The sequence below is a fragment of the Phyllobates terribilis genome, unplaced genomic scaffold (genome assembly GCF_046119375.1).
Source record: "Phyllobates terribilis strain yellow unplaced genomic scaffold, ASM4611937v1 Scaffold_12__6_contigs__length_324123572, whole genome shotgun sequence".
NCBI classification, from domain to species: domain Eukaryota; kingdom Metazoa; phylum Chordata; class Amphibia; order Anura; family Dendrobatidae; genus Phyllobates; species Phyllobates terribilis.
Genome location: NW_027362772.1, coordinates 6,204,012 through 6,348,190, shown reverse-complemented (window position 1 = coordinate 6,348,190; position 144,179 = coordinate 6,204,012). Strand labels below are relative to the sequence as shown.

The 144,179-nt window shown below is 44.6% G+C and overlaps 1 protein-coding gene and 2 pseudogenes across 1 annotated transcript; all 3 read left to right on the top strand.

Annotated features, from left to right (window-relative positions):
• Positions 1 to 16,637: 16,637 nt before the first annotated feature.
• LOC141172896 (uncharacterized) lies at positions 16,638 to 21,226 on the top strand. The gene is made up of 3 exons (XM_073657516.1): positions 16,638 to 16,643; positions 17,044 to 17,134; positions 19,531 to 21,226. The coding sequence occupies exons 1-3, from the start codon at positions 16,638 to 16,640 to the stop codon at positions 20,637 to 20,639; spliced, it is 1,206 nt and encodes a 401-aa protein (XP_073513617.1). The 3' UTR covers positions 20,640 to 21,226.
• A 36,862-nt stretch (positions 21,227 to 58,088) lies between these two features.
• LOC141171867 (uncharacterized) lies at positions 58,089 to 118,707 on the top strand (annotated as a pseudogene).
• Positions 97,927 to 111,060, top strand: LOC141171853 (gastrula zinc finger protein XlCGF66.1-like; annotated as a pseudogene).
• Positions 118,708 to 144,179: the final 25,472 nt, after the last annotated feature.

Sequence of the window (144,179 nt, the reverse complement as noted above, 5' to 3'; positions counted from 1 at the left end):
ACCTCGTACACGCACGGCTCTGCTCCGTACACCTCGTACACGCACGCTTCAGCTCATCCAGCACCATGACAACCAGCACTGCAGAGTCCTGCATCCACTGAGGCCCCTGATCATGTGACCCCTGACTCCTCCCCTCCTGTGACCTCATCACAGGTCCTGTGCGCACACAACAGCCATATATGTGGTGGCGGCTCTGCAGGTGGAGGTATGTGGAGACCCCATTACTGGGCGCAGGGGGCATTAACCCCTTCAGCACGGAGGCTCTTTTGGGGTCTTGTGTTGGCCCTTTATAAGAATCATAAGGTTTCTGTTCTGTTTCCTGTAATAGATACATACGACCCCACTATGGAGACAGGAAGGGAGGAGACGTATTGTTCTCAGAGTACAGGACCCCCACAGTGTAATGCCCCATTATGCAGGATGTATGATGCCCCCACACAGTGTAATGTCCCCATTATGCCCCTTATGCAGGATGTATGATGCCCCCACAGTGTAATGCCCCCATTATGCCCCTTATGCAGTATGTATGATGCCCCCACAGTGTAATGCCCCCATTATTCCCCTTATGCAGGATGTATGATGCCCCCACACAGTGTAATGCCCCCATTATGCCCCTTATGCAGGATGTATGATGCCCCCACACAGTGTAATGCCCCCATTATGCCCCTTATGCAGGATGTATGATGCCCCCACACAGTGTAATGCCCCCATTATGCCCCTTATGCAGGATGTATGATGCCCCCACACGGTGTAATGCCCCCATTATGCCCCTTATGCAGGATGTGTAATGCCCCCATTATGCCCCTTATGCAGGATGTATGATGCCCCCACACAGTGTAATGCCCCCATTATGCCCCTTATACAGGATGTATGATGCCCCACACAGTGTAATGCCCCCATTATGCCCCTTATGCAGGATGTATGATGCCCCCACACAGTGTAATGCCCCCATTATGCCCCTTATGCAGGATGTATGATGCCCCCACACAGTGTAACGCCCCCATTATGCCCCTTATGCAGGATGTATGATGCCCCCCACAGTGTAATGCCCCCATTATGCCCCTTATGCAGGACGTATGATGCCCCCCACAGTGTAATGCCCCATAGTACCGCCATCCCCCCACACAGTACAATCAGAGGCATAACTAGGGTCTGATTGGACCCGTTGCAAGATTTTGACCACCCCCCATCCTGATATATACAATGGGTACGGAAAGTATTCAGACCCTTTTACATTTTCCACTCTTTGTTTCATTGCAGCCATTTGGTAAATTCTAAAAAGTTTATTTTTTATCTCATTGAAGTACACTCTGCACCCCATCTTGACTGAAAAAAACAGAAATGTAGAAATTTTTGCAAATTTATTAAAAAAGAAAAAATGTGGGGGTCCTGTACTCTGAGAACAATACGTTTCCTGTCTCCATAGTTGGGTCGTATGTATCTATTACAGGAAACAGAACAGAAACCTTATGATTCTTATAAAGGGGCAACACAAGACCCCAAAAGAGTCTCCGTGCTGAAGGGGTTAATGCCCCCTGCCCCTGTTATACCAATTAAATATGTGAATAGAGTTGTTTTAGGCCCAGTCTGCGTACGGGCACTCTGACCTCTCTATGTACCAGATTACATGTATGTTATGTATTTATGTTTTGAAAAATCAAATAAAAATGATGTTGAAAAAAAAAAAAAAAAAAATTTAAAGGGGTCTGAATACTTTCCGCACCCCCTGTATATGTATGTCCCTTATCCTGGGCCTCAACCTAGTATATGTCCCCCGTTCTGCCTCTGTTCTTTAGTGTATAGAAAAAAATAAACTATTACACTCACCAGGGGCGAACATAGAAGTGATGAGGCCCCATAACCGAAGTATAATGCACAGTCCATAATCCTCCATACAGTATAATGCACAGCTCATACTCATACATGTAGTATAATGCACAGCCCACAGTCATCCTTGTAGTATAATGCACAGCCCATAGTCATGCATGTAGTATAATGCACAGCCCATAGTCATCCATGTAGTATAATGCACAGCCCATAGTCCGTACATGTAGTATAATGCACAGCCCATAGTCCGTACATGTAGTATAATGCACAGCCCATACTCATACATATAGTATAATGCACAGCCCATAGTCCGTACATGTAGTATAATGCACAGCCCATACTCATACATGTAGTATAATGCACAGCCCATAGTCCGTACATGTAGTATAATACACAGCCCATACTCATACATGTAGTATAATGCACAGCCCATAGTCCGTACATGTAGTATAATGCACAGCCCATAGTCCGTACATGTAGTAAAATGCACAGCCCACACTCTTACATGTAGTATAATGCACAGCCCACACTCTTACATGTAGTATAATGCACAGCCCATACTCATACATGTAGTATAATGCACAGCCCACACTCATACATGTAGTATAATGCACAGCCCATAGTCCATACATGTAGTATAATGCACAGCCCATAGTCATACATGTAGTATAATGCACAGCCCATACTCATACATGTAGTATAATGCACAGCCCACACTCATACATGTAGTATAATGCACAGCCCATAGTCCGTACATGTAGTATAATGCACAGCCCATAGTCCATACATGTAGTGTAATGCACACCGCATAGTCCACACATATAGTATAATGCACAGCTCATAGTCCGTACATGTAGTATAATGCACAGCCCATACTCATACATATAGTATAAAGCACAGACCACAGTCCATACATGTAGTATAATGCACAGCCCATAGTCTGTACATGTAGTATAATGCACAGACCACAGTCCATACATGTGGTATAATGCACAGCCCATAGTCCGTACATGTAGTATAATGCACAGCCCATACTCATACATATAGTATAAAGCACAGACCACAGTCCATACATGTAGTATAATGCACAGCCCATAGTCCATACATGTAGTATAATGCACAGCCCATAGTCTGTACATGTAGTATAATGCACAGCCCATACTCATCCATGTAGTATATTGCACAGCCCATCCATGTAGTATAATGCAAAGCCCATACTCATCCATGTAGTATAATGCACAGCCCATAGTCCATACATGTAGTATAATGCACAGCCCATAGTCCATACATGTAGTATAATGCACAGCCCATAGTCATCCATGTAGTATAATGCACAGCCCATAGTCATCCATGTAGTATAATGCACAGCCCATACTCTTACATGTAGTATAATGCACAGCCCACACTCTTACATGTAGTATAATGCACAGCCCACACTCTTACATGTAGTATAATGCACAGCCCACACTCTTACATGTAGTATAATGCACAGCCCACACTCTTACATGTAGTATAATGCACAGCCCACACTCTTACATGTAGTATAATGCACAGCCCATAGTCCATCCATGTAGTATAATGCACAGCCCATAGTCATACATGTAGTATAATGCACAGCGCATAGTCCATACATGTAGTATAATGCACAGTCCATAGTCCATACATGTAGTATAATGCACAGCCCATGGTCCATACATGTAGTATAATGCACAGTCCATAGTCCATACATGTAGTATAATGCACAGCCCATGGTCCATACATGTAGTATAATGCACAGTCCATAGTCCATACATGTAGTATAATGCACAGCCCATACTCATACATGTAGTATAATGCACAGCCCATAGTCCATCCATGTAGTATAATGCACAGCCCATACTCATCCATGTAGTTTAATGCACAGCCCATACTCATCCATGTAGTTTAATGCACAGCCCATAGTCATACATGTAGTATAATGCACAGCCCATACTCATACATGTAGTATAATGCACAGCCCATACTCTTACATGTAGTATAATGCACAGCCCATACTCTTACATGTAGTATAATGCACAGCCCACACTCTTACATGTAGTATAATGCACAGCCCATACTCTTACATGTAGTATAATGCACAGCCCACACTCTTACATGTAGTATAATGCACAGCCCATACTCTTACATGTAGTATAATGCACAGCCCACACTCTTACATGTAGTATAATGCACAGCCCACACTCTTACATGTAGTATAATGCACAGCCCATACTCTTACATGTATAATGCACAGCCCACACTCTTACATGTAGTATAATGCACAGCCCATACTCTTACATGTAGTATAATGCACAGCCCACACTCTTACATGTAGTATAATGCACAGCCCATACTCATACATGTAGTATAATGCACAGCCCATAGTCATACATATAGTATAATGCACAGCCCATAGTCATACATGTAGTATAATGCACAGCGCATAGTCCATACATGTAGTATAATGCACAGTCCATAGTCCATACATGTAGTATAATGCACAGCCCATGGTCCATACATGTAGTATAATGCACAGTCCATAGTCCATACATGTAGTATAATGCACAGCCCATACTCATACATGTAGTATAATGCACAGCCCATAGTCCATCCATGTAGTATAATGCACAGCCCATAGTCATACATGTAGTATAATGCACAGCCCATACTCATCCATGTAGTTTAATGCACAGCCCATAGTCATACATGTAGTATAATGCACAGCCCATGCTCATACATGTAGTATAATGCACAGCCCATACTCATACATGTAGTATAATGCACAGCCCATACTCTTACATGTAGTATAATGCACAGCCCATACTCTTACATGTAGTATAATGCACAGCCCATACTCTTACATGTAGTATAATGCACAGCCCACACTCTTACATGTAGTATAATGCACAGCCCATAGTCCATCCATGTAGTATAATGCACAGCCCATACTCTTACATGTAGTATAATGCACAGCCCACACTCTTACATGTAGTATAATGCACAGCCCACACTCTTACATGTAGTATAATGCACAGCCCATACTCTTACATGTATAATGCACAGCCCACACTCTTACATGTAGTATAATGCACAGCCCATACTCTTACATGTAGTATAATGCACAGCCCATACTCTTACATGTAGTATAATGCACAGCCCATACTCATACATGTAGTATAATGCACAGCCCATACTCATACATGTATAATGCACAGCCCACACTCTTACATGTAGTATAATGCACAGCCCATACTCTTACATGTAGTATAATGCACAGCCCATACTCTTACATGTAGTATAATGCACAGCCCATACTCATACATGTAGTATAATGCACAGCCCATAGTCATACATATAGTATAATGCACAGCCCATACTCATACATGTAGTATAATGCACAGCCCATAGTCATACATATAGTATAATGCACAGCCCATACTCATACATGTAGTATAATGCACAGCCCATAGTCATACATATAGTATAATGCACAGCCCACACTCTTACATGTAGTATAATGCACAGCCCATACTCTTACATGTATAATGCACAGCCCACACTCTTACATGTAGTATAATGCACAGCCCATACTCTTACATGTAGTATAATGCACAGCCCATACTCTTACATGTAGTATAATGCACAGCCCATACTCATACATGTAGTATAATGCACAGCCCATAGTCATACATATAGTATAATGCACAGCCCATACTCATACATGTAGTATAATGCACAGCCCATAGTCATACATATAGTATAATGCACAGCCCATACTCATACATGTAGTATAATGCACAGCCCATAGTCATACATATAGTATAATGCACAGCCCATACTCATACATGTAGTATAATGCACAGCCCACACTCTTACATGTAGTATAATGCACAGCCCACACTCTTACATGTATAATGCACAGCCCACACTCTTACATGTAGTATAATGCACAGCCCATACTCTTACATGTAGTATAATGCACAGCCCACACTCTTACATGTAGTATAATGCACAGCCCATACTCTTACATGTAGTATAATGCACAGCCCATACTCTTACATGTAGTATAATGCACAGCCCACACTCTTACATGTAGTATAATGCACAGCCCATACTCTTACATGTAGTATAATGCACAGCCCACACTCTTACATGTAGTATAATGCACAGTCCATAGTCCATACATGTAGTATAATGCACAGCCCATAGTCATACATGTAGTATAATGCACAGCCCATAGTCATACATGTAGTATAATGCACAGCCCACACTCTTACATGTAGTATAATGCACAGCCCACACTCTTACATGTAATATAATGCACAACCCATACTCTTACATGTAGTATAATGCACAGCCCACACTCTTACATGTAGTATAATGCACAGCCCACACTCTTACATGTAGTATAATGCACAGCCCACACTCTTACATGTAGTATAATGCACAGCCCATAGTCCATACATGTAGTATAATGCACAGCCCATAGTCATACATGTAGTATAATGCACAGCCCACACTCTTACATGTAGTATAATGCACAGCCCACACTCTTACATGTAATATAATGCACAACCCATACTCATACATGTAGTATAATGCACAGCCCATAGTCCGTACATGTAGTATAATGCACAGCCCACACTCTTACATGTAGTATTATGGCCAAGGGCACCGTGTACTCGCTGATTTAAAGAAAACAGAACATTATACTCGCCTTCTCTCTGCTCCCTCGCCGCTCGGTGTCTTTTTTCTGGAGCTGCCGCTGACTTCAGCTGCAAGTGACAGGAGAGCATGATGTTACTTCCATGCGCCCCCTAATGGCGTACATGCCGATGTCAGCTGCTGGCCTCTGATTGGTCAGCAGCGTGTATTATGGCACTTCAGCTGAATGTCAGACCGAGAACACATCCAGCTGAAGTAGGGGGTCGGTCGCAGGAGCCACTGCGGTCATTAAGCCTCTCAATATAATGCTCTCATAGTACCTCTATTTCCCCACACCGTATAATGTTCCCACAGTACCGCCATCCCCCCACATACAGTATAATGTTCCTACAGTATAATGTTCCCACAGTACCGCCATCTTCCCACATACAGTATAATGTTCCCACAGTACCCCCATCCCCCCACATACAGTATAATGTTCTCACATTACCACCATCCCCCCCACATACAGTATAATGTTCCCACAGTACCGCCATCCCCCCCACATACAGTATAATGTTCTCACAATACCGCCATCCCCCCACATACAGTATAATATTCTCACAATACCACCATCTTCCCACATACAGTATAATGTTCTCACATTACCACCATCCCCCCACATACAGTATAATGTTCCCACACTGCCACCATCCCCCCACATACAGTATAATGTTCTCACAGTACCACCATCTTCCCACATACAGTATAATGTTCTCACAGTACCGCCATCCCCCCACATACAGTATAATGTTCTCACAGTACCACCATCTTCCCACATACAGTATAATGTTCTCACAGTTCCGCAATCTTCCCACATACAGTATAATGTTCTCACAGTTCCGCAATCTTCCCACATACAGTATAATGTTCTCACAGTACCACCATCTTCCCATATACAGTATAATGTTCTCACAGTACCACCATCCCCCCCACATACAATATAATGTTCTCACATTACCACCATCTTCCCATATACAGTGTAATGTTCCCACAGTTCCGCAATCTTCCCACATACAGTATAATGTTCTCACAGTACCACCATCCCCCCACATACAGTATAATGTTCCCACAGTACCACCATCCCCCCACATACAGTATAATGTTCTCACAGTACCGCCATCTTCCCACATACAGTATAATGTAATCACAGTACCGCCATCTTCCCACATACAGTATAATGTTCTCACAGTACCGCCATCTTCCCACATACAGTATAATGTTCTCACATTACCACCATCCCCCCACATACAGTATAATGTTCTCACAGTACCGCCATCTTCCCACATACAGTATAATGTTCTCACAGTACCACCATCTTCCCACATACAGTATAATGTTCCCACAGTACCACCATCCCCCCACATACAGTGTAATGTTCTCACAGTACCGCCATCTTCCCACATACAGTATAATGTTCTCACAGTACCGCCATCTTCCCACATACAGTATAATGTTCCCACAGTACCGCCATCTTCCCACATACAGTATAATGTTCCCACAGTACCTCCATCTTCCCACATACAGTATAATGTTCCCACAGTACCTCCATCTTCCCACATACAGTATAATGTTCCCACAGTACCACCATCCCCCCACATACAGTATAATGTTCTCATAGCACCGCCATCCCCCCACATACAGTGTAATGTTCCCACAGTTCTGCAATGTTCCCACATACAGTATAATGTTCCCACATTACCACCATCCCCCCCACATACAGTACAATGTTCCCACATTACCACCATCCCCCCCGCATACAGTATAATGTTCTCATAGTCCCGCCATCCCCCCACATACAGTGTAATGTTCCCACAGTTCCGCAATCTTCCCACATACAGTATAATGTTGTAACAGTCCCAAAATCCCCCCACATACAGTATAATGTTGTCACAGTACCGCCATCTTCCCACATACAGTGTAATGTTCTCACAGTGCCACCATCCCCCCACATACAGTATAATGTTGTCACAGTCCCGCCATCCCCCCACATACAATATAATATTCCCACATTACAACCATCCCCCCCACATACAGAATAATGTTCCCACAGTCCCGCCATCCCCCCCACATACAGTATAATGTTCCCACATTACCACCATCTTCCCACATACAGTATAATGTTCTCACAGTACCGCCATCCCCCCCACATACAGTATAATGTTGTCACAGTCCCGCCATCCCCCCACATACAATATAATATTCCCACATTACAACCATCCCCCCCACATACAGAATAATGTTCCCACAGTACCGCCATCTTCCCACATACAGTATAATGTTCCCACAGTACCGCCATCTTCCCACATACAGTATAATGTTCCCACAGTACCGCCATCTTCCCACATACAGTATAATGTTCCCACAGTACCGCCATCTTCCCACATACAGTATAATGTTCTCACAGTACCGCCATCTTCCCACATACAGTATAATGTTCTTACAGTACCACCATCCCCCCACATACAGTATAATGTTCCCACAGTACCACCATCCCCCCACATACAGTATAATGTTCTCACAGTACCGCCATCTTCCCACATACAGTATAATGTAATCACAGTACCGCCATCTTCCCACATACAGTATAATGTTCTCACAGTACCGCCATCTTCCCACATACAGTATAATGTTCTCACATTACCGCCATCCCCCCACATACAGTATAATGTTCTCACAGTACCGCCATCTTCCCACATACAGTATAATGTTCTCACAGTACCGCCATCTTCCCACATACAGTATAATGTTCCCACAGTACCACCATCCCCCCACATACAGTATAATGTTCTCACAGTACCGCCATCTTCCCACATACAGTATAATGTTCTCACAGTACCGCCATCTTCCCACATACAGTATAATGTTCCCACAGTACCGCCATCTTCCCACATACAGTATAATGTTGTCACAGTACCGCCATCTTCCCACATACAGTATAATGTTCCCACAGTACCGCCATCTTCCCACATACAGTATAATGTTCCCACAGTACCGCCATCTTCCCACATACAGTATAATGTTCCCACAGTACCGCCATCTTCCCACATACAGTATAATGTTCCCACAGTACCTCCATCTTCCCACATACAGTATAATGTTCCCACAGTACCACCATCCCCCCACATACAGTATAATGTTCTCATAGCACCGCCATCCCCCCACATACAGTGTAATGTTCCCACAGTTCTGCAATGTTCCCACATACAGTACAATGTTCCCACATTACCACCATCCCCCCCACATACAGTACAATGTTCCCACATTACCACCATCCCCCCCGCATACAGTATAATGTTCAAATAGTCCCGCCATCCCCCCACATACAGTGTAATGTTCCCACAGTTCCGCAATCTTCCCACATACAGTATAATGTTGTAACAGTCCCAAAATCCCCCCACATACAGTATAATGTTGTCACAGTACCGCCATCTTCCCACATACAGTGTAATGTTCTCACAGTGCCACCATCCCCCCACATACAGTATAATGTTGTCACAGTCCCGCCATCCCCCCACATACAATATAATATTCCCACATTACAACCATCCCCCCCACATACAGAATAATGTTCCCACAGTCCCGCCATCCCCCCCACATACAGTATAATGTTCCCACATTACCACCATCTTCCCACATACAGTATAATGTTCTCACAGTACCGCCATCCCCCCCACATACAGTATAATGTTGTCACAGTCCCGCCATCCCCCCACATACAATATAATATTCCCACATTACAACCATCCCCCCCACATACAGAATAATGTTCCCACAGTACCGCCATCTTCCCACATACAGTATAATGTTCCCACAGTACCGCCATCTTCCCACATACAGTATAATGTTCCCACAGTACCGCCATCTTCCCACATACAGTATAATGTTCTCACAGTACCACCAACCCCCCCACATACAGTATAATGTTCTCACAGTACCGCCATCTTCCCACATACAGTATAATGTTCTCACAGTACCACCATCCCCCCACATACAGTATAATGTTCCCACAGTACCGCCATCTTCCCACATACAGTATAATGTTCTCACAGTACCGCCATCTTCCCACATACAGTATAATGTTCTCACAGTACCGCCATCTTCCCACATACAGTATAATGTTCTCACAGTACCACCATCCCCCCACATACAGTATAATGTTCTCACAGTACCACCATCTTCCCACATACAGTATAATGTTCTCACAGTACCGCCATCTTCCCACATACAGTATAATGTTCCCACAGTACCGCCATCTTCCCACATACAGTATAATGTTCCCACAGTACCGCCATCTTCCCACATACAGTATAATGTTCCCACAGTACCGCCATCTTCCCACATACAGTATAATGTTCCCACAGTACCGCCATCCCCCCACACACCGTATAATGTTCTCACATTACCGCCATCCCCCCACATACAGTATCATGTTCCCACATTACCGCCATCCCCCCACATACAGTATAATGTTCCCACATTACCGCCATCTCCCCACATACAGTATAATGTTCTCACAGTACCGCCATCTTCCCACATACAGTATAATGTTCTCACAGTACCGCCATCTTCCCACATACAGTATAATGTTCTCACATTACCACCATCCCCCCACATACAGTATAATGTTCCCACAGTACCACCATCTTCCCACATACAGTGTAATGTTCTCACAGTACCACCATCTTCCCACATACAGTGTAATGTTCTCACAGTACCACCATCTTCCCACATACAGTATAATGTTCCCACATTACCGCCATCTTCCCACATACAGTATAATGTTCTCACAGTACCTCCATCCCCCCCTCATACAGTATAATGTTCTCACAGTACCACCATCCCCCCCACACACAGTATAATGTTCTCACAGTACCGCCATCTTCCCACATACAGTATAATGTTCTCACAGTACCGCCATCTTCCCACATACAGTATAATGTTCCCACAGTACCTCCATCTTCCCACATACAGTATAATGTTCTCACATTACCACCATCTTCCCACATACAGTATAATATTCCCACATTACCACCATCCCTCCCACATACAGTATAATGTTCTCATAGCACCGCCACCCCCCCACATACAGTGTAATGTTCCCACAGTTCTGCAATGTTCCCACATACAGTATAATGTTCCCACATTACCACCATCCCCCCCACATACAGTACAATGTTCCCACATTACCACCATCCCCCCCGCATACAGTATAATGTTCTCATAGTCCCGCCATCCCCCCACATACAGTGTAATGTTGTCACAGTACCGCCATCTTCCCACATACAGTGTAATGTTCTCACAGTGCCACCATCCCCCCCACATACAGTATAATGTTGTCACAGTCCCGCCATCCCCCCACATACAATATAATATTCCCACATTACAACCATCCCCCCCACATACAGAATAATGTTCCCACAGTCCCACCATCCCCCCCACATACAGTATAATGTTCCCACATTACCACCATCTTCCCACATACAGTATAATGTTCTCACAGTACCACCATCCCCCCCACATACAGTATAATGTTGTCACAGTCCCGCCATCCCCCCACATACAATATAATATTCCCACATTACAACCATCCCCCCCACATACAGAATAATGTTCCCACAGTACCACCATCTTCCCACATACAGTATAATGTTCTCACAGTCCCGCCATCCCCCCCACATACAGTATAATGTTCCCACATTACCACCATCCCCCCACATACAATATAATATTCCCACATTACAACCATCCCCCCCACATACAGTATAATGTTCCACAGTACCGCCATCTTCCCACATACAGTATAATGTTCTCACAGTACCACCATCTTCCCACATACAGTATAATGTTCTCACAGTACCACCATCCCCCCACATACAGTATAATGTTCTCACAGTGCCACCATCTTCCCACATACAGTATAATGTTCTCAGTGTCACCATCTTCCCACATACAGTATAATGTTCTCACAGTGCCACCATCCCCCCACATACAGTATAATGTTCCCACAGTACCGCCATCTTCCCACATACAGTATAATGTTCTCACATTACCACCATCCCCCCACATACAGTATAATGTTCCCACAGTACCGCCATCCCCCCACATACAGTATAATGTTCTCACAGTACCGCCATCTTCCCACATACAGTATAATGTTCTCACAGTATCACCATCCCCCCCACATACAGTGTAATATTCCCACATTACAACCATCCCCCCCACATACAGTATAATGTTCCCACAGTACCACCATCTTCCCACATACAGTATAATGTTCTCACAGTACCGCCATCTTCCCACATACAGTATAATGTTCTCACAGTACCACCATCTTCCCACATACAGTATAATGTTCTCACAGTACCGCCATCCCCCCACATACAGTGTAATGTTCCCACAGTACCGCCATCTTCCCACATACAGTATAATGTTCTCACAGTACCGCCATCCCCCCCACATACAGTATAATGTTCCCACAGTACCGCCATCCCCCCACATACAGTATAATGTTCTCACAGTACCGCCATCCCCCCACATACAGTATAATGTTCTCACAGTACCACCATCTTCCCACATACAGTATAATGTTCCCACAGTACCGCCATCTTCCCACATACAGTATAATGTTCTCACATTACCACCATCCCCCCACATACAGTATAATGTTCCCACAGTACCGCCATCCCCCCACATACAGTATAATGTTCTCACAGTACCGCCATCCCCCCATATACAGTATAATGTTCTCACAGTACCACCATCTTCCCACATACAGTATAATGTTCTCACAGTACCGCCATCCCCCCACATACAGTATAATGTTCTCACAGTGCCACCATCCCCCCACATACAGTATAATGTTCCCACAGTACCGCCATCTTCCCTCATACAGTATAATGTTCTCACAGTACCACCATCCCCCCACATATAGTATAATGTTGTCACAGTCCTGCCATCCCCCCACATACAGTATAACACTTGGTTTTCTTTTTTTTGTGTTTTTCATGTAATATATGGAAGCCTACAGGAAAATGCTAAAAGAAACATAATATCCAGGAAAAAAACCACTGTACATGGAGACATTAGCATCAAATAACTGTCTTGTTCTTACAAACACGCTCTTATAAATGAGATCTAACGTGATAAAAGATTACAACCTGGGGAAGACGGGAAACATTCATACAGACGGTCGGTGATGATGTAGTCAGTGACGGACTCTGGCCATATCTGTTTCTAGAGCCGTATTAGAAGATGAAGATGTCGTCCTCATCATGAAGTTGTTATTTCTCATGCCATGTGTAATGTATATGACGAGAATTAGCGTTATGGAAGATGAGTCTATAAGAAACGTATTCAGCTGCCGACTCCGAGGAAGAAACTGCTTGTTGTCTGTGGCCTAAAATATAAAGGTTTTATTAGTACGTCAGGGACAAAATCAGAATGTTGTAAAATAATAAAAATACCATTGCTGCTTGGGTTTCTGGGTGATTCTTACTGAAGCCGTGGCCAACTTAGCCAGTGATTGGAAGTATGGAGGAGATGTCTAAGTCAGCAATTCAACTTATGTTCCAGTCCATAAAAAACTAGAGAACACAACATCTACACATTCTATCTCCAGTTACATTTTGCATGCACATCAATTTATGTTCCAGTTCACACTTTCAGGTTTTTTCTTTGCAGTTAGTATGCTTGAGTGCATATAAAAGGGTGTGGCCGCCCTTTGTCTGGGCTGGGACGCTGATCCTGCCTCGGTTTTATGCTTGCACTAGGGATCCAGTCTCTCTGTCCTTGTCCATATGTATGTCACTTGACAAATGGTAAGGTTTTTAATATTAGAGTTAGGACTGTCCCACAAGGGATGCCGTGACGTGGCGGGACAGCTTTTACATTATTTTGATCAAAATTATGTTAACTAAATACCCTTTATTATTTATTATTATTTTTGCACTGTGCGTTTTTTACATTTACTTTTAATCATTTGGGTATTTTTCTTGTCTTTGGTTTCTCTTTGTCTAATGGCCTTGTGTGAACATGCAGTTACATTTTGCATGCACATCAATTTATGTTCCAGTTCACACTTTCAGGTTTTTTCTTTGCAGTTAGTATGCTTGAGTGCATATAAAAGGGTGTGGCCGCCCTTTGTCTGGGCTGGGACGCTGATCCTGCCTCGGTTTTATGCTTGCACTAGGGATCCAGTCTCTCTGTCCTTGTCCATATGTATGTCACTTGACAAATGGTAAGGTTTTTAATATTAGAGTTAGGACTGTCCCACAAGGGATGCCGTGACGTGGCGGGACAGCTTTTACATTATTTTGATCAAAATTATGTTAACTAAATACCCTTTATTATTTATTATTATTTTTGCACTGTGCGTTTTTTACATTTACTTTTAATCATTTGGGTATTTTTCTTGTCTTTGGTTTCTCTTTGTCTAATGGCCTTGTGTGAACATGCAGTTACATTTTGCATGCACATCAATTTATGTTCCAGTTCACACTTTCAGGTTTTTTCTTTGCAGTTAGTATGCTTGAGTGCATATAAAAGGGTGTGGCCGCCCTTTGTCTGGGCTGGGACGCTGATCCTGCCTCGGTTTTATGCTTGCACTAGGGATCCAGTCTCTCTGTCCTTGTCCATATGTATGTCACTTGACAAATGGTAAGGTTTTTAATATTAGAGTTAGGACTGTCCCACAAGGGATGCCGTGACGTGGCGGGACAGCTTTTACATTATTTTGATCAAAATTATGTTAACTAAATACCCTTTATTATTTATTATTATTTTTGCACTGTGCGTTTTTTACATTTACTTTTAATCATTTGGGTATTTTTCTTGTCTTTGGTTTCTCTTTGTCTAATGGCCTTGTGTGAACATGCAGTTACATTTTGCATGCACATCAATTTATGTTCCAGTTCACACTTTCAGGTTTTTTCTTTGCAGTTAGTATGCTTGAGTGCATATAAAAGGGTGTGGCCGCCCTTTGTCTGGGCTGGGACGCTGATCCTGCCTCGGTTTTATGCTTGCACTAGGGATCCAGTCTCTCTGTCCTTGTCCATATGTATGTCACTTGACAAATGGTAAGGTTTTTAATATTAGAGTTAGGACTGTCCCACAAGGGATGCCGTGACGTGGCGGGACAGCTTTTACATTATTTTGATCAAAATTATGTTAACTAAATACCCTTTATTATTTATTATTATTTTTGCACTGTGCGTTTTTTACATTTACTTTTAATCATTTGGGTATTTTTCTTGTCTTTGGTTTCTCTTTGTCTAATGGCCTTGTGTGAACATGCAGTTACATTTTGCATGCACATCAATTTATGTTCCAGTTCACACTTTCAGGTTTTTACATTCTATCTCCTGATATATTTCCCCTTATTGTCTCCAGTAATTGTATTATTACACAGAATTCTTTATGATGTTACATCGGCTCATCATCTTCTCATTCAGGTTTCTACAATATCAGATCCTCTCAGTGAAGATCTTCTATATTAAGAGAATTTTTCTGAATCACCTATCAAGGATGGGCATGGACAGAGACAAGATGGCGGAGAGGATATTACACCTCACCCTAGAGATCCTCTTCCGGCTTACTGGAGAGGTGAGAGATTCTGATGACGTCACATTACATCATTCTTATCTATGGGAATAACAGATGGACAGAACTGGAGAGGTGAGGACTCTGGAAATGTCTGTAGTGAGATTTATTAATGTGTCTCTCCATAACCAGGATTACACAGTAGTGAAGAAGACCTCTAGTGAGCGCTGTCAGGACCCTGTGTCTGAGGGATGGGGAAGACCCCTGAGCTCAATCACAGGACCTCCACCTCACACCCAGATACATGAGGACATCAATGACCAGAAGATCCTAGAACTCACCTACAAGATGATTGAGCTGCTGACTGGAGAGGTGACACTGCTGGGAATGCTGGGACATTATACAGTAACGCTATGGAGGGATCGGGGTGATGACTGTATCATTGTATGTGTCAGGTTCCTATAAGGTGTCAGGATGTCGCTGTCTATTTCTCCATGGAGGAGTGGGAGTATTTAGAAGGACACAAAAATTTGTACAAGGACCTCATGATGGAGGTTCCCCAGCCCCTCACATCACCAGGTAATAGGACTAAATACACACGGCCTATAATTATCTGTATGTAAAGAATGAATTCAGTCCCTGTATGTGTTTCCTCCAGGTCCATCCAGTAAGAGGACAACACCAGAGAGATGTCCCCGTCCTCTTCTTCCACAGGACTGTAAACAAGAAGATCCCAATGTTCCTCAGGATCATCAGGTAGATGGAGAAAAGGTGTCATGAGATCTCCCCTATGATTTGTAGACGGCTGTGAAGGTCTTGTGCTCAGTCTTGTTTTATCCACCAGTATTATATGTTTTATACTTGTGTAATGAGAATGGTGGAGATGGCAGGATTAGAGCTGATCATAGATGGGACTTCTCCATCTGTCTGTGACTTTTATAATATTTGTTTCAGGGTGAAGATCTGACCCATATTAATACTATAGAGACATATGTGAGGTGTGATGAGCGGTGTAAGGAGGAGATTCCTTCATATGACTACCCAGGTGAGTAGTGACCACTAAATGCAGAGAAGTCACAGATTCTTCTCAGTCACCGGCTGTGGCTGGTTTACCGGTGGTGTAGTCCGGCCGTATCACAATCGTGTGATCACCATTTTCCCGCTAGACCACAACATTTTCCTCCATCTGAAAATGTTCACATTACTTTGTGTAGTTGTAAAAGCCTTTTCTATAGAAATTACAACCTGGAGGATCCACCTACCCCCTGGGATTAGTAGACGCTGACCGTTACCTGCCCAAGTCTGTAAACTGCAAAGCCAAATGACAGCGTACGTAGAAAGTGCTGACAAGTGAGAAAATCACTTGAAGAAAAATATTCTGATGGGCCTGTAAGAGAAAGCGGAGGGTAATGATGGTGTTGGCTTCCTAGATCCCTGATATCTTATTGGATGAATCTACCTTCTCTCCCTTCTGTGCTGCTGAATGTTCTCATATGGTCCCTACAAGACCAGGTCCAGTCTTTCTGGCCAAACTTCACTTTTATGATCGACAATATTAAATGTGCAGTGAGGGCCAAGTGTGAATTTCTGTACAATAACAACAGAGTTTCCCTTTATCCTGACTTTTCAAACGATCTTCAAACAGGATCCTGATAAACTACATAAAAAACATTACACCTGTGCCATGATATGTCTCTAAGCTGTGCGTGGCTGATGGCTGTAATATACATCTATTCACGCCTGCAGGAGATGTGGTGGCATGGCTCCAGCCCTGGTTTCATGGATTCACTCCACGTCATAAATTCCATTATGTTTTCAATCCTAAAGAATTCAGATTCCTGCACAATCGCTCCTGAAATGGGGGCACTAATACTTTCTCTACTCTTCTGGTCAGGACTCATCATACCTCCAATGGTCCACCATAAATGAGTGCAACTCCGGTTTAGTGTTGGATTTCTCCCTTCATACATACGTTGTTGTTGGGGATGTTACATGTTTATATATTCTTTCTTTTTTTACAAGTTCATTCTGTATGATAGTCTGATTGTGGTGGGATCGGCCGGCCTCACTTATGTGACTCTGTAATTCCCTGGTAGTCTTTCAAAAAGATCTCCATTGCCTCTTCCAAATGCCCGAGATCTAAATTTAAAACACCTCAGCTCTGCAGTATTGTAAAAAACTTCACTTTCAATGTCTAATATTTCTTCTTGACACTCATCTGACAGAAGATATTGTCCCTTACGATAGTTTAGATGATGAAGAGCCCCGGACTCTAATTACCCCAGAGAGGTTTCACCACTAGTTACTCATTTTTCTCTGATGGAGACTGTTGAGTTTGATCATTTCAGTAGATGTGTTATTGTCTATACTCACAGTTTTTGACTTCATTAATCCTCTGATTTAACCCCTTCCCGCAGACAGTTTTATGTTCCTAATCAGGCCCCATTTTTCAAATCTGACGTGTGTCACTTTATGTGGTGATAATTTTTGAATTCTTCACAAAGGATAATAGGAGACAAATGGACCTTAGAAATTATTTTCCAACTTCTCCTGAATCTGACAATCCCCTATATACGGTTGTACACTACTGTCTGGGCACATGGCAGGATAAGAAGGGAAGCAGCGCCATTTAGCTATTAGGAATGCAGATTTTCCTGGAATAGTTCGCAGACGCAATGTATTGGGGGCACTGTTCATGGTCACCTGGCAGCTCAAAAGATGGCTACCACAAACAGGCTTGGCGCTATCTACCCTGTTTACAGATTTCACAAATTACTTTGCTCATCACCCTTTAACCCCTCTACATGGATCTGGACTTACACAGAGACCCCTAGGCTTGGGCCACGGTGTTACCTGCTATTCTGTGGAGTGAGATGGGAAGAAGAATAGTCAGGTAGCCGGGTCAGAACCAGGAAGGCAGAGAAAGTACAAAATCAGAAGACACAAGAGTAGTCAGTAAACGGGCCGAGGTCACAACAGGAAACAAATACACAAGCCGGGAGCTGAGCACAGAGGACTGAACCAGAGGAGAACAAGGCTGGATCTGGCAGCTTCCGGCAATATGCTTCCAGCTTTAGTAGGGTGCGGTGCTTTCCAAATGGCTGAAGCAGGGAGCAGATTACTCCAGCTGGACAGAACACACACCTATACCGCCAGACTGGATGGTACTACTGGTCCCAGGCTACCTAATCTTAGTGGCTGGTCAGAGCCTGCGCCTTTTACTCCATATTTGGGAGGCAGAATGATCAAACAGTTGGACACCACGCTCCACTGGTTCATCCTATGAGGTTTTCTATTAGATGGTCATTGTCCTGGTGAATAAGTGAATTTTTTTTTGATATAACTTGCCTTTTTTTACAGACAGTTTAAGTAGAAATGTTCAAAAATATAAAATTCAAGGCTTTTTTATTACAAAATAATAATTGTTTTTATTCTTGGCAGATGACTGTACCCGGAGATCAGAGGGACAGCTGACATCTTCAATTTTCAAATCAGACGGTTTTCAGATCCCACAGGATACAATTGAAGTGAATAACATTTCTCCAGATTTACCATCATCCCTTCACAGCAAAGATCTGTCATCTGATCCTATGAAACAGGTCCTGTCTTCTGATTCATTACCGACTACTAAGGAAAGTCATAGTCACAAAATAAGCATTAAAAAACAAACTGCTCCTAAAGCAAAGAAGCCATTTTCACCTTCAGAATATGGAAATAGTTTTCCTCTCAAAAAGTCTTTTCTTAAACATCAAAAAATTCACACAGCGAAGAATAGATTTTCTTGCTCCAAGTGTGGGAGATGGTTTAATCGGAAATCAAATCTTGTCAGGCATGAGATAACTCACACAGGGGAGAAGCCTTTTTCATGTTCAGAATGTGGAAAATGTTTTACAGAGAAATCAACTCTTATCAACCATCAGAGAACTCACACAGGAGACAAGCCATTTTCATGTTCAGAATGTGGGAAATGTTTTACACAGAACTCACATCTTATCAAACATCACAAAACTCACACAGGGGAGAAGCCATTTTCATGTTCAGAATGTGGGAAATGTTTTACACAGAACTCAACTCTTATCAAACATCAGAGAACTCACACAGGGGAGAAGCCTTTTTCATGTTCAGAATGTGGGAAATGTTTTGTACAGAAATCAAATCTTATCACACATCAGAGAACCCACACAGGGGAGAAGACTTTTTCATGTTCAGAATGTGGGAAATGTTTTACACAGAACTCAACTCTTATCAAACATCAGAGAACTCACACAGGGGAGAAGCCTTTTCCATGTTCAGAATGTGGGAAATGTTTTACAGACCAATCAATTCTTCTCAAACATCAGAGAACTCACACAGGGGAGAAGCCTTTTCCATGTTTAGAATGTGGGAAATGTTTTACAGACAAATCAACTCTTATCAAACATCAGAGAACTCACACAGGGGCGAAGCCTTTTTCATGTTCAGATTGTGGGAAATGTTTTAACCAGAAAGCGCATCTTGATAACCACCGGAGATCCCACACAGGGGAGAATGCTGCAACTATACACAACTAGTCTCTGTACAGACAAGAAAGGCCCTAGCTGCACAACTAAAAACGCCACCACAGACCTAACTCCCTAATAAGCCGTTGAGGAGTTTCTCATACCTCCTGAGGAACCAGAGGGGAGGCTGCAACACATGTCAACAAGGGGAAAGTAAAGTATGAAGACCCATGACCTAGGACGCAAACCCAGCTTTCTGACACTAGGCACTAAATTGTGACCCAAAATCCTTTGCTAATCTTCAGATTTCATGATGTCTTTCACACAGTCAAGGCACCTAGTGCCAGAGGCAGCAAAACAACCCCAAAACACCTTTGAACCTCCACCATATTTGACTGTATGGGTTGTAAATTTATTGATTATGCTGCGCACCTCGGACAAAGGAACATGTGGATCCCTAAAGATGGACTTATAGCCTTGAAATTGTTGATATTTTTCAACAATTTTGGTTCTCAAGTCCTCAGACAGTTCTCTTCTCCTTTTTCTGTTTTCTCCATGCTTAGTGTGGCATACATATGCACACAATGCAAAGATTGAATCAACTTCTCCCTTTTTTTATCTAGTTTTAGTTGTGATTTTCATATTGCCCACACCTGTTACTTGCCACAATTGCGTTTGAACGAGCTTCACATGCTTGAAACAAAGTTGTTTACCCACAATTTTGGCAAGGTACCAACAATTTTGTCTGGCCTATTTTGTGTGAAATTATGTTCAATTTGCCTTTTTTTCCTCTGTTTTCTTGTGTTGTTCCAATACACGCAAAGGAAATAAACGTGTATAATAAAACATGTAATTGCAATAATTTTCTGGGAGAATTACTTCATTTTCTGGAACAATTTCAAGGGAGCCAACACTTTTCACCCTGACTTGTTTTTATTGCCTTTTTAATTTGTTGCAGCATATTATTCTCTACGTGTTCAGCTACAGTTAGGTCCATATACATTTGGACAGAGACAACATTTTTCTAATTTTGGTTCTAGACGTTACCACAATGAATTTTAAACAAAACAATTCAGATGCAGATGAAGTTCAGACTTTCAGCTTTCATTTGAGGGTATCCACATTAAAATTGGATGAAGGGTCCATTCCAGTTCTGTCTGCTGGTGCTTTTACAGATATTTGTAGAAATAGGCCCAGGTATCCGGGGCCAGGAATATATATATTTTTTTTTACCTTTATCCTGATTATTTGCTTAAAAAGCAATCCAGAGAACACTGTTTATCTGCACCATTTGCTTGTTGGCACTGCAGAATACAGCCAGGTCCTTTCCATATTACAGCGCTAAAAATCCTGCTATTTAAAACTGTGGTTTGTCCATCACTCGGATCACATATAATTTCGCTGAAAATATTGCATTTCTGGCCTCCATTGAAATTTTGTTTCAGCGTGTCAGTGAACTTATTGACACGAGGTCGGCACTGTTAAAAATAGTTACCTACAGGCCAGCTATTTAAAACTGGTTTGTCCGTCACACGGATCACATATAAGTTCGCTCCAAATTCAGCCATTTCTAGTGAGCGTGGAAGATACTGTCCTCCATTTAAAATGGGCAAGGCACGTGGCAACGGACGGGGAATTGGACATGATGATGATGGAGCATGCAGAGGCTGAGGCCGTGGGCAAGCCGAAATTGTGCCACAACAAACACCCACATCTTCTCGCTCAACCTTCCTGTCCCAATTAATAAGGGACCGCAGAACTCCACTATTGAACACAGAGCAGTTTGACAAGGTTATTGGTTGGATAGCAGATAATGCTTCCAGTCACTTAGCCACCACCACCACCCTGACTTCCACACGGTCAAGTCTCAGTAGCCGTGAGTCTGGACCGCATATTCCTCACCCTGATCCTCCTTCCTCCCACCATGCCGAGTGCCCAGAGACAACTGATCCCACACTTGGACACACTGAAGAGCTGTTCACTTTTCCATTTATAAATTCGGGCCTCTCGCCCGGTCCACTTGAAGCGGGGCAAGAGGAGATTGCATGTAGCGATGCCCAAATATTTGAGCAGCCAAGGTCATACAAAGGTGATGGTGGGAAAGTGTCACAAGAGGTGGACGATGATGAGACACAATTGCCAGAAACTCAGGAGGAGGACCAGGGTGCGGAAGTGGAAGACGAGGTGGTGGATGATATAGTAACTGATCCAGCTTGGCAGGAGGACATGCAGAGCGAGGACAGCAGCACTCAGGGGGAGGGAGGCAGAGCACCCCAACAGGCAGGAAGAAGCAGTGTGGTGGCCACAGACAGAAGGCAGGCAACCGTTCCCTGTAACATCAACACGAAGGAAGTTGCCAGTACAACTGTTAGGTCTTCCCGAGTCTGGTTGTTTTATAAAGACTCTGCCGATAACCCCAAAAAGGCTATTTGCAACACCTGCCAGGCCAGCATCAGCAGGGGTGGCAAAACGACCAGCCTGACCACCACCAGCATGATCAGGCACAAGGCAGAAAAGCACTCGACTTTGTGGGCCGAACCTCAGGGTCCAGGAAGAGTGTCTGCGGGTGGCACCATTGCTTCTTCCGCTGTTGTGCATGCGAAGATGCCTCCTGCCCTACACCTGTCGTTGCACACTCTCAAGTAGCAGCATCAGGAAGCACGTCCATGTCCTTGTCCCAGCGCAGTGTTCAGTTGTCCATACCCCAGTCCTTGGAATGCAAGCGCAAATATGCAGCCAACGCCCCACAGGCCACACTACTAAACTCACATTTCACGACTGCTTGCGCTCGAAATGTTGCCTTATAGTCTCTTGGAGACGGAAGCATTCCGCAACCTGATGGCGGCGGCTTTCCCTCGGTACTCGGTCCCCAGCCACCACTATTTCTCCCGGTGTGCCGTCCGCATTACGCAAGCACGTGTCCCACAACATTAGCCGTGCTCTCAACAATGCAGTTACCGGTAAAGTCCACCTAACCACGGACACATGGACAAGTGCTTGTGGGCAGAGATGGTACATCTCGCTGACGGCACACTGGGTTAACATAGTGGAAGCCGGGACCCAGTCGGACCTTGGGACGGAACACCTCCTCCCGACGCCAAGAATTGAGGGCCCAAGGTCAATCAGGGTTGCCCCAACGGTCTACAGCTCCTGCACCTCAGCCTCCATCTCCGAAATGACCACATCAGTCACAAGCTGGAAGCACTGCAGCACTGTCTTGGCCAAGCGGCAACAGGCTGTGCTGAAGCTAATATGCTTAGGTGAAAAACCGCACAATGCTGAAGAGTTGTGGACAGCTCTGAAAGAGCAGGCAGATCTGTGGCTCACACCGCTGAACCTACAGCCAGGCATGGTCGTGTGTGACAATGGCCAGAACCTGGTGGCGGCTCTGAGGCGAGGCGAGCTCACACGCGTACCATGCCTGGCTCATGTGCTTAACCTCGTGGTTCAGCAGTTTCTCAAATCCTACCCAGAGCTGCTGAATCTGCTTGTTAAAGTACGCCGACTGCTAGGCTTTTAAGAATAGTAAGGGCCGTCTGATGTCCCTATAAAAATAGGCTTTATGACTTTCAGAGTCCCTCCATCATAAATAAAACAGGAAGTGTCTGATGATTTGTCACACACCACATTGCCAGATAAGGTTGTAAAATGTTAAAATGACATTTCCCGGTGAATGCATTTGTCTTAAAACAAAACGTAAAAAAAACAAAACAATAGGATCTTTCTTTAGTATAAACCACATCAGTCACAAGCTGACAGCACTGCCTTGGCCAAGCAGCAACAGGCTGTGCTGAAGATAACATGCCTAATGCCTTATTGACAAACCGCCCAGCGCTGCGGAGTTGTTGAAAGCTGTAACACAGCAGCCTGATCTGTGGCTCTCACCGCTGAACATACAGCCAGGCATGGTCATGTGTGACAATGGGCGGAACCTGGTGACAGAGAAATCACAGCCGGGGTAGATACGGTTTCCCTCTATGCCAGTCCTTTCACCGAGCTAAAGAATATGGCTGTGGTGAAATGCAACTCCCACTGAGAAGCTGTTTCAGATTGAAAAACATTGTGCCCACCAGAGGATTTGATTCTGAGGGCTAACCTTTCTCCCCCGCTCAAGAGCCCCATAGCCGCTGCAAAGTTAGCGCTATCTCGAACTCTCCTGAGGTAGAAGCCAAGGCACACCAGAGGATTCTCTGGTGGGACCGTCCAACCCTGCCAAGAAGCAGTCCTGGCTAAGAAAAGTGTGTGGGAAGGTTCCTGGACACTCTATGGCTGCTTTTTTTACTGAGGTGGAAACACACACAAACATGGGGAGAACATACAAAGTCCTTGCAGATGTTGTCCTTGCTGGGATTTGCACCCACTATCCCAGCGCTGCAAGTCTTCAGTGCTAACCACTGATCCAATGTGCTGCCGTTCACCCTCTAATATCTAACAGGCTGGAGAAACTTGCACCTACTGCCACTTTATCTTCAACTCCTTTGTGAGAAACTAATGTATTTGGGCAGCCACTCAGTCTACCAAATAAAATTCCTGAGAAGGAAATTGGGGATGGCTTCTGTAACGGGTCTGGGAGGCGGAACCTCTGAGCTACTTATACAAGGGGGCGGTCCTTGTAAGGGAGCGGGTGGCGACCAGGGAAGACGGGCAGGCAGTCACAGCAGGTGACCGGGACAGTCTCTGGGTGAACGGGCAGGAGGTCACGGCAAGTGACCGGGACAGTCTCTGGGTAAGGGTAGGTACGACCTGTGATGGCTGAGCCTCCAGGAGGGCTAGCAGGCAGATGGTAGATGTGTGCTCCCAGGTGAGCAGGCGAGTCTCTGGATAAACGGGTGGTCACAGCATGTGACGGCGGATCCACCAGGTAGGCTAACAGGCAGGTAGCAGATGAGCGCTCCCAGGTGAGCGGGCAAGAGTCTCTGGAATAGCAGGTGGTCACAGCACATGACGGCGGAGCCTCCAGGTAGGCCAACAGACAGGCAGCAGATGAGTGCTCCCAGGTGAGCGGGCAGGAGTCTCTGGAAAGGCAGGTGGTCACAGCACGTGACGGCGGAGCCTCCAGGTAGGCTTAGCAGGCAGGTAGCAGATGTGCGCTCCCAGGTGAGCGGGCAGGAGTCTCTGGAAAGGCAGGTGGTCACATTACGTGACGGCGGAGCCTCCAGGTAGGCTTAGCAGGCAGGTAGCAGATGTGCGCTCCCAGGTGAGCGGGCAAGCTGGTCCATAGACAGACTGACAGGAGTAGGAAGGCAGACCGTCGGACCTCAGGCTAGCAAGCAGGTAGGAGGAATGTCAGGTAGGAAACAGACAGCAAACTGGCAGGATTCTGGCAGGTAACTGGCAACGGGACCTGAGGGCTGAAGCAGAGTAGTGAACAGTGCAACAACATTGCTCGGGCACCTCCATTTTGGAGGAGGTGCCTTATATATGGTGAAGTCCTCCGGCCATTGGCCGGGGACTCCTTAGGACGGCGCGCGCGGCCCCTTTAAGAGGGAGGGAGGGCGCGCGCCCTAAGCACAGTGGCCGGGAAGGAGCGCGCGCTGCCAGCAGAGCGGGAGGAGGACGCCGGGCTCGGAGCAGAGGGGTGAGGGGAACAGCGTCCCTGCCTAGCAGAGGACAGGGACGCCGGCGCTACAGCTTCGCTACTGGTACTGGAGGCGGTGCTAATACCATGGCGTCGTACCATAGTTTGCTGGAAATATTCCAGGCTGGTAGGAGGCAAGCAAATTCCCACAGAAAAGTACCAGCAGTAATGTTCATGGATCCGCGCTCGTAGAAGACTGAGACAACACCGGGAGAAATAGTGACAGCTGGGGACCGAGTATGGACACGAGGCATGTGGTTGTGAAAAGCTTCTGCCTCCACGAGCCTAAAAGGCCACATTTCAAGTGCAAAAAGCTGCCCAGAAATCTGGCAGTTTAGTGTTGCGGCCTGTGGGTGGGTGGGTGGCTGGCTGCATACTTGCACTTGCATTCCAAGTAACAGAAAACTAAGCAGATGGTGGCCTCTATCATCATCATGGCCTCACCTCGGCACTATGAACTCTCCTGAAGCCAGGGGCCGCGGGAGGAGTCTCCAGTTCTCTGGTGGGCCCGTCCAACCCTGCCGAAAAGCAGCCCTGGCTAAGAAAAGTGTGGGGGAAGGTTCCCGGACACTCTATGGCTGCTTTTTTAATGTGGATCGGCCATGCTTATGCATGTTATTTCTCAAACCGCATTACAAATCAGGCCATTGTCCAACTCTGTATTCAAGAAATTAAATGCGCAAAGAAAGATGTGTGTGTGTCAAAGCGCCACCGACAAGGGCAAGTTGATGTTGGACGGGCTGCCATTGCTTCTGCAACAAGCTGCATTACAGGACTTCCTGTGAGAAATGACACGCAGGGTAGATAGGGTTTCCCTCTATGCCAGTCCTTTCACCGAGCTATATACAACTCTCAGCAAAAAAAAGTTGTAGACTGGCTCCGTACCGTCCCTGGCCACGTTCACCTGTCCACGTATTTGTGGTTAGGCGGTCCTTCCCAGTAAGTGCACTGGGGAGGGCACGGGTAATGTGGGACTCGCGCTTGTAGAAGGCGGAGACGATACCGGGAAATATAGTGGAGGCTGGGGACCGAGTATGGACACGAGGCATGAAGCATGTGTTTATGAAAATCTTCCACGTCCACGAGCCTAAAAGGCCACATTTCAAGTGCAAGCAGCTGTCAAAAATTTGGCAGTATAGTATTGCAGCCTGTGGGTGGGTGGTTGGCTGCCTGCATACTTGCGCTTGCATTCCAAGGAATGGGGTAGGGACAACTGAACGCTGCAATGGGACAAGGACGTGGACGGTGATTGTTGCAAGTCTGCAATGACAGGTGCATGGCGAGAGGCATCTTCGCATGCGCCAAGGATCACTTATGATGGGCACACTTTTAGGCAGTGACCTTTGAGTCAGAGATGCTTCCAGAGGTCTTCCCCATGCTGTTCCCATGTCTTTTCAGCACTGTATGCATGTGTCTGATGATGTGTCACACACCACATGGCCAGATAAGGTTGTAAAATGTTAAAATTACATTTCCTGATGAATGCATTTGTCTTGGTTGAAAGCAATGCAAAAGTGTAAAAACACATGAAAAACGCTACGTGTGAACATAGCCCAAGGTGTGGAGGAGTATTTTTGGTTTTGGTTATTTATTTTCCCTTCTATACAAGTCATTACCCTGGAAAGGATGTTCCTGAACATATTTTCCAGGAAAATCCATTTTGGTTTCGTTTTTGTATGTTTTATTGTGAGTCCGTAAAAGTGGCGTAATACTCTGACAACTTTGTTGACAGCAGTGACCTGGGAGCCAGAAATGCTTCCAGAGGTCTTCCCCATGCTGTTCCCATGTCATTTGAGCACTGTTCCCATCGATTTGGGCAATTTTTAGGCTCTCTGCAGACCACCGGGGGGAGCCGCCTGAAAAATGCTCGAGTTTCCCATAGACTTACATTGGGCTCGTTGGTCGGGTCGAGCACTCGAGTATTCCAATGTGCTCGACCCGAGCAATGAGTACCCGAACATTTTAGTGCTCGCTCATCACTACTCATGACACCTTCTCTCCATCTACTTGATGATCCTGAGGAACATTGGGATCTTCTTGTTTACAGTCCTGTGGAAGAAGAGGACGGGGACATCTTTTTGGTGTTGTCCTCTTACTGGATAGATCTGGAGGAAACACATACAGGGACTGAATTCATTCTTTACATACAGATAATTATAGGCCGTGTGTATTTAGTCCTGTCTATTACCTGGTGATGCGAGGGGCTGGGGAACCTCCATCATGACGACCCTGTACAGATCTTTGTGTCCTTCTAAATACTCCCACTCCTCCATGGAGAAATAGACGGCGACATCCTGACACCTTATAGGAACCTGACACATACAATGATACCGTCACCCCTCCCAATCCCTCCATAGCGTTACTGTATAATGTCCCAGCATTCCCAGCAGTGTCACCTCTCCAGTCAGCAGCTCAATCATCTTGTAGGTGAGTTCTAGGATCTTCTGGTCATTGATGTCCTCATGTATCAGGGGGTGAGGTGGAAGCTCCGTGATTAGGCTCAGGGGTCTTCCCCATCCCTTAGACACAGGGTCCTGACAGCGCTCACTAGAGGTCTTCTTCACTAATATGTAACCCTGGTTTTGGAAAGACATATAAATATATCTCATTACAGACATTTCCAGAGTCCTCACCTCTCCAGTTCTGTCCATCTGTTATTTCCATAGATAAGAATGATGTAATGTGACGTCATCAGAATCTCTCACCTCTCCAGTAAGCCGGAAGAGGATCTCTAGGGTGAGGTGTAATATCCGCTCCCCCATCTTGTCTCTGTCCATGCCCATCCTTGATAGGTGATTCAGAAAAATTCTCTTAATATAGAAGATCTTCACTGAGAGGATCTGATATTGTAGAAACCTGAATGAGAATATGAGCCGATGTAACATCATAAAGAATCCTGTGTAATAATACAATTACTGGAGACAATAAGGGAAATATATCAGGAGATAGAATGTGTAGATGGTGTGTTCTCTAGTTTTTATGGACTGGAACATAAGTTGAATTGCTGACTTAGACATCTCCTCCATACTCCCAATCACTTGCTAAGTTGCTCACTGCTTCAGCAACTGATTGGCTGTAGGAATCATAAATTCATTGGGATTGACCAGGAAATACAGAGACTGGCGGGAGACCCAAGTAAGTAACAATGATATTTTTATTATTTTACAACATTCTGCTTTTGTCCCTGACGTACTAATAAAACCTATATATTTTAGGCCACAGACAACAAGCAGTTTCTTCCTCGGAGTCGGCAGCTGAATATGTTTCTCATAGACTCATCTTCCATAACGCTAATTCTCGTCTCATTTACCGACACTGGAATTATATTATGCTGATGATTATGGTGATGGCAGTACGGTGGGAACATTATACTGTGTGTGGAGGTGATGGCGGTACTGTGAGAACATTATACTGTGTCAGGGAGGATAGCGGTACTGTGGGAACATTATACTGTATGTGGGGGGGATGGCGGTACTGTGAGAACATTATACTGTATGTGGGGGGGATGGTGGTACTGTGAGAACATTATACTGTATGTGGGGGGATGGTGGTACTGTGGGAACATTATACTGTGTCAGGGAGGATGGCAGTACTGTGGGAACATTATTCTGTGTGTGGGGGAATGGTGGTACTGTGGGAACATTATACTGTGTCAGGGAGGATGGCAGTACTGTGGGAACATTATTCTGTGTGTGGGGGAATGGTGGTACTGTGGGAACATTATACTGTGTCAGGGAGGATGGCAGTACTGTGGGAACATTATTCTGTGTGTGGGGGAATGGTGGTACTGTGAGAACATTATGTGTGAAGAATACATTTCCTCACTTCCTGTTTTCCATAGTTGGGTTGAAAGTATCCATAGCTCCCAATGGTCCTGATTTCAGGGTTCAGTCCCACCACGGCTCAGCTGTTCTCCTGGCTTCTATATTGAGGTGTAGCTCCTCTTCCTCGGGGGTCGCTCACTGGTCAGTGAATAAATGAAATGCTATCACTCACCTCTTCATTCTCCTGTGACCGCACCGGCCCGGGACTCAATGTCTGTGCTACAGTGACTGAATCCAGCAGTAGCTCATACAAGTCCATAGAAATACATGGTGTATAGAAATGTATTTTTATGGTGCCTGTATACTGAGCAGAAGAAAATGATTTTTTTATCCTATAAATAAAAGTAGTAAATTTATGAGCAACTACAAATTATTTCTTTTTTTCTGGGAGTTCCTGGTCTTGAACCCACAATCTGAGAACATTCCTGATCCAGACACTTAACTGCTGAGCCGCCAGCTATATGGAGATCAGTGCTAGAATTCTGTCTACTTGATCTGTACTGCCGGCTCCGCCTAGGATAGAAATACACTGCTGTGTAGAAGAAATGGATTTTTATACATACATTGTACACAGCAGAATAAGAGATTTTTTTCATCCTATAAAATTGCTAAAAAATAATAAAGAAAAACACTTGATAATGAAATAAATATTGTAATTTTTAATGAGTTTTGTAAAAAATAATGAACATCACAAATCAGCAAATAACATGGACATATTTGGTGTCCCTGTAATCGTAACGACCTGCAGAACACAGCGATCAGATTATTTATGGGGATCGATAAATGGCGTAATTTATATTTTTTCTATATTAAACCCATAAAAAATGTAAAAAAACTGTAATGCTGAGGCCGTATTCACACGTAGCGTTAATGCCGCGTTCTTTCTGCAGGTGCTCCCTCCACGCGGTGCAATAGCAATCTTCTCTGACTATTGTGTGTTTGCTGCGTTTCTTTTATGCGTTTTCCCGCTTATTTGATGTGATTTTGGGGCAGATATGAAGCAGAGTTTTTAATGTTTTTTAATAGTACAGAAAAGCTTTGATTCTGCGCTTAAAAATGCAGCGGAGTTTTTTTTCTTCATTTGTTTTTTTCAGAAGAAGCCGAGAGAGAAAAATGCTCCAAAACCGCAGAGTAATGATGAGCGAGCGTGTGTTGTTAACCCTTTCGGCAGCACGCTCGGGAGCTCCTTTATTGTGCTACTTTATTTGTTCAATATATATGGAGGTAGCTGCTCTTAGTAAGCACCTGTTCACACCTAGTTTTTTAGTGGAAGTGCCGTCATTCTCTTTGTTACTAGATTTAGCGTTGACTGAGCACTCCACCCCCACCCCCATGCCGCAGGTGGTTTTAAATGCATCAGGATCTGTCTTTCCCACACATAAGCAGACGGAGGTCTCTTAGAGAGGTATTCACATTGGTAGGTCCTGACATCGAGAAACGCCTTACCGCGGCTGTCAGGTACACATGAATTGGCCAATTTATGCGCTAAGATTTCTCATTTATTTACAGCAGTAATGCTATTCATTTTCCATACTTCATATTTCATGCGCTAAAAAAAAATTTCAAAAAATTTTTCATTTCTATTTTTTACAGCAGTTATGCTATTCATATTTCATATTTCACATCGATATACTCAGTGTTACAGTGTGCTACTTTATTTGTTCATTATATATGGAGGTAGCTGCTCTTAGTAAGCACCTGTTCACACCTAGTTTTTGTAGTGGAAGTGCCGTCATTCTCTTTGTTGTTTGTTCAATAATATACCGGACTCTCTCTGGGATAGAGGGAGACATGAAGCTAAGAGGGTAATAGGCAATTGTGCCCCTTTTGGTCACTTAAGGAGGCAGTCATAATTGCTCTTTGGAGAGCCCGTCATCCTAATGTATACCAATACTCCTGCTCTTCATCCACAGTCTCCTCATTGTGGAGAATGGATTTGGCTCTTGGAAATGATCTGATGCAGGGTCTTATATCTGACTCCAGCTCCTGCCCTGAGCGCTATCCCATCATTCCCCTCTGTGTCTCCCTAAGCTTAATCTCCCAATGCAGTACAGACCCACAGGGAAATTAAAACCCTTTTGGCTGCAAGTTATAGACCTTAAGGGGAAAATTGAGGGGGATATAAAGGAATATCTTGTGATTAATAAAAATACAATTTATTTTTTATATGTATGGGAAGCCATGAAGGCCGACCTTAAAGGAATATTTATAAAAGAAATCTCAGCAGCTAAATCCCGGACTAAGCAGCAGGGTCGATTGGTGTTTCAGGAATTGGGAGATGCGGAGAGTGCGATGATTACAGATCCAACGCCGGCTGCGCAAAACAGAAAGCAGCTCAGGACCTGCTGAATCAGGGAACATTGCAGCTGCAGGAAGGAAGAAGCTGTTTCACAAGGTGCAATAATGTGAAGAGGGGGAAAGCAGGTCACTTATATCTGTGATAGCTGCTGCCCAGAGGGACTCGGCCTTTATATCCAGTCTGGAGACTAGAGAGGGTAATGTGGTACAGTCCACAGTGGACATACTGAAAGTGTTGGAGGAATACTATGCAAAGCTGTATACTTCTCAGGCTCAACCCTCAGAAGAACAGACCCAGACCTTCCTAGAAAAAGCTCAGCTCCAGCTCCTTTCCTTAGACTCTCAGGATTTATTAGATGAACTACTTGATATAGAAGAGTTAGAATGGGCACTGAGCTCAATGGCCAACGATAAAGCATCGGGAATGGACGGTCTTCCAGTGGAAGTATATAAGAGATATAAGGAAGTATTACTATCAGTGTTATTGGAGGTATACAACTCAAAGGAGGATCTTTGCCACATCCATGCATGAAGCCATAATTACAGTATTACCTAAATAAGGCAAGGCCCCAGTTGGCATCCTATAGACTCATCTCTCTTTTAACAGTAGACGTCAAACTTCTTGCTAACAGACTCTCAAAAGTAACCTCAATAATACACCCCAATCAGTCTGGGTTTATGCCTGATATGTCCACCACGATCAATCTCAGAAGGCTTTATATTAATATACAAGCAAGGGCTGATAATATTGGTCAGAGGGGGATCCTGTCTTAGGACGCAGCTATGGCCTTTGACAGTGTAGATTGGCAATATTTGTGAGCTACATTGAGGCAGATGGACAAATTTATATAATGGGCGCAATTGCTTTATTTGGACTCAAAGGCCAAAATAAGAGCGAATGGCTCTATGGCTAATCGATTTTTGTTGCACAGAAGTACAAGACAAGGGTGCCCCCTGTCTCTCATTGTTCTCAATAGCAACTGAACCTCTTGTGGCAGTAATTAATAAAATGTCGGAGATAAATTTATTTAAATATGGGACCAAGGGAGAGAAGGTGGCATTGTTTGCCGATGATTTACGATTATTCATTGGGGATGCTCGGGGGTCTCTGGAGAGCATGATGGCGACTATCTCTAGCTGACTTATTCCTTCCAAAGACCATACTAAGGACTAGGGAGCACTTAATAAGGGTGAAGAAATGACCATTCAGGCAAACAGGAAAGAGAAAGGAAAATTCAAAAAAATGGGGCTGATCACCATAATTACAATAATATGGCGAGTTTCCAGCAGACTGACTGATACGACTGTTAGGCCACAACTCCACTGTCAGCATTTTGTCAGTATTTTTCCTCGGGAGTGGAAGCCAAAACCAGGTGAAGAACAATCAGAGAAAAGGTATAATAGAAAAAAGTCACCAATTCTACATTTATCACCCCCTCCTGGTTTTGGCTCCCACTCCTGAGAAAAAATACTGACCGAATACTAATAGTGGGGCAGTGGCCTTAAAGGCAAAATCAGCAAGAAGTAAGAATGAAGTCACCACTCACAACAAAGCACTGAGCTGCAACAAAACACCTTAAAATTTGTTACAGAGATTGATTAGTCCTTTCTGTCTGACCATTGGTTTCCGGGTGGTAGGCACAGGAAAATAAATGAATTCCCAGTTTATTACAAAAATCTCTGCAGAATTTGGAGACAAATTGCACTCCCCTATCAAACACAGTGTGAAGAGGGATCCCATGTAGCCTTACTTTACGAGAAATAAAAAACCTGGAGAATGTCTCTGCATTAGGTAATCCTCTGACAAAGGAACAAAATGAGCCCGTTTAATGAATCAGTCAACGACCACCCAAAGACAGTCTTCCCACCAGACAGAGGCAAATCTGTGATGAAATCCATGGACAGATGAGTTCACTGTCTTTCTGGAATTGCAATGGGGCCAATACTCCAACCGGACTGTTATGACAGTGTAAAATAATACTACTTTCTGTACTATTTATCTTCTACTGAGGACTTCGCAAAGTATCAATATCAAGATTTTCTTATAAAAAAATGTATCTATTTTTTCTTGGATTGTCCATTAAAAAGAATCAGATTGCAGCAGGTACATACAATAATTAGTTATAAAGTAATCGTCCATTTGTCCATAATTAGCTTAATTGTTGAGATTCACCCATCTTTCCTTGGATCCTGGCTGGTAAATCATGTCTTTGTCCAGCACGTGTCCAGGCCTATATGTCAGATACTTCTCAGCATGAAGATTCTTCTTGTGGGGTGGGAAGAACAAGAGAGCCCCCCCTTTCTGTACCATGGGCTTTTATAGCCAGTCGTATGGACACCTGTTCTACATATGGTAGTGAACCAAAAATACACACACAAATAGGGCATGTCAACTAGACACGATGGCTGAGGCATAGAACTCAGATTTAAGAAAAATGATTATCGATTATTAATTATTTAACATTCCCCCCTTTTTGAGGATAAAGAAAACTTTAACTGAAAATCCTCAAAAGAAGACAGGTTTATCAATCATTTTTTTCTTTCCTTCTTCCTTGGCAATATCATTAAATTTCCATAATAATAATAATAATAATAATATCAATATCGGATTATTGTTATATAATGATGTGAATTCATGTTATGGTAAGCCGTGACTAATATTCATTTAATATGTATAATTATACTTCCCTATATCTAAATTGAAGCAATCGCGGGTTCAATCGTCATCGTCTGATGTCATCGGGTCGTCGTCTCGTCTTCTTCTTGGTTCTTTTATAACACAGTCTTTAGATGAAAACTCCTTTGAAATAAGTTATAGCATGTACATATTGTACAGTCCATAATTGTATTCATTATTGTTCAGTCCATAAACTGTGCTCTTTATTAGAAAGATCATGTGTGTCAATTAAATGTTGATAAGAAAACAAAGTCCATGGATGAAATGTAGCTTTAATATCTGTGCAGTGTCACCTGGATTTATGTTGGATTGTCTTTGGATAATTCTGGAATCCTCCGTGTCATCCGCACTGGTCTCGTGTCACTTTTGGAACAGATGTGACGTCTTTGGTCAGCAAAGCAAGGGTTAACTTGACACTTCCCTGCTTTATATAGCACCATAACCAGTACTTAGTCCTTAATGCACAAGTCACATATGTCAGGCTGGCAGAATCCTGACACTCCTTTAATATTCACCAGCTTTCAGGTGATAAGAAAATACTGTAATATGATGAAACTTGAACACAACCCCGTTCATATAGGATCATCGTCCTCTGCAGTCCTGGTTATCAGTGGTGTGAATTGTAGTTGACACAGTCTATTATAACACTCAGCATTCACAACATCTTTACCTTCTGAGATTTCTGGATATCGGTTGCTCCTTCTTGTAACCTTTGAGAGTCTCTTTGATTTATAAATATGAAAAGTGTTTATTAAGAAAGAATTCATAATTACGATGTCTTGATTGAAGTCTTCATTTCCTAATCTGATACCAAATCTGGCAATTTTCCTAACCTATAATATCACAGCGCACCATAGCAATCAATAATATCCATCTAATTATTATCAAAACATTAAAATAAATTATATTTGGAATAATAAACAATAATAGATAGTAATTCATTATTAATCAAGTTCTTCATGTGATAGAATATTTTTATGTCATAGGTGAAATTACCTTTTCCAACCCATAGGAGTCAGTGTGTTTTTTATATCTTTATTAAACCAATAATACCAAAGAATGTATACTCATGGACCAAAATGAATAAATATATGAATGAATGAATGCAAGAATGAATGAATGACTGGTTGTGTTTACTCAGAAAATGTAAACCTTTTTCTTCTTATATTGGAACCATATCATTATATTTAATGAAGCAATATTCTTGTACTAGACATTACTTTATTAAATATTAATGTGTTTTCTCAATTGAGATATTGAACTGAAAGAAAATAAAAAAATGAGAATTAAAAATAAAAAAGGGAAAAATAAGAAGTAAGAATAAAATTTAAAAATGAAAAATAAAATTAAGAATAAAAATAAAAATAAGGCCTTTATATTTTAATGACAAATGCAGAGTAATTATATTTTCCATGAAAATAACCTTATATTTCCATTATCTGGATGATTTCATATTTGTCATAACCTTGTATTACCAAAAATCATTCAATTATGCAACTTTGCATGTAATACCCTTCTTAATTATACCATTGTACCTTATTAATATTTCTTCTTAATTAAAATGTGTGAAAAATAAGTATTGATCAAAAGTGATTATGTAATCAGGATCAAAAAACACATTTTTCCCCCTTAAAACAAAAAATATTATTTTATAAAATAATTTATGTATATATCAGAACCAAATTAAAAATAATTATTCTTCTATAAATATTTTGCATAAATTTCATATCGATGTGTAGCATATATTTGTCTGAAGAGGTGTGTACCTATTTAGGTAACCATTAAAAGAAAAGAAATATCCTTGAATGCTATAAAATTATCATGTGGAAAAATTATTCTAAATGTAAATTTGCTTTGTAAACCATTTTGATGTGTGGTTGCCCTTATCCACTATTAGCTAAATCAAGAAATAATATATATCTATATATATATATATTATGTAGATAATAATTATGTATCATAATTTTCTCAGAATTAAATATATTTTTGTACCTTCACATAAACAAAAGTTTTTTTTCCTTGCACACATGAGGCCTCACATTCAGTTAGCAGCTGCTCACATTAATCACATTTCACTCTGACTGTCACAGATTTATTTAACTCAAACATTTCACATATGAAGTTATAGATATATATATATATATATTTAACCCAAATTTTTTGTATCCTATTTATCAATGCACATTGTAAACTATTAAATTTAATGTCTTAATATTTATTTGAATATTTCCCAAGTACATATAATATAATATAATATAATATAATATAAGAGTAATTAGTTGGACCATCATTTATTTTTCAACAGGACAATGACCCCAAACACACCTCCAGGCTGTGTAAGGGCTATTTGACCAAGAAGGAGAGTGATGGGGGGCTACGCCAGATGACCTGGCCTCCACAGTCACCAGACCTGAACCCAATCGAGATGGTTTGGGGTGAGCTGGACCGCAGAGTGAAGGCAAAAGGGCCAACAAGTGCCAAGCATCTCTGGGAACTCCTTCAAGATTGTTGGAAGACCATTTCCGGTGACTACCTCTTGAAGCTCATCAAGAGAATGCCAAGAGTGTGCAAAGCAGTCATCAAAGCAAAAGGTGGCTACTTTGAAGAACCTAGAATATAAGACATATTTTCAGTTGTTTCACACTTTTTTGTTAAGTATATAATTCCACATGTGTTAATTCATAGTTTTGATGCCTTCAGTGTGAATGTACAATTTTCATAGTCATGAAAATACAGAAAAATCTTTAAATGAGAAGATGTGTCCAAAGTTTTGGTCTGTACTTTATATATATTGTAGATACATATATATATATATATATATATATATATGAACTAGCAGATACTATGTAACTACACAATTTTACTGTATAAAATAATAAATAACTAATGATACATTGTATAACACTTTGATACAACATATAATTACAGTTTTTTTCTTGGCCATTCCCTAAACCAAATCTTATGTCTCTGTCAAAAACCTCCAGAAAAGCTCTGTTTAGAAAAGACATCTTTCTATCCTTCAAAAGCTCAGATAACTGACTGTCACTGTGAGCTGGTCGTCTCTGTCTCTGGTCGTCTCTGTCTCTGTTCGTCAATTTCAGCCATTTTTATTTTTAGAGAGTCACAGTTCTGACTGAGCTTTAACTCTTTCTGTGAAGGAATTGACTTTTGAATCATGTGATATGGCTTATAACATATATGAAATCTTCTGCGTATTTCATAGATTTCATTTTGAGGATGATTCATTGGCTTTTGGTAAGATTTATTTTCTGGTTTTACAAATTTAGCTGGATTTATTTTCTTTTCATGATTTTCATGTTTTCTTACATCAAGCAACTGCGCACATTCAAATAAAGATCTTTTTGTGACGCGATAACTCGAGATACTGGATTTACGAATTTGAATTTTTGTACAAAAGTTGTTATCATTTGTTGTAATTTTCCATTTTTGATGAGAGCTTTGTACAACCGTTCAAATATGGACATGAATGTAGATGTACATTCTTTCCTACCAATTCTTAATTTTTGCAAATAATCTGTTTGGGAAATCCTTTGTGGCACAATAAATTAAATATTTTAATCTGACCGAATCATTTTCCATTCATTAGGAGAGTCATTTTCACAGGGCATTAAATTTAAACGTCTGGAAAATGTCACAGGAATCCACATTTTAAATAATTGATTCCTCTCCTCAATGGATAAATTAAACTTATCAGAGAAGCTCTCAATTATCTCTGAATTTCTACAAACATGGATTTTGACATCATATTTTGGCATGATTTTGTATAATTTTAGCAAATTTTTCCTCATTTTAATTTGAAGTTGGGCCTCGGTAGCTCCTAAATTTTCTGCTATTTTTAGTGGCCCTTGTACGTCAGCTCCTCCTACGTCACTCATATCTCCGCCCACATCACCTAATATGTCAGTTTCTCATATGTCAATCATGTCTCCTCCCATGTCAGTTTTTTGTATGTCCGTCTCTTCGTCAGACCCAAGGTCACTTTCAGTTACAGTGTCTTACTTCTTGCTCAATGAATGGGCAGAGGGAGAGCGTGCGGTGGATGCCGGGTGTGATGCAGGGGAATAACCCCACCCACAAGAGGGACCATAGGCTGCAGCCTGGACTTGTCGTGACGTCAGCGGACGTCAGCACCGGCTGCAGCCGGGGGTCACGTGATGGCTGTGAGCGGCCAGTGATAGCGCCGCTCACAGGCAGTATCTGCAACACAAAGTAATTACAGAGATACTTATGCCCACATGCTGAATACATTGGGCAACTTAAAAAAAGTACTGGACAACCCCTTCAAGGAATGTTTCATAGGTTAGAGTAGGGCCCGGCCATACGAGTCTACCTTGTCGTGGTGGCGGCTTACAAAATCTTTTGGCCAAAACAAAAGCTACAGCTATGTGTGTGATCTGGTGTTCTATGGGAATTGTTAGGGTATGTGCACACAGTCAAGAGCAGCTGCGGGTTTGACATTGCGTGTTTATGCAGCATCAAACCTGCAGCGGCCAGATGTTACAGCATAGTGCATGGGATTTCTAGAAAATCGTGCCACTCAATTGCATAAAATTGATTGATAGCCGTGCGGCTATCTCGCATCTTCGGGGCCACAGGCGGCTCCTGACCGTGGGCACATACCCTTAATGTGTGATTGGTCAGGACGTGGTGCAGAAATGGAGTTTTTCCAAGAGTGGGCGGTGTGACTGTGGAAGGTTCGAGGAGGGGAGGCGGAGCTGGGGTGGAGCCTGGGCGGAGTCTCAAGGAGGCCCGAAAATTTTGCCAGTATGAGGCCTGAAATTCTTGGCACATATACATACACTCATATACTAATCTTTTATGATATCAGGTTCTTCTGGAGAACCCACTGTGGAGGACGGGACACAGCAGACAGGTCTGATTTCAGCTTCCTGCCCCTGCGTGCTGTCCAATGCTGTGAACTCTCCTCCCCCACCATCTACTGTTTGAGAAGATGCTGCTGGGAAGGGACCAGCAGGAGGCAGAAGACCCAGTGTAAGTCCCTGCAGGAGGACGAACACAGCAGCCAATGAGCGCTCTCATCAGTCTGATGGGGAAACGTTCATTGGCTGCCGCCTCTCCTGCATGACACGCCCCCTTTTTCAATGCCTGCACTCTGCCCTGGGTATCAAAAATCATTACGGGTGGGAGTGGACAGGGTTAAGCAACATCGGGACCCTTGACTGAGGGGCCCCATAGCAGCTATGTGGTCTATTGCCTGAGCAGTACGCCCCTTCCTGCATGGGCCCCCTCCACCTCTGGGCCCGGGTGCGGCTGCATCGGCGGTGTGTCCTCCCCTGGCTGAGCCCCTCGCTGCGGCTCTGAGCAAATGTAATATTATTTACACACAACCGAGCGGTAAAGAAATCAGTGAGAAACCTGTGGGATAAGAACGCCCATTACACCTCAGATGACTTCCCTGGTGGGTACAGTGTCCAAAATGGGGTCACTTTAGGGGGCTGTATGTTATTCACATCTCGGGGGGCTTTATCATTGGCCCCCACAAGTGAGGACTGCCAAACACAAACGGCTCCACTCCATACGCCTCGTACACGTTCCGCTCCGTACACCTCGTACACGCGCTGCTTCGCTCCGTACACCTCGTACACACGCGGCTCCGCTCCGTACACCTCGTACACACGCGGCTCCGCCCCGTACACCTACGGCTCTGCTCCGTACACCTCGTACACGCGCGGCTCTCCTCCGTACACCTCGTACACACGAGGCTCCGCTCCGTACACCTCGTACACACGCGGCTCGACTCCGTACACCTTGTACACACACGGCTCCGCTCTTTACACCTCGTACACACGCGGCTCCGCTCCGTACACACGCGGCTCTGCTCCGTACACATCATACATGCGCGGCTCTGCTCCGTACACCTCATACATGCGCGGCTCTGCTCCGTACACCTCGCACACGCGCGGCTCCGCTCCGTACGCCTCGTACACGCGCGGCTCCGCCCCGTACACCTCGTACACGCGCGGCTCCGCCCCGTACACCTCGTACACGCGCGGCTCTGTTCCGTACACCTCGTACACGCGTGGCTCCGCTCCGTACGCCTCGTACACAAGCGGCTCTGCTCCGTACACCTCGTACACGCGTGGCTCTGCTCCGTACGCCTCGTACACGCGCGGCTCTGCTCCGTACGCCTCGTACACGCGCGGCTCTGCTCCGTACGCCTCGTACACGCGCGGCTCTGCTCCGTACGCCTCGTACACGCGCGGCTCTGCTCCGTACGCCTCGTACACGCGCGGCTCTGCTCCGAACGCCTCGTACACGCGCGGCTCTGCTCCGAACGCCTCGTACACGCGCGGCTCTGCTCCGTACGCCTCGTACACGCGCGGCTCTGCTCCGTACGCCTCGTACACGCGCGGCTCTGCTCCGTACACCTCGTACACACGCGGCTCTGCTACATCCACACTGTAAACCCCTCCTGACCCCACACATAAACTTCAGCTCATCCAGCACCATGACAACCAGCACAGCAGAGTCCTGCATCCACTGAGGCCCCTGATCATGTGACCCCTGACTCCTCCCCTCCTGTGACCTCATCACAGCTCCTGTGCGCACACAACAGCCATATATGTGGTGACGGCTCTGCAGGTGGAGGTATGTGGAGACCCCATTACTGGGCGCATTAACCCGTTCAGCACGGAGACACTCTGGGGGTCTTGTGTTGCCCCTTTATAAGAATCATGAGGTTTCTGTTCTGTTTCCTGTAATAGATACATACGACCCAACTATGGAGACAGGAAGGGGGGAAACATATTGTTCTCATAGTACAGGACCCCACAGTGTAATGCCCCCATTATGCCCCTTATGCAGGATGTATGATGCCCCACACAGTGTAATGCCCCCATTATGCCCCTTATGCAGGATGTATAATGCCTCCACACAGTGTAATGCCCCTTATGCAGGATGTATGATGCCCCACACAGTGTAATGCCCCCATTATGCCCCTTATGTAGTATGTATGATGCCCCCACACAGTGTAATGCCCCCATTATGCCCCTTATGCAGTATGTATGATGCCCCACACAGTGTAATGCCCCATTATGCCCCTTATGCAGGATGTATGATGTCCCCACACAGTGTAATGCCCCATTATGCTCCTAATGCGGTATGTTTGATGCCCCCACACAGTGTAATGCCCCCTATGCAGGATGTATGATGCCCCACACAGTGTAATGCCCCATTATGCCCCTTATCCAGTATGCATAATGCCCCTACACAGTGTAATGCCCCCATTATTCCCCTTATGCAGGATGTATGATGCCCCCACACAGTGTAATGCCCCATTATGCCCCTTATGCAGGATGTATGATGCCACCACAGTGTAATGCCCCATTATGCCCCTTATACTGTATGTATGATGCCCCCACACAGTGTAATGCCCCCATTATGCCCCTTATGCAGGATGTATGATGCCCCACACAGTGTAATGCCCTTAATGCAGTATGTATGATGCCCCCACACAGTGTAATGCCCCCATTATGCCCCTTATGCAGGATGTATGATGCCCCCACACAGTGTAATGCCCCCATTATGCCCCTTATGCAGGATGTATGATGCCCCCACACAGTGTAATGCCCCTTATGCAGTATGTGTTATTCTGCCACCGATGTACGTGGGTGAGATATGTCTTAGGGATGTGAACATGGATCTCTGTATAAGCAATGGCAGATAGTGTTACTCACTAACCTGTGCTTCTATTTTTATGAACTCATTGTGGTAGTCCAGAAGGATGATGCAGTTATGAATTTCAACAAGTTTTATTCACAGTACCTTGATGAGATGAGGTGAGAGGTCAGGGAAGGTAAATGAAGATGCCATAGAAGTTAGTATTGATATTAGAAGCGCCAGGAAGAGGTAAAGAGAGAATCCTTATCCAGACCTGTAGCATGTGTTGTCTAAGATGGCACTGAGAGAAGAAGGAAGTGGAGGAAGGACGATAGGAGGAGTTGCAGACAGAAAGGTCTTATGGGTAAAATAGTGGTGATACATAAGCAACATATTATAACAACGGCCAGTAGATGGCAGCAAAGTACAGCAAATACAATATATGGTAAAACCATGTAACATTAGGAAAATGTTCCTGTAATGGCTGAAAGTCTCTGCAAACAATTAGCTGACAGCACACTCCCTGTTTGAAATCCCTGAATTTTACTATTTTAACAGTTTTGAGGTGGAGGTGCTTTCCTGAAGTACCCTGAGGGATACCTCAATCTGAAAGATAAAAACATTGCATGCAATGCAACAATAACATATAAACGAGGTAGACAAATGTCTATAACAGTTCCTGAAGTAATCCAAATGATAACCCATCTTCGGATTGGAGAAGCCACACTAGGCCAAACTGTCTCCAACCCAATTGTAATCCAATGGTTTAAGTTCCTGGTTGCATTCAAATGAGTGTCTTAAGTGGTCCGAAAGTTCCTTGAAAGTTCCATCTGGTTGAATGGATAGTTGTTAATTCTCAACCGACATAAGTAAGATAACCTCTGAAAGATTTGGGGTCATCTTGCTTCATGACTGTCACTTCCACTTTGCGTACCTTGCAATCTTCGCTTTGAATGTTTTTTGATATAAGTCGCATAGGCCATGCGTTTCTTTCCGCTTTCTGGTCTTTCACGAGGACAAGATCTCCTACTTGTAAGCTTGGTTTTACTTATTGCTATTTTCTTCGTGTTTGTAGGAGAGTAAGGTACTCCATCTTCCATCTACTCCAGAAACAGTTAGCCAGATGTTGTACGTGTTTCCAATGTCTCTCATATTTGTTGCCAGACACAGAGTCTCCAGGTGGGCTAGGAACGGTTCCAAGTTTATTGCAATGGCACGAACAATCCTTGTCCATCTGGAGAAGCGATCAAATCGCCGACAGTCCAAGCCAACCTTCTCCTTGGAAGTGGTGATGAGGGTGCTGACATCAGGATGGATCTCTGGGTCAACGTCTGGATCCTGAAGGCTGAAACTGTCTTCAACGGCAGTCTCTTCACACTGACTGAGAAGGAACTCCTGTCCGGTTAACCAAGAAGAATTTGCAAAAGCACCAACAGACACTGGCCTAGTAGCAAGGTCAGCAGGGTTAAGATGGGATGGAACATACTGCCATTGTTCAGGTTTGGACTATTTCCTGATCTTTTCAACTTTGTTACTGATATAGACATAGAAGCGTTTTGTCTGGTTGTATATGTAGTCCAGAACAACCTTGCTGTCTGTGTAGAATCTTGTGTCATCCACATGAATAGCTAGTTCACTCTGTATGACGTCTGCAATATCAATGGCTAGTACATCCCCACAGAGCTCAAGTCTGGGTATGGTGTGCTCGGGTTTAGGAGCCAATTTAGCCTTTCCAAATCGAAATCCAACATGGGCTTCATTGATTAGAGTGTATAACCTTCAAATAGGCAACAGCTGCAATAGCTTCAGTAGAGGCATCAGAGAATATATGAATCTCTTTCCTTTGACTCGTAGCAAGGGATGCTGGAGTGTTACAACGTGGTATGTGGATATTATCCAAGGCACAAAGAGATTCCCTCCATGTCTTCCACTTTAGTTGTTTGTCAGCAGGGAGTGGTACATCCCAGTCCTTAATAGACGCTGAGAGTTGTCTTAACAGAAGCTTGCCTTGTATAGTCAGGGGTGCAACAAATCCTAGTGGATTGTATAGACTGTTCACCACTGACAGAACCCCACGCTTAGTAAATGTTTTTTCTGCACCAATAACCTGAAAGCTGAAGGAGTCCTTTAACAAGTTCCATCTCAAGTCCAGGCTTCTCTGTACTGGTGGATTATCTGAGCCTAGATTCAAGTCTCTGAATTCTGCAGCATGATCATTAGGGTGAAAGGCCTTCATGACAACAGCACTATTGGAGGCAATTTTATGCAATCTTAAATGAACTTTAGAAAGCATACCTTGTGTCCGTTTGAGCAGATCCATGGCTTCTTCTGCTGTGGGCAGGGATTTGAGACCACTGTCCACATAGAAATGCCTTTCAATGAACTGTTAGCCACCTTCCCAAACTCTGATTCGGCATCTGAGCCAGTCCTACGTAGGCCATATGTAGCAACTGCAGAAGAAGCACTGTTTCCCAACACGTGCATCTTCATGTGGTTTTCAACCATTTCCTTGTTGGAGTCATTGTCTCAGTGCCATAAAAAATGGAGACAATTTCTGTGATCTTGTCACACGATGAAACAATGGAACATTTGTTCGATGTCAGCAGTAATGGCGACTGTCTCTTTTCTGAATCTCATGAGCACTCCCACCAGGTTATTTGTCAAGTTGGGGTCAGTGAGGAGAACATCGTTCAGAGATACACCATCATGTTTGGCACTTGAATCGAACACCACTCTGATTTGTTTAGGTTTTCTTGGATGATATACTCCAAAGGAAGGAAGATACCAGCATTCTTCATTGGCTTGCAAGAGTGGAGCTGGCTCTGCATGATCATTGCAAAATATCTTGTCCATAAAGGCTACGAAATGGTCCTTCATTTGTTTCTCAATGTTCTCTGCAGTGGGATGAACCTGGATAAGGCATGTTCTCGGTTGTTAAGAAGCTTGGCCATTGTAACTTTGAAGAGTAAGGGAGCAACCCACCGGTCAGATTGGTTCTTGAAGAATCCACTGTCCATTATTTTAATAATTGTCTTCTATGGTACGCGACCCTTTTGTCAACTTGTGTTGTGGGAAACTTGTGGGAAACACTGTTTTCCCTAAGTCATCACCATAGGGAGTAGGAATTATGTCAGGCTCTTTAATGAAGGTGGAGAACCTTTCTTTCACTTTGTAGTGATGAGAGCATGGTTTAAAGTGAGTTGTGCAACCATTTTGGAGTACATACGTTTTAAAGGAGCTGACTTTGGATGCCTTGTGACTCTTATCCTGACATACATTGCCGACGATTACCCAGCCTAGATCAAGTCTTTGGGCGTATGGAGCATCATCTGGGCCATTGCATTGTTGGCGCACCTTGTGGACCTTCGGAATGTCCCTCCCTTGTAGGATTAGAATATCAGCATTCATGTCCACAGGAGGAATTTCGTTAGGTGCCTCAAGTGGGGATGATGAAGCGTGGCTTCCGGAGTGGGAATTTCTTCCCTTTTATCGGGTATCTGGTCACATTCAATTAAAGTTGGCAAGGGTATGTGCACGTTTCTCTTGATTGAAGAGATAATGTACCCAGAGGCACTCCTACCAGAAGTCTCAATACGACCAAACAAGTGTTGAGGGTGTATGGAACCAGGTGTCCCTTTATATTGAAGATCTCAAACAGTTTGGGCTTTGCTAGAGACCTGTTACTTTGCTCATCTATTATGGCATACATTTTGGAGACCTTGTCAGGTTGTCCTTCTGGATAGACTTTGACCAGACATACTTTGGCACAGCATTTAGGACCAGTCCCTTCTCCACATACTGTACTTCAATACATGAGGAGGAAACAGCAGTTGCAGCTGGAACTTGTGGCTCTCCGCCATGCTTTTGAGCAGGATTGGATGCTGCAGAAGGTTGTGAATTGTGTGGAGCTGGTGTGGGATGCATGGATGTAACGTGTTTGTCACTACTGCATTTGGTGCACTTAACGACAGCCTTACAGTCTTTAACAAGGTAGTCTGAGGAGGAGCAACACTTATAACATATCCCAAGCTCCTTGAGAGTATCTCTGCATTACTGCAAAGTTTTTGCCCTGAGTCCACGACATTCCTAAAGTGGGTGAGGTCGTTTGCGGATAGGGCACATAAGGTTACTGTCCATAACTTTAGTAGCAATATTATTTGTTTTAGTGAAGGAGGGTGCAGTAAGTGGAACGTCAGTCTCTCACAAATACTGTGCCCCTTAACGCTCTAAGTTTGGTGGTAATGCTATCATACCTTGTCGATGATGACGATGAAGCTGGTGGAGTAGGTTCAGTGAAGTTGAAGCTGGGATCATTCTTCTTCCGTGCTTGATCACTGACGAACCTGGAAAAATATGAAAAGGGAGGAAAAGACACATTATGCTGTCTTTTATACCGTGAGCCGTGGTCTGCCCATTTACCCTGCATGCCATGTGGCAACTTTATCACTACTGGATTCACGCCATGAGCAGTATCAAGGTAACTCAGTCCTGAAAGACGTGGGTCTAATTTTGCCAATTCTATTTCCTTTAGCAGGTCACTCTCAGGTCTTGAAATTTTTGATTGTCCTTGTTAGTTATCTTTGGGAAAGTTTGCATTCTCTTAAATAAGGTTGACTCTATGGCTTCTGAGCTGCTGTAGGTTTGCTCCAGTCTCTGCAATAAGACCTGCATCTGAATAGTCCACATGAACTGCCCTTATTGTCTTGATACGCTCCATTGATTCAGGGCCTAACCAGTTAACAGCAAATCCAGTTGTTCCTTGCCGGTGAGGTTGAGGTCTTGCATTACTGCTTGAAAGGTCGATTTCCAGGCTCTATAATTTTCGGCACGATCATCAAGCTTTGAGAGACTGATGTTTATTAACTCCCTGCGAATCATGTATCTGGCAAATTCAGACTTGTCCGATCTCCCTGTCATAGTTGCAGGATTAGGGGAATGTAAGTTCTCTGCCTTATATGTCTGAGACGGATCAGGACGAAATGATGCGGCATGAGGGTTAAGTTGTGGTTTAGTCTCTATAGGGTCTGCTGGCTGCAGCCTAAGTTGTGGGTTATTGCTGCAAGCTACCTTGTCGGCAGTATGTGGTAACATCTTTTGCGTTGCAAATGCATCGGTGTGGTAGATTGGAGGTGGCGCTGGTACAGATGGTAAATGTTTTAGCACATAGTCTGTAGTTTGATCAGCATCTTGACCTAGTGCTTGTTCAAAGACTTTCAGTTTAGCGAGGGCTGCTGCTTCTTCCCTTTCTGCTTGGAGTATTTTTAATTGGGTTTCCATCTCAGATTCCTGCTTTTTTAATTGGGCTTCTACTTCAGCCTCCTTCCTAGCAAAGGAGCTTCTGACTCTAGCTTCCTCTGCAGACTCACGGATTTCCAGGATCTTGTCAGACAATGTTGACTTCCTGGAGTGAGATGATCCGGAAGACCGAGATGTGATTTTGGTCGACGTTGTACGATGTGACCTAACCTCTTGGAGGTGTGCAATGCGGAGTTCTGCCTTATCCTGGGCATCTCGCACTAATGAAGTCTTTTCTTGGAGTAGTCTTCCTTTCAGCCAGCTCTGCTGGGGCATCTTCCATGTCACAGTTACTCAGGATTGTGATGTACTTTGCAGACAGTCTCTGGTAGCGATCATAGGCGGCAGATAAACTATTCAATTTGGCGGTTAAATCTGCTGTGTCATTGTTAGTACGTGAAAGAGCTGCTAAATAATGATCAACTCTGCCCCATAAATGATCTGTGTTATCATGGAACTCATTCCTGGTTGTCTCCAGGTTCTCTCTGACCTTTTGTGTCAGTTTGGTTACACGTTTGGGTCGTACATCCAACTCTGCAGTAAGTGTGGACTCTGCTCCTGGGTCATCTGTGATGTCAGGAACATGGTGTGCTTCTCCCACAGAGGGATCCATGGTGCCTTTTGTGGACATGCTTTAGCTAAGATGGTGGATGGTCATAGACTTGCTAGCAGACAATGCATATGCACGCAGACACTGTAGACTTAGGTCTCTCATTACTATTCTGCCACCGATGTATGTTGGTGAGATGTGTCTGAGGGATGTGAACACGGAACTCTGTATAAGCAATGGCAGATAGCGTTACTCACTAACCTGTGCTTCTATTTTTATGAACTCATTGTGGTAGTCCAGTAGGATGATGTAGTTATGCATTTCATCAGGTTTTATTCACAGTACCTTGATGAGGTGAGGCCAGGGAAGGTGAATGGATGAAGATGCAGTAGAAGTTAGAATTGATGCTAGAAGCGTCAGAGGTAATGAGAGAATCCTTTCTCCAGACCTGAAACATGTGTTGTCCAAGATGGCACTGAGATGAGAAGAAAGTGGAGGAAGGGAGATAGGAGGAGTTGCAGACAGAAAGGTCTTATGGGTAAAATAGTGGTGATACATAAGCAACGTATTATAACAATGGCCAGTAGATGGCAGCAAAGTACAAAAAATACAGAGCGGCCAAAGACATCCCTGCGGAGCCCACAGAGGCATCCCGTAACGGGTCGAGTACAAAATTAAGGTCACCCCCTATCACCAGCCTACCCTCCCCAAATGCTTCTATCTGTTCAAGGTATCCGAGTAGCGAGGGATATTGCTTCGTGTTAGGCAGATAAAGAGAGACAAATGTGAATAGCTGGGAGTCTACTTTCCCCTTGAGCATTGCCAGTCTCCCCTCCTGGTCTGATCGGAATTCAATTGGCTCCCAGCCCAGTGAGCCGGAAATCAAGATAGCGGTTCCTTTAGATCTGGGATCATCTGACGGGGAGTGGTATACAGTAGGATATCTTTTGTCTGACAATTTAAACGGTTTATGGGTCGTATAGTGCATCTCCTGTAAGAAGACCACATGTAATTTTTTTCCCCTAAAAGGTGCAGAAGTATTGATCGCTTACCTGGACTATGTAGGCCTTTCACGTTGAGAGTACCTATCTTAAGTTCCGATGGCAGGATCCTGGTATTGGTCTCCATTGTGAACTAAGGATGTAGGAGAGACTACAGGGAATAAGGGGGGAAGGAGGGGAGCAGCAGAAAAGTATAGTCCGGGGATAGATCAGCAGGAGAAAAGAGAGGGGGGGGGGCAGGAAAGAAGAGGTGGAGTAGAAATAAAGAAAGGAGAAATGCAAAATGAAAAAATGAAGAGAGAAAGAGAAAATAAAATGCAGAAGTTAGTGGTAGAAAAAGCTTATATCAAGCTTGCAGACTTCGGTAACGGCCCGAGTCTACAATAGGGAAACGGGAGATCGGGTAAATCACCACCGCGCAGTGATTGGACCCCTCAAGCCCAGAGATATTTTTTTCCCCACGTCTAGGAGTGATCCCCAGCAGCCAGTCTAGGCCACTGGTCTCCTTGACTGGGAGTCATAGTCTGTCGCCTATATATCTAGAAATGTATTAGCCCCGCCTCTAGGCAAGGGACAATTGTACATGTCTATATAATATTCTATTTAAACTCAAGTATAAGTCAGTCAGTAGTATGTAGAAGGGAGAACCCATATCTATATCTATGCTGCCCCGATACCTAGTAAACCCCTAGAGCTATATAAACAAAAATCACATAAGTAATACAAAAGCCATATGGGTATCTAGACAGGGAGGCAAATGAAATCAACAACAGATGTAACATATGACCGACCCTGAAGGGTCGAGGACTCTGTAAAAATACAACGTCCAGAGAGACAGGACAGCAGGCATCCCTCGACTTCTCTCAAGTGGGAGTGACATCCTCCTCCCTAGCGCTCGAAGGCTCCCTCTCCGATGCCCGACGACGTCTCGTCTGGGGGGTCGTCCTCTGTTGCTTCCCCCCCGAAGGGGGCCATAGTCCCCCGGTTGTATTGTCAGCCAGTCTGGAACATCAATAGGATCCATATCCAAGAATCAAAACAAATCCGGAAGTTCGTAGTGTTTTTTGAGGAGAAAGTTATCTGTGCCCTTGCGTATGATCACATGAAAGGGGTGCCCCCAACGATAGGATGCTCCCTCCTCCTTGATTTTAACCAATAGGGAGTATAGAGCTCTTCTCATTGCTAGGGTGCGACTTGAGATATCTGGGAAAAGTTTGATCTTGGCCCCGTCGAGCGCCACAGGACCATGTGCCCATGCTTTTTGTATTATAGTGTCCTTGTCAGTAAAATAGTGGAGACGGCACACGACATCTCTGGGGGGTCAAGCGAGCCCCGACCTGGGCGGAAGACCCTGTGAACACGGTCAAAGGCACAAGGCAAATCTTCTGGACGCTCTAAGACTTTATTAAAAATCCCCCTGACAGTATCCTGCAGTGTGGAGGATGGCCAGTCCTCTGGGAGACCTTTAAGTCTTATATTGTTTCTTCTCTCTCTGTTCTGTTGGTCATCAAGGAGCAAGTATAGGTCGTTCCTTTGTGCATCAGCGTCCTCAGCTCGCTCCTCCAAAGCCTGGATTCTGCGTTTCAGGGAGAGGTGGGCCGCTTCAGTGTCATTCACTCTGGTTTTCACAGTGTTCAAGTCCTCCCGTACAGTCTCTATCTCCTGTCTATAGGACTGCTCCACAATATATTGTAAAACCATGTAACATTAGGAAAATGTTCCTGTTATGGGTGAAGTCTCTGCAAACAATTAGCTAACAGCACATGTATGATGCCCCCACACAGTGTAATGCCCCCATTATGCCCCTTATACTGGATGTATGATGGCTCCACACAGTGTAATGCCCCCATTATGCCCCTTATGCAGTATGTATGATGCCCGCCACACAGTGTAATGCCCCCATTATGCCCCTGTAATCAGGTGACCGGATACAAAGCACAGACAAACACAAGGTGGAAGTAACCAATATAATTATTTATGTCCCTGATATGGGGAAATTGTGATAACTATAGGAACAGTGAATAATGCAGAGCAGGGAAATTACAAGGTGAAATCTACAATATCAGATATACAATGAATTCTCCTGCTCAGTCTATCTGTAATAGCCACCTCTAAACGTATGTTACTTTATCTACTGACAAGGGTACTGGTCCCGACACATATAGGCCATTATACGCTCTGGCGTGGAACACATAACTACGACATGAGCAGTCACGGGTATGAGTGGGGAGGCGGCAATCAGTTTACCTGTCGTTTCAGTGTAAAGCAATTCACTTCCGGACATGCACACTAGGAGATGGACATTATCGGACCTCTAGCTCATGAGAAGTAGCGCAGGTGCAGTACATTATTGTAGACTGACTCCATTCTATATGTCCTGTGACAATTCACCTCTAGGTATGGGTATGGGTCTCCTAGTCTGGGGAGGGGTTTGGATGAAGTGGGATATTTAAACATGGACACCTGGCTATTAGGCACACTATGCTGAATATCATGTATCATCATCCCTGTATCAAGCCTCCTGATGAAGTTGGTGGGGAAACTCGTTGAGGCAGATTATTGAAACATTCTGAGTACCATACCCTTTCCTTTATACAGTGGGGAAACTTAGTATTTGATACACTGATGATTTTGCAAGCTTCCCCACCTATAAAGAATGGAGAGGTCTGTAATTTTTATCGTAGGTACACTTCAACTGTGAGAGACGGAATCTAAAAATAAAAAACAGAAAATCACATTGTATGATTTTTACAGAATTAATTTGCATTTTATTGCATGAAATAAATATTTAATACAATAGAAAAACAGAACTTAATATTACCCCTTTAAGAATATATGTACAGTGCCTACAAGTAGTATTCAACCCCCTGCAGATTTAGCTGGTTTGATAAGATGCAAATAAGTTAGAGCCTTCAAACTGCAAACGAGAGTAGGTTTTATGAACAGAAGCATAAATCTTACAAACCAAAAAGTTATGTTGCTCAGTTGAATTTTATTAAATTTTAAACATAAAAGTGTGGGTCAATTATTATTCAACCCCTATGTTTAATATTTTGTGGAATAACCCTTGTTTGCAATTACAGCTAATAATCGTCTTTTATAAGACCTGATCAGGTCGGCACAGGTCTGTGGAGTTATCTTGGCCCACTCCTCCATGCAGATCTTCTCCAAGTTATCTAGGTTCTTTGGGTGTCTCATGTGGACTTTATTCTTGAGCTCCTTCCACAAGTTTTCAATTGGGTTAAGGTCAGGAGACTGACTAGGCCACTCCAACACCTTGACTTTTTCCCTCTTGAACCAGGCCTTGGTTTTCTTGGCTGTGTGCTTTGGGTCGTTGTCTTGTTGGAAGATGAAATTACGACCCATCTTAAGATCCTTGATGGAGGAGCGGAGGTTCTTGGCCAAAATCTCCAGGTAGGCCGTGCTATCCATCTTCCCATGGATGCGGACCAGATGGCCAGGCCCCTTGGCTGAGAAACAGCCCCACAGCATGATGCTGCCACCACCATGCTTGACTGTAGGGATGGTATTCTTGGGGTCGTATGCAGTGCCATCCAGTCTCCAAACGTCACGTGTGTGGTTGGCACCAAAGATCTCGATCTTGGTCTCATCAGACCGTAGAACCTTGAACCAGTCTGTCTCAGAGTCCTCCAAGTGATCATGAGCAAACTGTAGACGAGCCTTGACATGACGCTTTGAAAGTAAAGGTACCTTACGGGCTCGTCTGGAACGGAGACCATTGCGGTGGAGTACGTTACTTATGGTATTGACTGAAACCAATGTCCCCACTGCCATGAGATCTTCCCGGAGCTCCTTCCTTGTAGTCCTTGGGTTAGCCTTGACTCTTCGGACAAGCCTGGCCTCAGCACGGGAGGACACTTTCAAAGGCTGTCCAGGCCGTGGAAGGCTAACAGTAGTTCCATAAGCCTTCCACTTACGGATGATGCTCCCAACAGTGGAGACAGGTAGGCCCAACTCCTTGGAAAGGGTTTTGTACCCCTTGCCAGCCTTGTGACCCTCCACGATCTTGTCTCTGATGGCCTTGGAATGCTCCTTTGTCTTTCCCATGTTGACCATGTCTGAGTGCTGTTCACAAGTTTGGGGAGGGTCTTAAATAGTCAGAAAAGGCTGGCAAAAGAGATCTTTAATCCACACATGTGAAGCTCATTATTCTTGGTGCCTGAACTACTTCTTAATACTTTAGGGGGACCAAACAGAATTCTTGTGGTTTGAGGGGTTGAATAATAAATGACACTCTGAATTAACTTTTAACGTTTTAAAAAAAAAAAAAAAAAAACAATATTTGCTGCAGTGCATTTCCCACTCCAGGCTGATCTACAGTACAAATGTCACAATGCCAAGTTAATTCCGCATGTGTCAACCAGCTAAATCTGCAGGGGGTTGAATACTACTTGTAGGCACTGTATGTTGTTCAGTTTTTAATACATATATTTATTAAAGGTTTAAGATTTTACCTTAGAGGGCTTTTCCCACAGTACTGCCCCCTAAACACACAATATGGTATGTGACGACAGCATTTAATCTTAATTACCCAGATGTAAATTCAGTAGGCCAGGAGACATAAGCTATTATCTTTATGTTGACTTTCGAATTTATGGGTTTTTTTTGGTCAAGAAGCATAGACTATTGTTTGTATGAGCCCTTATGTTGACACTTGAGGTGATATTTACTGCAACTTATTGTCTGCTATTCAAGACAATGACGCAGGGTCAGTGAACAATGAATGTTTGCTAAATATGTTGATTGACCATTGTGTGGGCCCTGTGACTTGTTGACCAGCAAAACAAAGAAGGGCGAACTATGCAGATTGATCAGATTGATTAAATGCACAAACAATGAGAGTTAACCGCATCCTACCTCCCTCTAACCTGTGGATGATGACCCGAGTCACAGATGTAAGTATAAAATGGGATTTCTATCGTTCTGCAAGAAGAATCAGAGACAACTACCAGAGCAACAGCTAGGACAACATGGCTCCATCATGAGGGACACAGATTTGACTTTCTACAGGATGTTAGCTTAGGGAACCACGACCCCAGCTGGAAGAACACAGATCTGTTACGTTGAATATCACTGAACCCATGGATATGTTTGGGGAAGCTAGAATTGTGCCGCTCTGGTCACCTGATCCCCAGGGATATATTTGGGGAAACCAGGTTGGGACCCTCCTGTCAACTGTTCCTATGGAGAAGTTTGGAATAGCCAAGTTGAGACCCTCTGGTCACCTGGAACCCATGGATATCTTCGGAGAAGCCAGTTTGGGACCCTCCGGTTATCTGATCACGTATCTCAATGGTCTGTCAGCTTCCTAAGCTTATCATTACCTCCTCTCTGTGGGTGCCTGCCAAAAGCAGGATGCCACTGGTGGGGGTATTTGGCCCTGTAAGCCCAAAAGTCGCAGCAGCTTTGGAAAACCATAGAGAGATGTGTTGACGCATAGACACAGTTTAATACATGGGCCAGGTGACTGAATGAGGATGTGTATTGCTTATAGATTAAGAGTATTGATTGAATAGATAGGAAACGGCTTGTTAAAGATCAAAGGGAATATCTTACACTCTTTAAAAATAGCATTATCCTTCACAGGTGCACATTCCTTTTATCCACACATAATTGCTGGACACTAAGGCACCAAAAGAAAATATAGAATATGGGAATTTCTATAAATTTGATTGTGATAGACATACAGTACAGACCAAAAGTTTGGACACACCTTCTCATTTAAAGATTTTTCTGTCATTTCATGACTATGAAAATTGTACATTCACACCGAAGGCATCAAAACTATGAATTAACACATGTGGAATTATATAGTTAACCAAAAAGTGTGAAACAACTGAAAATATGTTTGATATTCTAGGTTCTTCAAAGTAGCCACCTTTTGCTTTGATGACTGCTTTGCCCACTCTTGGCATTCTCTCTCTTCACACTATTAGAAGTTTGACATCCTTTTTTCTGATCATGTGTCCCTCCCATTCAGTCACAGGTGGTTTTAACTAGCTCTACCAGCCCATACATTGTAGGTTAAAAGCCCAAGCAGAGACATATTGTCCATACAGGCTTACAGCCCAAGAGAGGCATATCCAGTGGTAGCGTAGCATAGTGTAGTTTCCCATCATACGAAGGTGACCTTGGCATGGTTGATGGGCACACATAAATTGGCCAAATTATGCGCAAAAAACTTCATTTTTCAAAGAGACATTAATCTAGACATATTTCTTATATATTCATGTATGGTGTGCCGAAGTTCATTTCGCTATTGAGATTACGTTTTTCTTCAGAGCACCCGAATAGACCGGTGAGCGACCCCTCTTTTTTTCTATTTACTATTTTTGGGATCCCGCTCCTGGAGTATTGCAGCAGGTACGTGTTCACACTATTAGAAGTTTGACATCCTTTTTTCTGATCATGTGTCCCTCCCATTCAGTCACAGGTGGTTTTAACTAGCTCTACCAGCCCATACATTGTAGGTTAAAAGCCCAAGCAGAGACATATTGTCCATACAGGCTTACAGCCCAAGAGAGGCATATCCAGTGGTAGCGTAGCATAGTGTAGTTTCCCATCATACGAAGGTGACCTTGGCATGGTTGATGGGCACACATAAATTGGCCAAATTATGCGCAAAAAACCTTCATTTTTCAAAGAGACATTAATCTAGACATATTTCTTATATATTCATGTATGGTGTGCCGAAGTTCATTTCGCTATTGAGATTACGTTTTTCTTCAGAGCACCCGAATAGACCGGTGAGCGACCCCTCTTTTTTTCTATTTACTATTTTTGGGATCCCGCTCCTGGAGTATTGCAGCAGGTACGTGTTCACACTATTAGAAGTTTGACATCCTTTTTTCTGATCATGTGTCCCTCCCATTCAGTCACAGGTGGTTTTAACTAGCTCTACCAGCCCATACATTGTAGGTTAAAAGCCCAAGCAGAGACATATTGTCCATACAGGCTTACAGCCCAAGAGAGGCATATCCAGTGGTAGCGTAGCATAGTGTAGTTTCCCATCATACGAAGGTGACCTTGGCGTGGTTGATGGGCACACATAAATTGGCCAAATTATGCGCAAAAAACCTTCATTTTTCAAAGAGACATTAATCTAGACATATTTCTTATATATTCATGTATTGTGTGCCGAAGTTCATTTCGCTATTGAGATTACGTTTTTCTTCAGAGCACCCGAATAGACCGGTGAGCGACCCCTCTTTTTTTCTATTTACTATTTTTGGGATCCCGCTCCTGGAGTATTGCAGCAGGTACGTGTTCACACTATTAGAAGTTTGACATCCTTTTTTCTGATCATGTGTCCCTCCCATTCAGTCACAGGTGGTTTTAACTAGCTCTACCAGCCCATACATTGTAGGTTAAAAGCCCAAGCAGAGACATATTGTCCATACAGGCTTACAGCCCAAGAGAGGCATATCCAGTGGTAGCGTAGCATAGTGTAGTTTCCCATCATACGAAGGTGACCTTGGCGTGGTTGATGGGCACACATAAATTGGCCAAATTATGCGCAAAAAACCTTCATTTTTCAAAGAGACATTAATCTAGACATATTTCTTATATATTCATGTATGGTGTGCCGAAGTTCATTTCGCTATTAAAATGATGCCTAGGTTGATTAAATCCGTGCTATGGTTCTTGTGTAATCTTTACTTTTATTGCTAAAACTGATATTAATGCAGAAATTCTTTTGTAACCTTGGCCAGATCTGTGCTTTGCCACAATTCTGTCTCTGAGCTCCTTGGGCAGTTCCTTTGAGCTCATGATTCTCATTTGGTCTGACATGCACTGTGAGCTGTGAGGTCTTATATAGACAGGTGTGTGCCTTTCCAAATCAAGTCCTATCAGTTTAATTAAACACAGCTGGACTCCAATGAAAGAGTAGAACCATCTCAAGGAGGATCACAAGGAAATGGACAGCATGTGACTTAAATATGAGCAAAGGGTCTGAATACTTATGACCATGTGATATTTCAGTTTTTCTTTTTTAATAAATTTGCAAAAATTTCTACATTTCTGTCTTTTTTCAGTCACGATGGGGTGCAGAGTGTACTCTAATGAGAAAAAAATGAACTTTTTAGAATTTACCAAATGGCTGCAATGAAACAAAGAGTGAAAAACTTAAAGGGGTCTGAATACTTTCCGTACCCACTGTAAACCCCATAAAACATTGAACATGGAGACTTTGGTATCAAATAATTTCTGTCCATGTTGTTTATTCAAACAAAAAAAATCTTTGATAAAAGCCTCAAACTTCTGTGTGTGAATCTAACATGATAGAATTTTACAGTCCAGAGAAGACGGGAAACATTCATATAGACGGTCGGTGGTGATGTAGTCAGTGACGGACTCTGGCCAAATATGTTTCTAGAGCTGTAGTAGAAGATGAAGATGTCGTCCTCATCATGAAGTTATTTCTCATGTCACGTGTAATGAATATCTCCTGCAGTATTCCAGTGTCCGTAAATGAGATGAGATTTAGCGTTATAGAAGATGAGTCTATGAGAAATGTATTTAGCTACAGACTCCGAGGAAGAAACTGCTTGTTGTCTGTGGCCTAAAATATATAGGTTTTATTACCAGATGTAATGAAGAAAGATAAATACTGTAAAATAATTTAATCTCCTCATATGTTTCCCTTATTATCTCCAGTAATTGTATTATTACACAGGATTTTTATGATGTTACATCGGCTCATCATCTTCTCATTCAGGTTTCTACAATATCAGATCCTCTCAGTGAAGATCTTCTATATTAAGAGAATTTTTCTGAATCACCTATCAAGGATGGGCATGGACAGAGACAAGATGGCGGAGAGGATATTACACCTCACCCTAGAGATCCTCTTCCGGCTTACTGGAGAGGTGAGAGATTCTGATGACGTCACATTACATCATTCTTATCTATGGGAATAACAGATGGACAGAACTGGAGAGGTGAGGACTCTGGAAATGTCTGTAGTGAGATTTATTAATGTGTCTCTCCATAACCAGGATTACACAGTAGTGAAGAAGACCTCTAGTGAGCGCTGTCAGGACCCTGTGTCTGAGGGATGGGGAAGACCCCTGAGCCCAATCACGGGGCCTCCACCTCACCATCTGATACATGAGGACATTAATGACCAGAAGATCATAGAACTCACCTTCAAGATGATTGAGCTGTTGACTGAAGAGGTGACACTGCTGGGAATGCTGGGACATTATACAGTAACGCTATGAAGGGATCGGGGGATGACTCTATCATTGTATGTGTCAGGTTCCTATAAGGTGTCAGGACGTCACCATCTATTTCTCCATGGAAGAGTGGGAGTATTTAGAAGGACACAAAGATCTGTACAAGGACATCATGATGGAGGTTCCCCAGCCCCTCACATCACCAGGTAATAGACAGGACTAAACACACATGGGCTATAATTATCTGTATATAAACAATGAATTCAGTCCCTGTATGTGTTTCCTCCAGATCTATCCAGTAAGAGGACAACACCAGAGAGATGTCCCCGTCCTCTTCTTCCACTCGACTGTAAACAAGAAGATCCCAATGTTCCTCAGCATCATCAGGTAGATGGAGAGAAGGTGTCATGAGATCTCCCCTATGATGTGTAGACGGCTGTGAAGGTCTTGTGCTCAGTCTTGTTTTATCCACCAGCATTATATGTTTTATACGTCTGTAATGAGAACTGTGGAGATGGCAGGTTTAGACCTGATCATAGATGTGACTTCTCCATCTGTCTGTGAGTTTTACAATATTTGTTTCAGGGTGAAGATCTGACCCATATTAATACTACAGAGACATATGTGAGGGGTGATGAGCGGTGTAAGGAGGAGATTCCTACATATGACTACCCAGGTGAGTAGGAACCACTAAATGCAGAGAACTCACAGATTCTTCTCAGTCACCGGCTGTGGCTGCTTTATCAGTCGTGTAGTCTGGCGGTATCACAATCTTGTGATCACCATTTTGCCATTAGACCACAACATTCTCCTCCATCAAAAATTGTTCAAATGACTTTGGGTAACGAAAGCCCTTTTCTATAGAACTTACAACCCGGAGGATCCACCTATTCCCTGGGATTAGAAGATCTTGACTCTTACCTGCCCAGATCTGTAAACTACAAATCCAAATGACAGAGTACTTAGAATGTGCTGACAAGTTAGAAAATCACTATTATGATGGGCCTGTATGAGAAAGTGGAGGGTAATGATGCTGTTGCCTTCCTATAAACCTGATATCTAATTGGATGAACCTGCCTTCTCTCCCTTATGTGCTGCTGAATGTCCTCATATGGTCCCTACAAGACCAGGTCCAGTCTTGCTGGCCAAACTTCACATTTATGATTGACAACATTAAATGTGCAGTGAGGGCCAAGTGTGAATTTCTGTACAATAACAACAGAGTTTCCCTTTATCCTGACTTTTCAATATCTTTTAAAATCGAGTAACTAATATTTCTTCTTGAAACTCATCTGACAGAAAATATTGGCTCTTAGGATAGTTTAGATTGTCAAGAGCTACCGAGCCCCAGACTCTAATTACCCCAGAGAGGTTTCACCACTAGTTACTCATTGTTTACTGATGAAGACTGTTCAGTTTGATCATTTCAGTTGATGTGTTATTGTCTATACTCACAGTTTTTGACTACAGTAATTAGTGCCCAAAATACTCTGATTTAACCACTTCCCGCAGCCAGTCTTGTGTTCCTAATCAGGCCCCATTTTTTTGCATATCTGACGTGTGTCACTTTATGTGGTGTAAACTTTGGAATTCTTCTTAAATTATAACCGGAAATAAATGGACTTTATAAATTATTTTCTAACTTTTCTTGAATACGACAATACCCTATATACGGTTGTACGCTACTTTCTGGGCACATGGCAGGTTAAGATGGGAAGGAGCACCATTTAGCTATTTGACTGCTGATCTTGGTCTAATAGTTTGCAGATACAATGTATTGGGGTTACTGTTTGTGGTCACCTGGCAGCTCAAAACATGGCCACCACGAACAGGCTTGGCGCTATCTACTCCATTGTCAAGATCCGAGGGATTGCCTTGGTCAACACCTTATAACCCCTCAACATGGATCTGGACTTACACCGAAACCTCTAGGCTTGTACCACGGTGTTACATGCTGTTCTATGGTGTGAGATGGCAAGAAGAATAGTCAGATAGCCGGGTCAGAACCAGGAGGGCAGAGAAAATACAAAATCAGAAGACACAAGAGTAGTCAGTAAACGGGCCGAGGTCACAACAGGAACCAAATACACAAGCCGGGAGCTGAGCACAGAGGACTGAACCAGAGGAGAACAAGGCTGGATCTGGCAGCTTCCGGCAATATGCTTCCAGCTTTAGTAGGGCGTGGTGCTCTCCAGTTGGCTGAAGCAGGGAGCAGATTACTCCAGCTGGACAGCACACACACCCATACTGCCAGACTCTATGGTACTACTGGTCCCAGGAACCCTAATCTTAGTGGCTGGATAGAGTCTGTGAAACCCAGAGCTTCTGGTTCTGACGTCTCCTCCATCACCAACGCCACCTGCAGAATGAATAACGCGGCTCCAGATGACAGAAGCAGACGTCGCAGGAGCAGATCTCAGAGGAGATGAGACACACCATTTGTAGAAGCCCTAATATGAAAAAATAACAGTATACCAGAGCAGTAGAAATCCCCATAAAGTGACTCCATTTTGGAATTTTTAACCCTCCGTGAATTAATCTACAGGAGTAGTGATTATTTTGACTCCACAGCCACTTTCCGGAAATTAGCACGCAGTGGAGTTGGAGAGTAAAAATTACAAATATGTAATTTTATTGCCCAACACATAGTGCCCAGATTGTGCTGCAGGTCACACACACCGTGAATTAAGTGGGTACTTCTCACTATATTAATGCCAAATACATGGATGATAAATGTGGTTTGGGCACACTGCAAGGCTCAGAAGTGAGGGGGAGATTTGACTTTGGGAGAGTGGATTTTGCAGGATTGGTTGATGGAAGCCATGTTGCTTTTCAAGAGCCTTTGAGCCACTAATAATGTGAAAAACTCTGTTTTTCCACTGACAAATTATGGACCTGAGTGGGGACTTGTTTGTTGTGAGATGTGTAGAAGTTTTTATTGGTGTTATTTTCACCTACATAACATTGTGACTTTTATTCCATATTTGGGAGGCTGAATGAACAAACAGTTGAACACCACGTTCCACTGGTTCATGCTATGAGATCTTAAATTAGACTGAACTGTCATTGTCCTAGTCAATAATTAAATATTTTTACATAACTTGCCATTTTTACGACAATTTAAGTAGAAATGTTCAAAAATATTAATTTCAAGAATATTTTTCTCAAAATAATTGGTTTTATTCTTGGCAGATGACTGTACCAGGAGATCAGAGGGACAGGTGACATCTTCAATTTTCAAATCAGATGAGCTTGAGATCTCACAGGATACAATTGAAGTGAATGCCATTACTCCAGATTTACCATCATCCCTTCAAAGCAAAGATGTATCATCTGATCCTTTGAAACAAGTCCTGTCTTCTGATTCATTATCGACTACTAAGTAAAGTCAAAGTCACAAAATAAGAATTAAAAAACGAATTGCTCATAATAAAAAGAAGCCATTTTCATGTTCAGAATATGAAAATAGTTTTCCCGTCGAAAAGTCTTTTCTTAAACATCGAGACATTCACTCAGCTGATAATAGATTTTTTTGTTCCAAGTGTGGGAAATGTTTTAACCAGAAATCAGATCTTGTTATTCACCAGGGAACTCACACAGGGAAGAAGCCATTTTTATGTTCAGAATGTGGGAAATGTTTTACAGAGAAATCATATCTTGTTAGTCACCAGAGAATTCACACTGGAGAGAAGCGTTTTTCATGTTCAGAATGCGGGAAATGTTTTAACCGGAAATCAGATGTTGTTAAGCACCAGAGAATTCACACAGGGGAGAAGCCTTTTTCATGTTCAGAATGTGGAAAAAAATTTAACCAGAAATCACATTTTGTTAGTCACCAGAGAATTCACACTGGGGAGAAGCCTTTTTCATGTTCAGAATGTAGGAAATGTTTTACACAGAAATCACATTTTGTTAGTCACCAGAGAACCCACACAGGGGAGAAGCCTTTTTCATGTTCAGAATGTGGGAAATGTTTTACAGAGAAATCATCTCTTGTTACACATCAGAGAACTCACACAGGGGAGAAGCCATTTTCATGTTCAGAATGTGGGAAATGTTTTAACCAGAAATCAGATTTTGTTACACATCAGAGAACTCACACAGGGGAGACGCCATTTTCATGTTCAGAATGTGAGAAATGTTTTACAGATAAAAGAAATCTCATCACACATCAGAGAACTCACACAGGGGAGAAGGCTTTTTCATGTTCAGAATGTGGGAAACGTTTTACAAAGAAATCAAGTGTTATCAATCATCAGAGAACTCACATAGGGGAGAGGCCATTTTCCTGTCCAGAATGTGGAAAATGTTTTACAGAGAAGCCGAGTCTTATCAAACATCAGAGAATTCACACAGGGGAGAAGCCTTTTTCATGTTTAGACTGTGGGAAATGTTTTACAGAGAAGTCGAGTCTTATCAAACATCAGAGAACTCATATAGGGGAGAAGCCATTTTAATGTAAAATGGTTTGTGAAGAAATTATCTCTTCTTAGTCGCCATCGCAGACACACAAGGGAGAAGCCTTTTTTATATTCTTAATGTGGGAAATGTTTTACTTGGAAAGCCACACTTTTAGCAAGAAAAAATCTTGATAATAAGTGAGTGCGTCTTATAGATGCTAGGCAGCTTCCTGTGACCGAGGAGAACAATGAGACGCTGTCCTTCCAAATCACTGAGAAAATTTCTATTGTTTCTCCAGCCCCACACTTATCTGATTGGTGCAGAGCAGTAGAGGAAGGTACCGGGACCTGTACAGAGGATGATCTACTGAGTGAGCAGCTAAAGAACCTTCCACCCGACTAGCTAAATTAATTTTCAGGTCATGTAACACTGTTTTACATATCTTCAAAAGTTGTCAGGTTTAGTAATGAAATGAGCCATTTCTTAATGATATTGACCTCCTGCATTCAAAGCTGATAATAAAATTTTTTAGTTTCTATGAAATCAAAGAGTTTTCCTTTTACTGCTCCATATAATTAATACAACCTAGATCTGGATAGAGACTATCCAAGAAAACCACTTTAGAACAAGATAATAAAGAATAATAATTTTATTTAGACAAAGATTAGTTAAAAACCCTGTGCCATAACAGAAAAATGGCACGTAACAAGGTGATACAAGGAAGGATTATCAAGTGAGGCAATACAGGGAGCAGCGAATGTGCTTAATACTTGTATGGTTTAAGGTGCATTCAATAGTGCCTATCTCTATGTCAATTGAACAGTGATCACCATCAGTCCGGCATATAGATACCTGATCAAACCTGTGCAAGTAGTATTTGACAGCAAGAGATACAAGGCTAGTAAGAGGTATTACCCTCATTCCTTACCCATAGTCACAAGGCACCATCGCAACTGTCCGGTGCCTTGTGACTGTGGGTAAGGAATGAGGGTAATACCCCTTACTAGCCTTGTATCTCTTGATGTCAAATACTACTTGCACAGGTCTGATCAGGTATCTATATGTCGGACTGATGGTGATCACTGTTCAATTGACATAGAGATAGGCACTATTGAATGCACCTTAAACCATACAAGTATTAAGCACATTCGCCGCTCCCTGTATTGTCTCACTTGATAATCCTTCCTTGTATCACCTTGTTATGTGCCGTTTATCTTTTTTGACACATGGTTTTTAACTAATTTTATTGCTTGTCCATGGCCGCACCCCAACGAGGGATCCACCCTCCAAGGACAGGGAACCATCAGGCTTTAAAAGGGGACGGTTCCTTTCCCCATGTCAGTTGGTTTCCTGTCCTTGAATGGTGAGCCTCAGGAACGGCGGTTCCAGAAGATAGAATTTTTTTTTTTTTGTTTTGGGCTTTTTGCCTCTTTTCCCTTAAAAAGGGGGACATACCTGCAGGCCAGAGCAGCTGGATGCTGGCGACAGGATAAACGGTTGGCTGTGGGTGCGGGCCCCGTGGCTCCACACACCAAGGGTTGCTGCTCCCTGTCCCAGCGGAGGCTTGTGGTCTTTCATGATGATGGCCCGGCGATGCCATGCTTTGGTTGGTGTCTGCCGGGTGTCCGGGGCTGCACACACGTCTGGCCGGCCGGAAGAGGCAGGTCCAGGTGACAAGTGCACCGGACTTCCGGAGGCGGACCTATGACGTCACGCACGGCGGCGCTTTCTGATAGGCGGCCGCCGTGTTTCCGGTATGCACACGTCAGGGGGCTGTCCCCGATGACGAGTGCTCTGGTCATGTGACGCACCCGGACTTCCGGATTCAGGTCGGGAGGTGGGCTGCAGGGAGCCGAAGCACTTCCTGATAAAAGGCAGGAGAAGGGGATGGAGCAGTGCCTCAGTACTCCACTCTACTTCTGCCTGTGCCTTTGCTCCAGACAGCAAGCAGTGCTCCTTTCAGCAGCCATGAGTGGGACGGAGGCTCCAGCAGAAACGGGGTCTCAGAAGATGACGCACCGCAGCAGCAGTCATTCTTCCCACAAGACCTCCAGAGGAGAATAGTCACAAGACAAGGGTCCTCCCCTGGCTTCAGTACTTCTTCACATCTGATGGGTGAGAGAACTCCAAGAATGTCATTTATTGAATGGTTTTCCCTGTTTTTTCTCTTTTGTCCTTAGACTCAGAAAAAATCTGGGAAGTTAGCGGCTACATCTAAACCCTTGCTGTGTAGGCTCTGAGTGTGAGCTCCCGGTCACCTGGGCTAAGAAATTATGCAGAGCCTGTATAGAGCAGACCATTACGGAGGAGGCGCCAGGTTTTTCTTCCAGACTGCAGTCCCTAATTAGGTCGGAAGTTGAGAATACCTTTAAGACCTTTTCTCAGGGAAAACAGCCGACTTCTTCTAATGTGTCCCCCCCAGCCCTTAGAAGACTCAGATAGATCGGAAGGAGAGTGTGGGTCCTCGGGGGCTTCTTCAGCATCCTCTTCAGATGACGACTCCAGTAGATGCCACTGTTTCTCAGTTGAGGAAGTGGGTAATCTAATCAAAGCCATCCGATCCATAATGGGGATTGAGGAGGAGAAGGCGCAACCATCTAAGATGAATTTGATGTTCGGAAGGTTGGGGCAGAAAAACTGGCGCCTTTTCCTTCTGGATGAAATAATCCAGGCCCTGATAACCAGAGAGTGGAAAAAAACGGATAGGAAAGGTGCTCCTACAGCTTTCATGAAACCCAAGTATCCCTTTGAGGAAGCTTCTTGCTCCTCTTGGGATAAAGCACCCAAACTAGATGTAGCAGTGTTGAAAGCCTCAAGGAAATATTCTTTGCCATTCAAAGATATGGGTACGCTGAATGATCCCCTAGACAAAAAAGCTGACCAGTTCCTCAAGAATACCTGGGAGTCATCGGCAGGTGGACTGAGACCGGGTATTGCGGCCGTCTATACGACCAGATCCCTGATGTTCTGGCTAGACCAACTCGTTAGCCAGCTGAAAGACGGGGTTCCTAGGGAGGAAATCTTGGCCTCAGTCCCGGTCATACAAGGGGTTGCAGAGTTTCTAGCAGACGCCGCGTAGATTCCGTCGTTTTGGCAGCAAGATCCGCAGCCTCTTCCAATGCAGCCAAGAGGGCATTGTGGTTAAAGAATTGACCAGGTGACCTACAAACAAAAAATAAACAGCCTCCTTCCTTGTGAAGGGCAATATTTATTCGGAGCAGCCCTCGACGACATCCTGGAGAAGATGGGGGATAAGAAAAAAAAATTCCCGGATTTTTCTTATTTCTCCTTCAAGAAACCCTTGCGGACCAGAAGATACCCAAGGAACTATTCCAAGAAGAAAGACCAGTCCAGTTGGTCTGACCGAAAAAGGGGAGGAAGAGGTTTCATGTTTAAGGGGTCCTCCCGTGACTCCAAGAAGGTCTCCAAATGACGCTTTTCCCCTTGTGGGAGGTCAGCTCTCCCACTTCTTCCTAGCCTCGGTACGGATTTCCTCGAGCGACTGGATTCTAGACCTCATAAAATCAGGGCTGAAGCTGTGGTTTCCATATCTTCCTCCAACGAGGTTTCTCATCACTCCTCCCAGAGCATCGCAAGACGAACAACGGGCGCTGGAGAGCGAAATCCAAAGTCTCCTGGACAAAACAGTCCTAGTTCGGGTTCCGGCCCAGGAGGGTATTGCTCTTAAATAAATAATAATAATCTTTATTTTTACATAGCGCTAACATATTCCGCAGCGCTTTACATACATTATCGTCGCTGTCCCCATCGGGGCTCACAATCTAGATTCCCTATCAGTATGTCTTTGGAGTGGTAAAAGAAAAACAGACAGTTCTTTCAGAACTATCCTGAACTTAAAAAACCTGAACGATTATCTAGAAATCCTGACTTTTAAAATGGAGTCAATTGGGTCTGCAATAAAATTGCTCTTTCCAGGCAGCCACATGGCTGTCCTGGACTTAAAAGACGCATACTATCATATTCCCATATGCGTCCAGTCCCGGCAGTTCCTCCTGGTAGCAGTTCAGGTTGATTCTCAGATCAGGCACTTTCAGTATCAGGCCCTTCTGTTTGGCATAGCAATTGCCCCTCGAATTTTCACTAAGGTGATTTCGGAGCTATTGGCCCATCTTCGGGAAAACAGAATTCTGATTGTGCCATATCTGGACAATTTCCTGATAATCGGAAAGCCGGCTCAGCATTGTTCGGACCAGGTTCAACAAGTCCTCAAGATGTTGCAGAATCTGGGTTGGCTTATCAACCTGGACAAATCAAGACTGACTCCATCAACGTCTCAGATTTTTCTAGGACTTATATTGGACATACAAGAGTGTTGCCTTCCACCAGACAAAGTGAAGAAGATCCAGACTCTCGTATTGAAGGCCATAGAATCACTGACTGACTCTGAGGCGGGCCATGTCATACCGGGAGTACCTTGGGCTCAAGCCCATACCAGGACTCTACAAAGGGGTTCCTGATTCTCCAGAATGTCCCAATGTCAGAATCTGAAGGGCAAACTGACTCTACAACCAGCTACACTGCAATCTCTCCGCTGGTGGTTGGACGATTCAGTACTGTCCACAGGAGTCCCCTGGTGGTCCCCAGCTACAAAGGTGGTCACAACAGATGCTAGTCCTTCGGGATGGAGAGCCCACTTAGATCAGTAGATGCTTCAGGGGGGTTGGTCAAGTTCTCTAAAAACCAGTTCCTTCAACATGGAGTTGGTAGCTGTGGAAAAAGCTATATAGGGGTTTCTGCCAGCATTACAGGGCCAACACGTCAAGATCCTGTCTGACAGGTGTCGGTAGCATATATAAACCACCAGGGAGGGACCCGGTCCAAAACACTAATGGATGTAGCAGGACGAATCCTTCTTCTAGCAGAGACACATTTAGCCTCCATCTCTGCAGTACATACAGTGCATTGTGAAAGTATTTGGCCCCGTTGAACTTTTCTACCTTTTGCCACATTTCTGGCTTCAAACATAAAGATATAAAATTCTAATTTTTGGGGGAAAAATCAACAACAAGTGGGACACAATCGTGAAGTGGAATGAAATTTATTGGATATTTTAAACTTTTTTAACAAATTAAAAACTGAAAAGTGGGGCTTGCAATATTATTCGGCCCCTTTACTTTCAGTACAGCAAACTTACTCCAGAAGTTCAGTGAGGATCTCTGAATGATCCAATGTTGTCCTAAATGACTGGTAATGATAAATAGAATCCACCTGTGTGTAATCAAGTCTCCATATAAATGCACCTGCTCTGTGATAGTCTCAGGGTTCTGTTTCAAGACGAAGTTCGAAGTTGTGGCGAAGTTTAAAGCCGGATTTGGATACAAAAAGATTTCCCAAGTTTTAAACATCTCAAGGAGCACTGTGCAAGCGATCATATTAAAATGGAAGGAGACCACTGAAAATCTACCAAGACCCGGCCGTCCCTCTAAACTTTCATCTCGAACAAGGAGAAGACTGATCAGAGATGCAGCCAAAAGGCCCATGATCACTCTGGATGAACTGCAGAGATCTACAGCTGAGGTGGGAGAGTCTGTCCATAGGACAACAATCAGTCGTACACTGCACAAATCTGGCCTTTATGGAAGAGTGGCAAGAAGAAGCCATTTCTCAAAGATATCCATATAAAGTCTCTGAAGTTTGCCACAAGCCACCTGGGAGACACACCAAACACGTGGAATATGGTGCTCTGGTCAGATGAAACCAAAATCGAACTTTTTGGCTACAATGCAAAACGATATGTTTGGCGTAAAAGCAACACATCACCCTCAAAACACCATCCCCACTCTCAAACATGGTGGTGACAGCATCATGGTTTGGGCCTGCTTTTCTTCAGCAGGGAGAGGGAAGATGGTTAAAACTGATGGTAAGATGGACGGAGCCAAATACAGGACCATTCTGGAAGAAAACCTGTTGGAGTCTGCAAAACATCTGAGACTGGGACGGAGATTTCTCTTCCAACAAGACAATGATTCCAACCATAAAGCAAAATCTACAATGGAATGGTTCAAAAATAAACATATCCAGGTGTTAGAATGGCCAAGTCAAAGTCCAGACCTGAATCCAATCGAGAATCTGTGGAAAGAGCTGAAAACTGCTGTTCACAAACGCCCTCCATCCAACCTCAATGAGCTCGAGCTATTTTGAAAGGAAGAATTGGCAAGAATTTCCGCCTCTCGATGTGCAAAACTGATAGAGACATACCCCAAGCGACTTGCAGCTGTAATCGCAGCAAAAGGTGGCGCTACAAAGTATTAACTCAAGGGGGCTGAATAATATTGCACGCCCCACTTTTCAGTTTTTAATTTGTTAAAAAAGTTTAAAATATCCAATAAATTTCGTTACACTTCACGATTGTGTCCCACTTGTTGTTAATTCTTCCCATAAAGATTAGAATATTGTATCTTTATGTTTGAAGCCAGAAATGTGGCAAAAGGTAGAAAAGTTCAAGGCGGCCAAATACTTTCACAGTGCATTGTATAAGAGGGAAGGACAACAGCAAAGCAGATTTCCTCAGCTGAGTACACCTTCACCAGGGCGAGTGGGTCTTGAGTTAAGCAGTATTCCACCAGATTACAGTCATGTCCCCACCATAGGTCTATTTGGAGCCAGATCCAACCGAAAAAGTGGATAGCTTCTGCTCCCTGGATCCCAGGGATCGTCCATTTGCAGTAGATTCCCTACTGATCAATTGGGATTTCAGGCTAGCTTATGCCTTTCCCCCACTAATTCTGATACCGACAGTCCTCCGCAAAATTCGGGAAGACAGAGCATGGGTAATATTGATAGCCCCCTTCTGGCCAAGGAGGCCATGGTTTTTATGGCTCCAGCAGATGTCAGTCTCCGATCCCTGGGTCCTTCCGGATCTTCCAGACCTCCTCTCCCAGGGGCCAGTCCATCACCCGCAGGCAAACAGATTACACCTGACTGCCTGGAATTTGAAAGGGAGCTTCTGAGGAGTAGGGGGTTCTCTGCTGAGGTATCTTTGACTCTCCTCAAATCTAGAAAGCATGTAAATTCCAGGATTTATCACAGGACTTCACAGATCTGAAAGGGGAAGTCCCAATTAACTTAGTTTTGGAATTCCTACAGAAGGTGGTGGAGATGGGGATCTCAGTAAGCACTCTCAAAGTCCAGGTTTCAGCCTGGAGCTCTCTATAACTTCAACTTAGCAGGGGACCCTTGGGTTTCCCGTTTCATAAAAGCATGCGCAAGATCTAAACCTGTTCAGTCCATTAGCTCAGCCCCTTAGGATCTTAACCTGGTACTCTCAGCATTAATGGAATCCCCCTTTGAACACTTACAGGATGTTCAAATCAAAATCCTTTCCCTTAAGACAGTCCTCTTAGTAGCCCTGACCTCCACTCGGCGGATAGGAGACATTCAGGTCCTCTCAGCAGACCATCCCTTTACCCTGATTCGAGCTGATAGGGTAATCTTGAGATCTGACCCGGCATACCTCCCTAAGGTAGTCTCTACATCTCACCGGTCACAGGAGATTGTCCTGCAAACTTTCTGTAGTAGCCCCACCAACGATAAGGAACAAAAATTACATTCCTTAGATATTAAACGCTGTCTAGAAAGGTACCTAGAATCCACTAGCTCCTGGAGAAAGGATAGGTCCCTTTTTGTCTGCTTTCAGGGACAAATGAAGGGATGTAGGGCCTCCAAAGCCACACTAGCTCGTTGGGTTAGGGAGGCTATCAGTATGGCCTAATCTGCAAGCGGCAAAGAAGTGGAGAAGAATATCAAAGCTTATTCCACAAGGGCTGTGGCTACTACCTGGGCAGAAAGGTCAGGAGTATCTATTAATCAAATCTGTAGAGCGGCAATGTAGTCTTCTACATTCTATAAACACGAAAGACTGGATCTTTCTGGTGCTATCACCTTTGGAAGTAGGGTTCTACAGGCTGTGGTTCCTCCCTAATTCTACACTTCTCTGTAATTCTCTCGTAGGGGTGCTGTCATGGATGACCGATAAACACGTAATTACTAGTGTTGAGCGAGCACTAAAATGCTCGGGTGCACGAAGCTCGGGCCGGGCTCACCGTGATACTCGGGTGACGACCCGAGCAACGAGCCCAATGTTAGTCTATGGGAGACCCGAGCATTTTTGCGGCCGCACCCCCGGCAGTCTGTAGAAAGCCTAAAAAGTGCCCAAAACGATAGTGACAGTGCTCAAATGACATGGGGACAGCATGGGGATCGCCCCAGGAAGCATTTCTGACCCCCAGGTCACTGCTGTCAACAATGTGGTCAGAGGTATTAAGCCACTTTTAAGGGCTCACAATGAAACGTTCAAAAACTAAACTCAAACGGTTTTCCTGTGAAATATGTTAAGGAACATCCTTTCCAGGGTAAAGACTTGTGTATAAGGTAAAATAAATAACCAAAAACAAAAATACTCCTCCACAGCTTGGGCTATGTTCACAAGTAGCATTTTTTTAATGCGTTTTTGCACTTTTGTATTGCTTTCAACTGTGACAAATGCATTCACCGGGAAATGTCATTTTAACATTTTACAACCTTATCTGGCCATGTGCTGTGTGACACATGCATACAGTGCTGAAAAGACATGGGAACAGCATGGGGAAGACCCCTGGAAGCATCTCTGACACCCAGGTCACTGCTTAAAAGTGTGCCCATCAGAAGTGATCCTTGCGCATCAGAAGATGCAGACTTGCAACTATCCCCGTGCAAGTCCTTGTCCCACGGAAGTGTTCAATTGTACCTCCCCCATTCCTTGCAATGCAAGCGCAAATATGCAGCCAACCACCCACCCACCCGCAGGCTGCAATACTATACTGCTAGCTTTCACTTGAAATGGGGCCTTTTAGTTTGGAGGAGGCCGAAGATGGCCACTACCTCATGGCTACGTCAGCAGCGAGGTATCCATACTCAGTCCCCAGCCGCCACTATTTGTCCTGGGAACCTTCCCTACACTTTTCTTAGCCTGATTATTACCAAACATATAGAAGGATTGCAAACCCAAATCATCATCTCATATTTTATAATGCCATTTAAGGCCAAATCCAAGCAAGAGAGAACAAACTTTAAATCTAAATAAATGCTCAGACAAAATATACTTCAATCATTAAGTAAAATCATTACATTTTATTAATCAATCAAGATACCAAAAAACCAAAACATATCTATATGAACTCATAGACAAAGGACAATTAAAAAAAAGGCAACAGGTGTATGCAGCATTGGATATCAAAAGTAAGTAAGACACAAATAGAGGATATCAAATGAATAGATTCTATTGTAAGCACAGGGCACTGACTCCAATAAATTACAAAGAGCACATTAGCATATTTAGAAGTCACTAAAAGGTGCAAAATACAAATAAAAAGACTATTCAAATAGTGACTCAGTGCTATGCTTTTCACCCAGCTAAAGACCTTAGATAGCAATAAACAAAAAGGTCTGTGGCCAAACAAAAAAATGTCTGCTTACCCAGGCATTCAAATCTCAAAGAAGGACTATAAATCCATCCATAAATATAAAGTGCAGTGCACATAAAGTGACAAAATATAAGGATGACTCATACTCAAAGAGACTGCATCTTAGACATTAAATGATATACCTGGATTCATGCTGCAAGCACCATGTGCGATACTAGCCCACACTCCAATGCGCGTTTCACAGATATGCTTCCTCAGGGAGTGATACTCAATAGGATATGTGTAGTTCTTAAATACCTTGTGAGGATCATGTGATCCATCAAAGCAGATGCTTCCTACCGGGCGCATGATTGCATCCTGCCGCGATGACCACGCGCCCACCGCGAGCACAGTCGCGACGTCACAGAGAGGCGTGGTCGCGCCGCACGTGACGCCACGTGCCGAGCGCGCGCCGGCACGCGTGGGCACAGCGGAACGATGACATGCACATGTATCCTGGAGCCATATTGCTAGAGGGCAAGCAAAAGGGCAAGCCCTCTTAAACCAAGACAAGGCAGGTAAATAATCAAATGCAGACAAATAATTAGCACTAAATTACCCAAATCCCAGGTCCATTGCTAATAAATATATGAATAGTAAAGATCTTAATTACACACATAAAGATAATAAAAACAATGGCTCATCCAATGATATGTATACAATATAGCAGGTCCACATAAATCAAAAAGTACTGTAATCCATAAAAAAGGATGTAAATCACGATTAAGCAATACATGGCCAAGGCTGTCCCAATGTTGCCGGAAAGATAGAACATCTAATAGGTGGTTCCTTTAGCATATCATCATCAAAGGAAATTCATAACAAGAGGATATGGATATAGTTGGAGAGCCATTAAAGGAATATGACCATAAATCCTAGCCACACTACTGGAGAGAAAAAAATGCGTTAAATCAAACATGGACAAACACACTCACAATTCTAAACGAACCAATTAAAAATCTTTATGTATATTCCTATGACTAAGGACAATATATAAGTGTAGCGCCCCGAGGGTTTGGCCGCTACAGGGGTATTGCACCTCAGACCAGAGGTGTGATATTCCATTCCCAGGTAAGGATGGAGTATGGACCAGGGCTCAGTTAGCTGCATACAGCACACACACCCCATTTCCGAGGGACAGCTCAACGGTGCTCCCACTAGACAGAAGTGCAGGCACGACCGACTATGTCCCTGTCTGGAGTGGGGAGGGGGGTGGAACACCCAGTGCTGTAGGGGCAGATAGGGGTTGGTTCCTGAGTGTAGGTAGGAGCCCATTGGTTGCTGGTCACCTGGGCTCATGGTCAGAGGGAGGTATAAAAGGTGGGCACCATCTTAGTTCTGAGTCAGTTCAGCCAGAGGAGAAGACAGGGAGTAGAGGCTCTGTAGGAGCTCTACTCCAGGAGGGCCTAGTGAGAGGCCGAGGAGGAGGTGAAGGGGAGCTGGGATTTTGGCTCATCTCAGCTCCAAGAGAACGGAACAGAAAGGAACAGAAAGGAACAGAGAAAGAGAAGGAGAGACAGAGAAACAGAAGGGCTCAGGAACAAGAAGGTGGAAGGGACCCTAAGAACCCACGAGAATCCAGGGTGCAGGGTCAGGCAGATTAAGGCTACCGGATCCCAAGTTGGTGGAGGAGAAACTACCCTCAGCCAAAGACCGGTCGTCGTGATCATTTGTTGGTGCGACACCTCATCAAACCTGCTAGGAAGGCACCATATAGGACAGCGGAGGACGGGGCCCACGTTTAACCGCGTAGGTCCGCGGCAGCTGGACAAAAGTGGATCACTGGTGAGGCAGGCCAGAGAAAGGATTAAAGGGGGTCCTGTGCCATGCTACTGAACTGCCTGGGAGTTGACCGAGCCCCTCACCTGGTGGACGCAGCACGGCTCAGGCGGTCACTGCCGACGGAAGTGACCCGGAGTACCTGAACTGTGAGTAAAATACATTGGACTGCAGTGCGTTGTCTGTGTGCTCTTTCGCTCCTCCAGCACTATCAGTACTGAGACTCTCACTACCATCACTCCCACCATCCACTACACTGCCCTGGGGCTGCACTCCTCCCGTGGGGAGTCACACCACCTCAGCTGCACCCACCATCAGCCCCAGCAGTCTGCCTTGCAGCGGCGGTTCCTAATAACTGCAATCCACGGGTGGCGTAGTCGGACATTATCTGAAGCACGTAGCAGACTACCACTGGCCTGACCACCCTGAGCCGCGGGATCGGGCCGCCACTACTACTACTCCCAGCGTCTCCCTATTGCCCGGTTCCGCGTGCCCCACGGCCCAGGGGGCGAGTCAGCTTTGGCGTAGTCGGCAGGATTTCGTGCCTGCTAACAACGGGTACTGCGCGCCTGAAAAGAGACTGTTTCACTGTACTAAAGATGGCGCCCGCCCCAGAAGAACGAGCGCCATAATGTGCGCGCCAAAAGACCACAGGAGGCCACCTCCCATCGTGGGCCGGGTCCCATAATGGCGCCAAAGAGGAAGCCCGCCCCCAACAACCATGAGCACGGCTGTAGAAATGTCCGTCAACGTGGGGGGGCTGCCCCTGAGAGTGATTGTCAGCAGAATGCCCCAGGACCACCCCCCATGGGGGCGGAAAGAGAAGAAAACTGCGGGGCTGGGGGTGGTCTGGATCAGTCACACCAGACCGCACCCGAAGGTAGAGACAGGAACCAGCTCCAGCGCCCTGGCGCGTGGCCTGCTGCAGGCCGAATTCCCATGCAGCTTCACGGAGCTGCTAGCACACCTCCCCAAGGAAGACCCCGAGTATGTGCGGGCTGCGCTGGAGGAGCTGGACTGGAGGATGGTCCGGGCGCAGCGGGACGTGATTGCCGGGTGGAAAGAAGAAATGGCCCGGCGGGCTGTGATCCTGCAGCAGGAGGCGCCGTCGACATCCAGCGGCACACCAGCCACCGAGGGCAGTGAAAGCAGAGCGGAGGCCGAGGACGACGCCGCGGAGGAGGCCGCGACAGCAGAGGCAGGTAACGGAGACGCCCCTACCCCGAACCCTGGGGCCGCCGACCTGCCCCTGCACCCTGTTGCGGAGCCCAACGTACCTGAACCCGCCATCGACACCATGCCTCCACCGCTACCAACTGGTTCCCAGGCCATCGATACCGCCAGCGAGCCCCGCCCCACGCCGTGCCCTCTGACCCCGGGCGTGATCAGCAGGCCACAATCGCAGGCCCGGTCGCAAGGCCTAGCGCCCCCGGACGCCGCCCGTCGACGGGAGTACTGCCGCCAACAGCTGGAGGTGTTCGAGAAGGAGCAGCGGGAGCGGCGCATGAAACAGGAGAAGCTGCAGGCCCAAACTGCGGAGCAGAAGATGAAGGCCCGACGAGATCCCCGAACTGCCCGCGGTCCCCGAGTCACCGGGACTGTCGTGAAATTTCACATGGAACATGGCTGCGGTTTCATCCGAGACCCTGAGACCATCAGCGACGTGTTCGTGACTAGGAGGGATGTAGAGAGCCACCTGCCAGAAGGTCATCGAGGGCGGGATTTATATCCAGGAGACGTGGTGTCCTACACCCGACACCAAGGCGTGAAGGGATGGTACGCCGTCCACGTCCACAGAGTAGTAGAGGAGGAGGAACAGCACTACTCGGACTCTGAGTACCAGGAGGGCCCGGACGGGCCTGAAGACTACCAAGGCGAAGGAGCATATGGAGGACACCGCTACTAGTAAGTAGCCACGTACCGGTGTGCATAGTTACCCGTCAGGGTATCAGAACTGTTTTTGGGACTGTTCCCGTCTTGAAAGTGTGGTCCCCGTTGGGACAAATATTGAACTGTTACCTGTGTGCCCCTCATTCCCCACCAGGCTGAGGACTGTGAGCAGCCATTCCATTCCCAAAACTGACCGAGGACTGAGAGCGGTCAACCCCTTGTACATAGTTGCGCTTCCTAAAGCGCCCCCTACTGGTTTTATACAAAAACCGCAACGTCTACCTCAAGACAAGTTTACTGGACTGTTGCACCTTTACCTGGTCGCAAGTTGCACCGCGGCCATGATCCAAGAATCCAAGAATGTGCTTTACTTAAAAATGTTTTACATGAGAAAGTTTTATATGCTGCTAAGTGATAATGCAAATGTTTTACAAGATGTTTTATATGACAAAAGAGTTCCAGAGGCATTAGCAAAGTGTTTTATAATAGTGACAAGAAAAGAAAAGCGTTTCCCATAAAGGGAATTGAACCATGTTGCCTGTTTTCTGATGTGAAAAGTTTTAAAAAGTTTTTGCATGTCCTGTAATTATCTGTTTTTGCTCTTTTCCAGCCCGAGGACGTGCTGTGCTTTACCAGGGGGGAATATAGCGCCCCGAGGGTTCGGCCGCTACAGGGGTATTGCACCTCATACCAGAGGTGTGATATTCCACTCCCAGGTAAGGATGGAGTATGGACCAGGGCTCAGTTAGCTGCATACAGCACACACACCCCATTTCCGAGGGACATCTCAACGGTGCTCCCACTAGACAGAAGTGCAGGCACGACCGACTATGTCCCTGTCTGGAGTGGGGAGGGGGGTGGAACACCCAGTGCTGTAGGGGCAGATAGGGGTTGGTTCCTGAGTGTAGGTAGGAGCCCATTGGTTGCTGGTCACCTGGGCTCATGGTCAGAGGGAGGTATAAAAGGTGGGCACCATCTTAGTTCTGAGTCAGTTCAGCCAGAGGAGAAGACAGGGAGTAGAGGCTCTGTAGGAGCTCTACTCCAGGAGGGCCTAGTGAGAGGCCGAGGAGGAGGTGAAGGGGAGCTGGGATTTTGGCTCATCTCAGCTCCAAGAGAACGGAACAGAAAGGAACAGAAAGGAACAGAGAAAGAGAAGGAGAGACAGAGAAACAGAAGGGCTCAGGAACAAGAAGGTGGAATGGACCCTAAGAAACCACGAGAATCCAGGGTGCAGGGTCAGGCAGATTAAGGGTACCGGATCCCAAGTTGGTGGAGGAGAAACTACCCTCAGCCAAAGACCGGTCGTCGTGATCATTTGTTGGTGCGACACCTCATCAAACCTGCTAGGAAGGCACCATATAGGACAGCGGAGGACGGGGCCCACGTTTAACCGCGCAGGTCCGCGGCAGCTGGACAAAAGTGGGTCACTGGTGAGGCAGGCCAGAGAAAGGATTAAAGGGGGTCCTGTGCCATGCTCCTGAACTGCCTGGGAGTTGACCGAGCCCCTCACCTGGTGGACGCAGCACGGCTCGGGCGGTCACTGCCGACGGAAGTGACCCGGAGTACGTGAACTGTGAGTAAAAGACATTGGACTGCAGTGCGTTGTCTGTGTGCTCTTTCGCTCCTCCAGCACTATCAGTACTGAGACTCTCACTACCATCACTCCCACTATCCACTACACTGCCCTGGGGCTGCACTCCTCCCGTGGGGAGTCACACCACCTCAGCTGCACCCACCATCAGCCCCAGCGGTCTGCCTTGCAGCGGCGGTTCCTAATAACCGCAATCCACGGGTGGCATAGTCGGACATTATCTGAAGCACGTAGCAGACTACCACTGGCCTGACCACCCTGAGCCGCGGGACCGGGCCGCCACTGCTACTACTCCCAGCGTCTCCCTATTGCCCGCTTCCGCGTGCCCCACGGCCCAGGGGGCGAGTCATAAGCATGCATCTAAGCTTACCAGAGAGCATACATACATAAGTATATATATCCGTATACAAATATGGGGCATAATGAATAAAATAAATAGTGTATATAAAAGAAGATGCAGGGAAGCAGCAACCAGAGATCAACCCAATTTATTATAAATAACTAGAAAAACCCCACTGGTCATTAAGGCCATGTGGCTTCATGGTTGTAAGTGCCGTTATCCAACGACACTCCCTCTGGGCCAATCTATTCATAAGATGTCCACCATGTATACCCATATGGACAACATCAATACCACAGACTTGCCTTTCTATAATTCCCAGTGGATGATGACTACGATAATGGGCAGGTAATGTCTTCAGTTTCATAGTGTCCTGCTTATAGGTGCCATCCTGGTCCAAAAGCCTTGCAGATTTAATTTCCCTTATGTGTTCCTGTATCCGAACACGTAATTGCCTTGAAGTGAATCCAATATAAACTAGGCCACAAGGACATGTGAGATGGTAAATGACAGCTGTAGTTTTACAATTAATGGAATGGACAATCTTATACGTCCGGGTGCCAGCAGAGTTGGAAAATCCATCAGTTTTTACCATAAAGCAACAAATATTGCAATCACCACATGATTGAGAACCTCATCTAGGTCCCTTAGACCCAAAAATAAATTTGGATCCTGGAGCTACATAGTGGCTGTGTGTTATAGTTTCACCAATCGTTCTGCTCCTTCTCGCAGTAATAAGGGGTCTATCCTCAATCAATTTTGAAAGCACAGGATCCTGTTTTAAAATGGGCCAAAAATGATTGATTATAGCCGTCATATCCCTCCACCTACTATGGTAGTTAGTTATGATCCTTAGTCTAGAATCCTCTTTGCGTAGGGTTTTTTTATGGATAAGAACATTTCGATCCATATCCCTAGCCTGTTGGTACCCATGATCAATAACACCTATATCATAATCCCGACGCAAAAATCTAGACGTCAGAGTCCTAGCTTGAGCTTCAAATTCACTATTAGAACCACAAATATGGCGAGCTCTAATAAACTGTCCCTTAGTGATAGCTCTAATGGTGTGCAAAGGATGTGCTGAGTTAGCATGCAATATTGAGTTAGTACTAGTGTCCTTATGATGAATGCTACTGTGGATAGTTCCAAACTGATCAATAGTAATCAATAGGTCCAGAAAATTAATCCTATCCCGAGTGACGTTAAAACTCAGCTTAACATTCCAATCGTTGGTGTTTAAATGTTTCAAAATCCGATCCAATTCAATCCTATCCCCTTGCCAGATGAAAAGGACGTCGTCTATAAATCGCATCCAACTGATTACAGACGGACCAGATACACTAGAAAGGTAAGGCAACATGTGGTTCCGTTCCCACAAACCCATAAAGAGGTTGGCATATGAGGGGGAACAAGTCACCTCCATCGCCACCCCTCGACGTTGTAGATAGTAACGATCCTTAAATGTAAAATAATTATGAGTCGATACAAATTCCAATAATTCCAGAATTAGTTTCTGGAGTCTAGCATCCATGTCCTTATTAGTTAAAAAAAATGTAACTGCCGCCAGACCATGATGATGATTTATACAGGTATAAAGAGACTCCACATCACCACTAACCAGATACATGTTCCGTTCAAATGTAATTTCCTGTAATCGCTGCAAAACATCCCCCGAGTCCTTAATATATGAGGGCAATTCAGAGACATACGGTTTCAAATAATAATCAAGAAATCTACAGGTTGCCTCACATAAGCCACCACAGCCAGAGACTATGGGCCTCCCAGGCGGTTTATCTAAATATATCGTTGGTACAACAGGATGTAAAGTACGTAAACCTTCCCATACAGATTTCGTAATACATCCATGATCCAAGGCCACATCCAATAGAGAAAAAAGTTATTTTTGGAAGGTGGTGTTATGATCTGCTACAAGAACTAACGAAAGAAAGGGAATCTGTCCCTACAATAAGACTAAGCTGATTCCCTACGTTGCAGCAGGCGACCTGTTCCTTGTGAACAGACCAGCCTTCGTCCTCAGCTAGTCTGAACGCAGACCTATAGAATAAAGGGAGGGGTCCCTAAAAGAACTAAGGACTGGGACAAAATTGGACACCTCCTAGCAGATGTTGTAGCGGAGCAAAAAGATAAACAGACAAAAAGTACTTAGAGGTCCACAGGACCAAACGAACTAGAGAGATAGGTACAAAAGCACCTGGCTAGATAGAGAGACAAATAACACTGAAGTCCAGCAAAGCCAGAAGGGCGGAGCTGGAATAAATAGGCAGCAGGTCACGTGACCAAAATAGAAAAAAACTAACAGGAGAGTTCTAACAGGTGGTAGTAGGATCAGAGCCTAACCTCTGATAACATACAGTATCATTTAATTGTTTAAAGGCTTACTTCTCATAATCTTCCACAGCCCATAAAACGACGTTACTGCCTTTATCGGCGGGTTTAATCACCACTTGTTTCATATTAGCTAATTCAAATAAAGCTCGTCGTTGTGGCCCAGTAAGATTGTCATATGGTTTTCTAACAGAGAGCTGATATAGTTCATTTACTACCATTCTAACAAAAATTTCCAATGAGGAATTAAGTGTGAAGGGAAGAAAGCTTATTGACTTCTTTTTAATAAAATCAGGAAACTTACTTCCTGATGATTCAACTTGCTCAAGTAATAATTCCTCTAGTACCCGGAGCGCTTCCAGTTCTGTCTCTGTAGAGAAAGGATTGTCTATGAATTTTTTATTATGACATTTTTTTAGAAGTTTGCGAGCAAACAAAAATACATCCTTGATAGCCAAAAAGGTATCAAAAGCTGCCGTAGGGCAAAAAGATAGCCCTAAAGACAAAACAGACATCTGTTCAGGGGATAATTCTATGTCAGATAAGTTGATTACCTTAAGATCGTCATTCTGCTTCAAGTCCTGATCCCTGTTGTTGAATCTCCGTCCAAAAGTCATCTGTCGAGTATTATACCGTTTAGGATTCAGGACAAATCCCTCGGTATAGTCGCAATGTCAGTAGATTTTTTGATTGATTAATAAAATTTAATGATTTTACTTAATGATTGAAGTATATTTTGTCTGAGCATTTATTTAGATTTAAAACTTTTCTTAGCCTGGCCTGCTTTAGGGCAGCATTGGACGAGCCCACCAGACAACCAGAGACTCCTCCGGTGGGTCCTGGCTTCTCCATCAGGGGAGTTGAGAGTGCCAAGGTGAGGAGCATGATGATGATGATAGAAGTTAGCATCTGCTTTGTTTTCTTGGAATGCAAGCGTAAGTATGCAGCCTGCCACCCATCCACCCCCAGGCTGCAATACCATACTGCTAGCTTGCTTGCACCTGAAATGAGGCCTTTTAGGCTTGTGGAGGCAGACGCCGGCCACCATGTCATGGCTGCGTCGGCGGCCTGGTATCCATATTCAGTCCCCAGCCGCCCCTATTTGTCCCGGTGCGCCTTATACACAAGCGCGCATACCAAAACATTACCTGTGCCCCCCCCAGTGCATTTAGTGGGAAGGACAGCCTATTCCGTTGTAGTGTGTGCACGCCAACCCCCTGTTCATGGCACATGCGAAGATGCCTCCCGCCCTGCACCTGTCGTTGCAGACTTGCAACTATCCCCGTTCAAGTCCTTTTCCCAGGGCAGTGTGCAATTGTACCTCCCCCATCCCTTGCAATGCAAGCACAAGTATGCAGCCTGCCACCCACCCACCCCCAGGCTGCAATACCATACTGCTTGCTTGCACTTGAAATTAGGCCTTTTAGGCATGTGGAGGCGGTATCTGGCCACCACGTCATGGCTGCGTCGGCGGCCTGGTATCCATACTCAGTCCCCAGCCGCCCAGCGGCCGGGTGTCCACGCTTGGTCCCCAGCCGCCAGGGGGCGGCCGGGTGTCCATAAACGGTCCCCAGCCGCCCTTATTTGTCCCGGTGCGCCTCATACACCAGCGCGCATACCAAAACATTACCTGTGCCCTCCCCAGTGCATTTAGTGGGAAGGACAGCCTAACCACAAACACGTGGACAAGTGAATGTGGCCAGGGATGGTCGATCTCACTGACGCCTTCACACTGGGTTAATATTGTGGAAGCCGGGACACAGTTGGACACTGGGATGCAACACGTCCTCCAGACATAGAGGATTGCAGGTCCTGGGTCAATCAGGCTTCAACACAAAGTTCAGAAGGTAGACAGCAGCAGTGGTCGGCCTCCTACACAACGAGTAAATTATTCATGATCATGAGGCCATCCATCTCCTTAGCTTTCTGTTCCTTGGAATGAAAGCGCATGTATGTAGTAGCTGCTAGGACTGAGGTGGTCAGCGTTTTGGCGCATATCCTACCTCCTCCGAGGATTGCTGGATGTTTTCCTGCTACTATCCCAGTTCTATGACTCCCGTTAAAACAAAGCTTCAGGTGATGAATGATGGATGAGGTGGTGGCAAATCATAAAGAGCAGGAGGAACGGGGACCATTCTCATCATTATCAGGCCAGTCAACCACACATGTCTGGTAGGATATGTTTCTGTACCAAAAGGAGCGGTTCAGCTACACAGTTATAGGGCATACAGTGAGTGCAATGCCTACCAAAAATTTCGAGGCACTCCAATGACCCTTGGAAGTGACATGGAGGTCAGAGGTTAGAGGTAATTAAAAACAACATTTCAATGCCCCTTGGAAGAGCTGTGGAGTTCAGAGTGGTTTAACAAGACGGTTTTAATGCCCCTTGGAAGAGACGCGGAGGTCACAGTAGCTTAACAAGACAGTTTTAATGCCCCTTGGAAGAGCTGTGGAGTTCAGAGTGGTTTAACAAGATGGTTTTAATGCCCCTTGGAAGAGATGTGGAGGTCACAGTAGCTTAACAAGATGGTTTTAATGCCCCTTGGAAGAGTGGTGGAGGTTACAGTGGAATAAAATGACAATATCAATGCCCCGTGGAAGAGACGTGGAGGTCACAGTAGCTTAACAAGACGGTTTTAATGCCCCTTGGAAGAGTGGTGTGTTATGTTCTGCTACCAGAGCTAAGGAAAGAGAGGAGATCTGTCCCTACGATAGAACTCAGCTGAATCCCTACGATGTAACAGGGAACCTGATCCTGCGATCAGACCTGCTAAAGTCCTAAGCTAGTCTGTACGGAGACCTATAGATGTGGGGAAGGAATCCCTACAAGTACTAAGGACTGGGAGGAAAATGGGACACCTCCTAACAGAAATAGTAGCAGACAGACGAACAAACAAAATATATAGAACATAGAGGTCCGTAGACCAAGCAAACTAACAGAGTTAGATACAGAGCACAGGCTAGCTAGAAAGTAGTTATACAATGAAGTCCAGCAAAGCCAGAAGGGCGGAGCAGGATTAAATAGGCCAACAAGGTCATGTGACCAGCAAAGGAAAAAACCTAAGAGCAAGGTTCTAACATGGTGGAGGTCACAGTGGAATAAAATGACAATATCAATGCCCCATGGAAGAGACGTGGAAGTCCCAGTGGAATAAAAAGACAATATCAATGACCCTTGGAAGAGACGTGGAGGTCGCAGTAGCTTAACAAGACGATTTTAATGCCCCTTACAAGAGCCATGCAGTACAGCATATTAAAAACATTATTCCAATTATTGGGGAGTGGGTCTCCCATAGTCTTTCCCTATGCCTTCCAAGCAAAAGCTGCCAAAAATTAGGACGGAGGAACTTGCAATGCCCCTTACAAGAGCCATACAGTACAGCATATTAAAAACATTATTCCCATTATTGGGGAGTGGGTCTCCCATAGTCTTTGCCTATGCCTTCCAAGCAAAAGCTGCCAAAAATTAGGACGGAGGAACTTGCAATGCCCCTTACAAGAGCCATGCAGTACAGCATATTAAAAACATTCCCATTATTGGTGAGTGGGTCTCCCATAGTCTTAGCCTATGCTTTCCAAGTAAAAGCTGCCAAAAATTAGGACAGAGGAACTTGCAATGCCCCTTACAAGAGCCATGCAGTACAGCATATTACAAACATAAGTCCCATTATTGGGGAGTGGGTCTCCCATAGTATTTGCTTATGCCTTCCAAGCAAAAGCTTCCAAAAATTAGGATGGAGGAACTTGCAATGCCCCTTACAAGAGCCATGCAGTATAGCATATTAAAAACATTATTCCCATTATTGGGGAGTGGGTCTCCCATAGTCATAGCTTATGCCTTCCAAGCAAAAGCTGCCAAAAATTAGGATGGAGGAACTTGCAATGCCCCTTACAAGAGCCATGCAGTACAGCATATTAAAAACATTATTCCCATTATTGGGGAGTGGGTTTCCCATAGTCTTTGCCTATGCCTTCCAAGCAAAAGCTGCCAAAAATTAGGATGGAGGAACTTGCAATGCCCCTTACAAGAGCCATGCAGTATAGCATATTAAAAACATTATTCCCATTATTGGGGAGTGGGTCTCCCATAGTCATAGCTTATGCCTTCCAAGCAAAAGCTGCCAAAAATTAGGATGGAGGAACTTGCAATGCCCCTTACAAGAGCCATGCAGTACAGCATATTAAAAACATTATTCCCATTATTGGGGAGTGGGTCTCCCATAGTATTTGCTTATGCCTTCCAAGCAAAAGCTGCCAAAAATTAGGATGGAGGAACTTGCAATGCTGGCAACACGGACCACGGTCACCCTGGTGGTATAGTGGTGATGGAGGCTGAGGATAAGGAGAAGAGCAAAATACAGCCGAAATGAGGAAGCGTATACCCATATGTGGGTGTGAAGCGGTGCATGGGAATACACCTCACCGAAATAACACAGTGGATTTGACTTTATGTTATTCTGCTGTCATTTGGTGGTGATGAGAAGTCTGGCCCAATCCAGCCCTTGTTCATTTTGATAAGAGTCAGCTTGTCAGCATTGTCAGTTGACAGGCAAGTGCGCTTATCAGTTATAATTCCCCTAGCGGCACTAAAAACACGCTCCAATAACACGCTAGCGGCAGGGCAGGCCAGGACCTCCAAGGCGTGTAGAGCGAGTTCATTCTAAGTGTACAGCTTGGATACCCAATAATTAAAAGGCACAGAGGAATCACGGAGGACGCTGGTACGGTCGGCAAGGTACTCCCTCACCATCTTTTGAAACTTTCCACTCCTTGTGAGAGTACCCCGCGCCTCAGGGCCTGTAAGCTGGGCGGGTCTCAGAAAACTGTCCCAGAAGGTTGACAGTGATCCCCTGCCTCTGCTGGATTGGAGTTGCATCTCTCTCGCCTGTACGTCTTGGTTGGGCAGCGAACTGTGACCTCTGGCGCTAGCGTGTTCAGATGGGAATTTTTTAACAGTTCTGCAGCAAGGGCCTTCTGGTACTGCCCCATTTTTGTAGACCTCTCCACCTCAGGAATAAGAGAGTGAAAGTTCTCCTTGTAGTGGGGGTCTAAAAGTGTCACCAAGCAGTAATGACTGTCACCCAACATTTTGACAACACGAGGGTCACGGTTAAGGCAGCGTAACATAAAGTCAGCCATGCGTGCCAGACTGGTAACGGGCAAGACTTCCGTGTCCTCACCAGGATGACGACTGACTATGCTCTCCTCCTCCTCCTCCTCCCCCCTGTCCTCAGGCCACCCACGCTGAACCGACGGTATGACAGTTGTACAGGTACTACCGTCTAAAGCACATGATACCAGCTCCTGTTCTTCCTCCTCCTCCTCTCCCTCATTGTCCCCCAATGCACGTTGGGATGAGATGAGGCTGGGTTGTGTGTAATCTCTTGATCCATCTCATCATACTCTGGCTGCAATGCCTCCTCTTTAATTCTCTGCAGAGAGCGTTTCAAAAGACAGACAAGTGGGATGCTGACTCTAATGATGTTTGTCAGGATGGTACATATGTCAGACATCCAGGTCCACTCTTGAGGTCTTATGTGTGGAGTCTGACCTGAATATTGATGGCCTTGTTGCAGCTGGTACTCCACAACTGTTCTCTTCTGCTCACAAATCCTTTGCAACATGTGGAGGGTAGAGTTCCAACGTGTGGGGACATCACACACCAGTCGGTGTGACGGAAGCTGCAAACGCTGCTGCAACACAGCAAGGGCGGCGGAAGCTGTAGCTGACATGCAAAAATGAGCTGACAGGCGGCGTACTTTGACGAGCAGATCTGGCAACTCGGGGTACGATTTAAGAAACCGCTGAACCACGAGGTTAAGCACATGAGCCAGGCATGGTACGTGTGTGATCTCGCCTCGCCTCAGAGCCGCCACCAGGTTACGGCCATTGTCACACACGACCATGCCTGGATGTATGTTCAGCGGTCTCAGCCACAGATCTGCCTGCTCTTTCACAGCTGTCCACAACTCACAAGCAGTGTGTGGTTTATCACCTAAGCTTATGAGTTTCAGTACAGCCTGTTGCCGCTTGGCTGAGGCAGTACTGCAGTGCTTCCAGCTTGTAACTAATGTGGTGATATCTGAGATGGAGGCTGAACATGAGGAGGAGGAGGAGGATGATGCGCAGGAGCTGTACACTGTGGGGGCAACTCTGACTGACATAGGGCCCGCAATCCTCGGTGTGGGGAGGATGTGTTCCGTCCCAAGGTCCGACTGGGTCCCGGCTTCCACTATGTTTACCCAGTATGCCGTCAGGGAGATGTACCGTCCCTGGCCACAAGCACTTGTCCACGCGTCCGTTGTCAGGTTGACTCTCCCAGTGACTGCTTTGTTGAGGGCATGGCAGATGTTTTGGGACACGTGTTTGTGTAGTGCGGGGATGGCACACCGGGCAAAATAGTGTCGGCTGGGGACCGAGTACCAAGGGACGGCCACCGCCATAAGGTTGCAGAAGGATTCCGTCTCCACCAGCCTAAAAGGTAGCATTTCCAACGCAAGCAGTCGTGAAATGTGCGAATTTAGGACTGTGGCCTGATGGGCGTTGGCTGCGAATTTGCGCTTTCGTTCAAAGCTCTGGGATATGGACAATTGAACGCTGCAGTGGGACGTGGACATTGATGCTGTTTCTTGAGAAACTGCCATAACAAGTGAAGACTGAGAGGAGGGGGCATCTTTGCATGCAGTATGGACAGGGGATTGCCTTGCACGCACAACAGGGGGTTCTATTACACGCACAACAGCGGAAGAAGCAGTGGTGACACCCGCTGACACTGGTCGTGGACCCTGGGGTTCGCCCCACAAAGTCGGGTGCTTTGCTGCCATGTTCCTGATCATGCTGGTGGTGGTCAGGCTGGTAGTTTTGTCACCCCTGCTGATGCTGGCATGGCAGGTGGTACAAATGGCCTTTTTGGGGTTATCAGCCGAGTCTTTAAAAAAATTCCAGACTCTGGAAGACCTACCGGTTGTACTGGCAATGTCCCTCGTGTTGGTGTTACAGGGGAACTGTTGCCCACCTTCTGTGTGCGGCCACCACACTGCTTCTTCCTGCCTGTTGGGGTACTCTGCCTCCCTCCCCCTGTGTGCTGCTGGCCTCGCTCTGCGTGTCCTCCTGCCACGTTGGGTCAGTTACTAGATCATCCACCACCTCCTCCTCTTCCACTTGCGCACCACGATGCTCCTCCTCACTTCGTGGCAATTGTGTCTCGTCATCGTCCACCTCTTGTGACAAATTGCCAGCGTCGACTTCCTGTGGCCATGGCTGTTCAAATATTTGGGCATCGCTACATGGGATCTCCTCTTCCACCACTTCAAGCGGAGCAGGCGAGAGGCACAAATATGGAAATGGACCAGTGAACAGCTCTTCAGAGTGTCCAAGTGTGGGATCAGTTGCTGTCTGACGACACTCGGCATGGTGGAAGGAAGGAGCATCAGGGTGAGGAGGAGTATGCGGTCGAGACTCACGGCTACTAAAACTTGACCGTGTGGAAGACAGACGGGAGGTGGTGGTGCCCAGGTAACTGGAAGTATTATCTGCTATCCAATTAATAACCTGTGCACACTGATCAGTTCCCAATACTGGTGTTGTTGTGTGCTTCCCTAGTAATTCGGTCAAGTACTGGGAGTGAGAAGATGTGGCTGTTGGTTGTGGCACATTTTCACCTTGGCCACGGCCCCATCCTCTACATGCACCATCACCAGAACGTCCAGTTCCACGTCCCTTGCCACGCGCCTTGCCCATTGTAAATTAAGTAAAATAGCTTACACTCACACTATCAATGGAAAAAGGGTAATAAAAAGAAGATTAGAACCGTGGAAGAGGAAAACCACAGTTCGATTTCTCTGGCCTACACCAGAATCGTTTAAACAGATATATTTGGGGCTGAACAATCATGGAGACACTATTACTGTTTTTCTTTACGGAAAAAATACCAAAAGCTGGATAATACAGAAATTTGAACCGTGGAACTGCAAAACCACAGTTCTAATTTACTGGCGTATACCAGACTTTTTAAAATAGATATACAGTACAGACCAAAAGTTTGGACACACCTTCTCATTTAACCCCTTAAGCCCCGAGGGTGGTTTGCACGTTAATGACCAGGCCAATTTTCCAAAATGGGGTCACTCCAAATGCAACATGGTATCCGCTAACAAATTGTCGGCTCAAATTGTTAGCGGACACCATGTTGCGTTTGGAGAGCCCCTGTGTGCCCAAACATTGGAGCTCCCCCACAAGTGACCCCATTTTTTCACTTTTTCATTTTTACGAATCAATTTGTGAAGCACCTAGGGGTTCCAAGTGCTCACTATGCATCTAGATAGGTGCCTTGGGGGGTCTAGTTTCCAAAATGGGGTCACTTGTGGGGGAGCTCCAATGTTTGGGCACACAGGGACTCTCCAAATGCAACATAGTATCCGCTAACAAATTGAATGGAAAATCGGCTCAAATTGTTAGCGGACACCATGTTGCGTTTGGAGAGCCCAAACATTGGAGTTCCCCCACAAGTGACCCCATTTTGGAAACTAGACCCCCCAAGGCACCTATCTGTTTGGGCACACAGGGGCTCTCCAAACGCAACATGGCGTCCGCTAACAATTTGAGCCGATTTTCCATTCAATTTGTTAGCGGACACCATGTCGCGTTTGGAGAGCCCGTGATGTGCCTAAACAGTGGAGCTCCCCCACAAGTGACCCCATTTTGGAAACTATACCCCTCAAGGATTTTATTAAGGTGTATAGTGAACATTTTGAACCCAGAAGTACGACATAGAAGTTGTTTACATTAGGTCATCATATTGAATAAGTTGTCATTAGTCTTGAGCGAAAGTGCTTGCTACTTGAGTTTGCATCGGGTACTCAGGTATGCACCATGTACAGCGTGTGCTCGAGTGACATGCTCGAGTCCCTGCTCCGCATGTTTCACGGTAATTAGACACCCAAAAAAAACATGCGGGGATCGCTCGTGCATGGCAGGCAATCCCCGTAAAGTTTTTTTGGCCGCGAAGCATATGGGGCAGAGACTCGAGCATGTCACTCAAATACCCACGATACTCAATGCATATCAGAGCACCCGATGCAAACTCAAGTAGCGAGCACTTGCGCTCAACACTAGTCGCCATATCGTCATCTTTTTTTCTTACTTTTGAAAAAAATCCCAACCCCATCACAACCCTAACCCCAACCCTAACCCTAACCCTAGCACAACCCTAACCCTAGCACAACCCTAACCCTAGCACAACCCTAACCCTAGCACAACCCTATCCCCAAACCCAGCCCTAACCCTAGCCCAATCCTAACCCAAGAGTTTATTTTTGACGCCGTTCATCGTGCGGTATAAGTGATTAGACGACTTTATTCTTCGGGTCGGTGTGATTACAGCAATACCAGAATCATATGGGGTTTTTATGACTGACAGCTGTCACACACTAAAAGACGCATTTTTTGTAAAATCTAGTTTTTGCATCGCTATATTTTGAGAGCTATAATTTTTCCAGATTTTTCCAGACAGTCATGTGACGGCTCGTTTTTTGCGGGATGAGTTGACGTTGTTATTGGTGCCATTTTCAGGCACGTGACATATTTTGATCGCTTTCTATTCCGATTTTTGGGAGGCAGAATAAACAAAAACCAACAATTCAGGAATTGTTTTTTTTTATTTTTTTTTATTCTGTTCCGCGTGTGGTAAAATTGATGAGGTAGCTTTATTCTTCGGGTCAGTACGTTTACAGCGGTACCACATTTATATTGTATTTCTATGTTTTGGCGCTTTTACATAATAAAAGCAATTTTATAGAAAAAATTATTTTTTAGCATAGCTTTATTCTGAGAGCTATAACTTTTTTATTTTTCGGCTGATGGAGCTGTATGGTGGCTTGTTTTTTGCGGGACGAGATGATGTTTTCAGCGGTACCATTCTTATTTATATTTGTCTTTTTGATTGCGTGTTATTCCATTTTTTGTTTGGCAGTATGGTGATAAAGCATTGTTTTTTGCTTCATTTTTTTTTTTTTTTTACTGTGTTCACTGAAGGGGTTAACTAGTGGGACAGTTTTATAGGTCAGGTTGTTCCGGACGTGGCGATACCAAATATGTGTACTTTTATTGTTTTTTTTTTTATAATAATATTTATTGACGGGTACATTATATTTTTATTTTTGGTGGATTATTTTTTTTATTTTTTTTTTAAATATTTTTGCACATTTTTTTTTTTTTCACTTTCTGAAAGTTTATATACTTTATTACTTTGTCCCACTCTGGGACTTTCACTTTTTTTTCTCTGATCGCCTGCATGGCACAGGAATGCAGCACCATCCCTGTGCCATGCAGGCTGTCAGCGCTGGATAGGGAGAAGATTGTTTGGAGATGCACTGCGCATGTCCAAACAATCTCCCTGCTGTCTGGTGACCCGGATGTTGTCATGACGACATCGGGTCGTCATGGCAACACCCGGGAAGCCATTGCAGACAGCGCTGGAAGCCGGAAGAGGAGGTGAGTATCTGCGATCACCTCCCCTTGCCCCCGCAATGCTGCGATCGACTTCGATCGACTTCGATCGCAGCATCGCGGGGGTTAATGTGCTGGGAGCGGTGCAGGACCGCTCCCTGCACATAGTATCGGGTGTCAGCTGTGACAATCAGCTGACACCCGGCGGCGATCGCGCCCGCACAGCCTGTGTGCGCGCGCGATCGCCATGACGTACTAATACGGGTCTGGCTCTTAAGTCCCAGGGCACAGACGCGTATTAGTACGTCAAATGTTGTTAAGGGGTTAAAGATTTTTCTGTATTTTCTTGACTATGAAAATTGTACATTCACAGTGAAGGCATCAAAACTATGAATTAACACATGTAGAATTATATACTTAACAAAAAAGTGTGAAACAACTGAAAATATGTCTTATATTCTACGTTCTTCAAAGTAGCCACCTTTTGCTTTGATGACTGCTTTGCACACTCTTGGCATTCTCTTGATAAGCTTCAAGAGGTAGTCACTGGAAATGGTCTTCCAACAATCTTGAAGGAGTTCCCAGAGATGCTTAGCACTTGTTGGCCCTTTTTCCTTCACTCTGCGGTCCAGCTCACCCCAAACCATCTCGATTGGGTTCAGGTCTGGTGACTGTGGAGGCCAGGTCATCTGGCGAAGCACCCCATCACTCTCCTTCTTGGTCAAATAGCCCTTACACAGCCTGGAGTTGTGTTTGAGGTCATTGTCCTGTTGAAAAATAAATGATGGTCCAACTAAACGCAAACCAGATGGAATAACATCTGGTTTGCGTTTAGTTGGACCATCATTTCTTAAAGTAATGATGGCCACTCGTTTTTCTTTAATTAGCTGCTTTTTTCTTGCCATAATACAAATTCTAACAGTCTATTCAGTAGGACTATCAGCTGTGTATCCACCTGACTTCTGCACAACACAACTGATGGTCCCAACCCCATTTATAAGGCAAGAAATCCCACTTATTAAACCTGACAAGGCACACCTGTGAAGTGAAAGCCATTTCCGGTGACTACCCTCTCATCAAGAGAATGCCAAGAGTGTGCAAAGCAGCCATCAAAGCAAAAGGTGGCTACTTTGAAGAACCTAGAATATAAGACATATTTTCAGTTGTTTCACACTTTTTTGTTAAGTATATAATTCCACATGTGTTAATTCATCGTTTTGATGCCTTCAGTGTGAATGTACAATTTTCATAGTCAGGAAAATACAGAAAAATCTTTAAATGAGGTGTTTGCAAACTTTTGGTCTGTAGTGTATTTGGGGCTGAACAGTCAGCGACACACTCAAATTGTTTTTTTTTTAATGTAAAAAAGGCCCTAAAGTGGATAATACAGAGATTTGAACCGTGGAAATACAAAACCACAGTTATAGTTATGTGGCGTACACCAGAATCTTTCAAACAGATATATTTGTGTCTGAACAATCATGGAGACACTATTACTGTTTTTCTTTACGTAAAAAATACCAAAAGCTAGATAATACAGAGATTTGAACTGTGGAACTGCAAAACCACAGTTCTAATTTACTGGCGTATACCAGACTTTTTTAAATAGATATATTTGGGGCTCAACAGTCAGCGACACACTCAAACTGTTTTTTATGTAAAAAAGGCCCAAAAGTGGATAATATAGAGATTTGAACCATGGAAATGCAAAGCCCCAGTTATAGTTAAGTGGCGTACACCAGACTCTTTTAAACAGATATATTGGTGTCTGACCAGTCAGGGAGACACTATTACAGTTTTTTTTTTACGGCAAAAAATGGCAGAAACAGGATAATACAGAGATTTGACCCGTGGAACTGCAAAACCACAGTTATTTTTTTCTGGCCTACACTAGACTCTTTTAAACAGATAAATTGGTGTCTGACCAGTCAGGGAGACACTATTACAGTTTTTTTTAAGGCAAAAAATGGCAAAAACAGGATAATACAGAGATTTGACCCGTGGAACTGCAAAACCACAATTATATTGTTCTGGCCTACACCAGACACTTTTAAACAGATATATTGGTGTCTGACCAGTCAGGGAGACACTATTACAGTTTTTTTTATGGCAAAAAATATCAAAAACAGGATAATACAGAGATTTGACCCGTGGAACTGCAAAACCACAGTTATATTTTTCTGGCCTACACCAGACTCTTTTAAACAGATATATTGGTGTCTGACCAGTCAGGGAGACACTATTACAGTTTTTTTTATGGCAAAAAATGCCACAAACAGGATAATACAGAGATTTGACTCGTGGAACTGCAAAACCACAGTTCTATTTTTCTGGCCTACACCAGACTCTTTTAAACAGATATATTGGTGTCTGACCAGTCAGGGAGACACTATTACAGTTTTTTTTTATGGCAAAAAATGCCAAAAACAGGATAATACAGAGATTTGACCCGTGGAACTGCAAAACCACAGTTATATTTTTCTGGCCTACACCAGACTCGTTTAAACAGATATATTGGTGTCTGACCAGTCAGGGAGACAGTATTACAGGTTTTTTCTTACGGCAAAAAATGCCAAAAACAGGATAATACAGAGATTTGACCCGTGGAACTGCAAAACCACAGTTATATTTTTCTGGCCTACACCAGACTCTTTTAAACAGATATATTGGTGTCTGACCAGTCAGGGAAACACTATTACAGTTTTTTTTATGGCAAAAAATGCCAAAAACAGGATAATACAGAGATTTGACCCGTGGAACTGCAAAACCACAGTTATATTTTTCTGGCCTACACCAGACTCGTTTAAACAGATATATTGGTGTCTGACCAGTCAGGGAGACACTATTACTGTTTTTTCTTACGGCAATAAATGCCAAAAACAGGATTATACAGAGATTTGACCCGTGGAACTGCAAAACCACAGTTATAGTTATGTGGCGTACACCAGACTCTTTTAAACAGATATATTGGTGTCGGACCAGTCAGGGAGACACTATTACAGGTTTTTTTTTACGGCAAAAAAATGCCAAAAACAGGATAATACAGAGATTTGACCCGTGGAACTGCAAAACCACAGTTATATTTTTCGGGCCTACACTAGACTTTTTTAAATAGATATATTGGTGTCTGACCAGTCAGGGAGACACTATTACAGTTTTTTTTACGGCAAAAAATGCCAAAAACAGGATAATACAGAGATTTGACCCGTGGAACTGCAAAACCACAGTTATATTTTTCTGGCCTACACCAGACTCTTTTAAACAGATATATTGGTGTCTAACCAGTCAGGGAGACACTATTACAGTTTTTTTTACAGCAAAAAATGCCAAAAACCAGATAATACAGAGATTTGACCCATGGAACTGCAAAACCACAGTTATATTTTTCTGGCCTACACCAGACTCTTTTAAACAGATATATTGGTGTCTGAACAGTCACAGACACACTCATTTTTTTGTTTTGGGGGGGGGGGGGGATACCAAAAGGTTAATAAGACGCGTACTTGGACAGTCCAACTGAGGAAAAAAAAAAATACAGGATTTAGATGAAAAAAAACATATTTTTTTCCTGGCCCCTGAGACCGGGGTGATAAGTCTAGCAATTTGACCAACAGGAGCACACAGGACTGTAATGCAGCATTTGCTGGTATAACCACTGCGTCTCCTGTACAGCCTGCCTGCCTGATATCTGGGATGGATATTAGTCCTGAGAAGGACTGTTTGTTTGATTTTGCAGGCTTTAGAGACCCTACACTAACTATTTCGGAGTATAAATCTCTCCCTAGCTCAGCAGCACTGACCCTACACTGTCTGATCCGGAGCGACTGTGTCCAAGATGGTGGCGCCCGGTTTTAAATACACAAGGTGATGCTGTGCGGCCAGCCAATCACTGTAATGCCCACAAACAACATGGCTGCGGCATTACAGTGTCTGGCTGGCAATCCCTGCATGTTCATTGGCTCTGTAAAGAGCGTGAAACTTGCAGGGCGGAGACCCGAGCTCCCGCCCTAGTAACCCGGAAATGCTCGGTGCTCGCCGAACATCCCGAGTAGCGTGATGCTCGGGCGAGTAACGAGCAGTGTCAAGCATGCTCGCTCAACACTACTTATTATACTTTCTGTCCACCTACTTTTGGACCACCCTGTATGTTGTGGAATACCTATATTAACTCTAAACAAGCAAATCTCTCCCTGACACCTCTCCCTACACGGTCTGATTCCGGGGTAGACTGTGACGAGCATGGCGGCACCCGGTCTTATATACACCTGATGATGCTGTGCGGCCAGCCAATTACTGTAATGCCCACAACCAAGATGGCTGCGGCATTACAGTGTGTGGCAGGCAATCCCTTAATGTTCATTGGCTCTGTGAAGAGCGCCAAACATGCAGAAGAGGACCCCAGCTCCCGCCAAGCAACCCCGGAAATATTTGTCGAGTGCCGAGCATCTCAAGCAGTGAGATGCTCGGGCGAGTACCGAGCAGGGGCGAGCACACTCGCTCATCACTAATAATAATATTTATTTATGGGTACAGTATATTTTTATTTTTTTGGATTATTTTTTCTTCTTTTTTTTTTTATATTTTTCACTTTCTTTCACTTTTACACTTTGTCCCACTATGGGACTTTCATTTTTTGCAGGCTGATCACTTGCATAGTGTTAGAACCTTGCTCTTAGGTTTTTTCCTTTGCTGGTCACATGACCTCGTTGGCCTATTTAATCCTGCTCCGCCCTTCTGGCTTTGCTGGACTTCATTGTATAACTACTTTCTAGCTAGCCTGTGCTCTGTATCTAACTCTGTTAGTTTGCTTGGTCTACGGACCTCAGTGTTCTATATATTTTGTTTGTTTGTCTGTCTGCTACTATTTCTGTTAGGAGGTGTCCCATTTTCCTCCCAGTCCTTAGTACTTGTAGGGATTCCTTCCCCACATCTATAGGTCTCCGTACAGACTAGCTTAGGACTTTAGCAGGTCTGATCGCAGGATCAGGTTCCCTGTTACATCGTAGGGATTCAGCTGAGTTCTATCGTAGGGACAGATTTCCTCTCTTTCCTTAGCTCTGGTAGCAGAACATAACACATAGCATAGGGATGCAGCAGCAGCATCATTATGCCATGCAGGCTATCAGCCCTGCAGACAGAAGTTAGGTAGATCATGCACTATGCATGATATATCTAACTTCCTGATGCCTGGTGACCCGGATGTCGTCAAGATCAGGGTTCCCCAACTCCAGTCCTCAAGGCCCACCAACAGGTCATGTTTTCAGGATTTCCTTAGTATTGCACAGGTGATAATTCCATCATCAGCACAGGCAATAGTTACATCACCTGTGCAATACTAAGGAAATCCTGAAAACATGACCTGTTGGTGGGCCTTGAGGACTGGAGTTGGGGAACCCTGGTCAAGATGACATCGGGTCATCATGGCACGGGGTCTCCGATCCAAGGTAAGAGGGGCGCTCTTACCTCTGCCTACTCCGGAAATGCTGCAATCTACTTCGATCGCAGCATTTCCAGGTTAATGTGTCGGGAGCGGTGCGGGACCGCTCCTGAAACATAGTAACGGGAGTCAGCTGTCACAATCAGCTGACAATCGGCGGCAATCGCTCCCACACAGCGGGCGATCGCCGGGGCGTAATAATACGTACCCGATCAATAACGCCCAGGTACGTATTATTACGCCCCACATCAGAAAGGGGTTAAAGCTTGCTTAAAAACGTGGAGGCTAGGTATCAGTCAGATTGTCAGGGGAAGTGCATTCCAGAGAACAGGCGCAGCACTGGAGAAGTATTTAAGACTGCGGTGCGAGATTTGGATTATGGAGGAACGGAGGGCATGTGTAAGGTGACAGACAGATAGCTCCGTACACCTCGTACACACACGGGTCCGCTCCGTTCACCTCGTACACGCACTGCTATGCTCCGTACACTTCGTACACGGGTGGTTCCGTTCTGTAGGCCTCGTATACGTGTGGCTACACTCAGTACACCTCGTACACAGGCGGCTCCGCTCCGTACACCTCGTACACACGCGGCTTCGCTCCATACACCTCGTACATACGCGGCTCCGCTCCATACACCTCGTACATACGCGGCTCGGCTCCGTACACCTCGTACACGCGCGGCTCGGCTCCGTACACCTCGTACACGCGCGGCTCGGCTCCGTACACCTCGTACACATGCGGCTCCGCTCCGTAAACGCGCGGCTCTGCTCCGTACACCTCGTACACACGCGGCTCCGCTCCGTACACCTCGCACACGCACGGCTCCGCTCCGTACGCCTCGTACACGCGCGGCTCCGCTCCATATGCCTCGTACATACGCAGCTCGGCTCCGTACACCTTGTACACGCGCGGCTCCGCTCCGTACACCTCGTACACACGCGGCTCCGCTCCGTACACCTCGTACACACGCGGTTCCGCTCCGTACACCTCGTACACACGCGGTTCCGCTCCGTACGCCTCGTACACACGCGGCTCCGCTCCGTACGCCTCGTACACGCGCGGCTCAGCTCCGTACGCCTCGTACACGCGCGGCTCCGCTCCGTACGCCTCGCACACGCGCGGCTCCGTTCCGTACACCTCGTACACGCGCGGCTCCGCTCCGTACACCTCGTACACGCGCGGCTCCTCTCCGTACACCTCGTACACACGCGCCTCCGCTCCGTACACCTCGTATACACGCAGCTCCGCTTCGTACACCTCGTACACACGCGGCTCCGCTCCGTACACCTCGTACACACGCGGCTCCGCTCCGTACACTTCGTACACGCGCGGCTCTGCTCCGTACACCTCGTACACGCGCGGCTCTGCTCCATACACCTCGTACACTCGCGGCTCTGCTCCGTACACTTCGTACACGCGCGGCTCTGCTACATCCACACTGTAAACCCCTCCTGACCCAACACATAAACTTCAGCTCATCCAGCACCATGACAACCAGCACAGCAGAGTCCTGCATTCACTGAGGCCCCTGATCATGTGACCCCTGACTCCTCCCCTCCTGTGACCTCATCACAGCTCCTGTGCACACAACAGCCATATATGTGGTGGCGGCTCTGCAGGTGGAGGTATGTGGAGACCCCATTACTGGGGCAGGGGGCATTAACCCCTTCAGCACAGAGGCTCTTTGGGGGTCTTGTGTTGCCCCTTTATGAGAATCATAAGGTTTCTGTTCTGTTTCCTGTAATAGATACATATGACCCAACTATGGAGACAGGAAGGGAGGAAACGTATTGTTCTCAGAGTACAGGACCCCCACAGTGTAATGCCCCCATTATGCCCCTTATACAGTATGTATGATGCCCCCACACAGTGTAATGCCCCCATTATGCCCCTTATGCAGGATGTATGATGCCCCCACAGTGTAATGCCCCCATAGTACCGCCATCCCCCCACACAGTACAATCAGAGGCATTACTAGGGTCTGATGGGACCCGTTGCGAGATTTCGACCTCCCCCCATCCTGATATATACAATGGGTTCGGAAAGTATTCAGACCCCTTTACATTTTTCACTCTTTGTTTCATTGCAGCCATTTGGTAAATTCTAAAAAGTTCATTTTTTTCTCATTAAAGTACACTCTGCACCCCATCTTGACTAAAAAAAAACAGAAATGTAGAAATTTTTGCAAATTTATTAAAAAGAAAAACTTAAATATCACATGGTCATAAGTATTCAGACCCTTTGTTCAGACACTCATATTTAAGTCACATGCTGTCCATTCCTTGTGATCCTCCTTGAGATGGTTCTACTCCTTCATTGGAGTCCAGCTGTGTTTAATTAAACTGATAGGACTTGATTTGGCAAGGCACACCTTTGACCTCACAGCTCACAGTGCATGTCAGACCTAATGAGAATCATGAACTCAAAGGAACTGCCCAAGGAGCTCAGAGACAGAATTGTGGCAAGGCACAGATCTGGCCAAGGTTACAAAAGAATTTCTGCATTACTCAAGGTTCCTAAGTGCACAGTGGCCTCCATAATCCTTAAATGGAAGAAGTTTGAGACCACCAGAAATCTTCCAAGACCTGGCCGTCCAGCAAAACTGAGCAATCGTGGTAGAAGAGCCTTGGTGAGAGAAGTAAAGAAGAAACTCAAGATCACTGTGGCTGAGCTCCAGAAATGCAGTAGGGAGATAGGAGAAAGTTCCACAAAGTCATCTATCACTGCAGCCCTCCACCAGTCGGGCCTTTATGGCAGAGTGGCCCGACGGAAGACTCTCCTCAGTGCAAGACATATGAAAGACTGCATAGAGTTTGCTCAAAAACACATGAAGGACTCCCAGACTGTGAGAAATAAGATTCTCTGGTCTGATGAGATGAAGATACAACTTTTTGGTGATAATTCTAAGCGGTATGTGTGGAGAAAACCAGGCACTGCTCATCACCTGCCCAATACAATCCCAACAGTGAAACATGGTGGTGGCAGCATCATGCTATGGGGGTGTTTTTCAGCTGCAGGGACAGGACGACTGGTTGCAATTGAAGGAAACATGAATGCGGACAAGTACAGAGATATCCTGGATGAAAACCTCTTCCAAAGTGCTCTGGATCTCTGACTTGGCCGTAGGTTCACCTTCCAACAAGACAATGACCCTAAGCACACAGCTAAATTAACAAAGGAGTGGCTTCAGAACAGCTCTGTGACCATTCTTGATTGGCCCAGCCAGAGCCCTAACCTAAACCCAATTGAGCATCTCTGGAGAAACCTGAAAATGGCTGTCCACCAATGTTCACCATCCAACCTGATGGAACTGGAGAGGATCTGCAAGGAAGAATGGCAGAGGATCCCCAAATCCAGGTGTGAAAAACTTGTTGCATCATTCCCAGGAAGACTCATGGCTGTACTAGCTCAAAAGGGGTCTTCTCCTCAATACTGAGCATAGGGGCTGAATGCTGAATACTGAATAATGTGATATTTCAGTTTTTCTTTTTAAACAAATTTGCAAAAATTTCTACATTTCTGTTTTTTTTCAGTGAAGAAGTGAAGTGAAGTGACTTTTTAGAATTTACCAAATGGCTGCAATGAAACAAAGAGTGAAAAATGTACTGTTATACCAATTAAATATGTGAATAGAGTTGATATAGACCCAGTCTGCGTACGGGCACTCTGACCTCTCTATGTACCAGATTAGATGTATGTTATGTATTTATGTTTTGAAAAATAAAATAACAATGATGTTGAAAAAAAAAAGAGTGAAAAATGTAAAGGGGTCTGAATACTTCCCGTACCCACTGTATATGTATGTCCTTTATCCTGGGCCTCAACCTAGTATATGTCCCCCGTTCTGCCTCTGTTCTTTAGTGTATGGAAAAAAATAAACTATTACACTCACCAGGGGCGAACATAGAAGTGATGAGGCCCCATAACAGAAGTATAATGCACTCCCCTTAATCCTCCATACAGTATAATGCACAGCCCATAGTCATCCATGTAGTATAATGCACAGCCCATAATCTGTACATGTAGTATAATGCACAGCCCATAGCTGTACATGTAGTATAATGCACAGCCCTTAGTCCGTAGATGTAGTACAACCCCTGGCAAAAAATATGGAATCACCGGGCTCGGAGGATGTTCATTCAGTTGTTGAAAAAAAGCAGATCACAGACATGGCACAAAACTAAAGTCATTTCGAATGGCAACTTTATGGCTTTAAGAAACACTAAAAGAAATCAAGAAAAAAAATGTGGTACTCAGTAAGGGTAATTTCTTTCCGACCAAGCAGAGGGAAAAAATTATGGAATCACTCAATTCTGAGGAAAAAATTATGAAATCATGAAAAACAAAACACAAAAGAACACTCCAATACATCACTAGTATTTTGTTGCACCACCTCTGGCTTTAATAACAGCTTGCAGTCTCTGAGGCATGGACTTAATGAGTGACAAACAGTACTCTTCATCAATCTGGCTCCAACTTTCTCTGATTGCTGTTGCCAGATCAGCTTTGCAGGTTGTAGCCTTGTCATGGACTATTTTCTTCAACTTCCACAAAAGATTTTCAATTGGATTGAGATCCGGACAATTTGCAGGCCATGACATTGACCTTATGTGTCTTGTTTCAAGGAATGTTTTCACCGTTTTTGCTCTATGGCAGGATGTATTATCATCTTGAAAAATGATGTCATCATCCCCAAACATCCTTTCAATTGATGGGGTAAGAAAACTGTCCAAAATATCAATGTAAACTTGGGCATTTATTGAAGATGTAATGACAGCCATCTCCCCAGTGCCTTTACCTGACATGCAGCCCCATATCATCAATGACTGTGGAAATTTGCATGTTCTCTTCATGCAGTCATCTTTATAAATCTCATTGGAACGGCACCAAACAAAAGTTCCAGCATCATCACCTTCCCAATGCAGATTCGCGATTCATCACTGAATATGACTTTCATCCAGTCATCCACAGTCCACGATTGCTCTTCCTTAGCCCATTGTAACCTTGTTTTTTTCTGTTTAGGTGTTAATGATGGCTTTTGTTTTGCTTTTCTGTATGTAAATCCCCTTTCCTTTAGGCTGTTTCTTACAGTTCTGTCACAAACATTGACTCCAGTTTCCTCCCATTCGTTCCTCATTTGTTTTGTTGTGCATTTCCTGTTTTGGAGACATATTGCTTTAAGTTTCTGGTCTTGATGCTTTGATGTCTTCCTTGGTCTACCAGTATGTTTGCCTTTAACAACCTTCCCATGTTTGTATTTGGTCCAGATTTTAGACACAGCTGACTGTGAACAACCAACATCTTTTGCAACATTGCATGATGATTTACCTTCTTTTAAGAGTTTGATAATCCTCTCCTTTGTTTCAATTGACATCTCTCGTGTTGGTGCCATGATTCATGTCAGTCCACTTGGTGCTACAGCTCTCCAAGGTGTGATCACTCCTTTTTAGATGCAGACTAACAAGCAGATCTAATTTAGTATAATCTCTTTTTTATTGAAATAAGAAAAGACATAAACATACAAAATTAACATCAGTAGAAGCCAGTGCTCAGTCTCGACGGTCAGAAAATTGTATATTCACATATTTACTATTTTTCTTATAAGACTGAAGCACCTTTATCCAGCAGTATAAGCTTACTTTTATCTGTTCCAGCAATGGAACCAAGAACATATATCAAATATCAACAGTACAAAAACGGAAGAAAAAAAAAAAAAAAGGTGGGGAGGGGAGAGCAGGAGAAGAAGTAATAAGAAAGTGAAAATAGGAAAGGAGAGAAGGGTTTAATGAATGGGAACGGGGCAGGGGAGTCTGAGCTAAGGTTCCATTTTAATTTCACTAATCATCTCCAGCACCAATCCGGATCCAATTCGCCTATTCATCAGTCTTTACCCAAATAGCCCGTGGAACTCCGACGAGTCTTGGAACAAGATCCAAACACTCCAGATCTTCATGAATTTATCCGCACAATCATTGAAATCAGCAGAAAGCTGCTTCATTCAGCAGATATAAGCCATTTCATTGTACCACTCTGAGATTGGGGGAATTTGAGGTGACTTCCAATAACGTGGAATCACCGCACGAGCTGCTGTTAAACAAAATCTTAAGATATCTTTTTTTTGGGATCTAATCGATGAAGGCAGGATGGAAAGTAGGGCTATCTCAGAGCAATTCTCAACCCTATTTTCAGTAATTAGGTTATAGTTGGAGAATGTTTTTTCCCACAGAGGTTTGATCTGACTACATTCCCACCAAATGTGGAGCATAGATCCCTTTTCCACTCCACATCGCCAACACATGTCTGAAGTTGCCGGAAATATGGAGTGGAGTTTCACAGGATACTGATACCATCTTGCCATAATTTTGAAATTTTTCTCCTGCGCATAATTTGTACCTGACATTTTGTGTGTAAACAAGAAACCTTTTTCCCAGTCTGACGAGGGTATGATATGTCCCAATTCCTGTTCCCACTTATGTTGAAAATTAAGCTTTCCTGAGATATTTACCCCTATCAGACAATTATAAAGCATGGATATTACATGGTTGGGAGGAGATTCCTGCAAAAACAGTCTCTCAAAGGAAGATGGTGTACACTGGAATAGGGGTGCTGCCCCCCTAGACGATAAAAACGATTGTAACTGTAGATATTCCAACCACTGGAGTTTTCTAGACTGATACCTATCTCGTATTGTATTGAATGACGGAAATCTACCATTTTCGAATATCTGCAGAAGGCGAACATCCTCCCTAGCTCTCCATCCCATGAAAGAATCCCTCAAATATCCAGGAGGGAAGGAGGGATTGGAGAATAATGGCATAAGAGGGCTGATTGTACTAGAGGAAAAGTGTTTTTTCATAATTGCATGCCAAATTTTGATTGTACCCCTAGTCAATTCAGATAAACCTCCAATTGAGGAAACGTCTGAGGCGAAGAGCCAGGGAAGGTGCTTCAAAGGAACAACTACTCCCTCCTGCTCAACAGTGACCCATTGCTTTGTCAAAGAATTATAGTGCCAGTCTAGAAGGCGACCCAAAGCAGAGGCTTGAAAGTATGTTTTAAAATTCGGAAATCCAGCTCCACCAGCTGCTTTAGGGCGGTTTAAAGTCTGCATACTTATCCTAGGTCTACCTTTACCCCACACAAACCTAGTTAATACTGTACGTAATCTGCTGAAAAAGCTGCATGGGGGAGAGATAGGGACAGTTTGAAAAATGTATAAAAAACGGGGAAGTATATCCATTTTTACGGCATTCATTTTGCCAAACCAGGACATTCTCAGTTTACTGTAATTTAGTAAATCTTTACATGTACGGTCCAAGAGAGACTGGTAGTTTAGCGCATACATTTTTGACAAATCAAAAGAAACGAGCACTCCCAAGTATTTTATCGCCTCCGATTTCCACTTAAAAGGGAAGTTGTCCATTACCTGTTTAACCTCTCTCTGTGGCAATGACACGTTTAATGCCTCCAATTTTGAGTAATTAACTTTGAAATTACTCAGGAACCCAAATCTGTCAAACTCCTTCATTAAGGAAGGAAGAGATGTCTGAGGTTGAGATACATAGAGGAGGAGATCATCTGCATATAATGCTGTCTTATAAGTCCTTGTACCTATTTTAACCCCTTGAATACTACTATTTTTCCTTATAGCGTTGGCCAGGTGTTCCATCACTATCATGTACAGAAGGGTGGACAGAGGGCACCCCTGTCTAGTCCCATTTTGTATCTTAAAGGGTGAGGACAGGGTTCCATTAACCCTAACTCTGGCAGTAGGACCTGAATACAAGGAGAAAATCAACTGTAAAAATCGTGGTCCAATGCCTATTTGGCTTAGTGCTTCCTTCATAAATTGCCAATGAACCCTATCAAAGGCCTTCTCTGCATCAACAGATAAAAGGCCCATAGGTACGGAGTTGCTTTTAGCTCTGGAGATTAGCAACATGGTCTTAATGGTGTTATCTCTTGCCTCTCGGCCCTGAATAAATCCCACTTGATCTGTGTTTATAAGGGAGGGTAACAATGGGGCCAGTCTTTCTGCTAGAATTTTGGAGAGTATTTTAATGTCTACGTTTATTAATGATATGGGTCTATAATTAGCCGTATTTGTAAGATCTTTACCCTGTTTAGGAAGGATACTAATATGAGCTTCCACTGATTGGGGGACGAAACACGTCTTATCATTTAGTGAGTTAAATATTTTATGCATAATAGGGGATAGTTGAGTTTTAAGGGACTTATAGAATGCTGGGGTAAATCCGTCTGGGCCAGGACTTTTACCAGATGGTGTAGATTGAATAGCAAGATTGACCTCCTCCTCCGTGATGTCTTTTTCCAGTTCCCCAGAGACCTGGCTATCTAAAGATGGTAAAGAAGTATCCTGTATATACTCTTTAATTCGGGCAGTTAGGTCACAGGGAGAGAGATCAGAATATTGCCCTTTATATAACTTCTCATAGTATGAGCGAAATATCTCGATAATTTCTGTAGGGTTATGGGCATCCTCCCCATTCTGTTTCTTGATATATGGAACGTATGTTGCCGCAGAACGAGGATGAAGCAATCTTGAGAGTGCCCGTCCACATTTATCCGACGAGTCATAAAAAAAACTTTTAGTTTGCTCCCTGTGTCTTATATATTTTTGCTCAAGCAAGATCTTAAGATCATTCCTTTTTTTTGATAGTTCTGCAAGTGTATTAGGTGACAATGTATGTTTGTGCGATATCTCCAATATGTGTATCTGTCTCAACAGGTCATTCACCCTCTGTGTTCTTTCTTTTTTGAGTCTTGAACCATGTTTAATCAACACGCCTCTCATGACACATTTTAGAGTTTCCCATTGCAGAGGAGTTGAGGTCTGATCTGTTTTGTGAATTTGCATAAAAGAATCAATAGAATCTTTTAATTCTGTCATGCAGATACTATCCTTGAGAAGGTGATCATTCATTTTCCATGTCCACGAGCGTCGGACAGAGGAAGGAATAGATAGGGATAGAAAAATTGGAGCATGATCAGACCACAACATGTCGCCTATTGTGGCAGATGGGTTTAAAGAAAGAGCGTGATGACTCAACAGGAAGAAATCAATGCGACTATATGAACCATGCGCAGGAGAAAAATATGTGTAATCCTTACCCTGAGGATTTAAGATTCGCCAAACGTCTGTCAATCTGAGGGCGTGGATGGCCCGCTTCAGTGATCGGAGCCTTCTCGAAGGGACAACACCCCTTCCTGAGGATGAATCTAGCGCGGGATTCCATGTGAAGTTAAAGTCTCCACCTGCAATCAGAATACCTTCTGCAAATTCAGAGAGGAATGTTAAAAAGGACCTACACGTGGGGATCTGATCTTTGTTAGGGAGGTACCAATTTGCTATTGTATATATTGATTCCGCTATTTTAAGTTTTAAAAACACATATCTGCCTTGATCATCAATGAGAGAATCCATGAAAGTGTAAGCCAACGATTTGTGTATGGCTATGGATACACCCTTAGAGCGTGAATCCATATTAGTGCTGTGAAACCATCGAGAATAATACCTATCACCAAGAACAGGCACATGCCCCATTTTAAAATGCGTCTCTTGTAACATAAGAACCTGAACTTTTTGTTTGTGCATAGAGTATAAAATTTGAGAACGTTTCTGTGGGACATTAAAGCCTCTTACATTCAATGAACCTACTTTAAAAGATGACATGATTACCAAGGGTGAGGAAGGGGGTGGGGTGAGATAGGAGACGAAAATTAAGAAAAAAGGTACAAAATATGTAGAGAGAAAAAAAAAAAGGGGTGGGGGAAAGGGACGAGAAAGCAAAAGGGGAACAAAAATAAAATTAGAATAAAGAAAACAATCTGATGAGGGGAGATGAGTCTATTTTACACCTGCCAGCAGTGTGTAAACCCCTTGAGAGAATGGGCTTTCTACCGAGGAGCCGTCCCCCCCAAGCCCAAACAACAGGTCAAACCTTTTGTACTAAAACTTTGATATAAAGGCAGCCAAAAACTGTCATAGATTAACATCTGCTTATCACTATATTAAATCTCAAATCAATATATCACATAACCTTATGAGATAATATCTGTACCTCCCAAGAACTGAATACTATTGACATAGTACAATCAGTTTTGTCACTGATAACCAGTCACATACGTGAGGTATTCAAAATATCAACTATATTCTACGTTGAGAACATTTTAGAGGAACATAACATTCTAATGTCTTTCACCAACATTTTAGAGGAACATAACATTCTAATGTCTTTCACCAGCTTGACTAGCACTGAGGGCTAGAGAATTGACCACAGGTCCTTTTTGTGAGAGACTTTTCAATCTGGGGGATGCGGAACGTGTTTCCTATTGATCTCTCTTCTAGATTCTTCTCTGGCTTTGTTTCTTGTCACTTTTTGTGATTGAGGATTGAGATCCGACTTGGGGCCTCCTGGGAGACTTGGCCAATCCTCTGATGATATAGATACGTGGGGGATCCCCAAGCCCTTAACAAAAGCCGGGATGTCTCCAGGGCAGCGTACCACATGTAAAACCCCAGAATAGCGGACTTGTAGGCGGAAAGGGAAACCCCAAGAATATAATATGTTCTGCTGTCTCAAAACCTCTAATAGAGGTCTTAAAGTCCTCCTCTTTTGAAGTGTGTGACGTGATAGATCAGACATGAGTTGTACAGGATGATCTTGATATAGAATAGAATTCATTTTTCTGGCCTTTATTAAGATGCTTTCTTTGGTTTTGTATTTATGAACCCGGCAAATCACATCTCGATGTTTTGACATGTCAGAGGGTCTGGGACCCAGGGATCTATGGGCCCTGTCTAACTCCAACTCACTCTCTAAGGGCCAACCCAGAATAGAGTTGAACAAATGGCGTAGTGTCTCATCCAATTTATGGTGTTCAATTGTCTCTGGAAGTCCTCTAATCCTAATATTATTGCGCCTTTCTCTGTTCTCAATATCGTCTATCAAATCTGTTAGGTATTCCAGTTGGTATGAGTGGGAGGACAAAGTTTGTTCATGGGATTTAACTTGTTGGGCGATGGATGCTGTGTGTGACTCAGCAGCAGACACTTTTTCTGTTAACTCTTGCATGTCCCCTCTAATGACAGCAGTTTCAGCTCTGTAGGAGGACTCCAGTCTGAACATATAGGACTCCATGTCCTCCCTGGTTGGGATAGCTCGTATTCGAGCTTTGAGATCTCTCCACACTGCCTCATGCTGAGATAAATCATCCTGTTGGCTCTCCTCTGAGCAGCCAGGAGAGGGAGAGCGTAATAATGTGGGGAAGGAGCCTCTCTCAGGGGATCTCTGGTCATCAGTGGACCATTGGGGTCTCTGTAAGTCCGGACCCGCAGCAGAGGTAAGCTCTGCCGAGTCTGAAGTGTCCTGGGGTTGGAGCACGGAGCTATCCCCCACCACGCACCTGAATCCCGGAGGCGCGAAACCAGGGTCCGCCATCTTGGACTGGGGGGAGTCCTCCGTAGCTGCGACGGTGAGGCCTCCCGTGTTCTCCCACACCTGAGAGTCCTCCGCCGACGAAGGTATCGCCCGGTCTGTTGATCTTGATGTGGGGGAGCGTTTACCACGTGGGCTCAGAGGCTCCGATGCAGGAGCCGAGGAGCACTGTACAGGGCCCGCCGACGCCATCTTAGATCCCGCTTGTGCAGGAGAAGCAGGTGCAGTGCTTCTCAGATAGCGTGTAATGTTGGTTGGAGAGGCCCGCTGGGTGCTCACACTGATCTGTGTTATGTTCCGTTTCTTTTTTGCTGGCATTGGCAGTATTTTGGCTCGATTTGATGTGGTAGGCATGCCCCGAAGCTGGGCCAGGGACGGGAGCAAACAACCCTGCGACTTCACTCCTCCATAGCCAGGCCACGCCCCGAGCAGATCTAATTTGATGCAGGTGTTAGTTTTGGAAATGAAAATTTACAGAGTGATTCCATAATTTTTTCCCTCTGCTTGGTTGGAAAAAAATTACCCTTACTGAGTACAACATTTTTTTTCTTGATTTCTTTTAGTGTTTCTTAAAGCCATAGAGTTGCCATTTGAAATGACTTTAATGTTGTTGAAAAAAAGCTGATCACAGACATGGCACAAATCTAAACAACTGAATGAACATCCTCCGAGCCCGGTGACTCCAGAATTTTTGCCAGGGGTTGTATAATTCACAGCCCATAGTCCATACATGCAGTATAATGCACAGCCCATAGTCCGTACATGTAGTATAATGCACAGCCCATAGTCCATAAATGTAGCATAATGCACAGCCCATGGTCCGTACAAGTAGCATAATACACAGCCCATGGTTCGTACATGCAGTATAATGCACAGCCCATAGTCCGTACATATTGTATAATGCACAGCCCACAGTCATCCATGTAGTATAATGCACAGCCCATACTCATACATGTAGTATAATGCACAGCCCACACTCTTACATGTAGTATAATGCACAGCCCATAGTCCGTACATGTAGTATAATGCACAGCCCACACTCTTACATGTAGTAGTATGGCCAAGGGCACCGTGTACTCGCTGATTTAAAGAAAACAAAACATTGTACTCACCTTCCCTCTGCTCCCTCGCAGCTCGGTGTCTTTTTTCTGGAGCTGCCGCTGACTTCAGCTGCAAGCGACAGGAGAGCATGATGTTACTTCCATGCGTCCCTAATGACGTACATGCCGATGTCAGCTGCTGGCCTCTGATTGGTCAGCAGCGTGTATTGTGGCACTTCAGCTGAATGTCAGTCCAAGAACACACATCCAGCTGAAGTAGGGGTCGGTCGCAGGAGCCACTGCCGTCATTAAGCCTCTCACTATAATGCTTTCATAGTGACTCTATTTCCCCACACTGTATAATGTTCTCACAGTACCGCCATCTTCCCACATACTGTATAATGTTCTCACAGTACCGCCATCCCCCCACATACAGTATAATGTTCCCACAGTACCGCCATCCCCCCACATACAGTATAATGTTCTCACAGTTCTGCAATCTTCCCACATACAGTATAATGTTGTCACAGTCCCACCATCTCCCCACATACAATATAATATTCCCAAATTACCACCATCCCCCCACATACAGTATAATGTTCCCACAGTGCCGCCATCCCCAATTTTATTTTATGTTTTAACACTTGGTTTTCTTTTTTTGGTGTTTTTCATGTGATATATGGAAGCCTACAGGAAAATGCTAAAGGAAACATAATATCCAGGAAAAAACCACTGTACATGGAGACATTAGCATCAAATAACTGTCTTGTTCTTACACACACGCTCTTATAAATGAGATCTAACGTGATAAAAGATTACAACCTGGGAAAGACGGGAAACATTCATACAGACGGTCGGTGATGATGTAGTCAGTGATGGACTCTGGCCAAATTTGTTTCTAGAGCCGTATTAGAAGATGAAGATGTCGTCCTCATCATGAAGTTGTTATTTCTCATGTCATGTGTAATGTATATGACGAGAATTAGCGTTATGGAAGATGAGTCTATAAGAAACGTATTCAGCTGCAGACTCCGAGGAAGAAACTGCTTGTTGTCTGGGGCCTAAAATATATAGATTTTATTAGTACGTCAGGGACAAAAGCAGAATGTTGTAAAATAATAAAAATACCATTGCTGCTTGGGTTTCTGGGTGATTCTTACTGAAGCAGTGGCCAACTTAGCCAGTGATTGGAAGTATGGAGGAGATGTCTGAGTCAGCAATTCAACTTATGTTCCAGTCCATAAAAACTAGAGAACACAACATCTACACATTCTATCTCCTGATATATTTCCCGTATTGTCTCCAGTAATTGTATTATTACACAGAATTCTTTATGATGTTATATCGGCTCATCATCTTCTCATTCAGGTCTCTACAATATCAGATCCTCTCAGTGAAGATCTTCTATATAAGAGAATTTTTCTGAATCACCTATCAAGGATGGATATGGATAGAGACAAGATGGCGGAGCGGATAATGCACCTCACCCTAGAGATCCTCTTCCGGCTTACTGGAGAGGTGAGAGATTCTGATGACGTCACATTACATCATTCTTATCTATGGGAATAACAGATGGACAGAACTGGAGAGGTGAGGACTCTGGAAATGTCTGTAGTGAGATTTATTAATGTGTCTCTCCATAACCAGGATTACACAGTAGTGAAGAAGACCTCTAGTGAGTGCTGTCAGGACCCTGTGTCTGAGGGATGGGGAAGACCCCTGAGCCCAATCACGGAGCTTCCACCTCACCACCTGATACATGAGGACATCAATGACCAGAAGATCCTAGAACTCACCTACAAGATGATTGAGCTGCTGACTGGAGAGGTGACACTGCTGGGAATGCTGGGACATTATACAGTAATGCTATGGAGGGATCGGGGGATGACTCTATCATTGTATGTGTCAGGTTCCTATAAGGTGTCAGGATGTCGCCGTCTATTTCTCCATGGAGGAGTGGGAGTATTTAGAAGGACAGAAATATCTGTACAAGGACATCATGATGGAGGTTCCCCAGCCCCTCACATCACCAGGTAATAGGACTAAATACACACGGCCTATAATTATCTGTATGTAAAGAATGAATTCAGTCCCTGTATTTGTTTCCTCCAGATCTATCCAGTAAGAGGACAACACCAGAGAGATGTCCCCGTCCTCTTCTTCCACAGGACTGTAAACAAGAAGATCCCAATGTTCCTCAGGATCATCAGGTAGATGGAGAGAAGGTGTCATGAGATCTCCCCTATGATGTGTAGACGGCTGTGAAGGTCTTGTGCTCAGTCTTGTTTTATCCACCAGTATTATATATTTTATACTTGTGTAATGAGAACGGTGGAGATGACAGGATTAGAGCTGATCATAGATGGGACTTCTCCATCTGTCTGTAACTTTTATAATATTTGTTTCAGGGTGAAGATCTGACCCATATTAATACTACAGAGACATATGTGAGGGGTGATGAGCGGTGTAAAGAGGAGATTGCTACATATGACTACCCAGGTGAGTAGTAACCACTAAATGCAGAGAAGTCACAGATTCTTCTCAGTCACCGGCTGTGGCTGCTTTATCGGTGGTGTAGTCCGGCCGTATCACATTCGAGTGATCACCATTTTACCTCTAGACCACAACATTCTTCTCCACCCAAAACTGTTCAAATGAATTTGGGCATTGAAAACTCCTTTTCTAGAGAACTTGCAACCTGGGGATCCACCTACCCCCTGGGATTAGTAGACGCTGACCGTTACATTCCCAGATCTGTAAACTACAAAGCCAAATGACAGCGTACGTAGAATGTGCTGACAAGTGAGAAAATCACTTGAAGGAAAATATTCTGATGGGCCTGTAAGAGAAAGCGGAGGGTAATGATGCTGTTGGCTTCCTAGATCCCTGATATCTTATTGGATGAATCTACCTTCTCTCCCTTCTGTGCTGCTGAATGTGCTCATATGGTCCCTACAAGACCAGGTCCAGTCTTTCTGGCCAAACTTCACTTTTATGATCGACAATATTAAATGTGCAGTGAGGGCCAATTGTGAATTTCTGTACAAAGTTTCCCTTTATTCTGACTTTTTAATTTCTTTTAAAACTGAATAACTTCAAGCAGGATTGGGATAAAACTACATAAATAACATTACACCTGTGCCATGATATGTCTCTAAGCTGTGCGTGGCTGATGGCTGTAATATACATCTATTCACGCCTGCAGGAGATGTGGTGGCATGGCTCAAGCCCTGGTTTCATGGATTCACTCAACGTCATAAATTACATTATGTTTTCAATCCTAAAGAATTCAGATTCCTGCACAATCTCTCCTGAAATGGGGGCACTAATACTTTCTCTACTCTTATGGTCAGGACTCCTAGTGGCTCCAATGGTCCACCATAAATGAGTGCATCTCCGGTTTAGTGTTGGATTTCTCCCTTCGTACATACATTGGTGTTGGGGATGTAACACATATTTTTATTGTTATATTTTTTTTACATGTTCATTCTGTATGATAGTTTATTTGGCGTTGGATCGGCCTGCCTCACCTATGTGAGTCTTTAACTACCTAGTAGTTACAGTTACAGACTAAAGGTTTTTTTTACTGAAGAAGACTGTTCAGCTTGATCATTTCAGTCAGTGTTATTATCTATAGTCACAGTTTTGCCCATTACCCTTTAATCCTTCCTTATGGATCTGGACTTACGCAGATACTCCTAGGCTTGGGCCATAGTGTTACTTGCTGTTCTGTTCTGTGATATGGGAAGAAGAATAGTCCGGTAGCCATAACCAGGAGGGCAGAGAAAGTACAAAATCAGAATACGCAAAAATAGTCAGTAAACGGGCCGAGGTCACAACAGGAACCAAATACACAAGCTGGGAGCTGATCACAGAGGCCTGAACCAGAGGAGAACAAGGCTGGATCTGGCAGCTTCCGGCAATATGCTTCCAGCTTTAGTAGGGTGCGGTGCTTTCCAATTGCCAGAAGTAGGGAGCAGGTTACTTCAGCTGGACAGCACACACACCCATACCGCCAGACTGGATGGTACTACTGGTCCCATGCAAACTAATCTATTGGCTGGACAGAGCCTGTGCCGCCCAGAACTTTTGGTCCCGACGTCTTCTCAATCACCAGCGCCGCCTGCAGAATAAATAGGACAGCAACTGGTGACAGAAGCAGACGTCGCAGGAGCAGGTCCCAGAGGATATGGGACACACCACACCATACAAAATGTCAGAAAATCAGAGCAGTAGAAATTCCCATATATTGACTCCATTTTGAAAATTATGACCCTCAATGAATTAATCTTAAGAAGTTGTCACTACTTTGACTCCACAGTCACTTTCCGAAAATTAGCACACAGTAGATGTTTCAAAGTGAAAATTACAAATATGCCATTTTATTCCCCAACACATAGTGTCCAGATTGTGCTCCAGGAGACACACACTGTAAATTAAGTGGGTTCTTTTCACTATAGTAATGCCAAGGCACCCTGCAAGGCTCAGAAGAGAGGGGGAGATTTGACTTTGGGAGAGCGGATATTGCTGGATTGGTTTTTAGAAACAACGTTGCTTTTCAAGAGCCTTTGAGCCACTAATCATGTGAAAAACTCTGTTTTTCCACTGACAAATGATGGACCTGAGTGGGGACTTGTTTTTTGTGAGATGAGTAGAAATTTTTATTGGTATTATTTTTGCCTATATAACATTGTTTGGCTTTTTATTCCATATTTGGGAGACTGAATGAACAAACAGTTGAACATCACGCTCTACTGGGTCTTGCTATGAAGTTTTCTATTACACTGTGAACTGTAATTTTCTTGGTGAATAATTCAATATTTTTTACATGAGTTGCTATTTTACAGTTTAAGTAGAAATGTTAAAAAATATATAATTCAAGAATATTTTATTCAAAAATAATAATTGGTTTTATTCTTGGCAGATGACTGTACCAGGAGATCAGACGGACAGCTGACATCTACAATTTTTAAATCAGACGATCTTGAGATCTCACAGAATACAATTGAAGTGAATGCCATTACTCCAGATTTACCATCATCCCTTCACAGCAAAGATCTTTCAACTGATCCTTTGAAACAGGTCCTGTCTTCTGATTCATTACCGACTACTAAGGGAAATCAAAGTCACAAAATAAGCATTAAAAAACGAACTGCTCCTAAAGCAAAGAAGCCATTTTCACGTTCAGAATGTGGAAATAGTTTTCTTATACATCAAAACATTCACACAGCGGAGAAAAGATTTTTTTGTTTCAAGTGTGGGAAATGTTTTAATCAGAAATCAAATCTTGTTAATCACCAGAGAAGTCACACAAAGAAGAAGCCATTTTCTTGTTCAGAATGTGGAAAATGTTTTACAGAGAAATCAAGGTTTATCAGACATCAGAGAACTCACACAGGGGAGATGCCTTTTTCATGCTCAGAATGTGGGAAATGTTTTAACCAGAAAGCGCATCTTGATAACCACCAGAAAACCCACAAAGGAGAGAAGCCATTTACTTGTTCAGAATGTGGAAAATGTTTTACATTGAAATCAAGTTTTATCAGACATCAGAGAACTCACACAGGGGAGAAGCCTTTTTCCTGTTTTGAATGTGAGAAATGTTTTAACCAGAAATCAGATTTGGTCAATCACCAGAGAACTCACACAGGGGAGAAGCCTTTTTCCTGTTCAGAATGTGGGAAATGTTTTAACCGTAAAGCGATTCTTGATAGCCACCAGAGAACCCACACAGGGGAGAAGCCTTTTTCATGTTCAGAATGTGGGAAATGTTTTAACCAGAAATTAGATTTGGTCTATCACCAGAGAACTCACACAGGGGAGAGGCCTTTTTCCTGTTCAGAATGTGGGAAATGTTTTAACCAGAAATCAGATTTGCTTAAGCACCAGAGAACTCACACAGGGGAGAAGCCTTTTTCCTGTTCAGAATGTGGGAAATGTTTTAAACAGAAATTTGATTTGGTCAATCACCAGAGAACTCACACAGGGGAGAAGCCTTTTTCCTGTTCAGAATGTGGAAAATGTTTTAACCATAAATCAGATTTGCTTAAGCACCAGAGAATTCACACAGGGGAGAAGCCTTTTTCCTGTTCAGAATGTGGGAAATGTTTTAACCGTAAAGCAATTCTTGATAGCCACCAGAGAACTCACACAGGGGAGAAGCCTTTTTCCTGTTCAGAATGTGGAAAATGTTTTAACCAGAAATCAGGTTTGGTTAAGCACCAGAGAACTCACACAGGGGAGAAACCTTTTTCCTGTTCAGAATGTGGGAAATGTTTTAACCGTAAAGAGATTCTTGATAGCCACCAGAGAACTCACACAGGGGAGAAGCCTTTTTCATGCTCAGAATGTGGGAAATGTTTTAACCAGAAAGTGCATCTTGATAACCACCAGAAAACCCACACAGGAGAGAAGCCACTTTCTTGTTCAGAATGTGGAAAATGTTTTACATTAAAATCAAGTTTTATCAGACATCATAGAACTCACACAGGGGAGAAGCATTTTTCCTGTTTTGAATGTGAGAAATGTTTTAACCAGAAATCAGATTTGGTCAATCACCAGAGAACTCACACAGGGGAGAAGCCTTTTTCCTGTTCAGAATGTGGTAAATGTTTTAACCGTAAAGCGATTCTTGATAGCCACCAGAGAACCCACACAGGGGAGAAGCCTTTTTCATGTTCAGAGTGTGGGAAATGTTTTAACCAGAATTCAGATTTGGTCAATCACCAGAGAACTCACACAGTGGAGAAGCCTTTTTCCTGTTCAGAATGTGGAAAATGTTTTAAACAGAAATCAGATTTGGGTAAGCACCAGAAAACTCACACAGGGGAGAAACCTTTTTCCTGTTCAGAATGTGGAAAATGTTTTAGCCAGAAATCAAATCTGGTTAAGCACCAGAGAATTCACACAGGGGAGAAGCTTTTTTCCTGTTCAGAATGTGGCAAATGTTTTAACCAGAAATCAGATGTTGTTATACACCAGAGAACCCACACAGGGGAGAAGCCTTTTTCCTGTTCAGAATGTGGAAAATGTTTTGTGAAGAAATACTCACTTCTTAGTCACCAAAGTACTCACACAGGTGAGAAGCCATTTTCATGTTCTTAATGTGGGAAATGTTTTACTCAGAAATCAACTCTTAATAAACTTCAGAGAAGTCACACAGGGGAGAAGCCTATTTAAATTCTAACCAAAAATTGTATCTTCTTAAAGAGGTTTTCCACTTCTATTGGTACAACTCCTTCTCATTCCTCATGTTTGGCCTTTTTAAAATAAAAACACTCATACGCACCTCCCGTTGTGGCGCCGTTCCATTGGTGTCACAACTCGTGTTTCTGGGGCTCACATAAGGTTATTACATCACACAATCCTGCTCCCAATCAACACCGCCTTCGTACTGTACGTATTGAAAATCAACAGGAAAGACATGGCCTGGACATAGCAATGAGAGCACTCTCTTCAGACCGTGTTCCTGGGGGAATTATAAGCAATTTCCAGCCTTAAACAGGACGTCCGATATGGGAAAGAAAGACAAGAGATCTGAGGTTAATCTGAGGTCCTCCACCTCCGTCAGCATGTCTGGTATGCAGTTTTTCTTATCGAAAGTCTTATCATCCTGCTCTGGAGCCATTACTGCCTCATCTCAGCTTGGAAAAAGAGGCAGTATTAACCCTCATGATGCCAGATAGCTCAAGCCTGTAAGTCCTGCACCAACTTCTCTCTTAATGTAGGCCTCACAAGAAAACATCTCCACAAATCTCCCTGTATTCTCACCAAAGCCCACATACTGAGCAGTGCTTGCTGCACAGGGAAATATACTCCCCCAGCCACAGGGATTTTAATATGGGGAAAGCCATAATTGATTTGTATTTCATATTCCGTCTATCCCTAGTAAACAAGAGATAGAGCAATATATACAAAGGCTGAAGACCACGTACAAAACTGAAAAACGTCCCCTCACTTCTAGCCTATCACAGCTTACTGACAAGGTACAGAGATATGAGGATGATGTCCTACAAGTTGTGGCCATCAAAATGCTCAGAAACAAACACTGGATCTTCACAGCCAGCAAATAAACAGTCTCTTTAATATTGATGACCAAGAAAATCACAATAATATCCTGAAATCATCAATGCACAAGCGATTATGCCAACACTGTGGACATTGTTCAATTATATCCTTGGTGACCCTATTGATAAGGAGCTGGAGATCGACAGGGCACACCGTACATTAGGCAATCATGGCCCAGATCCTGAGCGTCCAAGGGACATTATCGGTCACATACATTTTTTCAATGTAAAAGAGGCCGTTGTGAGGAAAGCAGGGGATTTGGGTCCTGGTGATTTCAATGGAAAACGCATACAATTGCTCACAGATCTATCCTGAATGGCACTTGCTCAAAGAAGGGTATTGACACCACTACTTGATACTCTCTAGGTAAATGGTCTGATGTACTCCTGTGGTACCCTTTCCAGCTGCAAGTCCTAAAAAAATGGAACATTGTATACTTTGAAAGATCAAAGCGCCATGAGACCATTCTGTGATGTCCTGGACATTCCCAGAATCCATATATCTGATTGGCCACCTTCTCCACCATTGCCACAGAGTTTCGGCACATCACAGAAGGCTTTCAATGGATCAGGAATTTGATGGTGATGCACCCAGACGGAAAAGGAACCTGCCAATCATATGAGCTCCTGAAATGAATCTTCTTTTCCCTGATGAGAGAGACAGTTTGCAGATGCGTACTTATTTCTTTCAGAACATAATAAGATATATCTAAATAGAGTTTTAGGTGCCACTCTTCCACTATACAGAATGTCTCAGTTCATATCTTAGAACGCCATTTAATTTGAGTTCACATTATATTACTGTAATATCAGGCCGTATTACTTTGCTCGCTATATATTCTATGGTTCCCCCTAGTAGGAACCCTAGTACTAAAGGTTTGACTTACGCCTGTAAAGACAACCCTCAGTTAGGGACTTGCATTGGGATCTGCTTGTTTCGTAATTTCCTGGTGTTCGATATATTCATAATCTATACCTCTTGGCCACTGAGAGGTAGACGTTACTATCTACCATCTATACTTCCTCTTTGCTCTTAATCTTTCTCTCCTCCTCCTTTTTTTTCATATACAACACAACTCAAAACTCGTTCCTTGAATGTCAGAGGACTTAATGTTCGAGAGAAAGGAGCTCAAGTGTTTTATCATATGAATAAACAACACGTTCATTTTCTCCTTCTTCAGGAGACCCACTTTAGAGGCGATCATATACTGTACCCTGTTTAATAACAGATATTATTCATCTTGGCGTCACAGTACAAATGCTGTTTTGAAGTCTAAGGTGCAGAGTATAGGCCGACACAGATCACTGCCGCATACTATTGTAGAAACACTGTCTGACACTGAGAGGGTGTATGGGTTTAAGATCTCCATCTATTCCAACATTTTGACTTTGGCAAACTTCTGTCTCCCTAATTGTGACCTAATTAAGACATGATGTCAATACTTAAACAAACTAAAGCATTTTCTGTAGGACCTTATCATCATTGAAGGTGACTTTTATTTTGTCTTGGATCCTTCTTTAGAGGCGTTCCTGGGCTGGAGTCACCAATCGAAATCACCCAAAAGCTTTGCTAAACCTGCTCCGGTCTTTTCAACTGGTCGATGTATGGAAGATACAACATCCAGATCTAAAGGATTATACGTATTATTCTCCTATACTCAATATGCATTGCCATAGAGACTTTTCATTAAATTGCCATCACTTGCTTACATGGCAACCTACATCTCTGATAGGGACTGCTATATGGTCAGATCATGCTCCTGTATATTGTTATCTGACTATACCTGACTCCACCAAGGCTTCAACTGTGGGAACTTAAATGATTATCTACTGAAAGACTCACTCTGTGTCTCAGACCTTCTTGAGACTACACTGTGTTCCAAATTATTATGCAAATAATATTTTTTCAGATTTTCCCAAATTACCTATATGAAGTGCAGTCATTGTAATTTTCCAGTCAAATAACTATTAGAGTACAATTGAAAGGTTTTTGTACAAACTGCCTATGATAACAGTATATTTTTAAAAAAAATAAAACACTCAATTGAATTTGTCAGGTTTTGGATGGTTTCTGCTTTAATTGTTTTGCATGAGGACAAAATACCCTCCCAGAGCTGTTGCTTAGATGTGAACTGCCTCCCGCCATCATAGACACTCCTTTTGATGATGCTCCAGAGGTTCTCAATGGGGTTGAGGTCAGGGGAGCATGGGGGTCACACCATAAGTTTGTCCCCTTTTATGCCCATAGCAGCCAGATATGCAGATGTGTTATGTGCAGCATGAGACGGGGCATTATCATGCATGAAAATGATCTTGCTGCGGAATGCACGGTTCTTCTTCTTGAACCATGGCAGGAAGTGCTGTTTGAGAAACTCAACATACATTATGGAGTTCATCTTTACCCCTTCAGGGATCCTAAAGGGGCCGACAATCTCTCTCCCCATGATTCCAGCCCAAAACATTACTCCACCTCCTCCTTGTTGGCGCCGTAGCCGTGTTTGCATGGGGTGTCCATCAACCAGCCATCCTCCACTCTATCCATCTGGACCATCAAGCGTTGCACAGCACTCATCGGTGAACAAAACAGTTCGATGGTCCAGATGGATGGAGTGGGCATAAAAGGGGACAAACTTATGGTGTGGCCCCCATGCTCCCCTGACCTCAACCCCATTGAGAACCTCTGGAGCATCATCAAAAGGCGTGTCTATGATGGCGGGAGGCAGTTCACATCTAAGCAACAGCTCTGGGAGGGTATTCTGTCCTCATGCAAAACAATTGAAGCAGAAACCATCCAAAACCTGACAAATTCAATGGACGAGAGAGTTCAGAAGCTCCTTTCGAACAAGCGGTCCTATGTGCAAATGTAACATCACCTAGAATAAAGTTTTGAGGTGAAAACTGTTTGATTTCAGTTTGTAATAACCTGCTAATGCTTATAATTTCAAAAATGACCATTTTTTTGTTCTTTATTAAAATGAAAAGGTTGAAAACTCTGCTGTGCATAATAATTTATAACATGCATTTTGAGTGCAGTTTGAGTTTTTTATTTTTTAAAAATATCCTGTTATCATAGGCAGTTTATACACAAACCTTTCAATTGTACTCTAATAGTTATTTGACTGGAAAATTACAATGACTGCAATTCATATAGGTAATTTGGGAAAATCTGAGAAAATATTTGCATAATAATTTGGAACACAGTGTATAGACTCCTTCACAAATATGAGCATGATGAAACTGCCTTACCATTTAAACCTCAGAAATACTATACTGGACCGTTTGTCCATTTTCTCACAGTAAACCAGGAATTTATATCCTTATACCCAAGGTGTCAGAGAATAATAATTGTCTCAGTCGATATAATTGTCCCTTCTTAGATATATTCTTTTTCTTTTGTTGTCCCAATAGGGAAAAAAATAAGCAGTCAGGAATATTTCAGATATTTATGTACAAATGTAAAATTACTATTCCAAAACCTTGTACTATAGAGTGATATTGGGATTTGTATCATTGTAAACCGGTTGTCGTATTGTTACTGGTTTTTCTTTCTTTTTATTGTTTTTCTCACAATATTTGTATAAGAAAAACAAAATGTTGGTAATTCTTTGTTTTGTTCAATAAAAACGGTCTGATTGGAAAAAGAAAAGGAGCGAAGGTCATTAATAGATGAAACGTGTATAAAATACCAAGATCACATGTGAAGATACTCGTATGAATTCACAGATAAATGTGGCCGCTCATTGACAAGGAGGTTACATCCACACATGCAAAGGACATACGTATCCAGAATAAAAGGGGCACCCGGCTATAGATTCATAACCCCACTGACATAGAGGAAGCATTTCATTGCTGTTATAGCTCACTATATAATACTAGATGGTGGCCCGATTCTAACGCATCGGGTATTCTAGAATATGTATGCGGCCGACCGGGTGCAATCAGCAGAGCGGCATTTAAATTTGGCGCCAATATTGGTGATTGGTCCCGGCCACGACCAATCAGCGAACCGTGTAAGTGAGGACTGGTGAGCGTGTTTAAATTTGGCGCCCAAATGGCTGATTGGTCGTGGCCCGCCAGCCGCGACCAATCAGCAGAGCGGTGTTTAAATTTGGCGCCAATATCGCTGATTGGTCGAGGCCGGCGGCCGCGACCAATCAGCGAACCGTATTAGTGAGGACCGAGGAGCGGCGCTGCCTGTGCGGGTACTTCCGCTGCGAGCAGCCAAGAGATGACCGGCTGCTCGCAGCTGAAGTATCCCAACCGGCGGCGCCGCTCCCCAGTCCTCCCTTCACACTTGCCGTCGGGAGATCAGCGGCCCTAGCCGCTGATCTCCCGACGGTAGCTGCATGGAAGTCAGCGGCGCCGCCGGTCGGGGTACTTCTGCTGCTAGCGCCGGTCATCTCCCGGCTCCATCGCCGCTGACCTCCGTGCAGCAGATGAGCCGCTAACGGCCGCCATCTTTTTTCTGAAATCTCGCGTCGCTGATTGGCCGCGGCCGGACCAATCAGCAACGCGGGATTTCCTGGACAGAAGGACAGACAGACGGGATAAGACGATTATATATATTAGATTTGCCACCTAATAGTCTTGAAACAAAAATTGACAAATATATTATGGACACTGCCCTACTTTCCTTACAGACCCCCGAGCAGGAGGTACTAGACAAAGCTTTCATTGAGCAACAGATATGAGAGGCCATTAAATCATTCCCTATTGGGAAGAGCCCTGGGCCAGGTGGATTCAATAATATATTTTATAAGATGTTTGCACCTCTGTTATTACCATTTTTAGCAAAAGTGTTCAATAATATCTCAGAAGACTCCCCCTTTGCCCCCCAATCACTTGAGGCTCATATAACGGTTATATCAAAGCCTGGAAAAGAACCAAATACCTGCCCTTATATTTATCCAATATCATTAATTAATGTAAATTAATGTACACGTCAAAATATTCTCTAAAATAATTGCAACACGGCTCTCCCACTATCTACCCTCAATTGTTAGCAACGATCAGGTTGGCTTCGTTAAGGCTAGAGAAGCTCATGATAATACAAATAAAACATTGTTAATTTCCCATGCAAAAAGCCAGGGGAACCCAATGTGCCAAGTTTCTGTTGACGCCATTAAAGCATTCGACACAGTGCATTGGACTTTCTTGAAGAGCGCCCTACCACAAACTGGGTTGGGTTATTTCTTGTTATCTAAAATTCTATTCTTATACACTGACCCTAAAGTGATAGTTGGGGTAAACGGCCTTCTATCTTTCTATCGGACACATTTTGTATTAAAAATGGGACGAGGCAAGGTTGTCCCTTATGTTCCTCTGATGGAACATTTAGTGGTAGCATTACATACAAATCCAGATATTAGTGGAGTTACTATAGGCTCACATCACTATAAACTAGCTCTATACGCAGATGAACTGTTTCTCTATGTTTCAAACCCAATTATCTCATTTTCCTCTATGATAAAGGATGGCTGGCTGTAGAGGACATCACTTTATATCAGGGACTGTGGGGGACATTATACTGGGATCTGTGGGGGACATTATACTGGGAGCTGTGGGGGACATTATACTGGGAGCTGTGGGGGACATTATACCTGTGCTGTGGGAGACATTATACTGGGAGCTGTGGGAGACATTATACTGGGAGCTGTGGGGGACATTATACTGGGAGCTGTGGGGGACATTATACCTGCGCTGTGGGATACAGTTTGGAGAGAGCAGTATGAGGGCATAGTGTGAAAAGAGACACAGAATGGATATTGAGAGAGGGCAGTGTGAAATGGCACAATATGGAGAGAGGTTAGCATGGTGGGGGGCAGTGTGGAGATATAGAGAGTGTAAGGGAAAACTAGAGAGGAGACAGCCATGGTATAGTTGATTACTTACTACATGTTCTCTAAATCTCATGTGTCTTATTGTTAAGAATGAGGAGCAAAAATGAATTGCTGTTTAATCATAAATGAATGATATTAAACTAACATTGGAGCCATATAAATCTAACACAGAACATGGAGAATTTATAAGTAAAACGCAATAAACGATCACAAAATTGGAAGACAGCATTATGTCTATGAAGAAAAATAAATTCCAACGCGATAATAATGACTATACACTTAACCAGGTGTATGAATGGGGTAGATGGAGTGGAACACTACACCCCCCCAAATCAATATTAATACCCCATTCATACCACAAATCTGCCTCCAAATACCATGTTCCAGCTCCTCTGAATTTGATTCCTCTGACAATACTTTCCAGGACTCTGACTCCAACGATTCCTATCATAACCCTTCTTAGGCCGCAGTCACACTCGCGTCTTATTTTAATGCAGGAGTCAGATGAGTGTCACGCTATTTTTCTTTCAATTGCTCTGCGAGTGTAGTGTGATTGTGCCGTCTTTTTCACATATGAGCGTATGCGATGCGAATGGCATCCGTCTGCCTTGTAATTTTCATCATGTATTTTCACTAAGATGCCTAAGAAATCCTTGTGTAGAACCCTATAAAAAGCCTCGTTTCCATGTCCCACACTGTGAGCACATATATCATCTTGGGATATTCCCCCATAATACCGCTGTAGCCTGGTTTTGAAGTATTTTTTGGCAACAACATCACACTCAACCTGATACAGAGCGTATCCTTTCCCACTGGGTCTTATCTTGGCGCTATGGCGAGCCCTACCCAACTGTAGCTGATCCGAGGAGGCGGCGTCCATACTGGATCCATCCACTTCTGACAAAAAGGGCCGCAAAAGGTAAGTTTAGTAGACTGTATTATGAGCTACGCTTGCATCCTCAAAAGTTTTATGACTATTGTCAGATGAGCGTATCTACATTCAACCATCTTTTGGAGGTGCTAAGGTCAGGAATATCATACCAGAATACCTCCATGCGGAGAAGTATTTATTCTTATGACACTAAGGTATTTTTGTTGTAATTTTTTTTAAATAAAAATTTGATCTCCAGGCCTATTACATGTTCACTGCCATTTTTTTAAGGTTTAAAAACGAATTAGTCCGTTGGTTTCACTATTAATTAACATTATTACAGGTCCGAATATCTATGTGTCACGCAAGGTGTGGGAAAGACTAGTGTAACATGAAGGGATGGGGAAAGGGAGCCCTGACACTAGGGAAAGGGGGAGTGGAGACCTCCTTCTTCACCAATTGCCACACGCCAACCTAAACCCTGTATTTCCCTAGCGCTTGACCCTGTATAGGGAAGGGGGGAGGTGAGCACTAGTCAATCCCTACTAGCGACTAAAGACACCAAGTTAGACAAACACAGGGGAAAGTAGCTTAGCGTTAGTTGACTTCAGAGAAATAACTCCAAGCGTCCTCCTAGCACCACAGAACACGATAGCAGTCTGAGAGCTCCAAGCATTCACAAGGAGTCATGTGAATATCACAGGCAACTTCCTGCTGAAAGTGAAACTATTTAAACACCCAGACCAGGGTGTCAATTAGCAGGAAGGAGGTAGCCGCTGGGTCCTAGAGTGAAACAGTTAAGAAGGTGTCTGTAATGCTAAACGAAGGGATCTCCTGCAACCACCTGCAGGACGACTGTCTGTCACATCTGATACACCCGTGACACTATGTGGCCTTGCTTTTCAATAGTGGATGGAAAGGTCTGTGTGTGTTACCAAGTGTAGCGACTAGTGTTGAGCGATACCTTCCGATATCAGGAAATATCGTATCGGATTGGATCGGACCGATACCCAAAAAGTATCGGATATCGCCGATTCCGATACCGGAAACCAATGCAAGTCAATGGGACACTAATATCGGAATGAAAATAAACCCTTTCTTTCCTTGTAGGTTAATTCTACATGAAGTAAAACAACTAAGAATAATGTAGAATGTATTATGCGAAAAGCCGGCAATTCATCAGCGGCATACACCGGTACCCGACAATTTACAACAGAAAGAATAGAGCTTCACACATAGATTAGATAGATAGAAACATGTCAGTCACATATATATGAAGTACAGTGACAGTGTTGCTTACTGTACTTGTCATTTAGTGTAAAGGATTTATTTAAAAATATAATAGTGTTTTCGTGCACCGTCTCTTTAAAAAAGCCGGCCGGCAATTCAGCATCTGTACCTGACAATTTAGAATAGAAGAAATAGAGAATCATACATAGATTAGATAGATAGAAACATGTCAGTCACATATATATGAAGTACAGTGACAGTGTTGATTACTGTACTTGTCATTTAGTGTTAAAATAAAGGATTTATTAAAAAAAAAATTGGCGTGGGGTTCCCCTTAATTTTAGTCTCTAGCGGAGGTTAAGCAGACAGCTGGGGCAGATGTTTGAAGCCTGGGAAGGGGGTAATACCCACGGAGCTTCCCAGGCTACTAATATCAGCCCCCAGCTGAATACCTAGCCCTTACTAGCTATTAAAATGGGGGACCCCCCCAAAAAAATGACGTGGGGTCCCCCCTATTTTAATAGCTAGCAAAGGCTAGGCAGACAGCTGGGGGCTGATATTAATAGCCCAGGAAGGGTGCCATGAATATTGGCCCCCTCCCAGGCTAGAAACACCAGCCGTCAGCCGCCCCAGAAATGGCGCATCCATAGGATGCGCCAATTCTGGCACTTAGCCTCGCTCTTCCACGCTGCCCTGGTGCGGTGGCAGGGGGTAATAGTGCTGGGGTTGATGTCAGCTTATAATGCCAGCTGACATCAAGCCCAGGTTAGTAATGGAGAGGCGTCTATAAGACACCCCCATTACTAACCCCATAGTGAAAGTTAAAAAAAAACACAAACACCGAGAATAAAGTTCTTTAATTGAAATAAAGACACAATTCTTTATTGTTCTAAATTAAACCATACTTACCATCACGCCCATTCCAGCTGAAGCCAACGATCTCCTGCAATAAAAGAAAAATAATAAAGCAACCTCATCCTTACCTTTCCATGGTTCCCACGACAGCTTCAGCTCTGCTACATCGAGATGACAGGCTGGATCGCAGCAGAACGCTGCCATCCAGCCTGTCATCCCGCAGACACTGAGAAGCGCAGGCATGCTTGCGCTCCTCAGTGTCTCTCTGTGACGGCATCCAGATGAGCCGACAATGAACTCGGCTCACCTCATGCACGTCACTGACAGCGTGGGAGAATTCTCACGCTGAAGCGCTGAGTGCAGGAGAATTTTCCCACGCTGTCAGTGACATGCATGAGGTGAGCCGAGTTCATTGGACATGACCTCACCTCATGCACGTCACTGACAGCGTGGGGTGTCGCTGCCCCCCCCCCGCACCCACGATCGCTGTGATTGGCTGTGAACAGCCAATCACAGCATTTCTCACTGTTTCCGGCAATCTGATTGCCGGAAACAGTGATGTGCAGCCTAGGATCGGTGCTCCTACGTCACTGATCAACGTCCGTGCTCGCTGCTTTTCAGGACTTTTTTTTGTCCCTGTCAATTCTCCCCCCACCCCCACTTTGGACCACCTCCGTGCGTGCATGGAGCAGCCGCCGAGAGTTGATCGGTGACACAAATCACCAATCAGCAATCGTGCTCTCTACTTTACCCTTTTTTTTCAACTAACCTTTTTTCTTTTCTAGAGGGTGGTCGCGTTGTCTGATTGTGCATCGTGCTGGGCCTTGCGGTACCACAGAAGCCTGTGATACCACAATCGCCACTCCTGCTCCAGAAGACATTGTACAGAAGACATCTGAAAGACGACATCTGAAAGACGACAACTGTAAGTAGGATTTTTTGATCCGTCCTCATCCACCCCAATCCCCCTCTCTCCCCTCTCCTCCTTCCCCCCTTCCCATTCCCCTTTCTCCCATTACTTGATCAGTACTTGATCGCTTGACTTTTATCCATTTTTTTTTCTTTGCTTTCTGTAGCGGCCGAGCGCTGATCAGTGACCACAGATCTCTGATCCGCACTCGCGCTCGCTGTTTGCACCACCTACAGTAGTTCCTTTTTTTCTCTTTTTTTTTCAGAAAAAAAAAGTTCACAACAAGCACATTGACACACACACACTCTAAATAAAGTACTGACACACACGCACCACATACACAAGAAAAAAAAATGGCCGGCTCATCCCACACTTGCTATTCAGCGGAGTAGGCATACGCTATTCTTGCCTCCGACACTGAGACTGACAGCGAGGGCGAGGATCCCACACTTCTTTACTTTTCCGACGCCTCATCATCCTCCTCTTCTTCCTCCTCCTCCTCTTCCTCCTCAGGTGCTGCTGGACCGCCCCACAGTCGGCGCAGGAGAGATGATCCAGCGCCCCCCACTGCTGACCCCATATGGACCTCGCCCCCCGAAAATTATGAGCCGCTGATTCCTGATTTTGTGGCGCTATCAGGAATCAAGTTTGACACCACCGGCCTCACAGAAATAGACTTTTTCAAAGTCTTTTTCTCTGAGGATTTTATAAACCTCATGGTGGGCCAAACTAATTTATATGCTCATCAATTTTTGGAACAAAACCCCTCTTCATCATTTTCTAACTGGTCTGTAGACGCAGAAGAAATGATGAAGTTTTGGGGCCTGGTCCTTCATATGGGGATCCTGAGAAACCAGAGGTTCGGCAATACTGGAGTGTTGACGTTTTGTATAACACTCCAGTGTTCCGAATGGTCATGCCCCGGAGACGCTTTCAGGCCATCCACAAATTCTTGCATTACCAAGATAATGCAAGGTGTCCTGCCTGCGATGACCCGAACTTTGATCGTCTTTTCAAAGTTCGGCCGGTCATCGAGCACTTCAACAACAAGTTTGCTGAAGTGTATGTGCCCCAAAGGGACATCTGCATGGATGAGTCCCTAGTTCATTTTAAGGGCTTGTATTCCGGCATTACCTGCCCAGTAAGAGGGCCAGGTACGGGATCAAGCTGTATAAACTTTGTGAGAGTACCTCAGGGTGCACTCACAAGTTTAGAGTTTATGAAGGGAAGGACTCCCGGATTGAACCCCCTGAATGCCCCCCTGTTCTGGGAGTGAGTGGGAAAATTGTGTGGGACTTGGTGCACCCACTGCTGGATAAAGGTTATCACCTGTACGTGGATAACTTTTATACAAGTATCCCGCTCTTCAAGTCCCTCTCTGTGCGACGTACCGCAGCTTGCGGTACTGTCCGCAAAAATCAGAGAGACCTCCCAAAGACGCTAATTGGGCAGCTGCTCAGAAGGGGTGAGAGCAGAGCCCAATGTAGCGACCACCTGTTGGTGGTCAAGTACAAGGACAAGAGGGATGTCCTTCTCTTGACCACCATACATGGTGATGGCAGCACCCTCAGCACTGTACGAGGTTCCACTACACAGGTCGCCAAACCAGACTGTGTAGTGGGGTACAACAAGTACATGGGGGGAGTTGATCTCTCTGATCAAGTCCTCCAGCTATACAGTGCTTTGAGAAAGGCCAAGGTATGGTATAAGAAGCTGGCAGTGCACCTTGTACAGATGGCAATGCACAACGCTTTCCTTCTGTCACAATGTGCAGGCCAGACTTCTGCGTCGTATCTTCACTTTCAGGAGACAGTTATCAAGGCCCTGATATTTGGCAGTGGTGACGGAGCGGGCCCCACTACTTCTGGAACTGAAGGACCTCGAATTGTAACGGGCCAGCGTTTCCCAGGGCAGATCCCTCACAGCGGAAAAAAAGGTAAGTCACAAAAGAAGTGGCGAGTGGGTTACCGAAGGGGAATACGCAAGGACACCATTTACCAATGTGACACCTGCCCCGACAAACTTGGCCTGTGCATGAAAGACTGCTTCAAAAGGTACCATACTTTCATGAACTATTAAATTAATTTCTGACGTATGACAACCTGACGAACACTACACAGCTGACGTAGTGTTCGTCAGGTTGTCATACGTCAGTTGTGTAGTGTTTGAAGTGAAAAACGCAGCACAACTGGACCAGGGTGCACGAGCAGGATCCAAAACCGTAGAATTAATAGTAAAACCTCGGCACACCAATAATTAGGAATTTTTTCTGATTTATTTTAGCAGTCCACATCATACGTTTCGGTCCACAAGTTGGACCTTCATCAGTGTACCATTTGCTAAAGAATGGAAGAGAGGAGGAAGGAGTGGGAGGCGCAGTGTCCCTGGCAGGGAATCCTTAGGCGCCGATAGGAGTGTTGTAAATGCCTTGGATGCGCGGTATCCACCGCTGATAGCCGGTGGGGCTCTCCAAACGCGACATGGGGTCCGCTGTGAATTCCAGCGAGTTTCGCATTGAAAACGTCAAATGGCGCTCTTCCCTTCCGAACCCTGCCGTGCGCCCAAACAATGGCTTTCCCCCACATATGAGGTATCTGCGTACTCAGGAGAAATTGCACAATAACTTTTGGGGTCCAATTTCTCCTAGTATCCTCGTGAAAATAAAAAATTGGGGTCTAAAATAAAATTTTAGTGAAAAAAAGTTAAATGCCCATTTTTTCCCTTCACGTTCAATTAATTGGTGTGAAGTACATGAAGGGTTAATAAACTTCTTGAATGTGGTTTTGAGTACCTTGAGGGGCGCAGTTTTTAGAATGGTGTCACTTTTGGGCATTTTCTGTCATAAAGACCCCTCAAAGTGATTTCAAGTGTGATGTGGTCCCTAAAAAAAATGGTTTTGTAAATTTTGTTGTAAAAATGAGAAATCGCTGGTCAACCTTTAACCCTTATAGCTCCCTACCAAAAAAAAAATTTTGCTTCCAAAATTGTACTTATGTAAAGTAGACATGTGGGATATGTTATTTATTAATTCTTTTGTGTGACATATCTCTCTGATTTAAGGGCATAAAAATTTTAATTTTGAAAATTGCAAAATTTTCTAAATTTTCGCCAAATTTCCATTTTTTTCACAAATAAATGCAAGTGATATTGAAGAAATTTTACCACAATCATGAAGTACAATATGTCACAAAAAACAATCTCAGAATCAGGGGGATCCGTTGTAGGGTTCCAGAGTAATTACCTCATAAAGTGACAGTGGTCAGAATTGTAAAAATTGGCCCGGTCATTAACGTGCAAACAGTCTAAAGGTAAAGGGGTTAAGAATGTCTAATATAGTATTAATAAGAGGTTGTTTTTTTATCTATTTATTAATTATGGATATATTTTAAGCAATATTATTAGGTATTGATTATGTTAAAATATTCTCCTCCAGTATCTCATTATGCATTGTTACATTTATCCAATAGGTTTCTATCTACTGGTGTATCAATTGTGGCCCTTCATTTGGAATTCCTCCTGGGCAACTCAACAATTTCAGGAATTGTCTGGAACATATGTGTCCAGATATGGGACAGACTCCATTCTGTGGTGCTGCCGGAGCCGGCACAACTTGCCTGGGAGCGGATATCACGAGGCTTTTTGCTGAAAACTCAATTTCCAAACTGCCTCGAGCCTTGGATAGGAAACACATCAGGGTCAAGAAGCCGTCCAACTCTCAATTCTAAGCAGTCCCAATATTTCAATTCTAAGCAGTATTTTTCTGTTGTACTATTGGCGGTAGTTGACAGTAATTACATGTATAGAATTGTTGATATTGGGGCCTATGGGAGTACAGGTGATTCCCGCATCGTTAAAACATCGGTAATGGGTCTATGCCTTCTAAATAATGACCTTGCTCTCCCACCTTCATGTGTTCTTCCAGGTTCAAGGTCTGAAGCAGCACCATATGTCTTTGTTGCTGATGAGGCTTTCCAATTAACAAGAGATGTGATGCAGTCGTTCCCACATCGAGGCCTCAATCACCAGAGGTAAGTTGTCAATTATTTGCTGTCTCGTGCTCGCAGAATGGTTGAGTGTGCTTCTGTCATCCTGTGCGCTGAATGGCGTGTGCTCCAGTCTGTCCTCTAACTTAGCGAACAGAATGTGAATGGCGGGATCAAGGCTTGTGTGCTGTTGCACAACTTTACCCGCATGCATGAGTGTCGTTATGGTCCAGGTCCTGAAGATGTCCAGGATGTGCCCAATCCCTTCCTTTATCCATTTGTGCCGACTACATGACGACAGTCTCCTGTCATTAAGGTTCGGGATCTTTTTGCCTCCTGTTTCTTCACTCCATAGGATGAGACGCCATGGCAGTATCCCCCCGTTATTGTTCCTTGAATAAATAATGTGTTTATGTCTTTGTTTTTTTTACTTTCCTTGTGCAATAATGTGTCAAACATCCAACATATGTGTTTTTTTGCTCCCTTTACTAGCAACATGTATTTTTTATTTTCTAAAAATGGAAAACATGGCTTTTTTGTTAACAAAAACTTTAATAAAATATATATATATACAAATAAGTGCATACATATTTTGTCATATGTACACCTTTTTTATCTTTAGAATCCAAACAATCTGGCATAAAGAAATAAAACATTCAGAATTCTAACATCGTAATCCTAACATTACAAATTATGATAGGTGAAGGCCTTCTGTTGGGAGGCAGAAACGTTTCCAGACAAAGATGCTGGTGCTGTGGAAATCGTTTAGGCCATGAATTGAGGGCTATATGACCCTGAAGGTAAAGCACATCTGTGTGTGTGTGGCTCTTGGGGGTGATGGTATTGCCCTCCATGAGCATAATAATATTCTCCTCCAGTAGGCTCATGCCTGGACCATTGTAGTGGCCTATCACTAACAAAGGATCCAGCCATTGGAGCTCCTGGACCAGCCCACTCCTCTTTCCTTTGCCCACTCATGTGCTCTGACTGAATGGGTGGTTGTCGATCCACAGGGGATGTAGGTTGGGAAGTAGGGAGCTGAGGCGTGATGGGTTTTGTGATGAACCCGCATAGTCCTCATCTGCCGAGTGCAGACGGTTTCTGTCTGACCGATGGCAGTTTTACAGACAGTCAAACACCTCATGAAGATTATTAGGTCACATGCAAGCATCCAAAATAATATGGAAGGCATTTCTGGCAGGCAGCTGCACAGACGTGTCAATATCGCTCAGATACCATGCCTAGGCTCCACGTAAACGCCTCCTCCCCATCATCATTCGCCGTGCGGGCAAGATAATCTAATACCCCACTATCTACCTCGTGCCTAGTGGTGATAATGGGGAGCTCCCTCCTACATCTAATTCTTCGTGGGATGGGAGCAGCAACAGGGGAGTTGTCAAGTCGAGGGGTTTGGCTGCTGCTCCGGCGTCCTTCCACTTCCTCCGAGGCTGGTGCTGGTGCTGTTGATGGTGCTGACGCAGATGTTGCTGCGGAATCCGATGACTGCCCTGCTGCTGGTCCAGCACCTCAGCAGAATCGGCCATTGGATCCAACAGGGCGTCATCGGACTCCGAGGCCATGTCCCTGTCCTGTAAGTTGGATTCAGTTCTGCAAGTGACAAAAAGGATGTGATGTTGGGTAAAATTAGATAACTTAATATGTTTCTAATCATTAACAATGATTAGACAAGCCATAACGTATGGACATAGGTTTATAATGGGGGCCAGGACATTGAGCTAGTCCATATAAATATAGGGATGCTTTCTGGACGCCGCAGACCCATTATTGGCACGCTCCATTGTATACGTTTCCTGACAGCTGTGCCAGCGTCGGGTGATATCATTCACTGTTATAAGAGGAACCAGAAATGAATACAAATGATACCTTTACCATTATTAGCCAATATCTTGACATTCCAATAAGGAGAACACAAGAAGCCTCCATAAATATAAATACAACCTTTAATGTTCAAAATACACCAGAAAAGTGCGCGTGTGGCCGTACAAATATTAAGTCATTACGTAGTGCTGACGTACATGTACAATCAAGAAAAAAGTAAAGCCGATCAGCTGTGTGGTTCATGAATGGAGAACGGGAGAACATTCTGAGCAAAACATGAGGAATGGCCAAAGAAATCGTGTAATCCAGCTCCAAGTAAAAACATGCGTTTAATTAGTCCATGTTGAAACTGACATCCATGAGGAAAGGGTGGGGGGGTAGGTGGACAGTGCTACGCGTTTCGAATGATCTGTCGTCCTTTGTCACAGCTTCTGGAACAGTGTGTTAGTGCATCTTAAATTCCATTGATAATTACAGACCGGTGTGCTGATTTAATCACACATGTCCACAGACCATAATCAGCATGGATTTCGTGACGGTGTGTCGGCGCATCCTGAATACTCTCAGAAATTGCAGACCGGTGAAATAATTAGCTCATATTATCAAAGTATGAACCGACATCGCTGCCAGAAGAAAACGCAAACACAATTATACAGTGGCACATAGACAAAAAGTGCAAATACAAAAAGTGAAAAACAAATATACAATAGGCAATTTAAAAATAGGAATGACTATAAAAAAACATCCAAAACCCATCTAGGAGACACATAGAGACAAGACGGAAAATGCATGTGTCTCTGGATTATTTAGTTATGATCATCACTAGTGTTGAGCCACCCCCGTAGTGTTCGAGTTCGGTTCGGTTCGTCGAACACCCGTGTGTTCGCCGAACTGTTCGTCGAACTGTTCGTCGAACACCTTCGAACACCGTTAAAACCAATGGCAGGCAAACAAAAACACATAGAAACACATAGAAAACACCTTCAAAGGTGTCCAAAAGCTGACAAACTGCTCAGAAGACACAACTAACACATGGAAAAGTGACATGTACATATAGTCATGCGAAAAGAAAAGAGGTGGAGGAGTAAAAGGAGGGGGAGACACAGATATAGGCATGTCATGTCCTTCTAAAATCCAAAAAGTGAGAAGCCGACACGTTCAGTCCGCTCCTGCCCGTGCCACCTCCGCGTCGCCGGGTTTGTGCCAGAGCCGCGGTGAACCCTGACGGCCAGCCCCCCTCTCCCAATACTGGTGCCTGTCCGCTGGTGGGTCGAGCGAGCCCCCCTGTGGTGGAGGCAGCTCTAAGCTTTTTAATTTAAATTGTCTCTCTAATTTGAATGAATACACTTTAAATCCATTTACAAGGATCTATTGGAGGGCAAGTTTCATGCCAGCAGCCGCGTAATTCCAGCTCCAGTAGCGTCCACTAAAGCTGCTGCAGTTAAAAAGCTTTTATAAGGATCGAGCTCGGCTGTCCACCGCAAGGCATCCTACTGCCAGTCCAAGCCCCTATGCCTTGGGGTGCCTCCTGATGCTCTTCACTGAGTATCCCGTGGTCCCGAAGCATTTCCTTTGAAAAAATTAAGTGTCCAAACTACAGGTGGTGTAGCTTGCTTAACAGCCGGGATAATCCGCTGACTAGCAGACACTGCTACTAGGCACAAAGTATTTCCTGGGCTAGATGCAATTAAAAATTTGTAATTAGATACTCTCGTTGGATGCTGAGAAAGCATTCCATAGAGTCTCCTGGCACGCCATATATGATTCTCTTAAAAAGCTTGGGGTAGGGGTCTAGGGGACCCTTTTATAGCCAAAATCACGGCCCTGTATCGCAATACGTCACCTAGGCTGAAGATAAGTGGAACTGTAGCACCCTGAGGGCTCGGTTGCTACAGAGGTATTGCACCTCACCCAGAGGTGTGATATCTCACTCTCAGGTAAGGATGTAGTGTGGATCAGGACCCGACACCTGCATGCATTACACCACATTGCCGTGGGGCAGGGCGACCAATATGCCCCTGAGATGGGCACGACAGTCCCTGTCCCTGGCTGGAGTGGGGGGAGGGAACACTGAGGAAGGGGAACCCTGTAGTGCAGGAGCAGGGAGGAAGCAGTTCCTGGGTGCATTGAGAAGGGAGTATAAAAGGTGGGCACCATCTTAGTTCAGTGCAGAGAAGTCTGAGCAGAAGTGGCAGGGAGCAGGGGCTCTGCATGAGCTCTGCTCCGGAGGCGGGCCTAGTAACAGAGGCCCAGGCCTGGAAGAGGGAGAAGGAAGGAAGAGGAGCGGAGAAGGCTCCAGGAACGAGGAACGAAGGGATCCCAGGGGAGCGGACGGGCGAGTCGCCACCGCACGCCCGAATCCACCTGCGTGGAGGGGTCAGGCCAAAGGGGGAGACCGGTCCCCGAAACTAGTGGAGGCAGGAAACGACCCTCAGCTAGAAACAGGAGGCTGTGACATTTTATGTGGCGCAGCCCCTCGCTACACCCGCTAGGAAGGCACCACATAGGGTCAGGGAAACTGGCGCCAAGTTTACCAAGAGGAGGCCCGAGGCAGCCGGACAGAAGGGTTGGTAAGAAAGGCCAGACAAAGGACACACAAAGGGGGTCCTGTGAAGCGCTCCAAAGTTATCTGGGAGTTGTCTGAGCCCCTCACCTGGTGAGCACAGTACGACGTGGGCAGCCGTTACCTGCAGACGTGGTCTGGATAATAAGAACTGTGAGTAAAGGCCCTGGACTGCATCACTGACTCCGTGTCGTTACTGCTGCTGTCCTGCACCATCACCCCCATCCTCCGCATACACTGCCCTGAGGCTATACTCCTCCCATGGGGAGTTATGCTACGCTCTGCTGCACCCACAACACCAGCCTCAGCGGTCTGCCCTGGAGCGGCGGTTCACTCTGACCGCAATCCACGGGTGGCGTAGTCGGACATTTAAACATCAAAACCACATAAATAGTTCCGCCACTGGTTTGACCGCCCTGAGCCACGGAACCGGGTCGCCGCCACGGAGACTACAACCACCAGCATCCACCAAAAAGGGTCCGGCTCCGGGTGTCCCAAGGCCCAGGGGGCGCGTCAGAACATTTTCATCACCTTTCACAATCACCAATGGGACAAGGCAGGGATGTTCTCTGTCCCCTCTCTTATACATCCTAGTGACGGAGCACCTGCTCTCATCAATTCGCCATAACCCCAATATTAGGTGGATTGAGGTGGGAGGCACCGAGTACAAGTGCTCTCTATTTGCTGATGATGTCCTAGTATATATCACTCAATCACATATATCCATCCATGCTGTTATGGCTGAAATAGATCACTTTGTTACATGGTCAAATTTTAAAATCAATGCAGCGAAGTCTGAGGCCCTCGATGTCTCCCTCCCCAAATCCATATAGGATTCCATCCAGTCCAACTTTCCCTTTGCCTGGCCCTCACAGGGTATCAAATACTTAGGAATTCCTATTCATAGAGACCTCTCCCATCTATGTTATCTTAATTTTGGGCCCTTTATTGAACAACTCCATATAGACCACGGTTGGCAAGTTAGAACTGTAAGATTCACTACGTGAACCACTGGTGTTTTGTGGAAAAGCACATGTACACTGTGTTCCAAATTATTATGCAAAAAGTGTTTAGGAGTGATAAGGGAAGAATTTGTTTGTTTGTCAGTTAAACTCATTGATGGTGATGTGTGTCAGGACTCTTTATATCACTGTAAGCAATTGCAGACACCTGTGCTAAATAGTTTGGCAGGTGTGTCCAATGAAAGGCAAGACTACTTAAGAAGGCTGTCTCACATTATTAAGCAGCCTACATTTTCTGCCAAAATGGGAAAGAAAAAGGATGTGTCGGCTGCTGAGAAGCAACAAATTGTGGAGTGTTTAGGTCAAGGCATGACTACAATCAACATTGTGCGATGATCAGGATGAAGTGTCTTGGCAATCAAGAAGTATGTAGCTGATTCACAGTACACACGTGTGCGTGCTGATAAGGGCAAATTGAGGACTCTTTCCTACAGGCAATTACGTCAGGTTGAAAGAGCAGCGGCAAAAAAGCCTTGTCATAGCAGCAGACAAGTTTTTGAAGCTGCTGGTGCCTCCAACGTCCCCCGAACAACAAGATGCAGGGTCCTTCAGAGGTTTGCAGCTGTGCATACGCCATCCTGTCGACCTCCTCTATCCACTTCACACAAGCAGAAACGGCTCCAGTGGGCCAAACATTACATGAAGACTGATTTCAAAACTGTTTTGTTCACGGATGAGTGCCGTGCAGCGCTCAATGGTCCAGATGGATGGAGTGGAGGATGGCTGGTTGATGGACACCCCACGCAAACACGGCTACAGCGCCAACAAGGAGGAGGTGGAGTAATGTTTTGGGCTGGAATCATGGGGAGAGAGATTGTCGGCCCCTTTAGGATCCCTGAAGGCGCTAAAGATGAACTCCATAATGTATGTGGATTTTCTCAAACAGCACTTCCTGCCATGGTTCAAGAAGAAGAACCGTGTATTTCACAGCAAGATCATTTTTTTGCATGATAATGCACCATCTCATGCTGCACATAAAACATCTGCATCTCTGGCTGATATGGGCATAAAAGGGGACAAACTTATGGTGTGACCCCCATGCTCCCCTGACCTCTACCCCATTCAGAACCTCTGGAGCATCATCAAAAGGAGTGTCTATGAAGGCGGGAGGCAGTTATCATCTAAGCAACAGCTCTGGGAGGGTATTCTGTCCTCATGCAAAACAATTGAAGCAGAAACCATCCAAAACCTGACAAATTCAATGGACGAGAGAGTTCAGAAGCTCCTTTCGAACAAGGGGTCCTATGTGAAAATGTAACATCACCTAGAATAAAGTTTTGAGTTGAAAACTGTTTGATTTCAGTTTCTAATAACCTGCTAATGCTTATAATTTCAAAAATGACCATTTTTTTGGTCTTTATTAAAATGAAAAGGTTGATCGAAAAGTTTGGGGGATCTAAGAGTGTGGCAACCCAGTAGTCATGATTACTTCGAATTCTGACAATATGAGGGTCATGTTGCAGGTAGTGCAGCAAGAAGGCACTTATGTGTCTTGCGCATGTCGGAGCCCCAAAATTATTTTCCGGGCTAGATGCAGCTAAAAATTATTATTAATTTTAAATCTGGTGGAGCTTAGTATAGATGGCCTAATAGGATCAGTGCTGCACACTGCTACAAAGCCCAAATTATTTTCCAGTCAAGATACAGATAAACATGATTAGTAATTTTAAATCTGGTGGAGCTTATTATAGATGGCCTAATAGAATCAGTGCTGCACACTGCTACAAAGCCCAAATTATTTTCCAGCCAAGATACAGATAAACATGATTAGTAATTTGAAAGCTTAAAACGGTTGGTAGGGTGATTTTAACCAATAATCAAGCTTTTACTCTCCCCAGGATGACACAGGGGTAGAAAAGTCGTTTCGGATCCATGATTTGTTCATCTTTATGAACGTGAGTCTGTCTACATTATCAGTGGAGAGCCGCGTGCGCTTATCTGTCAGCACACCACCAGCAGCACTGAACACACGTTCAGACAGAACGCTGGCTGCGGGGCATGACAAGATCTCCAAGGCGTAAGTGGCTAGCTCCGGCCATTTATCCAGATTGGAAGCCCAAAAAGAGCAAGGGTCCAGCGACACAGTCATGGCTTCAATGTTTACTTGGAGATACTCCTGTACCATCGTCTCTAGGCGTTGACTATGTGTCAGACTTCTTGTCTCCTGTGGCCTTGCAAAGGATGGGCTAAAAAAGTGGTGAAATGATTCCGCAAAATTGATGTTACCAGCAGATACTGTGGTTCTGTTACGGTTTGAGTGCTGAACACTTGACGGTCCCACGGTTGGCAAGTTGGAACTGTGAGATTCACTACGTGCACCACTGGTGTTTTGTGGAAAAGCACATGTAAGATTCTGCAACAGTCTCTGCTGATACTCCTGCATGCGTGCATCCCTTTCTATGGCAGGAATAATTTCTGCAAATTTACTTTTGTACCGGGGATCTAACAGTGTGGCAACCCAGTAGTCAGGATTATTTCTAATTCTCACAATTCGAGGGTCATGTTGCAGGTAGTGCAGCAAGAAGGCACTCATGTGTGTTGCGCATCCAGGAGCACCAAGTCCCTGTTGTGTTGGTGGCGAGGTAACAATCATGCTTCCTTCCTCTGTCCTCTCCCCCCAACCTCGCACAACAGAAATGTGATCAAGGTCTCCCTCATCTGATGAGTCTTCCATCAGTTCGTCCTCCACTTCTTCCTGGGCTCCTGCACCTTCCTCACTAGTTTGGCTGCTACCATGCGCCCTGGTAAAACCATCTCCCCCACCCTCACATGCCTGCCGCCTTGGTGCGGCCGACCGTCTGGACCTTGCAGATGTTAGCCTTTCCGCATACAACTCCTCCTCCTCTACTTTCTCCACCTCCTCTTGTGCCACCACCTGACTCCGAATTCTGTTTAACATGTGCTCCAGCATGTAAATCACCGGAATAGTCATGCTGATAATGGCATCGTCAGCACTAAACATCTTCGTCGCCATTTCAAAACTGTGCAGAAGGGTGCATAGGTCCCTGATCTGAGACCACTCCTCCAGCGTGATTTGCCCCACCTCTGGATCTCGTTGGCCCAGGCTTTACGTCAGAACGTATTGCACCAGGGCTTGTCGGTGCTGCCACAGTCGCTGCAACATGTGCAGAGTTGAATTCCACCGGGTAGGCACATCGCATTTTAGCCGGTGAAGTGGCAGGCCCAACGACTTCTGTAGAGATGTAAGTCGCTGAGCTGCGGGATGCGAACGGTGGAAGTGAGCACACAGCGACCGTACCCTCTGCAGAAGGCCATCTAGTCTGGGATAGTGGGCTAAAAATTGCTGGACAACCAGGTTCAACACGTGAGCCATACAAGGCACGTGTGTGACATTGCCCCGGCGAAGGGCCGCACCCAGGTTTGCAGCATTGTCGCACACGGCCTTCCCTGGTTTCAGGTCCAGTGGAGACAACCATTCATGAAATTGGTTCTCCAGAGCTGACCACAACTCCTCAGCTGTGTGACTCACATTTCCCAGACATTTCAAAGTAAATACCGCCTGATGACGTTGAGCCCTACTGCCAGCATAGTAAGGAGGTGTGCAGGATCCCTTCTGTGCAGTTAGAAAGCTTGTGGCATGACCAGACAGGCTTTGGGTGCAGGTGGAAGACCGAGAGGAGGTTGAGGAGGCAGAAGCAGTGGAGGAACTTTGACATAAAGAGGATTGACGCACAACTCGTGGGGACGGCAAGACTTGGACAGCAGCCCCTTGTCCTGCTGTCACCATAGTTACCCAGTGCCCAGTCAGCGACATGTAACGCCCCTGTCCATGCCTACTCGTCCAAGTGTCTGTGGTGAAATGCACCCTGTCACACACAGAGTTTCTCAAAGAAGCGGTGATGTTGTGTGCGACATGCTGGTGGAGCGCAGGCACACCTTTCTTTGAGAAGTAGTGCCGACTGGGCATCTGGTACTGGGGCACTGCGACGGACATAAGGTCTCGAAAATCCTCTGTGTCCACCAGGCGGGAAGGCAGCATTTCTGTAGCCAAGAGCTTGCAGATGGTGAAATTCAACCTTTTAGCTTTCTCATGGCTAGGAGGAAATGGTCTTTTACTTGTCCACATCTGAGGGACCGAGGGCTGGCTATTGTGCTTAGACGGGGTTGATAAGGGTGTCCCCGGCAAACTGCCGGTCTGTGAGGAAGATGCAGGCGGACATGTTAGGTTGCCTTGATCCAAAGGTGGTGCTATCGATGTCGGACAGCGCTCAACACCAGCTGGTGTTACCACCTCCAAAGAAAATGATGACCTGCCAATCACGCTGGCTGTTGCGGGTAAAGAGGTGGCAGGTCTGCGCCCCAAAACAGGTGTGACTGCTGTCCCCCCAGTCACAGAGGATGAAGAGGCGCGGATGCACAAGATATGGCAGACGGTGGTTGGCCCGGCCGGCTAGGCCGCATTGTAGCACACTGAGCTTCCCACTGCAACTTATGCTTCATGTCCATGTGCCGGTTCATGCATGAAGTACTCAAACTATGTATTTTTTGGCCTCTACTTAGCTTTTGCTGACAAATGTTACAGATAACACGAATTGGGTCATCTTTATCGATTTGAAAAAATGTCCAGGCTATGCAAGGCTTAGCACTCATGCGACCTGAAGAGCCACCACGACTTGTGGTGAGAGGCAGAGTTGTGTTTGAGGATGCAGTTGTTGACGTGCTTCCAGTACTACGTCTCTGTCCAGGAAGGCGCAACCTGACCTCGTCGTCACTAGCATCTTCCTCCACCTCCTCTGCTGACCTCATCTCTTGGCTGACTGTGGGTTGACAGTAAGTGGGATCTCCAACCTCATCATCATCACCCTGTGCGTTATCACACCCGTCGTCCTCAGAGCCAACCTGTTCCTGCCCTGACAAAAAACTAAAGTTGTCGCTCCAATCAGGTATTTGAGTCCCATCATCGTCTTCCTCATTGTCTCCACCAACAGGAGTTACAGTTTGGGAATGAGGGTCTACATTATGGTCAGAACCTTCTGCATCTGGTCCTGGATCCGACTCATAAAGATTCTGGGCATCAGTGCAGATCATTTCCTCGTCTGGATTCACAGAAGCGCTGGAGTCGACCTCTGATTCCCAGGCTATAGTATGAGTAAACAGCTCTGCAGACTCAACCATCTGTTCTACCTCATACTCAGACGGGCAGCTGGAGATTTGGGAGCTGTGAGGAAGCAAGTGCGATTGGGGTGACACCTTTGAGGACTGGAGTATTTGTGATGTTGAAGTTGATGTGGAGGAGAGCCCACTTAAAGGAGCACTTGATATCCGTTGAAGCACCTGCTGTTTTTGTGCCTCATCTGGAATTTGTAGCGATTGGCGTGGCCGTAAGAAAGGGATCTTATCACATTGTCCGCTAAAAGAAGTAGACATTTTAGTTTGGCTGGAAGATGGTCTTTCTTCTGCAGATGTTACTGTTGCTTTAACACCTACCCCACGGACACAACCTTTTTTCCCCTTCCCAACACGCCTATTCCCCTTTCCACCAGGAGCAGGCCTTTTTCCACTCATTTTGGTGGTTAACTAATTCACAACTCTGGAGTTGTTTGCACAAAAAAACAATGGATGGGAACCGAGCAGAGCTGAGTGGCCAAACTGTGGTATTAGGCCAAAATGCAGAAAAAAATTATATTCAATTTGCAACCTGATGGAGGTCAGTATAGATGGACTAATAGAACAAGTCCCACACACAGCTAGAAGCCCAAATATTTTTTCAGAGGTAGATGTAGAAAAAAAATATATTCAGTTTGCAACCTGATGGAGGTCAGTATAGATGGACTAATAGAGAAAGTCCCACACACTGCTAGAAGGCCAAATATTTTTTCAGAGCTAGATGCAGACAAAAAATTATTTTGAATTTGCAACCTGATTTAGGTCAGTATAGGTGGACTAATAGAACAAGTCCCACACACTGCTAGAAGGCCAAATATTTTTTCAGAGCTAGATGCAGAAAAAAATTATATTCAGTTTGCAACCTGATGGAGGTCTGTATAGATGGATTAATAGAACAAGTCCCACACACTGCTAGAAGGCCAATATTTTTTCAGAGGTAGATGCAGATAAAAATTATTTTTAATGTGCAACCTGATGGAGGTCAGTATAGATGGACTAATAGAACAAGTCCCACACACTGCTAGAAGGCCAAATATTTTTTCAGAGCTAGATGCAGATAAAAATTATTTTTAATTTGCAACCTGATGGAGGTCAGTATAGATGGACTAATAGAGAAAGTCCCACACACTGCTAGAAGGCCAAATATTTTTTCAGAGCTAGATGTAGAAAAAAATTATATTCAGTTTGCAACCTGATGGAGGTCAGTATAGATGGACTAATAGAACAAGTCCCACACACAGCTAGAAGCCCAAATATTTTTTCAGAGCTAGATGCAGAAAAAAATTATATTCAATTTGCAACCTGATGGAGGTCAGTATAGATGGACTAATAGAATGATGCTATGCCCAAAAGATTTTACTTCACTAGGTGCAGTAAAAAAATTGGTATTCTATACACAGGTGGTATATCTTGCAACACAGATAGGCTACTCCACTGACTAACACACTCTGCAATAGGCCAAAAAGGATTAGCTTTGCTAGATTCAGCCAAATGCTGTGAAAAAAACTTGCACAGCACTGGCACAGACCTGCCTGGCAAAAACTGAAAGGAACTGATGTAACCTAGTCCTGAAAAGGACTGCAATTACAATTAGTCTTTACTCCCACAATCTATCTATTTAAGAGCACAGACCTGCCTGATAAAAGTCATAGGAAATGCTGTAACCTAGTCCTTAAAAGGACTGCAATCACAACTATTCCCTACTCCCAAGCTATCTGTAGATTTGTGCGAAAATTGGCTTGAAATTAACAAGGTATAGCGCACACAGCAACAGCGGTGCCGTCTAACATGCAGCTGCAGCAGTGAGAAAATGGTGGCGACGGGGAAAATGGCTTGGTCTTATAGGGCAAGGACATGTGACATACACTGCCAATGACACATGCCCTTGCTTGTGTGAAAAAAAGCACTTCGCTCCGTGTGTGTGACGCACCCCCTGGGCCATATTCTTTAGGGGGAATACCCGGAGCCGGATCAGATGGGAGTTGTAGTCGCCGAGTGGCTGCGACCCGGTCCGTGCCCAGGGTGTCAAGCTCAGTTGTAAGTGGCAGTCCTACAGATGTTATTAAGTTCTTTATTGTCGACTACGCCACCCGTTGTATTGCGGTCACTATGGCCGCCGCTGCAGCAGGGTCCGCTGAGGCTGATGGTGTTGGTGCAGCTTGATAGGATAACCCCCAACGGGAGGGGTATAGCCTCAGGGGGATCAGGTGCAGAGGATGGGGGTTGTGATGGTGCAGTGTAGACGGCAATCAGAGACAGAGTCGGGTTGTGCAGTTTAGGGTATTTACTTACTGCAGATGTTCCGGTCACTCCAGCTTCAAGTGACCACCCGAGCCGTGCTGCGTCCACCAGGTCCTGGACTCAGCCAACCCCCAAACAAGTCCGGAGCGTGACCCTGAGCTCTCCTTCTGTCCTTTCCTCTGGCCGTCCCCACCAGGGATCCACCTAGGTCCAGCTCCCTCGGGCCTTCTGTTGGGAGACCCTTGGCCTTGGGTTCCCTGACCCTACGTGTGGTTTGCCTTCGGGGTGGATGTGATGGGTGGCCATGGCAGACGCTGCCCACGGCCTCCGGTCTCTGGCTAGGGTGTGCTTTTGCCCCCACCAGTTTGGGATCCGGTACCCTGTGCCGACTCTTCACCCGGGGATTGAATTTGGGTTCTTAGAGTCCTTTCTTGCTCCCCCTCTGGGTCTTTCCTTCTCTTCTCTCCTCTCTCACTCTGGGCCGCTCTTCTCCTCTGCTTGCTGACTCTCTGCAACTGACCCTGATCTTAGTTGGTGCCCACCTTATATATCCCTCTATGTGTGAGCTCAGATGACCAGCACCCAATGAGCTCCTAACTTTACCCAGGCTGCTCCCCCTATCTGCCCCTACACTACTTGGGATGTTCCACCCCCCTCCCACTCCAGCCAGGGACAGACACGGTCGTACCTGCACATTTCTAAGTGGGAGTACCGTCGGCCTGCCCCTCGGAAATGGGATGTGTGTAGTGCATGCAGCCTACCGAGCTCAGGTCCACACTCCATCCTTACCCGGGAGTGGAATATCA

What these genes read in the sequence shown, in the direction of transcription:
- LOC141172896 (XM_073657516.1), top strand. An exon ending in TCCTTCATATGACTACCCAG is followed by an intron (nt 17,135 to 19,530) that starts GTGAGTAGTGAC and finishes TATTCTTGGCAG; the next exon opens with ATGACTGTACCCGGAGATCA.